We start from the raw sequence: 121,896 nt of genomic DNA, 5'->3' as shown, positions 1-121,896 counted from the left end.
TCTGGCAAAAACCGTTAATTCACAATGACATTCCCCGTACAACAAAAATATATATTGAATAGGTTTTATAAATCGAAAATTGATTGTAAAATCGTTTCGTGTGACCTCCTCAGCAATCGACTTCAGTCGACTTACCTGAGCAAGTCGATGGAAAATAGTATCGTGTGACCGCACCTTAACATGGACAACTATATTGCCTCTGCTGGGGTTTGAACCCATGTTAGTCCTCTGACATATTAATATAGCTGCAGCAGCATGCGTGGATAAACACCATTACCCCCAACAGACACGCGCAAAGAGCTATCTGCATTCTATCGATCGAGCAAAAGGGTTTACCCACTGGCTACACAGATATTAGGATATCCATATAAAAGACTTCCACAACATGCGAATTAGCTTTTTTCAATCGGGTTCAAGGTACAGAATTCTTGCACATTGAAAGTGAAAGTAAGGAACAGCTGACTTTCACTTTTGATTTATGTAGGTGACAAACTTTGTTACTGCTGGATTTAAAACAATGGAAAGACACTGAAACGAAATGTTTCGCTTCTTTGCAAACGAAAATGTTTACTCATTATCTATTTCATAGAGGAATAATGAGTTGTGCAATTTTAGTACCTTTGTAAACATATTTGGAGTATTTTACCACAGACTCGATTATTGAATATCCATGGGGGGATCAATTTCAAGAGCCAGCTTCTCTAAAGGAACAGTTAAATTTTGCAGCACTAAATCCCTCACTGGTAAAACAGTAATCATTACAGGTGCAAACACAGGTGTAGGCTTTCAAACAGCACTTGACCTAGCTCGAAGAAATGGAAGAATAATCTTGGCATGTAGAAATGACGAAAAGGGAGAGGTGGCTAAAAGTAAAATTATTCAGCTGACAGGGAATACAAATGTCATTTACAGACAACTTGATTTAAGTTTGATGTCATCAGTTCGAGCTTTTGTCAGTGTAATTAACAGCGAAGAGAAAGCAGTAGACATTCTCATTAACAATGCAGGTGTTGTCAGTAAGTAAATTTCTAAACTTCATAATAACATATGGTGAAATTTGATTGTCTAAGAAAATTACCGTTGATAGCTGTATTATAGCTTTCTACTCGAATTTAAGTTGTACATATATTTTTTAAAGTAGTAGTTAGTTGTACCATGGCCCATGGATGCTACACTTATATAAACTGTGTGTACTTTTAAATCTCAGATTGGGAAGAAAATATAACAGCAGAGGGTGTGGAGAACACATTTGCAACAAATTACTATGGACCATTCCTCTTGACGACCCTACTTCTTGGTAAACAAATTCTTTTAATCAAGTATTAAACAGATCAAATTATTTTTGTTTTCCTATCATAAGCACTTATTTCATACAGTATCCCTAATCAATACAATTCAATAAAATGTTACTATATATTACTGAACATGTAGTTAATTAGCTATTTCAATGTATGAAAAAATTCAGCGTACTTGTGGGGTTTTTTTTATGTATCATCATTTATCATAGTATAATTGTAGAGCTGCTGAAGAAATCTTCCGATGGTCACATTGTGAATGTCGGCTCCATTGCCAGTTTGGCCGGCTCTGTAGATAATGACACAGTGATGGCAAGGAGAAAATTCACCAGGACAGAGTATAATGACTCTAAGCTGGCACTGCTTTTGTTTACAAAGGAACTGGCCAGGAAAATTACAGATACTGGTATTCATTGATATTATATCTGTTTATGACAGTGAAAATTTCTGTAATACACAATGTATATAAATTTCTAATAAATATTTAAACAGATGTGAACAAACACACAGCTTAAAATAAAGATACTGTAACAGAATTAATTTAGAGATCATCATGTCATTGTTGAATTAACCTGAGACCCATAGGTGTAAAAACCAATGCTCTTGAACCAAAATAAAAGGCATTAACCAGCAATCGTTGCTCACATTACAACATCTATACATGTTTTACTCATATTCAGTCAATATTAGAGAGGTTTAGCAAACCAACGTGTACGCATACGTGTCATTTCAATTAGCTATATATGTATTTTGTTGAGCACAAACCACATTAACATGTGTTGGAATAATCACTAAAAGAGTTATTATTTTCCCCCATCAACAGGTATAAAGGTCATCTATGTCCATCCTGGCACAATCAGAAGTGACCTGTTCAGAAATTTGCCTTGGATTCTCCAATTTATCATAACGTGTATAATGAGGCCGTTAACTAAGGTACAGTTAAACAGAAGTACATTTACCAGCACCTATCAATAATTTTGCACACATGCATTTGACCATCAAAAAATTTCCAAAATCATTCTAGGTTAGTGCCTGCAGTCTCCATTTGTCATTTCTTCCAAATTAGATTGAATATTATAATTGATATTCTTATAAATAAAATCTAGACTATAATTATCAAAATTAAATTTGTAACAAGCTGGTTTTCAACTTACACCTTAATTCTCGGAGGTCATTGTGAGGTCTTAAATGTATGTGCATGTAGATTTATATATAATCATTACTTTAAATAGTTTGAAAATTTTCAAGTTCAATATAAAGTACAGTTGAAATTTGATATCTCAAACACTGAAATCTTGAATATAATGGATATGTCGATGTGATTTGTAAGTCCCAACCAATTATTTTTGGAGCATATTACACTCAATAACTCAAATACTTGGGTACCTCGAAGTTTTTAAACAGTCCCATCTAGTTCAAAATAACAAAGTTTGACAGTTTTAGCTTAGGGTCAGCATAGGGTCTTAATTTTTTTTGGAAGTGGAGGTAAGATGGGAGGGGATTAATCAGTTCAACATTTTTTCCCGTGGTGAGCAATATGGCCCTTGGGCCTTTTTTTACATATAGAATATCATAAAGAGAATGACATATAGAATATCACAAAGAGAATGTGGTGTTATGATTCGGTTGAAATATAAAGAATGCTTGTATTTTACAGACACCTGTAGAGGGGGCCCAGCCGGTTCTGTTTTGTGCCCTGGATGACTCTGTCCAGACTGGGGGCTACTACATGGACTGTGCTCTGTATGATCATACCATGTGGGTCCCCAAGTGTGTGTATGATGAGGAGCTGGCCAAGAAACTGTGGGAATCAACTGAGAGAATTGTTACTGCTTGTGGGGAAAGATAACAAAGAGAGATTTGTCTAGTATTCAAATGGATTGTGTTTATCCCTGATAAGGAACTGTGGACAGTGGTTCTATCATACACTGAATGAAACATTGACTTGGTTATAATAAACAAACTTTTATAGATGACTTTATGAATAGCATGACAGGCAGATCAGGATCACATCTTCACATATCTTACTTGGTGGGGTTGTACACGTATTAATTCTAGCTGACTGCTCTTATGAAGTGTAATGGTACCATACTGGTTAGTGATTAATGTTTTTTGGATGATGTTTGAGTCAATTTTATTAAATTTACCAGTACTTATGATAGTTTAGAACCACATGCATCTTTTGTAGCTACACCAACATTCTGAAATCAAAAAATAAATCTTGAATCTGGTCTAATTTTAGTTTGATTGTTTTGAAATACAAGAGGCTCATGGGCCACATCGCCCATTTAAACAACTGTTACATTTCATGTATCATTCTATTTCACAAATTAATCAAAATAAGAAACTCTTTAAAATATTGTAAAACTTTTATATATTCAAAGAATTGACAATACACTAAACAATACCTAAAAATAAGCCCACTTTTTGGGAAATCATATCTTTCAAGATTTAAGATGTATTAACTGATCTAGCCTTAACGTATCAAAAATTACAAAATAGTAATATGAACTATAAACAATCATCATAAAATATCTAAACATAGCATTGTATTTCTGGAAAAAAAAACATTTTAAAACATTTTTCCCATATACTTCTATGATGAAATTTAAACCCATCTTGGGGCCCCAGTATTGGCCCGAGGGTGACTGTAATAACAATTCTGAATCTATGCTACCTTAGGGTTCTTGCATACTTATTTCACAAATTGTAGCATTGTAGTTATTGAAAAGAAAATTTTTAAACATTTTCCCTTTATGTTTCTATGTTGAACTTTGAACCTCTCTTGGGGTCCTAATATTGGCCAGGGGGTGGTGGTTTTAAAATCTACACTTTTAAGGATGCTTGAATAGTTTCACAAACTGAAGCAATGAAGTTTTGTTAAAGAAAATTTCAAACCTAGCTCCTTAATGTTTCTATGATCAAATTTATACCCCTCTTGTGGCCCCAGTATTGACATGGGGGTAATGGTTTTAACAATTTAGAATCTACATTATTTTAGGATGCTTGAACGATAATTTGACAAATTGAAGCAGTGTAGTTCCTGATGAGAATATTTTAAAACATATTCTTATACATGTATGTTTTTATGGTGGACTTTTAACCCTTTATGGAGCCCCAGTATTAACCAAGGGGCCACATTTTTAAAATTCAATTTAGAATCTACTGGCTCTGTACCAGTTATCGGCTATAATATTACGTTTTCTTTTCGTGTTTCCTTATTTCTTGATATATTGGAATAAAACTTCTCATACTTTAAATTGTGAACTCCTTATTTATCCATCGGTTAGATTATATCATCATTTAGAACCCAAAACATATTGTTTCTGTGCTTTTTAGCAAGCCCCGAATTTGCCTAGGTTTTATGATTTACTGTACCAGTTATCGGCTTCGTGATAATAACATAGTAAAATCCTTGTACATGTTGATTTTATATTCTGCAAAGTGTTGATTGAATTATGTCCCTGGCGGGGTCAGCCTATAGGTCGTAGGGGTTATTATACATAAATTAAACTCATAAAATTATTCTTTTATCATCTATACGGTAATACACACAATCGTACGCTAATCAGTGCATAATTATACAATCAGGCGTTCAACTGCACCATGAATCTCTCGGAATTTTGTGAGTTCCTTTTCTTTATAAATGTTATATGTATTGATATTATATGTTAAATCAAAGAAGGGATATAATTACGTATCACAAAGAGGTCATATTCTATTTTTAACTTATTACGTCACTTCCCCCACAGCTGAAAGTGCAAAGATGTAAATCAGCGTAAAATAGAATTTAATAAATCAAATTAAACAACTTGCTAAGACTTACGGTAATGAATTCGAACGTTGAAAATCTGGCAGGTTTGCAACAAATCACAAATCATTTCGATAATGAGTTTGGTAATTAACGAATCAGATCAAATATCGAGAGTGTTGGGTGGTCGCGGCTATTTTTGTCGGGTGGCCCTATATATATGACCTTGCGGACCAATAAAAATCTTTAAATAAATTTATAATCCCAATAGCTGAGAATATTGGTTTCGACCATTGAAAGTGATTGTAATATAAGACGTACAGGTAGAATGACAACATGGCGGTGAAAACGAAATAAACATGGGATATAACAAGATCATGTAAAAACATCGCAATATAAAGCTAAGAGAACCTAAACTGTAATTCAGACTAAAGGGTACATCAGGGGTAAATTAAAGTAAGCTATATTTACGGGAAAATCAAAATTGTCACACACACACACACACACACACACACACACACACAGATATATATAGATAAAAGTATTGCTAGTCCATTGGAATCCATCCAGGATATATGAAATCGTCTGTGGAATTGTGCCGAAAATGTTTGGAGAATGGACTTCCTGGAACAAATATATGTTTGTAGTATATGCTGATGCCTCCCGACATCCACCCAATCCACCAGCCGTATGTCCCCACCGACATGATCGTGTGGTTGGCCAAACTAAGGAGCGCCATATCCACAGCAGCCGAGTTTCCAGTAGAGATATAGATGTTTGGTTCTCCGTGAAAAGTCTTCCTACACCACTCAGTGTCCGTGGAACCCACGATAAACAGTACATTGTTAAACCTATTCTTGAAAAACGACATGGCGTTAAAATAAAACGTGGCGCCTGGCGAGAGTTTACCGTAGTTTACTACTTTTTTTGATAAATAGTCTTCTCGTCTGACGTGAACACTGACGACAACGCTGTCATTGTCTAGTGTAAAATCTCTCTCTTTTAAAATCTCCTGAAATTGGGAGACAGCATTTCTGTTGATTTCGTCATTAAACTGAAAAACTCTTCGAATGTCTCTCTCATGTTTAATCCAATATTTCCAAGACTGAAAATATCCGTTAAACCTATAGTTAGCCCCTTTAGACTGTGCAACCTGAAATAAATTTTCGTCATAGGAAACATCCCAACGTTCTTCGTGAATGGGAAGTTCTGAACAAGCATCCTCCGGAAATCCAATACGAGACAATGTTGTGTGGTGGATAGCAAATATTTTGGGGAGCAAGGAATCCTCCGGAAGAATCGGATATAGTCCTTTTGATCTAGCCATTGCATACAAAAACGCGTACTCCATCATCAAGTTACCCAATCTTCCCATAAACGTGATACAAACTATTCCCGATGAATTGGAAAAACTGAACATGTTTTTTCTTGGAAGATTAAGTGGCTCCGTTTCCACTTCTATTCCATATCGGTGATGATAATTTACACTAGTATTCATTCTGGAATATCGCCTTACTTTATTTAGAAACGAAATTCCAAATACTATTAAACCCACAAAAATGGCTGAAATAAATTAATGTTTCCTTTACTTTTTTTATTTCTAAAAACAGTTATGGATGACACACGTAATATTTCTAGAATTTTAATTCTGTTAGGAATATCTATCTTGATATTACACTTACCATAATAGGATAATCTTCTCCTGATATACATGTACATCTCTGTATACTCGATACTGTAAACAGCTATTCCCGCACTTTGTACAGTTCAGTCCTAAAAAGAAACATTACATATTAATAATATCAAATTTGTTCGAAAAACTGGAACACGTTATTAATAAATATGCATAAAGATGCATCTATGTTGTTAGAACTAATTTCATCTACCACTCTTTGTTAAACCGAATTGCATTTAATCGTTTACACGATATTACATCAATAAAGAAATTTCTCCGCTATTGGTGTTTAAACATCAAAATTCAATTTTGATTAGTTTTTAAACTACATTATTCATTAAGGGTGTTGTTTACTCAGGGTTTGAGTTCTCAAATTCGGATTGTTATAAAGTTCAATGTCATGAGTAAAATTTGTTCTAAACAAAAAGTATATGTGAAATGAATTATTATTGACATAACATTCGATATTTCTACTATATTATGGAATTATGCCAAACTAAAGATAGACTTTTAGCCAAACAGAGGAAATTCGGAATAAATTTTGAAGATTTTGTTTTCCGCTAAAATATTTTTGGAAGTACTCTAATATTAAAGGTTAAGATTTTATATTTTAATCTATATAATTTTGCATATTTTCTGTTAGTTTTACCTCATTTATTCATTGTTATAACCGTATGTCCCGAATTTAAAAAATATTGAAATATGCTTAAAAACGAGAAAAGACACCATATCTCAAAATTTTGATCATTGACCTCATTTAAATTATATGCCAACAGAATAATATCAATATAAGTAGTTTAATACCATAATTCTTTTTGTATTATCATCATTCAATTTTTTGTAAAATTGGATCAAAAATGGGTAGGAATTTGAAAAGTGATAGAGAAAATTCGGACTAGAATATTTATATAAATTGTGAACGAAAACTTAATGCTTTGTATGTATTTAATGTCATTGCCATTCATAAATTGTATTTCATTTTCAAAAGTGTTGAGCAATTTGTATTATTTTCATAATTAAGAAAATCTCAATCATAGTTTAAAATTTTAAGGGATTTTCCTTTAATTTTCCAAAAATATACAATGGCCATTGACTCAAAAAGTAGGTCAATGACCTACTTTTTTGAAAATGAAAATTATCACTACCATAAAAGGTCTATAACACACAATAGTTGGTTTTTCATTATCATCAGTGGAATTTTTTTTCGTTCTGAGTAAACGTCATCCTTAAAGTAGTCCGAGTATCGCACTACGTCATAATACGGATTTTACAATATTGGTTCGACTTTTACAAAGCGTTTTTAATACCCGGTATTGATTTTGCTCTACATCGCTGTTGTAAACAATGGCAATAATAAGCAATTAGAACGGTAATATATGTATTCTATGAGAGATAGAAATGATTAATGTTGAGAAACTCGATTCTGTTAAAGTAAAATGAAAAACGAAGTTTCTGATTAACCAGGATCTCAGGTATGCTTATATCTTCTTTGTTTTGACCCCCCCCCCCCCGAATTTTTCTTTTTCTTTTAATAAAACCAGTTTAAATTTAGAGACAGAAGCTATATCGAATTTAATCAATCGTCAATTAATTAATGTTTAAATGATATCTAACATTGTTGACAGATTTAGACAGAAAACCGTAGCAAAATGTGATTTTTACGGATTTTTTCGTCAGGGTCTACTTTGTTTAGAGCTTATAGCGTGAAAAGTAATCCGTCAACATATAATTTATTTTACCAAATCTTTTTTCTAAGATGTCAATCTTTAGAATAAACACCATGAATTTAAGTTTGAGTCCATAAAATAGTAAAAAACTTATCAAACGCGTACTAGCAATGCATTTTTTGTAATCTATTTTGATACATCAGGTCCATAAAGCGGACTTACTTACAAAAATTTGCGCAAAATTATTGATAAGATATGGCTTAAATAAATATTCATTCTCTATTTTGTATGTTCAGTTCTAATTTTCCCAAAATTGGTAATTATTTTTAGGAAAAACGGACGTCTGGCAAAATTCATAATTGTCAATAATTTTCGCAAGGGGGTACACCCGTCTGAGAGGTGATAACAAACAAACTAGCATGTAAACAGATACATTTTCGTTTGTATATGTATTGCTAGAATGTATATTTATCATTTAAAGCTAAGCTTTTAATGATTGAGCCCATTTAGTGCCGAGTATAGGACTACCTTAAAGGACTATATATGATAAGGGCCTAAAATGGCCCTTTAAGATGAACATTATCATTTTACTATCATTCTTTGTTTTCTTAGTACAGATATGTATGTGATGTGTTTACATAATATTCATTTTGGTTCAAGTGCCCACAATTTAGAATTATGACATTGTAAAGACAACCTTTTCCCGCCATTTTTGCATTTTTAGCGTAAAACAGCTTGTTTTCAAGCATGTTTTCCTTCCGAAAACATAGAGCGCATTCTTGAACAAATAAAATATTTTAATCAGAGATGTATCTAGCCAAGACTAATAAGTGCCAAAAAATATTTTCCTTGTTCAAGCATGCGCTCTATATTCCCCATTCGTAAATAGATAAGAAAAATGTCAATTTTTGGCTGATTTTGATTGAATTATAGAAATGGCGTCACTTCTGACGTCATATACTGCCAGTGAGTGCAAACAAATCAAATAAATAGATGAAAGATATATTTTATATCAACTCTTCTAAAAAATTAGTTAACATTTTATTGTACCTGAAACACTTAAAAAATGGCGAATTATGGGGGCCAAATTTAACTCTTATCATATATAGTTCTTTAAAATGAAATGATCGGATTTGACATTTTATCTTATATGAATTGAATAAGTGGAATTTTAAAGAACTTATGTAATTCTACTTTTCATCTTAAACATTATGATCACATACCGAAGTAAAATACTAGGTAGTCCTAGTCATAAAAACACAATTCTATTTGTTACAGATGACTTAAATGGCTATATAGTTTCAATCATGGATATACAGGCTTTACCCGAATTGTCCTTTATATGTTCATACACAACCTATATGTATATTGAAAATATTAATTGATTTTGTATATTAACATTTTGGAGTCTTAAAACAAATAACATGTATCCTTCTTATTAATAAATAGTTCAATTAATTTATTAATCAATCTGCTTTGCTCCTTCTTCTGAAATTTCTACAAAACTGCTTGGTCCAATTTTTTATCAAATTTTGCGTACGCTTTTGAACGATGATTATGTTAAGTACATTGTATGGTATATTAAAAGACATTGCAGTAGTTCATACACTTTACATAAAGAGAATAGAACAATGAAACGCACCATTTTAAATAGATCCTCACTTGTAATAACGAGATCTTTTCTCGTACTAACAACATAATTAACTCGTAATAACGAGATCTCTTTTGGTATTACGAGATAAAAATATTTTTTATGTGGTCCTATTCGTCTTTCGTACATATGGACCAGAAGATTCTGTCTTGACGATTACAAAGTCAAAATTTATCGGTATTTTGGATTTTTTACGCAGGTAGAAAAATAAGTCCCAATTGGCACAATTCAACAATTTTCAATGTTAATTTACTACCTAAAGTATTAACAGTTCTCGCCATATTTACAAGTGTTGTATAGCAGCTTTTCCCCTATAGCAGCCCCTCCTCCTCAGGAAAACAAGCTCTATAGAATTACCCCCCCCCACACCCGGGAGGGGGGGGGGGGGCACTACTTTGATAAGAAGATTTTTAGCTCACCGAGACGAAGTTGGGAAGAGCTTATTCTAAACCCCCGGCGTCGACGTCTGGACCTTGTTAAAGTTTATCTTGCAGATCCTTTATCTATAAGTTATTATTTGTCCTATCTTCACAAAACTTGCATGGATGATGCATTTGGTCCTACTTATGGACTTGAAAGACTTGCTGAATCTGGCCCATGGAATTCAGATGCTGGAGGAGGTTAAGGTTTTTGGAGCAGGTGCCCTTTGATAACAATTACCAAGTTACTACTGGTCCTAACTTAACCAAACGTACAAGTTTTATAGATAATAGCATGCATAGTTGATTTACGATTTGCGTGCATTCAGCGACCCTTTGATACATCAAAATTTTACTTTATTTCTATGGAAAACATCAAAACCACTTTAGTTTGATTTAAAATTGTATGACAAAGATTTAGATATACAATATGTATAAATAAACCCAATTAAAATGACAAAAACGCGAGTGTCCACGAACTTTTTGGACAACCCTCGTAACTATAATTTAAATAAATCTCAGAGGTAGCTTCAGATGCAGAGCATGATTTCCATTATCAAGGATGCCAAAACAATCTCCTTCCTCACTCAAACCTGCTTGATAGATGTAATTGAAAGGGGGTGGGGGGCTAGATTAATCCTCAGATATCTTGACAAGCAAAAAAAAAACCTTATCCCCAAAATCGTGAAAATCCTTATCCATGGGGGGGGGGGGGGGGGGGGGGGTTTGTGTTAGTATACCTATAGTTGCAAAATATAACTATAGTTCATAAAAAAATTCTTACCTACCAAAAAAAATTGTACCTATGACTCCAAATACTCAATATTTTAACCTGTACAAGGTATATTAGGAACTATTATCTTTCCTGCGAGAAAAAGTGTGTGTGTGTGGGGGGGGGGGGGCTCAACCCTCCATGATGCTATGTACCTAATGGTTAGGTCTAACTTTGCCCCCCCCCCCCGCGGTTCCGACGCCTATGTAGCATTTTTCTTATGATATAGTATTGTATGATATGTTACACTATTGTTTTATATGATATAGTATAATATCATATGTTATATTGTAAAAAGGTATGTGTTACGATAGGAAATTGTATCAATTTTTTGTACATTATGATATGATATTGTTATGTATAGTATTGTATTGTATGATACAATATTGTATAAATATGATATTGTATCATATACACTATTTTATCAAATGCTATTGTTTCATATGTTATTGCATTAAATTATATCATATCATATGATATGATATTGTTTAATAAATAATGTATCATATGATACGATATTATTTAAATATGATATAACATTATATTGTATTATATTATTTTGTAATATATGATATTGTATCATATGATATGATACAACTTGTTTCAAATTATATTGTATCATATGATACAAAATCATATTATTATCAAATATGACACAATATCATATAAAACAATATCATACTATAATATACAATATAATATCATATGTTACAATATTATGATGTTTTTTGTGATATGATATTGTATTATATAATACTATATTATATTATATATTTAATGATATTGTATCCATGTATATCCAAGATCATTCACCATGATTTTCATATTATATGATAAAGGTGGTCTCATAAAAGTGATGCTTCATAAAGGTGATCCCTCGTCTCGGTGAGCTTTGTTATCGGTGATTATCTATGTTTAAAGATTATTTATATTTACATGTATTTCTATGTAAAAACTTTAACAACCCCCCCCTTGGGGATCGTGATTTGAACAAACTAGAATCTACCTTACCTAAGGTTGCTTCCATACAAGTATTAGCTTTTCTGGCCGAATTTATTTGTAACCCTTTTTTTTTTTCAATACTCGGAATGTGTTGATTTTAAGTGGGTATGTCTACCGAAACCTACAAATAGTGTCAATTTTAGAACTCTAAGCAATTTCTTTTGTAGAGTAGGTCTGTGCTCCATATTTTTGTCATAGTCTAAATAAGATCTATTATCGTTATCAGTAAATCAATAAACCGTTTTGTATCCCAACAATTGGGGGTTAACAAAAATAATACAAGTACGTTAATTCCTTGTTTTTATCATTTATTATGACGGAAACGGCTTAGTGGTTCGAGTTGTAGTTGTAACTCTTAGTTGGTAACCTTATATAACTAAGATTTTAAGATTGTTGATTCGATACCATCATAAGTGAAAGCATTTTTTTTTCTTATCGATATTATTTGAGTAAGTATTAATTACTGAATATAGTTAAAAATTATGCTTTTGCAAACTTGTATTAATAGTATAATATTTACATTTAATTACAAGTAATAGATTTAATTGGGAAAAATTCAATTCATAATGTATTTTTACGATTAAACCAAATGAGCATTTATCCCGCGTCTTCTTTCATTAATTACTAATTATCTACCTTTAAAAGAGGCATGGGCATTCCTTTTAAGAAAAACTTGAATCCTCTTCACCCAATAAGGTGTTGTGCCAAGTTTGGTTGAAATTAAACATGTTGTTCTATAGAGAAGAAGTCGAAAATGTGAAAAGCTTACAAATGGACAGACAGACGGACGACAGACAAAATGTGATCATGATTGCTCACTTGAGCTTTAAAGGGGCATGGTCACGATTTTGGTCAAAAATTGTTTTTCCGATTTTAATACTTACAATGCTTCAGAAAGGCATTTTAAATAGGCAACCGAAATTTGAGTGTCATTTGTTGAGTTATAAGCGAATTACAGAGCTTGAAATTCTTCGTTATATAAACAAAGCGCTTGTTTAAATTTTGAACGTTGAAGTAAAAATTTCAGTTTTAAACCTAAAACGAATGTATTAAACGTTAAGAACTGTTTATCTATGCTTAAAATAAATAAAAAGATAGACAAATAAGCTAGAAAAGGATTTTTTTACTTGTATATTGAACCTATGTAAACAAAAACAGGGCACGAGCCTTGTTTACATGACAAAGAATTGTGTGCCCTGTATCTTTCTTATAACTCTACCAATGACTCTCAAATTTTACTTGAATATTAGAAATGCATTTCTAAAGCATTGAAAATAGTCAAAACATAAAAATAGAATTTGACCAAAATCGTGCCCATGCCCCTTTAAGCTCAACGCAAAGCTTTACGCATACGAGAGAAGAACAATGCCTTTTTTAATCACGTAGAACTGCGCAGCTGCAGACTTATTTTGAAGTTTTGTGCTGAAAATCTTTGCAATACAAAAGAATATAACTAAGATTACAAACTTTATTCATTTTTTTGTCATCGGGATTAAATACAAAACACTGCCCTGTCCGACAACTGAGTCCCTGTGTGCACACTTGTAAAAGTCTTTTGTATGCCAAGTGTGCCATTGATCGATTGACGTTTAATAAATTAAACGCAATTTTTACACCACAATGATTAAATTAATCAATAAAATTTGGTGAATCATGCGAAACATGAGGGTAGCGACATTGAGGACAAAAACGAATAACAGGGTGATCATTACTTTTTATGACAATACTTCACAACATAATTTCAACCCATTGTGAAACTTCTCATGTCAACGATATTTGTTGCCTATCTCTGCGGCGCAATGGGTATAGCTTCAATGTACCAACCTTGCCACATGAATTGAAAGTTGTGTGCTCAAAAGTTATTTTCTCAAAATACGTGTTTTTCATTTTTTATTTATCATTATATAAAAACCAATGTGTAAGTGTCGATATGTCTTCTAATACTCAGTTTTAACTTTTGGTTGCGATCGCTATAGTTTAGTTTGTATAGACAGGTAAATGTTCAATAATGTCTTTGATTGCTGACACTTGAATACTTCTATGTATTACTTGCATAGATGAGCTTTTCTGTTTCCTTAGTGCCATTCTATGTTTAATCACAAGACTCAAACATATAATTATTCTCATTATTCAAGACCCAATCCTTATTTCTCTTATTTGTTCATGTTTGCTTCTCTTTTTCCCTAATCCCCTTCCATGTTTAATTACAAGGCTCCAACATTTAATTTTTCTTATTATTCAAGATCCACTTCTCATTTTTCTTATTTGTTCATGTTTGTTGGCACTTATCAAATGTTTGTCAGAATATCTTAGCTTTGTCTTCATAAATAAGTGTACCTCGATCATCATGGTCATGCAAGTGAGCCCCCCCCCCCCCTTAGCTCACCGAGACGAAGTCAGGAGGAGCTTATGCCAAACTCCCGGCGTGGGCGTCGGCGTCCGGACCTGGTTAAAGTTTATGTTGCAGGTCCTTTATCTATAAGTTATTATTTGTCCTACTTCACAAAACTTACATGGATGATGCATTTGGCCCTACTTATGGACTTGAAAGACTTGCTGAATCCGGGCCATGAAATTCAGATGCTGGAGGGGGTTAAGGTTTTTGGAGCAGGTGCCCTTTGATAGCAGTTTCTAAGTTACTACTGGTCCTAACTTAACCAAACGTACATGGACGGTGTGTCTTATGATACTGATTCACCTGACAGGCATTAATATGCTGAATCTGAGCAATTGGTTTCGAATGCTGGAGAAGGTTGAGGTTTTTAGAGCTGGTTAAAGTTTTTTGGAGCAGGTGCCCTTTGATGATTATATCTTAATTACTACTAGTCCGAACTGCACCAGACCTGCATGGATGGTGTGTCTTATGATACTGATGCACCTGACAGGCAAGGATGCTGAATCTGAGCCATGGGTTTTGGATGCTGGAGGAGGTTAAGGTTTTAAGAGCAGGTTAAAGTTTTTGGAGCAGGTGCCTTCTGATGATTAAATCTTAGTTATTACTGGTCCATACTTCATATAACTTGCATTGATGATGTGTCTAATGATACTGATGCAATGCTGAATCTAAGCCATAGGTTTCTGATGTTGGATGAGGTTTGGTTTTTTGGAACAAGTCACATGTTTAATAGATAATAGTACTATTTCAAACTTGTATACTTGATTTAACTGTAATATGAATGAATCTCAGCTTCAGATGCAGAGCCTGATCTCCATTATCAAGGATGCTAAACATATAATTTATCTTAGTACTAACTGGTCCTAGCTTCACAAAACTTGCATGGATGGTGCGTCTTATCAAACTGATGCACCTGACAGGCTTGAATGCTGAATCTTGGCAATAGGTTACGGATGCTGGAGGAGGTTAAGGTTTTAAGTGCTGGTTAAAGTTTCTGGAGAGGTGCTCTCTGATGATTATATCTTAAACTCGCATGGATTGTGCGTATTATGATACTGATGCAATTGACAGACTTGAATGCCGAATCTGAGCAATACGTTTTGGATGCTGTATGAGGTTTAGTTTTTTTGGAACAGTCAAAAGTTTTATAGATAATAGCATGCATAGTTGATTTAACTATAATATAAATAAATCTCAGAGGTAGCTTCAGATGCAGAGCATGATCTCCATTATCAAGGATGCTTAAAAAAATCTCCTTCCTCACTCAAACCTGCGTGATAAATGTATTTGTTGTTAAATAATATAGTACAGTGGCGTCGGAAACAAATTGAAAAGGGAGGAGGGGGGCTAGACTTATCCTCAGATATCTCATCTTCGCAAGCCAAGGGTTTTTGGTCCACTTTGCTCACCGTAAACCCTTGGCGAATTTCATTACAAAAACTCGTTGATGTGGTGGCGCTATCTAGCGAGCAACTTGAGTTGCGCCCCTTGCATATTTCGAATTAAACAACGGGGTATATACACACTACGGAATTAATACAACTTAAAAACATGTTGACTACCGAATGTCGGAACATAATTAACGATGCTATTAAATCCCAATTAAGTTATAACCCAGGGAAAGCAAGGAATGTTTTATTCATCATGTTCATAGGGTTTTGTAAGGACCGGGAGTGAGAAAGTCGCCGATTTATTTGAAAGCTTTCATACCATAAAACCAGGTATCACTGTCGTGAATGGACCAAAGAAATTAAATAAAACAAAGATCATTAAACCTTTAAAAGCAATAACCATAAGCAGGAACGCATATACTAACGGGATAGGCAACTTCTACATTCGCCATGTTTACTACTCATGCTGATCACGAGAGCCTTGACAAGTTGGTAGAACTACATGTTCAATCCCAGTAAAATATATAGGTTTTTAAAGCAATCTGGTAAGACCATCGTCGGGGAGGCACTGTACTCGAGAACTTGTGTCTCAACTTGTTAAAATCACCGAATGTTTTACTAAAGATCACACGTGTTTTCTTTTAAAGTTTATATTTACAAGCACTGCGATTGGATCAGCTACTCGCAGCTACAGCCAATCGCAAAGCGGAGCTTGTTCCGAGTTTTCGTAATGAAATCCGCCAAGGGTTTATCGGATCGAGACCACCATATTTTGTGAAGTCGGCATAAATTTGCATACTAAATTAGCCATCTGTTTACTTTTATCGACAAACCAATCAGGTGAATGAGTTGCAAGGGATTGTGGGCTACTACAAGTTTCAGTGTATACAAAGCGTATTGAAAATATATACTATTTTGAATTGTCCTTTGGAAACTCATTTTGAATGATTTTTCAGAATTTATGAAATTAATATGGACAATTATGTCTGAACTTCAATTTCTATGCTCACATTTAAAAAATATTGCATATGAGGACTTATATCAACCTATTTAAATCCCCCCCATCCTGTCAATGTTCAAAAGAGAGGTACGTCCTATTGAATTAGAAGCAGTGGGTACCGCTTTTTCACGTGATACCCGATATTTAGGACAACATTTGTAGAATGCGCGTTAATATTTTCTTCAGGGACATTCATCAGAATGCTTAACGACAAAATACTATATGCTGCATAGCTTGCGCTTCTGCGTTTGTATATTTGTACATTTCTACTACCGTGGCTATTCACGTATGTTAAAAATGTACAGTAATCTGTATTTATTTCTAGTGCACAATGATAAAGTCACCAATACACAATTGTGCAGTTTTTTCGTATCAAAATCTGTTTGTACTTGTATTCGAATGTTTGTCAGTCGTTTGATACTGATCATTTTTGAAGCAACAATTGATAAACTAAAACAACAGTATTTTTCAATGTGAGCATGGAACAAAGTTAATGGTACGTAATCTTTCCTTTTTTACCTTCTAAAGTAAAAATCAAGATGTACAAACATTCCGACAAGCAATTAATATTGTGAATAAAACAGACAAAACCCACGTGCGTTTGTTGAATCGTAAACACGTTGTAGACCGTCATGCATTGCAACTCATTCACTGGATTGGAGAATCTGTTTGACGTAAATACTGTCACGTTTTAAATAATGCTATCCATATAAGGTAATGTACCCGACCTGTTTATGGGGAGCAAAGTGGACCGAAAACCCTTGGCTAGCGAAGATGCAGATATTTTGACAAGCAAAAATTTAAAAAAAACCTAATTCCCAAAATCGTGAAAATCCTAATCTGGGGGGGGGGGGGGGGGGGGGGGTTGGTATCTTGACAAGCAAAAAAAAAAAAGGGGGGGCGGAGGTTGTTGTTAGTATACCTATAGTTGCAAAATATAACTATAGCTCGAAAAAAAACTTTCTTACCTACCCCAAAAAAATTGTACCTATGACTCCAACTACTCAAAATTTTAACCTTTTCAAGGTAAATTTAGGAACTATTATCTTTCCTGCGAAAAAAAGTGGACGGGGGGGGGGGGGGTCTCAAACCTCCATGATGCTATGTACCTAATGGTTAGGTCTAACTTTGCCCCCCATGCCCCCCCCCCCCCATTCCGACGCCTATGTAGCATTATTTTTATGATATAGTATTGTATGATATGTTACACTATTGTTTTATATGATACAATATAATATCATATGTTATATTGTAAAAAGTTATATAGTACGATAGGATCATTTTTTGTTCATTATGATATGATATTGTTATGTATAGCATTGTATATTATGATACAATATTGTATGAATATGTTATTATATTATATATAGTATTTTATCAAATGCTTTTGTTTCATATGTAATTGCATTAAATAATATCATATCATATAATACGATATTGTTTAATAAAAGATGTATCATATGATACGATATAATATAAATATTATATAACATTAAATTATATTATATGATTTTGTAATATATGATATTGTATCATATGATATGTACAACTTGTTTCAAATTTTATTGTATCATATGATACAAAATCATATTATTATCAAATATGACACAATATCATACAAAACAATATCATACTTTATTATACAATATTATATCATATGTTACAATATTGTTATGTTTTTTTGTGATATGATATTGTATCATATATATTATATTATATCTTATATTTAATGATATTGTATAATGTGATCAAATTCAATAATGTACAACACGATACAATGTTACATATTGCATAATTATTTATTACAGTATTTTATTGTATTATATGATAGTAATTTTTTCAACATATGATATGGTATTACAATATTGTGTCAAAACAGTATCCATGTATATCCAAGATCATTAACCATGATTTTCATATAATATGATAAAGGTGGTCTCATAAAGAAGGTGATGCCTCGTCTCGGTGAGCTTTGTTACCCCCCCCCCCCCACTAGTTACCCTTCCCTTGGGAATCGTGACTTGAACAAACTAGAATCTACCTTACCTAAGGGTGCTTCCATACATGTTTTAGCTTTTCTGGCCCAATTTATTTGTAACCCTTTTTTTCTTTTGTTCAATACTTGGAATGTGTTGATTTTAACTTGGTATGTCTACCGAAACCTACAAATAGTGTCAATTTTAGAACTCTATGCAATTTCTTTTGTAGAGTAGGTCTGTGCTCCATATTTTTGAAATAGTCTAAATAAGATCTATTATCGTTATCAGTAAATCAATAAACCATTTTGTATCCCAACAATTGAGAGTTTACAAAAATGATACAAGTCCGTTAATTCCTTGCCAAAGTTGCCTTTATCATTTTAATAAACGCACTTTTTGTGACGGAAACGGCTTAGTGGTTTGAGCACCAAACAGTTGGTAACCTTATATTACTAAGATTTTTAGGTTGTGGATTCGATACCATCAAAAGTGAAGGCATGTGTTTTTCTTATCGATATTTTTTGAGTAAGTATTAATTACTGAATATAGTTTAAAATTATGCTTTTGCAAACTTGTATTACTAGTAAAACATTTACATTTAATTAATAGATTTAATTGGGAAAAAATTCAATTCATATTGTATTTTTACGAGTAAACCAAATGAGCATTTATCCCGCGTCTTCTTTCGTTAATTACTAATTATTTTCCTTTAAAAGAAGCATGGGCATTCCTTTTAACAAACTTGAATCATCTTCACCCAATAAGGTTTTGTGCCAAGTTTGGCTGAAATTGGACATGTTGTTCTATAGAGAAGAAGTCGAAAATGTGAAAAGTTTACAGACGGACAGACAAAATATGACCATAATTGCTCACATGAGCTTTAAGCTCAACGCAAAGCTTTACGCACACAAGAGCAGAACAATGCTTTTTTTAATCACGTTGAACTGCGCAGCTACAGACTTATTTTGAAGATTTGTGCTGAAAATCTTTGCAATAGAAAGGAATATAACTAAGATTACAAACTTTATTCAATTTTTGTCATCGGGAATAAATACAAAACACTGCCCTAGCTGTCCGACAACCGAGTCCCTGTGTGCATACTTGTAATAATGTTCTCTTTCGCTTCGCTCAGCCGAACATAAATTATTTCCTATTCTAATAAAATAAAACAAACACATAATATAGGATAGACGTAGTTAGCCATTTTCGATAGACGTAGTTAGCCATTTATTAAACTACAAATTGCACATAAGTCATCAAGAGGACAGGTCTACTTCCATAGAATAAACATCGATTGGATCTAGGATGCCGCAAAAAGCATGGCAACTGTTGAAGACTGATATTTATTCCCAGTGCTTATTTATCTGAAAATAAAACTCAATTTATAATAATAAAATGATAAACTTAGCAACTTGTCAGTCTTGTGGCTAACTAACGTCGAATGATTACTATGACCGATTCCTGGATTTAAATACCCTAGAGCCCAAGTACCCATAAATCGCTACGATACATGATATAGTACTTATAATATAACACACACGACTGAAACGTTTAAATACCCAGAATTATACAGCGTGAGTGGCCGTATGGAACATACGATGGCTCAACAACCAAAACATCGCAGGCTCGAACCCAACAGACAACACTTATGTTTTTACATTTAACCTAAAAGAAATTTATAAGTCTTTTGTATGCCAAGTGTGCCATTGATCGATTATAGTTTAATAAAATGCAATATCTTCAGCACGTCTTTTACACCACAATGAACTATAAATCATCTGGATTTTTTGGATTATACAATCTTGTGCATGCGCATTACATTCACGCAAAATCATTGGAGGCTCTTTAGTTTATGATTCCACAATATCACAGTTGCATGGATTAACTCAGAAACGATATTACAAATACATGTAAATTTTCATTGAAAAATTGTCATATATTCTGTTAATCAATGGAAATACGGGAGATAACTGTAACTCAGTGCATTTAATATGAAAAATCCCGAGAGTTTCGAATGACAATATAGTATGTTAATTTGAAGCAAGTAAAAAACGTTGGTGAAAAAGTGTAGAATTCTTCATTTATATGAATGAAATTTTTAGATGAAAGATATTTACAGCAACAAAATGGTTTGTTATGAATAATTTAACTGTTATTTTCAATTAAGCTTCATTAATTTTCTCCAAATCGTTTTGGAGCGATTCTGCAAAATTTATGCAACATTACCAGGGACGTATAATTATACTTCCCTGAACATCACGGGTATATGGGAGGCATTATAACTGTGGCGATGGTCAGCTGTTCGAGACACAGTTTGATTATTCTAACTAAGCAGAGTGTAGTGAAATTAATAGCATTATTGTAGGCTTAAAGCTTGGTTATGTAAATGTTGACAATACGTACGGGTTGTTGATGTATCTATTTCGTAAACATCCGATGCATCCGATGCAATGTCAACCCATGCACGCATGCACGGGTCAAGGTCTAGTAAATCAATGAAATTCTTTTTCCTTGGTGAATCATGCGAGATATGAAGGTAGCGGCATTGAGGACAAAAACGAATACCATGGTGATTATTACTTTTTAGGACAATACTTCACAACATAATTTCAACCCATTGTGAAACTTCTCATGTCAAAAATATTTGATTTGGTCGGTCATTCTACGTAACAACTATAACAAATTCGTTGTTTACTTTATTCTGTTTCTTTATTGTAAATCCCTGCTTTTCTTATACTTTTGTATATAATTCTTCTGCACCTTATGTAACATTATATGTTATGAGTGAAAAAAATGAACTTGAAATGAACTTGAACTTGAACGATATTTGTTGCCTATCTCTGCAGCGCAATGGGTATAGCTTCAGTGTACCAACCCTGCCACATGAATTGAAAGTTGTGTGCTAAAAAGTTATTTTCTCAAAATGCGCGTTTTTCTTTTATTTATTTATTATATATAAAAACCAATGTGTAAGTGTCGATATGTCTTCTAATACTCAGTTTTAACATTTTGTTGCGAGGGTTATAGTTTAGTTTGTATAGTCAGGTAAATGTGCAATACTCTCTTTGATTGCTGACACTTGAATACTTCTATGCATTACTTGCATAGATGAGCTTTTCTGTTTCCTTAGTGCCATTTTATGTTTGATCACAAGACTCAAACATATAATTATTCTCATTATTCAAGACCCAATCCTTATTTCTCTTATTTGTTCATGTTTGCTTTTCTATTTCCCTAATCCCCTTCCATGTTTAATTTCAAGGCTCCAACATATAAGTATTCTCATTATTCAAGATCCACTTCTCATTTTTCTTATTTGTTTATGTTTGTTGGCACTTATCAAATGTTTGTCAAAATATCTTAGCTTTGTCTTCATAAATAAGTGTACCTCGAGCATCATGGTCATGCAAGTGAGCCCCCCCCCCCCTTAGCTCACCGAGACGAAGTCAGCAGGAACGTATGCTAAACCTCCGGCGTGGGCGTGGGCGTCCGGACCTGGTTAAAGTTTATGTTGCAGGTTCTTTATCTATAAGTTATTATTTGTCCTATCTTCACAAAACGTGCATGGATAATGCATTGGCCCTACTTATGGACTTGAAAGACTTGCTGAATCCGGGCCATGAAATTCAGATGCTGGAGGGGTTTTTGGAGCAGGTGCCCTTTGATAGCAATTTCTAAGTAACTACTTGTCTTAACTTAACCAAACGTACATGGACGGCGTGTCTTATGATACTGATTCACCTGACAGGCATGAATATGCTGAATCTGAGCCATTGGTTTCGAATGCTGGAGAAGGTTAAGGTTTTTAGAGCTGGTTAAAGTTTTTTGGAGCAGGTGCCCTTTGAAGATTATATCTTAATTACTACTAGTCCGAACTGCACCAGACCTGCATGGATGGTGCGTCTTATGATACTAATGCACCTGACAGGCATGGATGCTGAATCTGAGCCATGGGTTTCGGATGCTGGAGGAGGTTAAGGTTTTAAGAGCTGGATAACGTTTTTGGAGCAGGTGCCTTCTGATGATTAAATCTTAGTTATTACTGGTCCTTACTTCATATAACTTGCATGGATGATGTGTCTTATGATACTGATGCAATGCTGAATCTGAGCCATAGGTTTCTGATGTTGGATGAGGTTTGGTTTTTTGGAACAAGTCACATGTTTAATAGATAATAGTACTATTTCAAACTTGTATACTTGATTTAACTGTAATATGAATGAATCTCATCTTTAGATGCAAAGCCTGATCTCCATTATCAAGGATGCTAAAACATATTTCTTAGTACTAACTTGTCCTAACTTCACCAAACTTGCATGGATGGTGCGTCTTATGATACTGATTCACCTGACAGGCTTGAATGCTGAATCTGGGCCATAGGTTACGGATGCTGGAGGAGTTTAAGGTTTTAAGTGCTGGTAAAAGTTTTTGAAGAGGTGCTCTCTGATGATTATATCTTAGTTATTACTGGTCCTAACTTCACCAAACTTGCATGGATTGTGCGTCTTATGATGCTGATGCACTTGACAGGCTTGAGTACTGAATCTGAGCAATATGTTTTGGATGCTGTATGAGGTTTAGTTTTTTTGGAACAGTCACAAGTTTTATAGATAATAGCATGCATAGTTGACTTAACTATAATATAAATAAATCTCATAGGTAGCTTCAGATGCAGAGCATGATCTCCATTATCAAGGATGCTAAAAAAATCTCCTTCCTCACTCAAACCTGCTTGTTAGATGTACGTATTTGTTGTAAAATAATATAGCATTATTCTTATGATATAGTATTGTATGTTATGTTACACTATTGTTTTATATGATACAATAAAATATCATATGTTATATTGTAAAAAGTTATATGATGCGATAGGATATTGTATCAATTTTTTATACATTATGATACGATACTGTTATGTATAGTATTGTATAGTATGATACAATATTGCATAATATGATATTATATAAATAGTGCCTGTTTGGGAGGGTAACAGTTGAAATTGACACCCCGAGAAAACCATTGTCAACCGACGCGAAGCGGAGGTTGACAATGGTTTTCGAGGGGTGTCAATTTCAACTGTTATCCTCCCAAACAGGCACTATTTATTTTGTTATACTGAATGTCTTTTTTGAAATTTTTAAGAAAATTTTACTGCTTTTATATAGGAATAACGTGAATTCTACAGCGAACCGTACGCGCATAATTTTCGCGCATGTAACATTTTTTAATGTTACCCGTTGCCAAGTGCGTTGCTAACGCTGAGGGTAATAGTAAATATTATTAACCTCGTCTTAACCAATCAGATTTCAGTATTTAACATGAAAGTATAACAATATATTATATATACTATTTTATCAAATGTTATTGTTTCATATGTTATTGCATTAAATAATATCATATCATATGATACGATATTGTTTAATAAATAATGTAGCATATGATACGATATTATATAATATGATATAACATTAAATTGTATTATATGATTTTGTAATATATGATATGTTACAACTTGTTTCAAATTATATTGTATCATATGATACAAAATCATATTATTATCAAATATGACACAATATCACACATTACAATAGCATACTATATTATACAATATAATATCATATGTTACAATATTATGATGTTTTTATGATATGGTATTGTATTATATAATCCTATATCATATCATATATTTAATGATATTGTATAAAGTGATCAAATACAATAATGTATAACACGATACAATGTTACATATTGTATAATCATTTATTACAGTAATTTATTGTATTATATGATAGTCATTTTTCAACATAAGATATAGTATTACAATATTGTGTCAAAACAGTATCCATGTATATCCAAGATCATTAACCATGATTTTCATATAATATGATAAAGGTGGTCTCAAAAAGGTGATGCTTCATAAAAGTGATGCCTCGTCTCGGTGAGCTTTGTAATCAGTGATTACCTATGTTTAAAGATTATTTATATATATTTCTATAACCCCCCCCCTCCCCTTGTAGCAAAGAAGATGGATTGATAAGGCCTTTAAAATGCATATATGAATACAGAATAGGTATTGTCGAATTAAAATATCAACAAATCTGATAATTGTTTTTAAAATTAATTCAAAACAATTAATGTATATATTCAATAAATTATTGTTCTCTTTCATATATATATATATATATATATATATATATATATATATATATATATATATATATATATATATATATATATATATATATTTGCAACCCTTATATATGTCAAATACTTGGAATGTGTTGATTTTCACAAGGTATGTCTTCCAAAACCTACAAATAGTGTCAATTTTATAACTTCTATGCAATTTCTTTTGTAGAGAAGGTCTGTGCTTCATATTTTTGTCATAGTCTTAATAAGATCTATTATCATTATCAGTAAATCAGTTAACCATTTTGTATCCCAAAAATTGAGGGTTTTACAAAAATAATACAAGTCCGTTAATTCCTCGCCAAAGTTGCCTTTATCATTTTAATAAACGAACTTTTTATGACGGAAATGACTTAGTGATTTGAACACCAAACAGTCGGTAACCTTATATACATGTAACTAAGATTTTTACGTTGGGGTTTCGATACATTTAAAAGTGAAGGCATTTTTTTTTCTTATTGATATTATATGTGCATGTTTTCAAAATTGAATATCGTTAAAAAATTATGCTTTTGCAAACTTGTATTACTAGTATTACATTTACATTTAAATAATAGATTTAATTGGGAAAATTTCAATTTAAATTGTATTTTACGATTAAACCAATGAGCATTTATCCCCCCCCCCCCGTCTTCTTTCTTTCATTAATTTTTAATTATCTTCCCTTAAAAGCGACATGGGCATTCCTTTTAAAAAACTTGAATCCTCTTCACCCAATAAGGTTTTGTACCAAGTTTGGTTGAAATTAGACATGTTCTCCTATAGAGAAGAAGTCAAAATGTGAAAAGTTTACAGATGGACAGACAGACGAACGACAGACAAAATGTGATCATGATTGCTCACTTGAGCTTAAGCTCAACGCAAAGCCAAACGCACACACGAGCAGAACAATGCCTTTTTAATCACGTAGAACTGCGCAGCTGCAGACTTATTTTGAAGATTTGTGCTGAAAATCTTTGCAATACAAAGGAATATAACTAAGATTACAAACTTTATTCATTTTTGTCATCGGGAATAAATACAAAATGCTGCCCGAGCTGTCCGACAACCGAGTCTTTGTGTGCACACTTGTAAAAGTCTTTTGTATGCCAAGTGTGCCATTGATCGATTGACGTTTAATAAATTAAACGCAATTTTTACACCACAATGATTAAATTAATCAATAAAATTCTTTCTTTGGTGATTCATGCGAGATATGAGGGTAGCGACATTGAGGACAAAAACGAATACCATGGTGATCATTACTTTTTAGGACAATACTTCACAACATGATTTCAATCCATTGTGAAACTTCTCATGTCAACGATATTTGTTGCCTATCTCTGCAGCGCAATGGGTATAGCTTCAATGTACCAACCTTGCCACATGAATTGAAAGTTGTGTGCTCAAAAGTTATTTTCTCAAAAATATGTGTTTTTCATTTAAACTATTATTATCATATACAGACCAAGTGTCAATAGGTCTTCTATTACTCAGTTTTAGCATTTTTGTTGCGATGGTTATAGTTTAGTTTGTATAGTCAGGTAAATGTGCAATGATTGCTGACACTTGAATACTTCTATGTATTATTTGCATAGATGAGCTATTCTGTTTCCTTAGTGCCATTCTATGTTTAATCAAAAGGCTCAAACATATAATTATTCTCATTATTCAAGACCCAATCCTTATTTCTCTTATTTGTTCATGTTTGCTTTTTCTATTTCCTTAGTCCCATTCCATGTTTAATTACAAGGCTCCAACATATAATTATTCTCATTATTCAAGATCCACTTCTTATTTCTCTTATTTGATCATGTTTGTTGGCACTTATTCAATGTTTGTCAAAATATCTTTGCTGTGTCTTCAAAAATAAGTGTACCTCGATCATCATGGTCATGCAAGCGAGCCCCCCCCCCCCCCACACACACACACACACGTTTGAACAACTTGTTGTCGTGTTGTAAATTTTATATTTACTGCCACCCGGTAAATTCAAAATTGACAACATGACAGTGTAGTGTATTTGTACATTTATTTGACTAATGATATTATAATGTGCACATGTGAATCAATAGATCTAATTAATGAGATCAATAAACATGTATATCTTAACTTTAAGATTCTGTTGTATACTGTTTTCAGTGCAAATACTCATTGTTTTAAAGTAGTCCGAGTATCGCACTACGTCATAATACGGATTTTACAATATTGGTTCGACTTTTACAAATCGTTTTTGATACCCGGTATTGATTTTGCTCTACATCGCTGTTGTAAACAATGGCAATAATAAGCAATTAGAACAGTAATATATGTATTCTATGAGAGATAGAAATGATTAATGTTGAGAAACTCGATTCTGTTAAAGTAAAATGAAAAACGAAGTTTCTGATTAACCAGGATCTCAGGTATGCTTATATCTTCTTTGTTTTGACCCCCCTCCCCCGAATTTTTCTTTTTCTTTTACTAAAACCGGTTTAAATTTATAGACAGAAGCTATTTCGAATTTAATCAATCGTCAATTAATTAATGTTTAAATGATATCTAACATTGTTGACAGATTTAGGCAGAAAACTGTAGCAAAATGTGCTTTTTACGGATTTTTTCGTCAGGGTCTACTTTGTTTAGAGCTTATAGCGTGAAAAGTAATCCGTCAACATATAATTTATTTTACCAAATCTTTTTTTTAAGATGTCAATCTTTAGAATAAACACCATGAATTTAAGTTTGAGTCCATAAAATAGTAAAAAACTTACCAAACACGTACTAGCATTGCATTTTTTGTATTCTATTTTGATACATCAGGTCCATAAAGCGTACTTACTTACAAAAATTTGCGCAAAATTATTGATGAGATATGGCTTAAATAAATATTTATACTCTATTTTGTATGTTCAATATTTCTTGATTTATACTTGTATTAAAGCTATGTAAAGTGTGAAGGCATTAATATTTAACAATTTATAGATAGTAATTTGAGTTGTAATCGCTGAATTCAATGAAAATCTGATAAAACCGTACGTAACAAACTTGACAGAGACTACAATTCATAATTTTTTACCGGGAAGGTTAACATTTCCTTGCAGAGTTCGATAGGATATACAATGAATTACAAATGCACTAATTTTCAGTGACTTTGAACCATTATTTCTAAATGTTATAGACGTTGTATGTTGCTAAACTGTACTTATTCATTGTTAAAAAATTGTATCAAAATGCACTGTAAATGTGATAGCTTTCATACTGGCAAATTTAAACGGCCTAAACATGTTAAATTACATAAAATAAAAGGATTGCGATTGATTTCCTAAAAAAAATGCTTTATTATATAGAAATCGGTTTAAAAATGTGATGTTTGATTGGAAAGCAGTCGTCGCTATAATTGCCCTGATAATGTACCTGTGTTAGCTCCTACATCATGGACAAAGTATTTGCAACATACCAATAAGTTCAATTTGAATGTTTACATATTAATCTTCAAATTTAAACAAAAAGTACATGGATCAAATCATAAAAACATCAAGGGTAGAGAAACCTTAGGTCGTAAATTAATTCAATAAAAAATGTGTTGGTTTTTTGTTTTGTTTTTTTTTGGGGGGGGGGGGGGGGGGTAATAATACATGTAATCATAAAAAGAGAAATCGTGCATGTTCAGAACACTTTAGTCAGCGGCATCACATTGTTACTCATTCCTCAACAAAGAAACATCATATTTTTGTTTTTTGTCCTCATGTACGTCTTTTTTTTTATCATGCATTTATTTATTTAAATATTTTTTAATCTAATTAACTATTTTCTTTTGGAAATTAAAATATTAGACGGTGCTGTACCTAAAATTAAACCTTCACCTATTCTAATAGACCACGTTTATGAACAATGCATAGAATTTTATAGAAAAACTCTGTTGTGGAAACAGATATAGAAGATCGAGTTACCTAAAATACTCACTTCTTTTTTTATTTTATTTGCGCGCTAAACATTGTCTCTCCCCGATAGAACCTAGCACATGATTCAATATACATGTATATGTACATACAAATGTTTTTAATTAAGACGGATTGTTCTAGAGTCGAAATAAAGCTTGATTTGAAAAATGTAAGCAATGCAATTTAAAGTCAATTTTCTTTTCTTTTTAAATTTTTTTTTAAAAGTGTTGAATTCTGGAAAAAATTAAACCTTTTTAAAATAGAAATGAGGATGTGATTAAGGTCGTTGGATAAAATCATACATACGTTTTAGTGTGTGACGTTTCCGCAAAAATGTGGTGCTATTCCATAAATATTTTCACTATTCCGCAAATATCAAAGCATGACAGTTCCGCAAATATCATTCCTTAACTTCATAAGTAAAATACTTTAAAAATGCCCAATTCAAAAAGTGAATATTGATAAATTATCATCCTGCATATATTATTTTTTGTAAAAGTATATCATGATCTTCCATACGACTGCACCAGCTCGTTTGATTTATGAATGTTAAAGATTTTGAGTAAAAAAAACTTCTCTGAAAATAATATTCCACCAACCTTTTTATACATGCGGGAAATCCGTATCTTTAGAAATGTAACTTAAATTTTAATATTTGCTGCATGATATCTTTATAGAGTTGTCTAGGTAATGACGTAGCTAATGGGGCCCGTATATAGGTGTAGCAGGGGCTCTATAGAGATGCTGACTATAGGGATTCATAAAGAGGACATTTATCATCGATATTTATAGCATTGGGGTCCGTATAAAGGTGTAACAGGGGTCCTAGAGAGGTTGCTGAATGTGAATAGCGAGCATGCGTAGAAAAAAAGTTACATCTGTAAAAGTTCTCATATCATCGTTAATTATAGAAATGAAAGTTGACTATACGAAATAGTGAGCGTGCGCTGGAAAAAAAGACTATATGTTTAATCATTTACATCATTGATTGTCAAACAGTGCTGTACAAATGGAAAATTATAGCATAGAGTGTATGTAAGGTAATCGTGTTCAAAAGTCCAGACAATCCGAATACTCAGTATGCAGCATTGGTGATGTTCCGAGCTGAGTATGAATGTGATAGTGTAACTTATAGTCGGGTGTAAACAAGGTTTTAATTAGGATTTTGCCCGGTTCCGACGTATGATGCATGCATAACTTTGTAGCTTGATTGTTCTTGTAAGTTATTTTAACCTTCAATTTTGCACATTTTCAATTCGTAGTTTCTGCATTTGTATCGCCGTGTTCGGAAATAGCACCTCTAACGTGCTAAAAATCGTCAAATGTAAAGTCTACAAGTTTGTCGAATTTTGACATGACCTTATAAGGCAAAGACATGCCACAAGCGCTGACAAATTTGCATACTAGTATGTAGGAAGAATTCTATATTGTTGAATTACACTCATTCATACTCAGACGCACACAACAACAGGATTGCATATTCGGCATTGCAAGTTTACATGTCTGAATGTTTTTAACATGATTACCCTCCATACAGATCTAAGCGTGGACATTGTCTGAATGAGAGCCGTTGGTTGGGGTCTGACAATTAGAAAGCCTGTAAAAAAAGATTTCAAAGAAGTAAAAGTAACCCTTAACGGCTACGATTTTGCCAACAGCTGGGGAACTAAAGAATTTTTATCAAAACGTAGAGTTATGCCCTAGTGAGCGCTTGATATGAAACAAGATGAATGCAAAACAAAGTTATCAATGAAAAAATTAAGTCCAATTTGACAAATAATGTTCAGACGCTGTTACAATGAAGCGTATTGAAGTGGTGAAAGTTGTTCGTCTGAATGTAATATTCTCAACTTTGTACCGAACGTCAATTGTTCCATAAGACACGCCCGTTTCTTTTAAAACGATCAAGACAGTTTTCGTAACAATGCCTTCGGAACCGCTCCTCTTTAAAACAACACTAGCTGGGAACGGCACTGCGACTGGGTGGTCCCTGTGAAGGTCCAAAGATGTGTGGAGATCTTGACAAATACGAAAACAAGAAAATATGGAATCCGGATAGGGCTATGTAGTTCACTATCGCATCATCGCACCATCGACGTTTGAGTCGATAGTGAGATGGTGCGATAGTGCGATGACGATTAAGCGATGGTGCATCGTTGGTTCTTTATCGCGTCATCATCATCGTGTCATCGCACCATCGCGCCATCGACTTTTTGCGCATGCGCCATTGAAGGGAGAAAACGCGGCAGGCACTGAATATATGAATGGATTTTATATGAGAGGTTGATAAACTTGACTCTCTAATAATAATTAGGTATTACAAATTAGCTTTACCCTTTTGCTAACGATATAAATATTTAAATCATAGGTAAATAAACAAAGAAAACAATGCAATTAATGAAAACCACAAGATAACGGCATGGATTCAAACGGGGGGTGATTATTCTCATTCAAATTAATTAACAAAAACATATGCTTTATATATTGAGCGAAATAAGATTTAATTTCAGTACACTAGTGAGCTGTTAGATTTGATAAATTGATAAAGAGTGTGTCTTTAATATTTTTAACCAGTACTTTTTGGTATGACTATCAAGGGAAAAGTGCGTACTCTATATTCATTGTAATTGTAAGAGTTACCTCCCTTTAAATATTTAATGACTTGTGAACATAATATGAATTATAATATTGCAAAAGTATTATACTTTTATTTAGATTTAGATGGGAATTATGTACAAGTTAATTACTTATTAATTATTTTTCTGATGATATATTTGCAGGATTTATATTTATACATCAACAAATACAAACATCTGCATGTTACTTGAATTCGTCCGTAATAAATTTATTTCATCTTAAGTCCTACCCATTGATAATATTTTCTAGCATCTCTTCGTCATCAAACGCCATGTTGTGCAATGGCTGCTGGGAATGCAATCCTTTTTATGGAAAGTCGATAGAGCGATGCTACGATAATACGATGACGATGACGCGATAATGAACTAATAATAACGCGATAGAACATCGCATCATCGCTATCGCACCATCGTGTCATCGCTATCGCACCATCGCGTTATCGCTATCGTATCATCGCCTCATTGCGCTATCGCTTTATCGTGCCATTGCACCATCGTCATCGCATTGTCGTGCCATTGCATCATCGTCATCGCGCTATCGCATCATCGTCATCGTACTATCGCACCATCTACTCAAACGGCGAAGGTGCGATGATGCGATAGCGAACTACATGGCCCTATCCGGATTCCATAAGGAAAAGCATTTACCGAGGCTACATAAATTGCGAAAGCAATTAACCGAGAATCAGAAAAACTCAAAGTTTATCACCCCCTCCCCATTTTTTAAAAGAAAGCTGTTCTTCATTTTTCAGGTATTAAAATCGACCTAAAAATGGTACGGTGCGTGCGGAGAAAAAAGGTGCCGTATTTCAACATTTTATTTCTGTATTTATATGCCAGAAAATCTTAATGTGCCCTTGGACCCTGTAAAACGTGGACACAAGCTGCATCCCGATTTTTCCGATAGAGGTGCTATTTCCGAACATGGAGATACAAAGTTTAGAACACTCTATTCAAGCGAAAACTTTTGACGCTTCAATGTGCTTCATTATAGTTCAATACAAAGATAGGAGAGGTTAAAGGATGAGTTACGCTATTTCAACAAACAGAGTCGGTATTGTGGTCGATATTAATGAAAAAAGAAAGTTATTTAGGGCAATTAAAGGACCGTGTCTTGATGATGACGTAGCTATTTGTAGAGAGGGATTCATACAGAGAGGACCATTATCATCGATATTTATAGTATTGGGGTCCTTATAAAGGTGTAACAGTGGCCCTATAGAGCTGCTGGATACAAAAGGCGAGCATACGTAGAAAAATTACATGTAGTTGTGTAGATTTTGATAACCAAAATAAAATTTCATATCTTAAATATATCACCCGTTTTCTAGATTTGAGACTATTCGCATAAATTTACATTAACATTTAACATTTCATTTGACAAAGAGAATGTGGAAATTCGGAACCTACTTAAAAATTTGGTACGACCCTTTCATCTAAATTTTAGATATAAAAAGAATACTATGCTCTGCATTCTCTGATTTAGAATAAGAGGGCAAAAATGGGCTTTTTAATTTAATATTCTTAAAAGCAACTAAACAAATCTTTTTAATTTTTTAAAAAGAAAGTCTTTATAATACAAAAGCAAAATTAAGAATTGTTTTTACAGGCCAATGCTAACCGGGGGTACACGGGAGGCCTCAAACTTCCTAAAATTGTTTTTCCAGAAATGTAAACTTCTTGTTGAAACTTAAGAAGTCTAAATTTGATTTTTAAGTGATTTTATCACTAAATAAGCGGAACGGGTTAAAAATAAATAACGTCGTACTCACGAAGTCAAGTACGAAAATACGGCAAATTTCGGTAAAATTATCAAAAATAAAGATAAAATAGCAAAAAATCTAGCGAGAACACATATCATTTTTTTTACATAAATTTATTTTAAATCACTTTTTCTTTACGCACAGAAACAGCTGATGAATTTGGAAAGTTACTTGCAATTTTTCAAAATAACTCCATCTCCAAAAATGCTCATTTTCTTATGTATTTATTAGAAAAGCGTCAAAACAGCACCATCAACAACCATGTTCAAGGCGGTACTGCATAAAAACAGCGTATACACATTTGATAAATATTTTACATAATGAACTGTAAATCCTACAGAACGATTTGACAAATTTTCAGGGTATGTTTTCTCGTGAGATTTTTTATGGGGTAAACCCGCGACCCACCTTAAGAGGTCTCCTTTCATCGATACAGGGAAGTACTATCGTTTTACTAACAGCGTGCCAGTTTGCTTGTCGGGCCGTGCTAAAATTTTGTACGCTGATTATCATATTACTCATCGATTGGTTGTTTGATTTCGTTGAAGTAAATACTAATTTGCATATCAAGCAAAGAACCCAGAAACGCACTGACCAATGACATTACATGATTTTTTGGGTAGTGAATATCAACACGTGGACAGTCCAAAGCTTGTTGTTTGTTAAATGTATTAAATATATATATATGCCTAGAAATAAGTGATTTATAGTAGTATGCCTACACCATTTTACTCGGACCTCCTTGACGGGGTCTTCTGCATATGGTACTAACAGTTACATACTGTTTCATCAATTTTCATATCGGTAACAAAACGCTAGAAAGGGGAAGATGGACAATGTATTCAACTGAAATAAACGTCCTCCACCGTTTCTGCTTGTTTAATGTACGTCGCATTAATCGAATACTCCCCAGTAAACCTATTTATACTGGGAGCGGAAGCGTTCTTGCATGAAAGATATTCACCACCAAAACATCATGCAATGTCATTCGTCAGTGCGTTTCTGGGTTCTGTTTTTAATATGCAAATTAGCATTCACATCAATAAAATCGAACAACCAATCGGTGAGGAATATAATAATCGGCATACAAGATTTTAGCACGGCCCGACAAGCAAACTGGCACGCTATTAGTAAAACGATAATACATACAATTGACGTTCGATTCAAAGTTTAGAATATTCCATTCAAACGAACATTTTTACCACTTCAATGCGCTTCATTGTAGAAGCGTTTTCCTCCAGAAAAGTTGTTACGTAATGTTTTGACTGACCTTTGTCCAATCAGATCGTAGAAGGCAGAGTTGAGACACTTAATTTGAGAGAGAGAGAGAGAGAGAGAGAGAGAGAGAGAGAGAGAGAGAGAGAGTTAACTGGTTAATGGAGTAAGTTATAGATGACGCAGATGAGCGAACTATCTATCAACAATAGTTATAAAGTGACAAATCAAGGTCTAGTATATCTTATAAATTTATGAAACTTTGAAGTGTTTTTAAATTCTTTAACCATGGAACAACGATGTCTATATCTCAAACATCGAAGACTGTACGAATATTTAAGAAACTGTTTTTATTACAAGTGTTACCGTTAGTATTCTAATCAAAGCTTGCCGAATCTTCCTGGAATTAAACATAGGTTGTAAATTTACTTTGTACTCAGTGTGAAACATTCTTTACCTTAGGACGAATTTGTCCGCCATTGTTTTATTTTTCCACTAAGCATCCGCCTGCGTTGCCTTTCCTTTTCACTACATCTAAATTCATAAGTGATCATTCGTTCGCATTTCAAAATATATAATGCCCGTATTCTCGGACTCCATGCTAGGAAATTTTGTAATACATGTACATGTTGTCGACGGCGCGCGGCCAAAGAAATTTTCATAATCGTTCTTTAAAACGCTTTAAAGTTATACCAATATAGGATATACATGTAATTTTTATATACAGACCTTAATTAATTTGTTTGCAAGTTTATAACTAATGATTATTTCTTCATTGGCACCACTTTTAATTTACTCAATTCTCTCTCTCTCTCTCTCTCTCTCTCTCTCTCTCTCTCTCTCTCATTCAAGTCACGAGCGGCAATGTCTTAACTCCGCCCAGCTACGATCTGATTGGACAAAGGTCAGTCAAAAGATTACGTAGAAACTTTTCTGGAGTTAACCCCTATTAAACGCTTCTATGTACTTCGTTATATTCATAAGAAACGGGAACTGACTATACTAAACAGTGAACATGCGCAGGAAAAAAGGCTATTGATTTAATCATTTTATAAAAAAAAAATAAAAAACAATCCATCATTGATTGTCAAAGAGTGCAGTACAAATTGAAAATCTATATTATGGAGTGCATTAAAAAGCGTGGACATTGAATGAGAGTCGATGGTTTAACAATTAGAAAGCCAGTAAAAAAGATTTCAAAGAAATAACCCGAAACGGCTACTACTTCCCCCGACAGTTGTCCAGGTAAGTGATATGGCCCATGGGCCTCTGTTTACAACTTGAAGATAATGCAGTGTTATTCTTTGGTTGAAACTTAAACTTAAGAATGCTCATATTTTACAAATACCCGTAGAGGGGACCAAGAAGGGACGTAGCTTCCATTGTGGCAATGAGGCAACTGTCTCACTAGAATTTAACAAATCCCAATTTGCATGTCATATTCCGCATTTTACTCACCATGCCAGTTGGTTCAGTCCCTTGCGAGAGATCTTTCTCCGCAATGAGACGCTTGAAACATTGGGGAAGGTCAACAATGACCGAGGACCATCTGGTTGGCCTTGCCTTACTTTTTGTTCACAGGCAGCAAATGATCTCAGTTGACAATCTCACAAAATTTGCAAGCTCCAAAAAACGCTGAATCGGCCCATTAAAATTTTGAAGTAAAACAACGATTAATTTTTTTTTTTAATAAAAATGTTCATTCATCTAAAATATGTTAGAAAGTACGTACTGTCGTATACACATTTTTGAATTATAAAGAATTAAAAAATTGAGTATACGACAATCGTGTTCTCAATTTTTGAATTTCTTATAATTCAAAAATTTGTATACGACAATACTGTGAATAGATGCTGGTCTGAAATGTAAAATAACAAAACTTCGTTGCGGACAATGGTTTTTTCACATTTTACAACTCCTAAATTCATTTTTCGTAGGGGGCTTTGCCCCCTGAACCTCCCACCAGAGGAGAGCCCTGGGGGGGGGGGGACCTGGGGGGCCTCAGGCGGCCCCCAGACCCCCTCCCGCAATAAATTTGCCTCACTCGAATATTATCTCAAGCTACGCCCCTGCCAAGCCTGTCTTTTTTGTGCTGTGGATGACTCTGTCCAGACGGGGGGGGGGCTACTACATGGACTGTGCTCTGTATGATCATACCATGTGGGTCCCAAAATGTGTGTATGACACAGGGCTAGCCAAAAAACTGCGGGAAGCAGAAAAAAATGTTCCTGCTTTTTGGGGAAGAATAACAAAGAGAGACTTGTCCACAATTTGTCAAAGGAATTGTGTCTGTTTGATGAAATTAAGTTTCCCTAGAAAGGAACTGTAGACATTGGCTTCAACAGACACTGAAGGAAAAAATTGACATACTAGTTGTGTTAAACAATTTTTGGGAGTTGATTTAATCAACTCTCCTATGCAGTTACTCGGACAAACCGAAAGTGATTCAGTGTTTGGACCTAAGCACAAATCAATCCACCGCTGACAACATATAGTTCTAATTGATCAATTCGATGTAATGAGTTATTAAGCATTGTTTTTCAAGGAAACTTATTTATAGATTCTTGTAAAAAGTCAGATTTTAAATGGTACGGATAATTTAGATATTTTTCAAAGCGTACATTTTATTTATTCCTACGCTAGAGTTCAATATAGTCTCGTTCAGCCAGACGCTCGGCTGTCTCCGTAAATCTCCGACAAGCAGAGAGTCTCTGTTGCTTGTCGGAGATTAACGGAGACAGCTGAGAGTCTGGTTGAACGAGACTAGAGTTCAATTTTGCTTGGGTCCATACAATTTCTCATAACTATTTCGATTACCGATACGTATAGTTTGATGGAATAATTCTTTGAATATTACACAACATGATTCATTTTGGGTTTTCACGCAATTCCTGTGCGAGAATTCATATTTTAAAAAATGTGCGCAATTCAAATACATATATTGAACAACTTGCCATGCAAAATAACATATCGTTGATTTTATTATAAATAATAATCGATAAAATCAACTCCCCTCAGTACTTTGATTATAGATGACTTTATGTAAAGCATGGCAGACAGATCAGGATCACACCTTCTCCACAAATCCTTCTAGAGAACTGAAAATTGCCCAGCGAGGTTGTGCATATACTAGTTCTCGCCGACTCGCTCCTATGAAGAACATTGTGCCATACTGGTTAATGATGAATGTTTTCTTGACGATATTGGAATCAATTCTATTAAAACCACAAGTATTTTTGTAGCTACACAAATATTATGAAATTCCCCCCAAAAAATTTTGAATCTGATCTAATGACACTGATTTGCTCACCTGATTTGATTGTATTGAAATAAAACCTCAAATATATAACAAGTCTTTGTTTTCATTGCTTTAAACAAATTTAATAAAATTGAAGTGCTGAAACAACACTGTTGATGTTTAATACTGAAAAACATTAAAATTAACTGATAAAATGAATCAACATCTAACAGTGCCTACAGTGCTGGCATATGTACCGAGTAATATCATAATTAAAAGCTCCATTTCTTAATATTAACAATTTTTTAACGTGCTGAAAATGCCAAAAAATCTAAGGATTGGAAAAGAAAGTCTGTTAAAAATATGCCCTTTTCTCACAAAAATGATAAACATGTTTTGACATAATCTTTGAACCAAGTAAAGTAAAACAGTTAAAAATGCCTATGTCATATGACCAACTTTAAATTACCTGCATTCAAATTATTTTATAAGCATTTTTTACGTTGATTTATTGGACTAAAGAGAACATTTTATGCCTCTGTGGGGTAAAAACAATATTAAGTACATTATGCTCAATAAAACTACATAAATAGATTTCATAAAACATAAACAATGAAGGCTGCTCTTAGTGGTTCCATTTAGAATAGCTGCAGGTCTGTAGCTCCTGGTCTGAAAAAATTAAGATGGATGACATGGGAGCTACAGAGCCACCCTTTGATATCAGTAGTAAATTGCATAAAGAATATATTAGTTCTATTTGTTTTCACAGATTTTGCGTAAAAGGTTAATCAGTCCAAAACTAGCGCACGCTTTTGTGCGTAATAAATACACCATTTTTAATGGATTTTTTTCCCAATTCAATGTATCTCCCAGGTCGTCCATCCAAATTTTTTTCAGACCGGGAACTACAGACCTGCAGCTACATTCAGAAGACATAGCAATTTGTGTTCGAGGTTTCATTAATCGGGATTTAAAATTTCTCTTCCTCCAGTGTTTTGATCACTTGTGTTTATCATTCTCTCTGACTAGACACGATCAGGTCATCCTTAATTTCCATCGTTTTGTGAAGGTCCGATTTTGATCCATCTTCTATTTGATGGAATCTGATCAGAAAGATTTTTCCTTGCAGTTATCAATATTAAAGAAAGACGCGACTTTCTGTTTCCTAGATTAAGAATTCTGTAATTCTATGAATTTTCCCTATTTGTTTCACCTACTGGTATATCATGCCCACCGCTACTTCTCCTTTGCGAATGGTTTTCTGAATGTCTATGATAAGGCCTATTATTCCTTGACTGATACGGCCCACTTCTTTGACTTCTATATGACCCATCACCTTGGTATTGTCCTCGATTTCTACCATTTCGCTCATAATATTCACGACTTTCATCATTGTAACCATTCCTATAACCTTGTCTGAAAGTACTCCGAGAATTTGTCCATGGCTGCTGATTTTTGGGATTAAGACATCGTTCACTGTCATGCCCACGATTATCATCATGAATTTCAATATGACTCTGTCTCCAATCATCGTCATAATTGGCTCTATTGTTGAATCTCCTACTGTCACTGAAATTCTGGAATCTTCCTGCACTTCTCGTCCTGTTTTGTTGATCGCAAGACTGAGAGTTCCAATGTTGATTCCCTCTCGGAGGATGGTAATCTCTTTGATCCTGAGACCAGGACCGATTACTATGCCTATTGTAGGACTTAGCGGGATATTGCGGGTGGTGCATATCTCGGTGTAAATCGAAGCCTGCACTGTAGTCTCTGTCCCTATTGTTATGTCTGTGGTTCCAATATTCCTGTCCATGATGCTCTCTTCTGTGCTCTATGTCATGTGACCTGGATCTCTCATGGCACTCCTCTTCGTGCTCACGATTTTGGTATGGTCTTCGGTTTTGTTGATGCTTCTGCATGGGAAGTTTTTCTCTGCCCTCATACTTGTAGTCAAGGTTTCTGAAACATAACAGTTGATTTTAATAAAATTAACAACACTGTACAGAAGGTCTATTGATTGTTCAAACATGGTACATTATGATGTTGTTACTTACAAATGTCTGAGTCGCAAATCCTCTATATAGTTTTCTCTCTCTATAGGATAGCCTCTTGCTTCATGGTAAACTATAACAGAAATGTATGAAAAATATATGATAAATATTAAATATCATACATAATACATGCTAGAGCTATCTATCATTTTGGAATTTTTTTTTTAACGTATTAGATTACATATGAGGTACAGAAAACAAAGACCACATACCTGCCATAGCTTTATCTGCGTTAAAGCCCAGCCTCTCTATCATGTATCGGCAGACAACGTAGCCGGTCCTGTTGACCCCATGTGTACAGTGTACCCCAACTACCTGGTCTGTAAAAATTCAGGTACGGTACATATATACAGTAGCATAGGGACGGAACAGAAAATTCAGGTACGGTACATATATACAGTAGCATCGGGACGGAACAGAAAATTCAGGTACGGTACATATATACAGTAGCATAGGGACGGAACAGAAAATTCAGCTTCTTCACTGAATGTATTTACATGCATGTACATTGATTTTTATGGATTGTCTGTATCGTCCAAGATTTCACAGCCAGAGAACTCTATTTATTTTTGCTTTCTTTAGCAAAACAAATACAAACACTCACTTTCATCTTGGCATTCCTTAAAGAAGCTTTCCAGAGTATCAAAAAACCTGAAATTCACACCAAAATATCCAAACATAAGGGACAATGTCAACAAAGATTGAATCTACTTGCAACTCAACTCAACTTTGAAGAAAGAATATAAAATACAATTTACTAAATAATATCCTTGATTGTTCCTAATCACTGAGAAAACTAATTCTGGTATATTCACTGTATATTGGTCATTCAAATTTAAACAGATGTAAAGGAAGTCTATTTGGGTTGAAACACATCAAATGATACATTAACATTATACTGAGAAGCCTTAAGGACAAATGATACATTCCTCAGTTTTAGATAATTTCCCTTGATGTACGGTATTATTTCTTCAGTATTTGCATTTAGACCTGTTCAAAAATTCAGAGTGCATTATCAGGCTATTTTTGGTGTTATAATATTTTAGAGTTTTCTTTTTATAGCAATCAAAATGTAATTAAATGCTTAATTATAAAGTGCATGCTTTCATATAAAACTACATACACAAAAAGAAATGTATAATATAACATGAAAATATAATTTGGTATTACATATTGGAAATTTTCACATTGCAGAGATAGAAAAAATAGAAAACAAAGTAAGATGGGTCGCGTCTGACCTTATTAATTTTTTTTCAGAATGCTAACTTGTTACCTGTACACAACATCATCATTCGGGACATTGTGACCCTCCGTGAAAATCTTCTCATGTCTTACCCCCTGACCTTTGAATTCCTAAAACAAAAATTGCATGACATTTCTCTTAGTTATCCTTGATTGATTTCATTACACAAAGAAACACTGAACAATTACACAGTAGTTTGATTTCAAACTGTACAATGGCATACACTTACAAATGCAGCGTAGTATTTTTTGGTAAACGTAAGGTCTACAACCATTCCTAGCCGATGGCCTAGTTCTGACACCATGGCAACCAACTTTTTGGGAGTAAATCTAAAAAAAACAAACACAAAATAATCAGATGCAAGTTAAGAGACAATTTTGGAAAATATCAAAGATTCAAAGTGAACAATTTAACTTAAAAAGAATTAAAGTAACCATCTTGAATATACTAATTTTGTTAGATAAAGGACAATCCATTCATGAAATAAATTAAAATGGTTCCATTGAATTCCCTTACTGTTCATCTTCAGGAAGTTTTCCGCATAATTCCTAAATAAACAAATTTAAACAAATTGAATAAACATTATATGGCAACCAGTTCAATGCAGATTTGGGAGCATAAAAATACAGAAATATTGAAATAAAGCATAAGTATATAAAATATAGATCAGCATCTATAATGAAACAATACTGATAGCATTATCCAATGACCACAGAACAATCATAATCCTAACAAACATAATATTGTTCTACATACACATTTACATAAATTTTAGTCATATTAAATAGATACAAAATTTGAAGTTATACATTTAATCTCATGAAAAGTTACATATAAATCAAAACTATTAAAAAAATCAGAGGCTATACTGGCGTGCGACCAGAGGCGAGTTCAACAGAGCAAGCGCTCGTGAGCGCTCGCCAAAATTTCCTATACTCGCAACACAAATTTTGGCGAGCGATCGCGAGGGCTCGCTCTGTTGAACACGCCTCTGTTCTCACCAAGTACCATTTCTCGCCAGTGCATTGTGATGTCATTTTATTAACACATAAAATTATATACAAAAATGATGTCACAATATACTGGCGAGAAATGATACTCGGCGAGAACTGATCGCACGACAGTATAAGTACTGGTAGTTCTTTACATTTCATCCTTTGAAAATTTTTATATTTATACATACATTAATATATATCATTAATTAAATGTGATTATCAATAAAAGCAGAATGTAACTTTATTTCATTGCAATTGACATTCATATTATTTTCATATAAAAATCCACTGACTGTTTTTAGCGGCACTTTAAATGTTATCAATCTAGTCCCAGGAATCACTTTTCCGAGAGCTTGATATTTCTCCCATCTGAAAATAGACACATACAACATGTACTACAAATCAAAATTAATGGCAACACATAATTTCAAACTGATGTTCATGATGATAATTACTGGTATGTCATCGAGGCATGGGACCATACATACTCATCTCACTTTCAATTGCCTCAAATCTATGTGTCTAAAATTTTCCAAAAGTTAATGCAGCCATTTATACAAAATATAGAAGTTTATATTAATCATTTGAGCACATACAGAGGTAAATTTGGGGCACAGAAATTTTTTTCTCTCCAAAAAATAGTAGTATAAAATTATCTTGTGTGGACAATGAATATTCTCCTGTGCTTGACATATTATCTTTTGCGCACAAATATGCATGTAATTATCATAACATGCAAATGACAAGATGTTATGTCATGCGCAGATGATAATGTCAGAAGAGCGTGCACAAGATAATAAGTTGTGCACCCAAGATACTATGTTATGCAAAGAAGAATTTGCCCATATTCTTTGCAAAAAAATATTTAATGTGACCTAAATGTACCACAATGTGCAAGCTATAATTTAGAAATGTCATTGGACATCTTCATGAAACCATTTTCTGTAAAAATGGCCAGGGTTTAACATCGTTTACTGTGTGACAGGACAATAAAATCTACCAACACAGCAAATGTCCTGGGCTTACTTGCTTTGAATCATGAGAATGATTTCCATACTGAGCTTTTTTTATGTTTAACTTATATGATGAGCACTTATTATAAATATTCATTTTGATCCAGTGTGAACTTTTAAGCGCATAACCTTAAGATGGACTCCGCTTCGAAAAAGAAATACAGGGTGGCCAAACGAGACATGGCAGAGGTCAGTGGAGAAAGAGAGGAAAGACCAGTCGTAAAACTAATTAACTATGGGCATGGTGCAGCAGATGTCAGCAGACAGACAGAAATGGAAGTCATCTGTGAAGGCCTAATGTACCCAAAGCACTCGATAGAACTCTGATAAATGCTAATCTCAGCGAAATTTGACAAGACTAAAAAAATTTTGACTGCAGACGTCTCTTTGAATCTTTCACAGATTAGATAAACACTATACATGTACGTGTTTTTACATTACGGGATCTGTATATTTTTTTTATCTCATTATTAATGATAATCATTATCTGATTTATCCTGATAACACAATATCAGAACCTTGATAAAACTTTAAGGAAACTCAAAGTAACTCATTGAATGTGGTTGTTTTATCTTAAAAACAGGGAAACGTATGTATTAGATTGTTTTTTAGGCCATATTCACTTTAAATGTGTAATTTGCAGTATTCCCTTATAGAAAATAGGTGTATTAACACCTGGGTATTTTTCCACAGAAAATTAAGATCAGATTCAGATTGTTTTGAAAAAAAATTAATTCTGGTTGTAACATGCTTTCTGATTGGCTAAAAAAATTATTTTATCGATTGTTGCCTAAGTCATAGTTAGACTATAACGTCAAAAATGCATCAATACGCCTGACGTTACATTTGAAATTTGTACAATTTTATGTCATTTTAAAAGTCAAATGACCGTTTTTATCTACAATGAAGAGTAAAAAAATTAAACTATACGCAATGAATTCAATATTTATTAGTTTTATACGATATAAAATGGTTTGAAACAGTTTACGCTTTATTATAAACCGCTGCACGATTTATAAAAGCAAAAACTGCCCCAAAATGATTTTATAGCATATAAAACAAATAAATATTGAATCATTCCTTAAATAAATCGATTCATGTAGGTATTTTTGTCAAAACGGGGGGGGGGGGGGGTGTTAAAGAAACATTTATCAATAAATGTAGCCTTAGCTAAACATCGTTACTCAATACCTCAATAGAGAAGTAGACAGTTATATACGTTATACATGAGAGATATGTCTGTCAGGTTCTCTACATCCCAGCACGTGGCAAACCTTATATTACATGGAATAGCTCACACTCATAATCGTTTACGAAATACTTTCATTTTCAAGTCATATTCATCTACAAAATGTTATATTTTTCGACAAAAACAAAAGCTGAATCTAACAAAAATTAGAAATATCATTATTATGCTTAACCTGTCTGGCGGTGGCATTTTGACTATTTTTAGAACAGGAAACGTATGTCAGACTTTGTTAACCTGTTCGTTGTTTATTCGATTAGGACGTAAAGTAAAGATGATGTTTAAGAATACAATATATTTTAAAGGAAAATGTTTATCTTGTATTTAAGTAATATAAATTAATGTTATATGTGCATGATATCACACGAGCAGCCTTTGAGAAATGTCACTATTCCGGGAATGCTATATTTGTCGGTATCCTTTTCATTTTATCAAATGGTGGTAAATTTCCGCCATTTTTAATAATTTTTCTTGAGAAGATGCTTTCATAGTTTACATGGTTTAGCTATTTATTCATTGACAAAGGTAATATTTGTATGTACAATGATAAGCATATAGAAAGGGAAAAGTTACTCTACCCAATTAAAATCACTATGTTTATCAAAGTATGTTAATACATATCAGTCATTGCCACATGTAAACAGACTTTTACGAGCATGGCGTAAAATAATTCCCCACGAAATTAAAACCGTTCCAACCTATGCTCACATTACTATTCTAACTGCTCTGCCGTGTTAGGCACAACCTTTTGATTTATAGCGACAAAGATAAAGCTGTGTAATTTATGCAGTTTTTAAAATAGATGAGAAGTTGCAAGTTTATTCTGCTCCAGGTTCTGATTTTTATCCCATTTTGATGATTTTTCTATTTAATGGATAAGCAAAGAACACTTACAGGGTTGCATTAATTTAAAGATACAGATCATATGCACAGGCGCTTGTTTAATACAGATCTAACTATATCTAACTATATACATAATGTAATGTTAATAGACCTCTTGCATGAAAGAAGTAGATATGATCTTATTTAGCAGCTAGCCTTGCTCCTTAGGTTAGAGATTGTAGATTTGCAAATAATCACATGTTTTGATTTTACTATGTTTGCGGTTTATAATTTTCCTGTGAAATTTTACCCATCAGAGATAATACCATTAGTTTTCTAAACTGTATTATGTTTATATTAAAAAACAAAGAGAAATTACTATAATTGCAGTATAAAATTAAAGCCATCACAATTAATACCTTTTGAGAAATCATAGATTTTAACATGGTGGAATTAAAACTACTAACAGTTTTACGTTACATTGGGTTTGCTTACAATTTTTCCATTGGTCGATACCAGTGAAACAATTGACCATTGGCAAAATATTGGTACAAAAGTGTGCCACCAGTTATTTCTAAATGTAACCAAGGTTTGCTGGCTGAGCAACCACATTTGCAGTAGAAATCTAAACTTCTATATGCAATCTATTATTGTGGCCTCAAGTAAAAGCAAATTTTTGAAAGTTAAAAAATGGATGACTTTGATTAATGTACAGTTGCATACTGATCAAAATGGATAACAGGATTTTTATAAGTTCTATTGTCATATATGTCATATGAATATGTCAGTTGGCCTGTAGAATAAGAAAGTCTTTGAATATGGAGATGTCTATATAAATTTTTATGAAATTATTTTTAGTTCCACATTCTGTTATTATCATGGATATTGTTGGAATGGATCATGGCTATTCGAAGCCATGGAGTGCCCATCCAGATGCCAGTCATGCCAGACCAGTGAAGCTCATGTACATGCAAAGAGTACCTCGTAACCAAACAGCTGAAAACTCAAAGTATGTAAAACTGTAAAAGTCCCATGTTAGTAAAATATTTTACCTATAAAGCCAGAATATTTCTCCTGTAAAAAAAATTGTTCTTAAAGCAAGATTAACCAATCACATTATCAGTGATGACATGAATATAAATATTAGGATGAATGCTTAATTATGATATAATAAAAAGGCACATATCATTTTCTTGACAAACCCAAATCTTCACAGAAATTTAACTGGCAAAATCTAAGTCATGAAATCTTATTTAGTAAACCAAAAGATCCCATTTTTATTTTCCAGTGATCATGAAATAATTGACGTAGTGGATGCACCTGCTAAGCCACACCCTTCTTATGACATGGCCAAGGCAAGGAGCCTGATGCACGAGTGTGATCGCCATGTGAACTTTGCTCGGATGGAGGAGTGTCCAGACGACTGGGAGGAGCAAATATCGAGGTTCAAACAAACGTCGGTCATCTTACAGGCGGGTCCCCACCCCCTCATTATTCTCATCTCATTGTTCTGGTGACGGATAACCGTAGTCTTCAGTATAAATCAATCAGTTCATCGACTTCTCGAATTGATATGACTGTGAACTGTTTTATTTATATACAACCGTAGAATGTAGTTCAAAAGTACAGCATACGAGACCCTAAAAGATTTGATATCCATCAATATAAAGATAACTGAGAGAAATTAAATTGAATGACTTCTTGTCTCTGACATAATTGTGACTTATCTAAGTCATTAATATCCCAATGTAGATTTCAATTTGACAAAGGAAGCAGTAGCATTTCTCTTATGAAAGACTTTAATAGGTATCAAATCTTTGTTTAGTTCAGTTACATTTGCATGCTTTTCATTTAACCACCCTTGTTTTGCCCTGGGCTTTGTTTGATTTTTATTTTATATTTACCAATTAGTCAGAGTCTGTCAGATGTTTACCGTACCGTATGTTGAAAAATGCAGCCGTTTCCTTCTAGTTCAAGCATGAAAAATTACCACGGCACAACCAACAAACAAAATATTGCAGACTCTGACTAAATAGTTGTGAAACTTTTATCATTGACATAGTAATTGTAAACAGTCAATTCAGTTCCATTTGTTTGGTCATTGCATTTTGACTGAAAATGAAAGATAATTTCAAAACATTTTATTCTTCTGAGTAATGTTAACATAAAAATAATTAAATATTATGCTGATGAAATGTTATGCATTTATTCATGTAGGCTACATATAACTATGAATATTTTTATAATTAGTCAACTTAAATTGTTTGAATGGTGTTATTAGTACCTTTGCTTGATGTTTGTAGAACTGGTTGGACCTTGCAGCAGAATAGGCTGTTCAACAAGATTATCAAAGCACTGCAAACTGACAGACTGGCCAGATTGACCTACCACAATGTAAGCAGATTTTCTTAAATTCCAATGTGTGGAATAGAATTTATCATAAAACTTAATTTTGTTTCTTTACATTGATTTGTCTATGATGCAGTAGGGATCCTTGAGGGTTTTGTTTTCAATCTTATTCAGACCTCTAATGAACCAGTGATGAGAAGAATCCATATAGACAAGACTGCTCGCAGGGTCAGGCAAGCTTTTGCTAGTGTGGCTTGGGTAAAGACTTCTTTTTTTTTACATTGCCATAGTGAAATAAGTTTTCATGATTTATTGAGACCTTTTCAGTGTTATTGTATCTGGTCCGTTTACACTTACAGGACACCAGACTGACTCAGTGGGTACACGGTGTCTTAGTGGACAACCTGAGTCTACCTGTCCTTGGAGCCTACCTGGATGTCCTTCAGACCCTGAGGGCAAAGGTCATTGATATTTTTTGATAGGAAACTACTTAAATTCAATTTAATTTTCAATTTATTTATTTCACCAATTAAGGGCCCTCAAGAGGCAACAAAATGGTTCAATTTTACATTCACTCACTCAATGTCGTGCTGCAAAGTTTCGCTGAATGTTAAAATGAAGTGGATGTCTTTGATCAGGTCCCCTCTCTGGTGGACAAAATGATCGCCAACACCAGCGTAGGAGGGAAGTCTGCCACAGCATCTCTGGAGGCCCTCAATCTGCTGCTGAAGAGACCCTGGGACCCAGTGCTCAGTGTATACTCCCAACAGAAACCAGTATGTCAAGCATTACCTAGTACATTAGCACATGTGTTGTTTTCTCTCTAATTAAACACTTACTTCATTATACCCCCCGCAAACAAAGTTTGGGGGGGTATATAGGAATCACCTTGTCCGTCCGTCCGTCTGTCTGTGCAATCGTGTCCGTGAAACATTGGAAGTTCTTACTTCACACAAAGATTGCTTATGACCTAAGGGTGTGTCATGACCTTGACCCAAGGTCATTCGGGCAAGGTCAAGGTCACTGGCAGAAAAAATGCAAAATTTGTGTCCGGTCCATATCTTTCTTATGGAGAAACATTGGAGGTTCTTACTTCACACAAAGATTGCTTATGACGTAAGGGTGTGTAATGACCTTGACCCAAGGTCATTCGTGCAAGGGCAAGGTCACTGGCAGAAAAAATGCAAAATCTTACTTCACACAAATATTGCTTATGACGTAAGGGTGTGTCATTACCTTTACCCAAGGTCAATTGAGGAAGTTCAAGGTCATTGTTTCGAAAATGCTAAATTCTGTCTGTGTCATTTCTTGTATTAATGGAAATATTAGAAGCTAAAATTTGACACAATGCTTGCTCTTCTATGCCACATAAAATTATTTTTAGATTTCATCCCCATTTCTCTGAAAATGGCCTGCCCCGATAAAATTTTTATTTGGAAAAAAAATGGTCAGTAAAATAGATTCATCCAATATTTTCTATAATAGCAAAAATACACGCTTTATGATTTTTTTCTTAGCTGGGGGTATCAATTGTGAGCTTGCTCACAGTACCTCTAGTTCATATTTGGCATAGTTGTACCTGTATTTCAATACATGTATCTAATTTGTTTTCATTTATTGCAAAATTTGCAAAAATAAATTAGATCCGTTGTTTTTTAAGTTTGCATTTATTTATTGCAATGTATAAAGTTTGATATATCACACAAAAATACAAACATTACCACCATGTTTTGATTTTTGCTAAATTTACATGTAATTGATTGTCAACATTTATTATTCTAAGTTAAGATATTTATTTTGCAGAACAAGTTACCAGGGAACCCCCTGATTCTGATTGCACCCAACGGTCCGACCTACACAGGACACAGTTACTCCAAGCGCACCCGATTTTGGAATAGTCAGCTCTCCAACCTGGGGAAGGTGATCCCCGTCACCATGCACACAGTCAACGGGGGAAGCGGGGTGGGGATAGCCCAGTGTCTGGAGCACATGATAGGGGCGGTCAGAACTAAAGTCCTTGAGGTAAGGCACTAGTTATATTGGAGATGAAGATGTATATGTGTATTTGTATATGCTAGATTTTAATTTTGCAAAATTCTACAATTGTTTGATGTTGAAATTTTGATTTTTTTAAAGAGGTAATATTTACCAATGATAATGCCCAGTCCATGAATGATTAATAATTGACTGTGTTGACATACGTCAAACCAAATAGACGACTTATTGTAATTTTTCAAATTTTAGTTGAAAGGCCATTTTCATCACAAGCCTATTGTCTTGCTTGGATGGAACATTGGTGCACTGGTGGCCTGTCATGTAAGTTAGATCCGAGTACATTCAGATTCCCTGCAATCCATTGTAATTCTTTATTTAGCTAGATTCTGATTTTGGTCGTTCTGTAGGTGTCATTAGTAGAGGCTGTGTCTGCAGTGGTGTGTCTGGGGTTACCCATCACTGGCATCAATGGACAACGAGGGGTAAGGGCAAGTTCTTTAATTCCTAGTAGAATCTATGATTAATTATGAATTAAGATTAAATCATGTTTATTCAGAAGTTGAATTTTAAGAAGCTATAATTATTTAAGTCTATTTTATTGGATGGACTAGGTCATTAGTTACTCATTACCCCTCTTAAAATTCATTCTTTAAACCAAATTCAAACCATGAATAATTGAATCTAATACTCTAGTATTTTGATTTACAATGTATTGAATGTGACCCTGAGCTGCTCCCAAAATAATTTTTATTTTATTTGTGGTATATGCTTAGATTGTTACTCTCACTGTACTCCAAATTACTGCACATAGAGGTACATGGCTGTATGTAACACTATCCTAACTATTGATTTATAGGACCTAGAGGACACCCTTTTGGACAGTAAAACCCCGACCATGTTTGTGATCGGCCAGCACTCGTACACGGCCACCATTGACAACATGGAGGACCTAAGGGAGAGGATGAAGGCGGAGAACGAGTTACTGGTGGTAGGGGGCGCTGACAGTAACCTGAGGGTGTGTCGGGGCAAGAAAAAACAGGAGGGCATCACTCAAGTCATGGCCGACAAGCAAATACTGGTATGCTAGTGTGCTATGCAGTCTACTGATCAGAACAATTTTCAAGTGTGAACAAATTACATTAATAAATCTAAAAGAGAGACTTGCAATATATTCATGTCCATGTACTTGCATGATTTTTAAAGTGTAGATTATGCATTTTTAAAATATATTGAGCTGTTATAGACTAGCTGATTATGAAATTTACTTGAAAAGCTCCGTTTTGAAAAATATTCATTTTTCTCCATATAAACAGGACCATGTGGCCGATTTTCTTGGAGGAGTTCTTTCTCAGTCGGACCTTCTAAACTCTGATAATGCAGAGATTTCAGAGGAAGTAGAGCTTAAGAAGAAAAAACAAAGGAAGGTTTGTAGATCTCTATATTATGTAATATGTGTAGTACTTGTTTGTCTTGTTCGTACAAGTTGTAACAAAAGATCAAATTACCAACAACAACAAAATAGGCCATGATTTTCAAAACATTCATCCTTATAGGAAAAGTCCCTACCTTCAACACCTAAGCAGTTGAGTGTGGCCAAGGCTCTGAAGGCTGCGAGAGAGGCTGGATTTAACCAGCTGTCTGTCGGGCAACAGACCAGTGAGCTGGCTAGTCACCTCCTGGCAGGGCCCAATCAACTAGCTAATCGTACGTGTCAGTAGGACTTTGTACATGTATTTAAATTATCTGTCTGAATTCTATTAATTAACAGTTTTCATTTTACTTTGGCTAAAACATGAATGATCTGTATATTCTTCATAGTTCCACCCTTCAAAGTTTCATTTATTTTGGCTTGACTAGTTTGGTATGTTTGTTTTGTACAGAATTATCATAAAAAAGTAAAAAGTAAAATTACAATAAGTTGTATATGAATTCTTGTCTTTTGCAGCTCCCAGGCAGAAAAGGAAGTATGTAAAGAGTCCAGCGTCGGTGGCCAAAAAGAGGCTAAAAACAGCAGCTGCAGCAGCTGGATCTGGGAAAAGTCAGCCAACTCTAAACCTGTCTTTAGCCAGTAAAATAGCCGGTCTCCAGGCCCTGAACAGTGCCCCTGAACTCTCTGGCCTTCTACAGAGTTCTGTTCCACAGACTGTGAAGGACATGGAGCCCAAAGCCGATGGTGGCCTGAATCCAGAATCTGGTCAGCAGAGTCCAAGCAAAGCCTCCAAGGTCACCCTGGAAAGTTTGGCCAATCTGATGGCTCAGAAAGAGGCAGCACAAAGAATTGCTAGCAGTATCGCCAGTACTCATGCCTATGCCCTTCCTACCAATGTATTAAGCAGGGAGTCGGCTCCAAGTAGTGCTCCTGTTCTGTCGACACCACAGATCAGTCTGCCGAGCCTGATAAACTTATCCAATGTTTTAAGAGGTGGTATTAAACCATCTGTTCACATCACCACAGCTGGACCAGTCTCCAGTCAAATTCAGCAGTTACTGGCTGGAATAAGTAAAGCTGGAGTGACATCCACAGCATCCATAAAATCTCTGTCTTCAACATCTGTAAACCCACAATCATCTGCCTCTTCACTGACAGCTGCTTCCAAGTCTCCTATTTCGCAAGCCCTCGGTTCACCTTTAATCAGTTTTGACATTTCATCAGCATCAAGTACTTCAGGCACCCAGCACGTTACATACGTTCTCCCCAGTCAAACACAGAAACTTGTAGAGAGCCCAGCTAAGGCCCAGGAGATGGTCACTCAGTCCCAGCAGACTGTCTCTCCGGATTCAACCCTTGAGGACTTGGACCAGACTTCTGGGGATCGGTCAATGGAAGAGACTGATGAGACAGTACAGGCTGTGCAGAAATCTCAGTACCACGACTTTCCTCTAACCACTGGGTCCATTCCTCAGAGTTTGGTGTCAACTATAACCCAAGCCAAGCTACTCGGCAGTTCACTGCCCCACACATCAGTGACTGTTCCCAAGACTTTCACCAGTGCCAGCACTGTAAACAAAATAGCCTCTGGACTCTCCCTGCAGAAATCTTCTCCCTCCAGTACAACCATCCACATTTCCAGTGAGAGACAAGGCCAGCATACCGTGGTGACACCGACCATCTACAAAACATCATCCAAGTCTCCCACCATCATCCCGACCACTACAGAGACCCTGGGTAAGGTGTCCTCTCTGTTGGAATCTAGTCCTGTGATACAGAGGACCAGCACCACAGTGGGGGTGTCATCCGTCTCCCCTCAGTCTATGCTCGCTTACCACTTTAAGACCATTGAGAGTGAACACAAGGGTTCTACCACTTTAGTGACTGTGTCCCCCACCTCCCCATCCACCCGCCCCTCCCCCAAGTCCACCACCCCCTCGGTCACTTCATACACCCCCACCCCCAAACCTGTGCTGCCACCTAATTCCGCCACTAGGACCAGGAAAATCAAAACTCCACGACAGTATGATTTGTGATTCTGTGACGGGATTGAGAATGTAAAAAAAATTTATTAGCTATGTGCAGTGTTGTATAGTTTGTATATAATACTCGCCATTTCATCTTGTTCATTTCTTACTGTTGTTATATTTGAATACATATTCATTTACATTTACTTCATCATCTTAATGTGTAGGTTGATTTTTTTTAAAGAAATGTTATGGTAAAATTTAATGGATTTTTTGTTAAAATTGTCAATAAACATATTTAGAAATTTGTGTCTGGTTTGTTGTTTCATGTAGCTCTTAAGATAACATTCATATCATATATTTGCAAGATACGAAAAAAAAAACCCAGATCAAAGCATTATGAATACATGTAACAATTATTGACTTGTTTTCCAAAATGTATTTCAAAAGTCTGAGGGCACCCTTTAGTAATCAGTTTATCTGTCGGGCACTGTCTGGAACATGTTTCCTCTCCCAACCTGGCAAATGCTTCACCCACAAAAATTTTAGGTTAAATTGTGCAGTGCTGGTACATTGAACTAAGTTCTTGTCAAAGTTTAAGGTACAGCAGCAGAAGTATGTATAAAATCCTTAAACAACAATGTTTTCTATTCTTGGTAAAAAAAAATTTCATATAGGATGTTCAGTGACCTTGAACAAATTTTTTAGGTCAGGGTCATATTAGAACTTTCGAAAAGTCCTTGTCTGGACCATTTATTCTTTTCCATTGATCCTATTTGGCTCATATTTTACGTAGTGCTTATGGATTAAGTATCTACTTTGACCTTGAACCAGGTTTGTTGGTGAAAGTTCAAACCAGATCTCTTCAAAATCCAGTTCTAGACTAACTTCTCTCCATTTGACCCAATCTTGTGCATACTTTTTCATAAGACTGCCTGTAGTTAAGGGGTGCACAGTGACCTTAAATCAAGTTTCTACATGATCAAGGTCAAAGCAAACCTCTGTGTAAAGTACTTAGAGGTTAAGGTCAAGCAAAGGTTAAGGTCAAGCAAAGTCCTTTCTATTCTTTTATCTGTATGACTTTTATTAAGCATGGTGCTTGGAGATAGTTACCCTCCCAATAATGTTTAGCTCAAAACAACAACTTCACTAAATATACATAAGAAAATTTATTCAATAAATTAACAAGAACACAGAATCATTATGCGATCATTATCACAATTCAATTATTGTATTGTACAGATTGATATAACTTGATTACATTAATGTTTTAATTATATATTATGATGGGATGAAGACTTGGTGTACAGTTGAACAAGGTTTGATTAAGAAATTTCCCACTGATAAATGTTTATTAATATAAAGTACGGTACCAGTGGATGTACTCTAACAGATCAATATTCCCCAAAAACTTTCTACAAGGGATTATTCTTCTGTTAAACCTGCTAATAATAATGAGTATGCCTTGATAAAGTACAATGCACTGGAAATTACACAAAATATGCAAGTAGAAAGTTCTGATATCAGCGTAATATAATACCCAACCATAAACTGACGAAATAAAGCACTTATTAAGGTACTTCACTACACCGAGACTTATACTTTTTAAGACACTACGTCACAAGATGGCGATTTAAATGTTTTGTTAAACTGTTTGTATCAATCGATTCAGATGTATATCGTCATAGCTCAGTGGTTCAAGTAACAGGCTTGTGACACGCAGATCATGAGTTCGAATCCGCCTGGGGCTTTTATTCATATTTACTGAATGAAATTTTTGAAAATATCATTTTTTATCTAAAATTGCACCTTTTTTCGCCTATTTGACATATATACTTCTCATCCATCCTGCTTTTTATCATAATCAAGTAATTCTCTGCTGATTTAAGAAACTATTTCAAGGTGTAGTGAGGCACCTTAAGTTCCATATGGATGTGGGGAATCAATACTGCTCTAAAAATTTAAATTTTTCTGTCACCATCTCAACTTACATTTCATCAGCTCTGCATGAAAACACACTACCATACAGCTGTGCTACCTGTTACCGTTTGGGGGAGGGGGTGTTGGTTGTGTGTCAACAACTACATTTACACTTCTACACTGGTCCCAGATTCATTTTTTTCACAAAAAAATCACACATCCATTGAATAGTAAAATTATCAGACATAATGATAAAACATGTACACTAATATTTAAAGTGCTCAAAGTACAGAAACTTATGATATATTTGGTTGTAATTCTGAAGGAAAGCAAAAGAAGGCAATTAATGCTTATGCTTTAAGGCTTCAGTATTGTGTGCTTTTTGTAAACGAAATGAACAAAATTTGCTCATAATACTTTGCGAGATTTAGGATGGCAATAAAAGGTAATGGTACCAGAACTACATACAGGAGAATGACCCTCTGTTTCACTTTCTTCATAAGATTTTCCACAGGTTTTTCCTATTGATTAAATATCAAACAAATATATATATATATACCGGTACCTTTAATGGAAAAGATTAGTAATAATTAGGATTAATTTTTTTATTATAAATATTTCATCAGAATATTATATTTAAAAATGTTTTAAAGCTTTCCTGTTTTGCAACATGTACCGATATGTTTGTATAGGGATTAAGTTGTGCCGGTAATAACCATTCAGTACATCCAAGCAAACTGGATTCATATCCTGAATTTGAGTTTCTTGATTTTAAATTCAATTTTACAATAACAAAATGTTTCTTTTGTTACAAATTGCTTCATGAAATACCTGTAACAACTGAAGGAAGAATAAAAATAGGAAAAGAGTTGTCTCCTTCATCAGGTGGTCATTCTCCTTAAAGACAATTTTACAGCTACATCAAATTCAGTCAAATTTTAGTAATCCCCCCCACCCCCACCTCTTTTGACAAATATCTTTCTTGCAAATATTATATGTTTATGACTAGAAATGTGGCAAATTCAAAACCTTTTTTGAAGCTTACATTAAAAAATAACATCCAACATTTTAAAGCAGGAATCAAATAAAGCTTATCTCAAATAAATGACATTTTAAAACTAAATAATAACAAAGTACTAGGGTAATCACAAACTAGCAATCAAAGTTATAAAAATGAATACATCAAATAAAACTATGAACAAAGCCAATTGAATACTTTGAAGAAAAATAATTCTAAACATGTATTACATATATGTACACAAGTTAGCCATCATCACAAAGATTCACTTTTTTATTTACAAGATCTGTCTGTTCTTAAAGCCTTGATAAACTTAATATGGAAAACTCTGACTTCCATCTCATTTTGTTTAGCTATATTACTTAGACAAAAGGTTAAGTAATGTTAAGTAATAAGTACAAAAAAAATGAAATTCTTAATCCTGGTTTTTAAACTTTCATAATGCCACTTTCATTTTACAATATGCTGCTGGTGTGCATGCGCTGTATGGCAGATTAAAAAGAGGTCAAACCACGGTTTTCTACATCAACAGAAATTCAAACTAATACAAACATGTACCGATTAGTTTTAACTAATACATGTAAAAGTACATACACAAGTTCTGAAAGACTCACTAAGAGAGAGAAAATTGATATGAAAATGAACATGAACCAACAACTAACATTTGGCATGAGAAACTTACTGCATGAATGATTGAGAAAGCAATGCTTATCACAGAAAAAAAATGAATGTGTGTGTGTGTTTATTCATGACAAAGGCACATACATATTTTACAAAGATATACCTAGAAAACAAGGATTTCACATCTAATAGCACAGTAAGACAAAGTATGGATGGCTCATTAGAAAGATAAAACATTTGTGTTTTTTTATTTTATAATACCACTGCCCCTCCAAAACTGTTAAAAAAAAGAGAACTTAAATTTTAGTTAATTATAAAGAAATTATGTTAACATGAGCACACCATCACAATGTTCAGAGATCTCGAAAATTAAGCAAATACACATTTAACATTGTAGAATTATAACATAATCTGCAATAAATGATCCATAATGCATATTTTTTTAAGAGTTAATCATTCAAACTACGAAGAGTACCACAGCTATTTAGCCTTACTTACTTTCTTGAGCCATTTGCAATGTTTAAATTGTATAAACCTCTCAAACTACTTAATAAACAAAGTGATCTTATAAAAAACAAAATTTTCCTCTCTGTGTTTGGTCCAATCTGTAAAAATTATTACTGTTTATGAATTTAAATTAAAAATGTCTAGGAAATGCATGTTTCATATTTCTAATGGTCTGATAATGAATATTAGAATATTAATGTTTATATAGGCAATAGCAAACAAAAAAAAATTCATATCTGCGATCTTAAATATACACAGAGTAGGATTAAACTTTTCATTGGGAGATGAACAAAAAAGTGTGAATGGTATTTAAACAATACAGATTCATGAATCTTATAGCTGAAGTTTGATTGGAAACTGAACTAGTATTGATACAAGTTTGGCCCGTAATTACGGAACTTGCTGTGTTTGTGGGTTACCGACTAGTTTCCTAATGCTGCTGTTAAGCTGATGAAGTTTTGGCAATACTTTTTCAACTATGTGAAAAGAGAAATTAAATTACCTCCTTTGTAAAAGAATTCAATTGTTTTTTAAATTTCTATTTTAACTCCCCCCCCCCCCCAAAAAAAAAAATTTTCATATGTTCTGAATGTATGTATTAAATGCTATTATATACTGATAAATTTTAAGCTGCTGTTGATAAGTCTGATTTAATAACTCCTTGAAATGACTTGAATTAAACAGGTAAACAACACCATCCATTTTTTTTTCCACTTAACAATCGATATTGAAAAATCAAGATTAAAAATTTGAAAAAAAAAAAAAAAAATACAATACATGTATAACAAAATTGATATGCTATTTATACCGTGTACATCTAACTGCAGAACACATTTATCTAAAACAAAAAAAAAAATCAAAATTCACTCGTTTATTGCATAAAAATTGCTCTGGCACACCCGGGCTACGAAAAAGAAAAACTGTGCCAAACAAAATCATTCATTCTTCTCCTGCATATAAATGTTATAACATCATCCTACCATACATGACTGCAACAAAGATGAGATGACCAAAACACTATGCCCTTTATTACATCATCACAGTCAAAAATTGGTGAAATCACATTGAACAACTATATAAAAACAAGGGCCCCAAGAACTGAGTGAATTTGTATAGAGCTATAGAGCTAAACCCTCTCTGTGTCTGCACATGCATCTATTTCTGTGTAATGTTTTATAAATGCACATTCATAGCTCTTGCATTTGTTCCCTGAATATTTTAAAACATAATGCTTTCCCTCCATTTTTAGTTAAGCTCCGTCCACAAAACTGAGACACAGATTCCTGTCCCTAATGTCTCCCCAGCCGCCGTTAGGTTTGGGATCCCGTAACTTGAAGCGTGATTGTCCGTTTACACTGACTACGTTGGGAAACAGGTGCTTCAGGTTCTGGTTGATCTGGTTTTCCACCTGGGCTTTCTTGACCTGGGGATTGCAGTTCTTTCCCTTGTGGTGTACTCCACTACAACAGAAAGCAGGACAGTAAGAACCACAACTCATCTTCATAATGTATGATGAACATTTTTGTTGACAATCTGGATGGGTTTTTTTTACAGGTTGTAAATGACAAACTTTTTTATAGTGCTGTCAGAGCAATAGAAAAACTACTAGACAGTACTAGTCTGATTGAATTTTAAACTAGCTCATTTTTATTTCATGCAACAATCAAATAAAAAGGAGCTAATGAAGAATTGATTTTTATCTGACTGGGGAACCACCTTTTCATTACATTATAGTCATGCAACAATTTATAAATTTAATCAGATATTACAAATTAAGTGATCTGGGTAAGTTTATGTAGAATAAAGACAGCTCGTCCTGGCATATTATAATAGGCATGTTTTAATGGACTGGGGCAAGATGGACAAGAAGTGATGAAATTCCTACCAATCTCCCATATGGAACACACGAGTGGCTTTCATCTTGAGCAACTTGATCTGGCCTGGTATACACTTCATACTTAGATGCTGCAACGTCCAGTCCCAGTTATAGTCATCAAAGTTACAGAATTCCTGCAAATGTCACCAATATATAATACGTACACATTTTATATACTGCTTTTTCTCCTGTAGGAGATTTCACTAATATTTGTGGGCATAAATTTGCATGGATCTATAGAAATTACGGTTTCAAGGATTTGTAAATTTGTGGCTAATGATTTGATATATACAATATGTTATTAGATATTGCATTTCAATAAAACATTCAATTTAATCAACTCAACAACAAACAAGTTACAACATATCTGTTGAGCCAATGCTCACTATATGATATCCCCTCTTTTATGTGATATACAAAATAAGCAAAGTCAATATTTAACAGGGAGTTGACAACATTTGTTCAAAAATAAATCCCACCATATGGCATGCCTAAAAAAAGATTGTGTTAAAATTTCAAGCATCTGCAATTAATAGTTGCTGAGAAATCTGTGACAAAAATTAGTTAAAAAATTTAGGCTGAAAATAAACAAGGTTGTCATTTACCAGGATATTTATGTCTGATTGGTCCAAAAATGAAGCCCACCACATGGCATACATAAACAGAGAGTGAGATGAAATTTCAAGCATCTGCGATCAATAGCTGTTGAGAAATCTTTTAATAAATTTGTTTAATATGGACAGACAGACAGAAACACAAGGGTAAAACAGTACACCCTCCTCTCCTTCAGAGAGAGGGGTATAAATATTGTACTCATAGAATAATGATAAAACCCCCATAGTTTTTTGTACTTGTCATATCAGAAAGGTTGAGTCAGTTGTACATACTTTGGCACACTTCTTGATTTCGTTCCATAGATCTCGAGCAAATGTCATCCCCATGTTGTGTCTTGAAGAAATCCAAGATGCTAACTCCATCTAAAATGTGTAAAGTATAAGGTTTATCTTATGTTATTTCATTTTCAACCCCCATTTGACATACATGCTAAAATTAAAACATTGTTAAAACAATTTACAATGTTAATTGTATGGGAATAAGTGTTTCAATTCTAAAATGACAGTTTATTTGTATACCCATGTATCATCATGACTCATTATTCTCTAGAAAAAAATTTCTCAATTCTTTGGTCAATTTCTCTGCTACTGTACATGTAAAGGGTATGTTGTTCTCTATAGATTACACTATTCTTGTACACTATACTGATACAAATTAAATATTGGTCACATTTTTAAAACATACCAGTATATATCAAGTATCCCTCCCTTATATAATAAAAGAAAAAGAATGCTATGTGTGAAGAATAGTAGTGGGGGGTTTTTTTTGCAAAGGATTTTTCTTTGAGCTTTCAAAAAGCTCCTTGAGCTAACATTAACATTTCATAGAACCAAAATTGAAACTATTACCTCAAAAATTAAATATTTAAATTCCTGATATCTTTTTGTTTCTTAGTTCTTTTAATTTCTTTACATGAATACTGTGAATTCATTTAAATTCATGGTGGAATTTTTTTTGGAGATTGTCAATACATGAATTTTTAAGATTCATTGGAATGTGACTAAAGGGATTTACTTGTAGGTATATACATTTAAATGTGTTTCATAATTCGTTGGGGATGTCAAGTCTTGGGTGAGGGGTATCCAAAAAAAAATCACAAAAATTGTGCAAACACAAATAATGGTAACTCCACAGTTATGTAAGAAAACTTCAAAAGACAGATGTAAATATAAAACAATAAATGCTTTTATCGCAGCAAATATGTTATACGATAGTACTTTTTTTATGCAAAGTTTGCTACCTCTTTTAGTCTGTATGAACCACCAAAGACAGCATTTATTGCTTAAATAATTACTGGTACCTGTACCAGTACTCCATTTGTATCATATGAATTGAAGAGTAAACAAGTGTATAGTACATTTTACATGTATATACATGTACATTAAAGAAAATTAACAAGAATACAATAATTTACATGAAGAGTGTGTAAAGAAAAATGAGCTAATAACCATATTATGTTACCTCCAAAACCTGGAAAAATAAATGGCTGTTTTTAAGCATAATTCAAGGGTTCTCCATTTTGTAATTTCAGATTTTACTTGATTGCTCTTTTATACACAGCATTTTCTAGGGACAAAATTTTAATGAAATTCTAACATCATGCAGTTATATAATTCTTAATTTCTCTTATTCAAACTACAAGAGTGAATACACACATGGACCTTATTTCTATGTGGTCATGTTAAAGCGAGGCATTGCTTTATGGGGTTGTGTCCTTTACCTTCTGTTTTTTTTGTTAATGCATGCAGCTTTGAAATGCATTTAATATTTTACTGTCTCTGAACCTTATGACCTTTGAGCAAGGGACATAACACACCCTCCTCCAAAACTATGGTTTTAAGGGATATATTAATGAGGTTCAATTTCAGCCCATAAATTACCATCATGGTACATGTATCAGACATAAAGCCATGTACCTCCAATCAATAAGACTGACCAGTCTCTTTTATATCAGTCAGGTAGAGGATCTATTTCAACAGGTAAAAGTAGCCTACCTTGCCTGCATTGGACGAAAAGATTTGAGCCTTGTCGTAATTTCCCGCTGTTATCATACGGCAGTCCTTGCACTCTCTAGAACGAAACAAAATCTTTCTTTAACATTACGTTTTATAAATCCCATCTTTTCTGTACTTGCGGGTTTTTTTTCTCTCATTTCAGCAGAATAATTCTATGATTCAAAACAACTAGCTGTGATTAAATGAAAAGCTATTTTCTAAAAAGACGGAATCTTGCAGCAATTGCTACAGAGCTGTTATAAAATTGTTACTAAGGCCAGGCCTGTTGATGGGGGGGTACTGACTTTTTCTTTAGGTTGAGTGTCATTTGTAGCGTGGTGATGATGTCCGGGGCGAGGTAGTAGTCCTCCTCCAGGAGCAGCACTTGTCCTGTGTAGTTCTTCATCACGTCAAGCTCGTCAAACACGTGGTGAAGCTGCAAGATTTATCAAACATTCATAAGCTCAGTTCATGACAAACTAGGCTAGGTATTCCCTTATTAATGAAACTGGAGATTTTGTTTGGCACAGTGCTATAGACTATATATTGAAAATAAAACAACACTCCTCTTTGGGGAAGGTTAATCGACATTAAAATGTTTTCTTGTTTTATTTTTTCTATTTGAAATTAATGGCTTTGTATTGCCAAAACAACCCCTCTTTTTTTTTGTTATTTGGTTTCAAAACGTTTTCTTGGCTTTCATTAATTTCAAGGTTTTGAATTCTTTATGAACCAATGTCAGCAATACATTACAAAGGATAAACCCAACACAAGAACACAAACTAAAACAAGATATCTGTGAGCCAATGCTCACTAGTGATACCCCCGCTCTGATGTGAATATGCAAAATAAGCAAAGTCGACATTTAACAGAAAGCTGGCATCCGATTGGTACAGAAATATATCCCACAATATGGCATGTCAAAACAAATATTGTGTTAAAATTTCAAGCATCTGCGATAAATAGCTGCTGAGAAATCTTTGACAAAAATTTGTTTGAAAATTTTGGCAAAAAATAAACAAAGTTGTCATTTAACAGGAAGTTGACGTCTGATTGGTACAAAAATACATCCCACGATATGGCATGCCTATACAAATACTGTGTAAAAATTTCAAGCATCTGCGATAAATAGTTGCTGAGAAATCTTTGACGAAAATTTGTTTGAAAATGTTGGTTAAAAAATAAGCAAAGTCGTCATTTAACAGGAAGTTGACGTCCGATTAGTACAAAAATATATCCCACGATATGGCATGCCTTAACAAACACTGTGTTAAAATTTCAAGCATCTGCGATAAATAGTTGCTGAGATAAATGCGACAGAAATTTTTGTTACGGACAGACAGACAGACAGACAGACGGACGGACAGACAGACAGACAGACACACAAGGGTAAAACAGTTTACCCCCTCTCCTTCGGAGCAGGGGTATAATTAAATGTCATATATAAATCCACTACAGGATATACCCTAAATAAAGAGCAAAAGTTTTCAAGTGAAACGAGAAATAATGCTATTATTGAGATTTCTCAATAGCTCTTGGAATTAATTTGATCTGGTTGTAAACAAATTTTGTCTTGGTGTAGCTTTGAGCTAATAAACAAATCCCCAATATGTGGACACTATCTCTAATTTAAACGGCTAGATTACTACAGCAATCCAACTAATAAACTCAAGAGGATTTCTTACATCTTACTCAGATCATTTGTACAAATTTCATAATAAACTGAGTCACTTTTGTACAGGATGAACATACACATTTTCTCTATATACTCCTACAACAACAAACTAACAGCAGTTCTATAAAGGCTTTGGCTCTCATGATGTTTCCATCTTGTTGTTTCAAATGCAATCATCAACCACTAAGCTATTGCTCTAGACTTGCCTTCTCAAATAAAGGCAGGCTCAATTGCAAATAACAATCATTGCAAATGAGCGGTTTTTTTGGTTTCAGATAGAGAATAGATCTTGATGACAAATTTGTACACCAGCATAATTGCAAATCCATGAAAAATCAATTATGGTCACATTCAATAATGTCTCAGATGTCAATGCCACTGGAACTGAAATCCTAACTGTCTGTACATGTTCAGCATAATCATATTCCTGCAATTCTCTGCAATTAAACCGATTCACTGGTTACATGATCCAAAATCCTATAATCCTATATGAACTAGACACAAAATTTTGAATAATGTAGGTACAATCATCTTGGTATGAGATATTGGGGAAAATTAGTCGATGAGTGTAAATTATTAGTTTCTTTATCTTGCTATATTACAAAATATGCATATTAATTTTTTTTAAAAGGCTCACTTTTTCTTGCAGTTTTTTGTAGTCTTTTCTTTAGAATAGCTATTTACCTAATTAATTTGAATAAGTTGAAACATAAACACTAGCAGAAAATTATAAGTACTGTACAAATAGATGTGAAAATTTTTGAAGTCTGTGCTTTACATATCAAGATAATGACAGCATTGGGTACCGGTGCTTTGATAGAACTAACATATTGGCAATTCTGTACACATTTTGTGATTATCAACATTACCGGTAATCGTTATCTGTCTACTGACATTTTCTGACACAGAGAGGAGAGGAACTAGCAGCTGTAACTACATGCATGTATAAAAACTTCACATATTACCGGTAATTGATCAGATGAGGCGAACTATAATATGTTCATGTACCGTATGTCAATCTATAAGTTAAACAGAATGTGTAATTCGACATCAATTTTGTATTTAATATTTAAAAACAAATTCCTCTTTCCACTGCAAGCACAGACCTTATTAATAATGAAATAGAAGATGCCCTTTTTTTTATGATTAATGAGCCTGCCTGGGTACATTAAACCATAGTTAGCAATGCATCTGTCTTTCTTTTTTGAGCCAAGGTTGAGTACATCAAATGATGTTAATGTATTTCTTTCACTTGTAACATGGAATTATCCAATAAGTATTGACTGTAGTTAGTTTTCTGAAAGTAAACAAATACCTACTCTTCTACCGGTAATTGATCTACATGTTCTGGGGTACCTGGCATACAGATTCTCACTTAAGATCAATAGACTGCTATCATAGGCAGGTGAAAATCAAATCCAACAGAAAGCCTCTATGTTTTTGGGGTGTTGGAAACTACTTGTTATTCTCATGTTAGTCACACTAACCTGCCATAAATAAATCTCAATGAAATCAATACATGTGAATTTCGGATTCCATTCTCTGCATGACTCTCTCTATATTGAATGTTGAAATGTTCAAGTGATTATGATGAAGATTCCAGGGTTTAAATGTTAACAAAAGATGAATCAAATTTTTCAGAGTGTACCGTTTAAATAGATATGCAGTTGTTAATCAATTTTTGGGAACTAGACAAAATTTAATTTTTATTTTTTAAATAAAAGAGAAGGAAAGTTGGTGGGGGTGGGGGGGGGGGGGGGTGGGGGTGCATGGATGTTGGGGGGTAGTATTCACCATCCCTTTGATTGTCTCCTACAGAATTGATTGGTGCAAAAACCTTTGTATATACCCGTACTTGTGTGACTTTGATACCCAGAACATAATGTGCATATCAATTTAGAGGTCTCCTTTACCCTTCTCCCCCCCCCCCTTTCCCTGTCATAAAAAAATATTCAAATAGATGAATCATACACATCCAGACTAAAGAAAAAATCATATGCCTGTAGTGCATGGCACTTAGTACTAGGTATACACTGTCCTCCTCATCTGTAGTCCAGTAAACTTCACAGCACATTGTCTGGAACATTTGTCCTGATAGATCAGATAACAGTCACCAGATACTGAGCCTTTAGGTTGAATTCTACTACTATCATCAAAACGTGACACTTCATCTCTTGAACTGTCTCTCATATTCTGACGAGTTACTTATAGCAGTCTGGATCATTCGCTAGCTTTTTTTCAAAGTATTGTTTACAGAGCAGGAATCTGATACAGCTGATCCGAGTACTTTAAAAAAACCTCAATAAAAGTTGACACAGTAATACAACTTTTTGTCATATTAAATGACGAGACAAATGAAATATTCATGAGGCTATCTTCCCCTGCCAGTCATTCGAAACCAATTTCTATCTTTTGCAATCAACATGTATTTATTTCACAATGCTGACCTATCGAATGTCTGTGTTCTCATACAGTGTATCATTAATATAGGACCAGAAAAACACTGCTCTCAACGCAACAACAAGACGAAAAAGCCAGGGGTTATAAAGAGGCTATCATAATGATAGAGTTCCAAACTAATTGAATTCATTCTGTCTCCTTTGTTGTCACTTTATGATCTTTCTGAGAGTTTTAAATATTGTATAGTCCACACTAATTAAGACCTTAGGCTGCATTCATGGCTGGAATAAATGAAACCTAATGCTTGAAATAGCATGCTGATATTGACCTCTTCTTGTTTCTAATTGAGTAGGAATATTTCTGGGCACCATTACATGAGTTCCAATAGATATTCACATTGTATATGCTAATTACTTTTCATTGTCTTACATTTAGACTTTAATTTTAAATGCAGCTTATTTTCTAAAATATGCTAAGCCTTATATCTAATTTAAATAATGCGTAGTATGAGAACGGGATACGCTACAAGCTACAATGACAACTACATGTATTTAGTATCACCATCTCACCATCGACACATACTGATGGATGTTTTGATTTGCATCAACATATAAAAGAGTAAACATATGAAAAATATTTATAGTGATTTCAACCTGTTTTTCATATCAGTCTAATGTATAAGATGAAATGCATCTTATCTTAATAGCATCAACAAATATCAGGTATAGGCTTAATTTTAGTCAAAATGGGGTCTTGAAACTAAAAATATGCTGTACAATAAATCAATTATCATCTACTATAATTGTAAATCGTATTTATCTTCATTAAGAACCCTCTGAACAATGAATAAATAAAAAAAATAGATCGCTTAATTTAAATTTCCCGCCATTATGGGAGGTGCCGTTGAACTTTAATCTATGATGTCACACCATTTATTCCGGTTTGTTTTATCAACATAGCATCATTTTATTAGCAAATCATGATATTCGCTCTAAAGACAACGTAGACAAGTTCTGGAAAATTTGAAACAATATTGACTTGAGACCGTCCTTTTACTTTCCACTAAATTACAAATAAACCTCAAACGGAGCATGTTCGTTGAAATCTTAAAGCAAAGATTAGTGTAGGAGACGGAGGAATCTCCACATAGATGCCAAGCATCGTAGAAAATGTCTGCTGTTGTTATTTCAACATGGTAATTCCAACTTTAGAGAAAGCATTTAAACATCCAGATTACAATTATAACATACTTATTTTGTTAGCGAAGAACTTGACCTGGAATAAAAATTTACTTGATGCTATTTTCAACTTTGAATAATAGATTAAGGTGGCTCTATACACCACTTTTTGATGACGCAGTACGCAAAAAAGTAAATCTGGAAGCATGCAATTCCGGTACTGGCTGATTTAAACTGAGGCGAATTGTATGGGAACCGCTCTTTTGAAAAATTTGTTAAATGAATAGAGTTAATTTGATAATAGGAAAATTCATTACTTACAAGTAATGTGGTATGTGACACCTTCACGTTGTGTGGTATTATTTAGCGAAATAAGCAATAAAATCAAGTACTGTATAATTTTTTGAAGAGTTTCTTTACCATTATCGATATGTTGCACCGTAGCGCAGTGGGTTAGTGGGTTCACTACAAACCAGTAGGTCATGAGTTCGATTCCCGCTGAGAACTATACGTTTTTTAACTTTCCAAAAATTTCTAAAACGTATTTTTGGTTGAATACCGTGAAAGAAAATTCTAAACCGGTGAAAATATTTCAATTATAATATACTTTAATGCACATTAATATCGACACCTAACGGGGATGAGAGGGTTGCTTTGAATTTCTCTCAGGTTGGGATACATAAATCCTATTAGCCTAGTCAATTTTCCCCTTTATTTATTTGACTTACTTTTGCATTAAATCGAATATATCCACTTATACAGGGCAAAGTCTATAATGAAATATGTATGTATTTATCATTCCAACATTATATTTAGGAAATTTTCTTCAACTCAGAAATAAAAAGTTCCCAATGTGTTTGGGCCTTGGGACTTAGGAACGATAACCCTACCTAAGGAACTTTCATTCCAAATAAGATTTAAAATATTTTTTGTGTTAATTTGCAATGGTTTTCATTCAATTTTTTATGTCATATTTATTAAAATACATTTTCTTATAATATCAAGCAACTTTTTCAGATGATTTGTCAACAGAGTAAGAAAATATGAAAAATTATGTTATGGGGAAATACTTAAAAAAAATTGCAATTATAACATTTTTGAATGTTAAGAAGCGTTATATTTTTTTTATTTGTCCAAAGGAAATATCCATCATATGACAATCAAATTTCTCTCAATTTGTTAATAGCTGTCTTTTAAAAAAATATTTTATGAAAACACGAAAAAACATTAAAAAATTCTTTAAAAATACCTATAGTATCCCTATCATCATTTTAATATTTGATAAGTATATGTTTTGTGGTCTTCTATTGAAAATTGGAATAAACTGTGGGTGTATAGAGCCACCTTAACAGCTGTCATTTTTTCATAAAAATGCATAAATTTATGTTAACATGTATTTAATCTTTAGATTGAGGTGTGAACCTAAACAGTATCAATTTTCTTCGGTCGATTACTTGAGTAACAGAAAGGCACCAGTTAGCATTTTATTCAGAGCACTGTGTACATTGTATATTTATGTAAACCAAACCGGAATAGATGGTGTGACGTCAAAATAATTAATTTTTTTTGGTTTTAAATACAAAAGAGTTCAACATCATGTCAGCCTCCAGTAAATACAATTTCTCTAACTTCAAACCTGCATAAAAGCTTAAGTATGCAGTTTATTTTCAAACAGCATGACTAAATGTGATAATTTAAACTACTTAATTAATATAAATAAAATAATTATGTGTTTGACTTTCCTTCCCCTCTGACTTTCCTTCCCCTTTAAAAGGGCTGATTATTCTCCAGAATTTAAGATTAGCTCACTTGCTATTCTAAAACAAGAAGTGTTCAATAAATAACCCTAATATACTACTAACTGTGGTGCCGCCACAGTATTTGGCCCATTTTCTATACCCAAAGGTGCACTTTCCCCAGAACAGCTATTGGTGAGTTATACTCATCTGAATATACAACATTGCTTTGGTACTTGCTTCACCATTTTGTACTTTTTTAACAGTACTTTCACCTACTACTACTACAGCATATACCGTAATTTATTTGACAATATTTCACCTACCACTACAGCATATACTTTACTTGACAGTATTTTTCTGCCTACCATTACTGCATGTACCGTAATTTATTTGACAGTATGTTTCTGACTACCACTACTGCTTGTAACTTGTTTGACAGTATATTTCTGCCTACCACTACTGCTTGTAAATTATGTAACAGTTTTTTTCTGCCTACCACTACTGCATGTAACTTATTTGACAGTATTCTTCTGCCTACCACTACTGCATGTAACTTATTTGGCAGTATTCTTCTGCCTACCACTACTGCATGTAACTTATTTGGCAGTATTCTTATGCCTACCACTACTGCATGTAACTTATTTGACAGTATTCTTATGCCTACCACTACTGCATGTAACTTATTTGACAGTATTCTTCTGCCTACCACTACTGCGTGTAATTCATTTGACAGTTTTTAACATACCACTACAGCACATAATTTACTGCATGTAATTCATTTGACAGTATTTTTCTGCCTACTGCAGTCAATGTCTTTTTATATTTTTCAGTATTTTACCATTCCGTTGAGCTAACTCTGCCAGCTGTGCTTTAATTAATTCTAACCTTTAATCTGTAATCACATGTGATGAAGTACATGCACTGCTTCAATATTTTGCAACATTTGACCTACATTAACTTCAACTGTAGGTACTGCTCTACACTTCTGCTGTTAGGAGTTATTTCATTGGCTCTCCCTTAGGATGCATATGAAATACAGAGAGCTACCAGTGGAAATTCATTTGGCAACACTTAAGCATTAAATCAACAACCACAATCTTACCTTCCAGAGCCAGTGGTGCTTTGTTTGGCAATATTTGGCCTCTCTGTAATGTCCATATTTATCGGGATGCTCCCAGTTATTGCATTTTTTGGTTGCTGCCCTGTACAAATTCACAATCAAGTTTAAAAAGATATTATTTCAAAATAAACAAAAAATCCTGAAGATATTTCTATCTTTAAATCACTCATACACATAGATTTAGGGAAAATATGATATCTATCTACTAATTAAAGTAATTTTTCAAAACCATTAGCAAAAAATGCATTAAACAAACTCATTAATTAAAAGAACTTCAGTAATGCTTTGCTATCAGTTTTCATAATCATTCTCATTCTATGTCTAATGCATCAAACAGTTTTCATATTTGTTTAGATGTTCAGATGGGGTTTTAATTCTTGTCTAAAAAATTCTAGTTAAAAACATAGGTAATCATAGATTACTAAGCTCACCGAGACGGAGCATCACCATTATGAGACATCACCTTCATAAGACCACCTTTATCATTTTATATGAAAATCATACTTTATGATCTTGGATATTCATGGATTCTGTTTTGACAAAATATCGTATATCATCTGATAAATTTTTTTATGATAATCATATGTTCATATGTTAATCAATACAATGATATAAAATTAAATATTGTATCATGTTATATTTATAATATATATCATATAAAACAATAAAATACCGTAATAAACAATAATGAGATATGATATTGTAATGTATGATATGACATTGTATTGTGTTATACCTTATTGTATTTGATCACATAATACAATATCATAAAATATAATACAATATAGTATTATATTACAATATAATATTACATAATACATCATAACATTGAAACATATTATATTGTATAATATAGTATGATATTGTATTGAATGACACTGAAACATATTTGATACATTATATGATATTATATCATATAATACAATATAATTTGATTCCAACATTGTATCTTATCAAATGATACAATATTATGTGATAAAGCAAAATATTATAAAATACATTATTATATTATACATATTGTATCATATGACACAATAATATATATTACAATATCATATAATACAATTTCATGTGATAAGATAATATATCATATAAACCAAAATCATATCATACAATATCATATGATACAATATTATATAATATTACAATATCATATAATACAATTTCATGTGATATAATTCTATATTACTGAAACCAATATCATATTATACAATATTGTGTGATACAATAATATAGAATATACAATATTGTATCATAGGATACAATATAATATTTTGCAATATCTTATGTAATTGTATCATGTGATAAAATAATAAATTAAAAATACAATATAATATTATACAATATTGTATCATAATATACAATACTATACATAACAGTATCATGATATAATATCATATCATAAAATATCCAAAAAATTAATACAATATCATATCGTATTGTATAACTTTTTATAATATAACATATGATATTATATTGTATCATATCAAACAATATTGTTTCATATCATACAATACTATATCATAGGAATCATGTTATATCATTTATCAACAAACACATCTATCTATCGAGCTGGTTTGAGTGAGGTAGGAGATTTCTTTAGCATCCTTGATAATGGAGATCAGGCTCTGCATATAAAGCAACCTCTGCATTTAATCTATAATAAAGTTAAATCAACTATGCAAGCTATCATCTATAAAACATGTGACCTGTTCCAAAAAACTAAACCTCATCCAGCATCCGAAACCTATGGCTCAGATTCAGCATTCAAGCCCATCAGGTGCATTGGTATCATAACACACATCATCCATGCAAGTTTGGTGAAGTTTGGACCAGTAATAACTAATATATCATCATCAGAGGGCACTAGCAATTAAAACCTTAACTTCCTCCAGCATCCGCAACCTATGGCTCAGATTCAGCATCCATGCCTGTCAGGTGCATCTGTATCATAAGACACACCATCCATTCAAGTTTGGTGAAGTTAGGACCTGTAATAACTAAGATTTATTTTTTAGCATCCTTGATAATGGAGATCAAGCTCTGCATCTGAAGCTACCTCTGCGATTCATTCATATTACAGTTAAATCAACTATGCAAGTTTGATATAGTACTATCATCTATTAAACATGTGACCTGTTCCTAAAAACTTAACTTTATCCAGCATCCGAAACCAGACTCAGCATTCAAGCCTGTCAGGTGCATCAGTATCATAAGACACACCATCCATGGAAGTCTGGTGAAGTAAGGACAAGTAATAACTAAGATATCATCATCAGAGGGCACCTGTTTCAAAAACTTTATTTAACCAGCTCTTAAAACCTTAACCTCCTCCAGCATCCGAAACCTATAGCTCAGATTCAGCATTCAAGCTTGTCAGGTGCATCAGTATCGTAAGACGCACCATCCATACAAGTTTGGTGAAGTAAGGACCAGTAGTAACTAAGATATAATCATCAGAGGGCACCTGCAACAAAAACTTTAACCAGCTCTAAAAACCTTAACCTCTTCCAGCATCCGAAACCTATTGCTCAGATTCAGCATTCAAGCTTGTCAGGTGCATCAGTATCATAAGACGCATCATCCATACAAGTTTGGTGAAGTTAAGACCAGTAGTAACTTAGATATTGCTATCAATGGGCACCCGCAACAAAAACTTTAACCTGCTCTAAAAACCTTAACCTCCTCCAGCATCCGAAACCTATAGCTCAGATTCAGCACTCAAGCCTGTCTGGTGCATCAGTATCATAAGGCACACCATCCATGCAAGTTTGGTGATGTACGGACCAGCAGTAACTAAGATATTGCTATCAAAGGGCACCTGCAACAAAAACTTTAACCTGGTCCAACAACCTTAACCTCCTCCAGCATCTGAAATTTAGGACCCAGATTCAGCATCCAAGTCTTTCAAGTCCATAAGTAGGTCAAGATGCATCACCCATGCAAGTTTGGTGAAGATAGGACAAGTAATAGCTTAGATACAGGACCTGCAACAAAAACTTTAACCAGGTCCGGACGCCGACGCCGACGCCACCGCCGACGCCGAGGGTATAGCATAAGCTCTCCTTGACTTCGTCTCGGTGAGCTAAAAAACATTCTAAATATACATGCATATTGTATTTCAACTAATGGGTTTTATTTTATCTTTATAATCTAAAAAATAGATTGCAGCAAAAAAGTTTGAGAAAAAGTGTTCAACCATATATTAAACTTTGTATCCAAATAAAACACAGATAAGCATTTTGAATATACTTGGGGTATAGGATTATTACTGGTATATAAACAAGAGAAATAAACATACACTTTTAACTGTTCCTTTTACAAGATAATATATTTTACAATAAAAAACTAAAATTTAACAGACTCCTCCCCCACCTATTAAATCATCTGCATATAAAAGCAACAAGCCTTTTAAAGAAACATGGACCTTAAGCTTATTGAGGTCTAAAAAAGATTGCCAGGGACTATATTAACTTACTTTTTGATTTTTTTTAGAGATGTAAAAAAAGATTGTCAATGACTAAACTAAAGGTGCAGTCACGCAATGCGATTTTCAGATTTTCAATCAACCTGCTCAGGTGAGTCATTTGTTGAGGTGGTCACATGATATGATTTTACAATAGATTTCTGATTAATAAAACTTATTCAATATTTTGTTGAAGTCATTGTGATGTCACAACTTCACCAGAGAGTCGATTGAAATTTGGACGCACTTCAGATTTTAAATTGACTTCAGACTTTGCTTTCGACTTAGGTGGTCACATAGTATGATTTTAGTCAAAGCGAATACGATGAAAAAATCTGATGCAAAATCGTATCGTCTGACCGCACCTTAAATCTTTAAGCTCATAGAGGTGTAGATATACAGATTGCCGGGGAATAAACTTACTCTGCCTTTTTGATATTACGAGGACAATCGTTGGGATGTTCACCAGGGAACTCTTTAGGGTGAAGTTGAGCAGTCACAGGCATAAATATCTGCATCACCTGTAAAACAGCACCGGGAGGATAATTGTGCATGCAAGCCATTTTCACATAGTAGCTAGAAAATACATATATATTTCTTTTGTACATTGGGTATTATATTGTGTTACATGAACTTGGTTTGACAAAATGCAAAATGTTACATGCAATCTGTTTCCAACAGGTTATAAGTGATGGGGGCTGCCCTTTTGAAAATGATTAGGTTACAGCTAATGGGAGCAAATTTCATAGAAAAGGACTAAGTAAATGTATATATAAGGACACTTTTTATTGACTTGAATTATATTTCAGCAGAGATATTCTTAAATATAACTTTTATAAATCATTGGATGTACATTTTAAAAATTTAGATGTATGGTACAGCATATTTAATATCAACCTGTATTTTATCTATTCTAACTTAACAACAAAAATATAAGTTTGAATGCTTTTTTTAGATTTTTTTTTCCATAATTCATAATTTAAAAAATAATAAGACTTGAAGGAATGACCACTAGCTCTTATTCTCCTTATATATGTGTTATATTACCACTCCTCATTAAAAACAAAAGCTGTAGCAATAAGAAAAAGCTCCATTTCAATATGTATAAAATTTTGTCAGCCTTGATAAATTCACGAAAACAGCACTCAATTCATTAGGCAGAGAGATTGTACTTTTTTCTCCAAATATTTTTCTCAAATCTATCCATGGGGAAACAAAAAGGTATTTTACTATAAGATTCATATCACAATCATTCAGCGGTGGAAAAAATACAGATTCTTAAGGTACTTAACTACACCAGACTTGTATTTTTTTAAGACACTATGTCACAGGATGGTGATTTAAATGCTTTGTTAAATTGTGTATATCGGTTGTTCGGTTCTATATCGTCGTAGCTCAGTGGTTAAAGTATTGGGCTTCTGAACCGCAGATCATGAGTTCGAATTCGCCTGGAGCTTTTGTTCATGTTTACTAAGTTAAATTTTCGAAAATGCACTTTTTCATCCAAAATTGCACTTTTGCCTATTCGACTTATTAAAATACTTCTTATCCATTATGATATCTATCATAGTCAAGTAATTTTCTGCTGATTTGAGAAAATACTTCAAGGTGTAGTGAGCCATTTTAAGCTGGAAATATTATAGTTTATCATAAGCTGACTTTCAAGTTTACAATTTTTGTTACTTGGTACAGCATGCTACAGTACATCATCTGCCAAATTTGCCAAAAGGATTTAGATGCTTAATTATATGTTTTCGCAAAAATTGTTAATATCCATATGTTACAATGTATTTGCACAGTGATGTATGCTACAGTTTAATTTCACTTAATCTATTTACTACCTGTACTATGTGGTACAAGGTAAAAAAAGAATTACGAGTTTTGGGTCATAATTCATAAAAACATTCAGCTGACACTGAAGCTGTTTTTGATCTATCCGGCATGTATTAGTATTTCACATTTTTATCTTAATAAAATATGAAAAATGTTTTAATCAGATTTTCATGAATATCAAGTAACGTTTTATTTATAGATTTAAAAAAAAAAAAAAAAAACTTAAATTAATAGTTTTAACATGTTTAACAGAATAGATACTAAGTACATGTAAACTGTTCAGTATATACAAATGCCAACCATGATTTCATTTTTGATATACAGAACAGTTTATCGATGTGCATTGCACGATTTATATCACTCCACAAAGCTAATGACAATCTAATTGTCCTAACCACAAAATTAAAAAAAAAAAAAAAAGATTTGCAGTGTCATTGTATCTGAAAAAAGAAATTAGGTCAAATACTTACCGGACAAAAATCTATAGATTGCACAATTTTATTCAGAGCTTCAGAGTACACGTCATGACTAAATATCACAAGGGTCTCCTCGATTTTCTTCACTTTACGCAGCGAGTCCACGAGGATCTGTAGGTACTGGGCCCGATCGTGCACTTGAATGACCATCACAACACTGTCTGTCTTTAACTTCAGTCCAAACTTGTGCAAATTATGAATGAATTGTTCCCTATTGACTCTGTCTATTTCTAGTTTGATTTGTGTTAGGTTGTTCTCTTGAACGTCTCCTTTAAAAAAAGTCTGATTATACATGAGCGGTGGGATGAATACTTCGAGTTTGGCCTCGTTACTCTGCGGTGTGAACGAGTCTAGTTTCTCGTGGCCCACCTGCACGTGGGGGTTGATGAAGATGTCTGGATTTCGGAGTTTGTAGAGGAGGGGGTCTATGGAGGCTGGATGGTGAGAGTTGAAATTCAACAGCACGTGCATGTTGAGCATCACGAAGAGAATCAGCACAACCAGAAAGAGGCTCCGTAACAGACGAGACGGTCTCACTCTCATGTCAAGAAACTGTGTACTTCTGACTGCTGAGGTGATAACACACAATCACTGATCAGCTCCCAACCTCTTTCTTGCCATCAATAATGAACATTGCCAGCTGAAGCATGTCACACTAAAACATGGCCATAAACTGATCAAATCTGCTCCATAACTGTTGCAATTAATTAAATACTTTACATTAAAATTCCTTTTTTTTTTTTAAATCTGATTTTGAAGTTTTAAAACCCCTTTCTGGAAAAAAATGAAGTCTACAAAATGATCATGTAGCTTTGATTTGGTGAAAAATTCCTCATTAAATGGTTCAACACTGGAATTTATGCAAAGTAAAGGTGGTTCGTTTTTCGGTTGAGGTTTGGCTGTTTGTTTGTGTGGATGGCAGTCTTGGGTGTATATTCCCAGGAGCTTGTATTTTCACGTCCTCAAGTCATTTTTTCAGGTTCACAAACACATCTGGCAAAAAAAAAAAGAAACACATTTGAAATCTTCCTGAGAACATTTTACAAGTAAACCCGATTGACCACATGAATGGGAATTTGATTTTGTAGTTCATTTCCGTGCATAACCCTGCATATACAAGATATTTCCCAAGATAACTCTGCATGCTGATATTAACCTGTGACAATCTGTTAACCAATACATACCACAACAACACATTTAACATATGCACTAATGGTGAAGTTTTTCCTACACAAAGTTACATAAGAACAGAGAAAGTTTTCCCCTACCATATCCCTGCTATGTGAAAACTTTAACTGTTGCAGACAATGACTAGATCATGCAATCAAACAAAATGGATCCTTTGCTATATCCTGTTCACTCCAGGATGTGAAGATTAGGTATATTTGTTCTTACATGTACATGTATACATTCCAATACATGTCATTTAAATATATCATGGAATTGCAGTTGTATAGGCCAAATGTAACTGTTCATGACAATTTTTCTCCCAAAACCATCTGGAAATAAAACATCAGGGGCCTAACACTTCAAACTAAATGTTTCAAATCATCTCTCATCTGCTCTATTCTGTGTGCATGCCTCTCTCAACATTTACTGATTATTCACAGGGCAATATTAAAGAAGCAGATATTTCACAGATATAGTGCAAACTCCTGGAAAATATTATCAAAAGAGACAGTTTCTTGAGATTAAATTACTGTATTGTTTGAAAACATGTTTCCTTTGTAAATATTGAAAGGGTTAATCCTAGTATATACTGCATAATGTTTGTATCACTTCTTTTTAACAACCTAGGGTGTAATAACCTCGTCATGGCATTTTGCATTCCCTTAAAAAAAGATTTTTCATTCAACTACAAATTGATTGCAACTGTGCCATGCAACATAAAATGAAAAATACAGTCTTTCTATCTGCCTTTTTATCTCCATATAATCTAGTCATCAAGACCATACACCAACCATGTGTTCAGTGATTGCGCAATAGTAGATTGAGTATGTATATATGCAATAGATCATATACCATATAGCACGTAACTTTTGCTAGATCAAACCAAAATACATGTACCAAGTAACATGTAAATCTTGCCACATTTGAAATGACCGCTCACAGCATTCACATATTGCTACACTTCAAAAGTTTTCTTTGTGTTCAAGCTGCCATTAAAAAATTCCTCAAGCAATTCAGGGGTTTCCCTGAAGATAATATGCAGAATATGCAAGTTTGGTACGGATCTCATGTCACTGTCAACGGATAATATTAAAACATTGATGAAATCAATCTGAGGTTCTGCTCTGTGTGTATAGGGCCCTGGATGTGTGTCTTATCTCCGCTGATAAGCTTTAGATTAGAAACCTTATTTCAGCATTGTAATTAATCCAGACTCTTACATCACGTCCCCTATATATACGACAACAAGTGGACGGTCACCGAAGGCCTTCTAAAATTCGTACCAGTACGTGTACTTCAAATCATGTAACTGAACGATTGTATTTAAAAGTTACAAGTAACGAATTCCAGACTACTTAGCCTATTTGTACTTTAATGGATTTAAAATTGGGAACTACAATGTATTTCAACATAAACATGAACACAATGAATTAGAAGGTCATTGATAGCTTATGACAACTTAAAACAGAGCACGTGATGGCTGAAAAATACCAAACATTTATCATTATCTTACTGTAAACAGAAAAAAACAACGTTCTCAATATATAACTTATGTGACATTTGTCAAAATTTCCCTGAGGGCAAATTAAAGGTCATACTATATTGTTTCCAAGTTGTCCTTTGTTTCCATCTTGAATGACTAGCTAAAAGTTAGTACCGTACATTAATTAAAACATACATCATGTATATGGCTATTCTTTTCTATTATGTATAAGCTTCAAATGAACTTCAATATATTGTACAATGATCAAAAGCATGTGTACGGTAAATCAAATCACCAGCGACCAAAGTTGATTCAAATGAAATTAGCAAGTGTTACCTGTAGTGATATATGTCTGTATATATACAAGCCTAATTCTCATCCCTGATGCTTTCCTTCAAGACCATCGCTGACTTGAAGCTCTATTTGGAAGTCATCTTTGACACCTGAAAACACAAAATAAATTCCTCTTTCAAAAACACTCTCTCATTCTCATTGAGATTTTACTTTCATATAAAAACATTTCACTATATCTGGTTAGACTTTCTATTGAGATCCTTTTAAGTGTATACTTTTAATAAGATTCTCTATTGTTACTGCAATTTATGTGGGGAAAAAAATCAATCATCATCATTATCAATTCATTACAGCTATGATAATATAAAAGTTATTGATACTTGCAGCTTACAAGCAGCTTCATAAACTAGAGCAAAGCTCGTTGCAAAGCAACGAGTGGGTCTTCCGTTAATGTCGGAAGTAAAGCTGGAAGTTCCTGTAAGAAGCAGAGCTCTTAAACCAATAACAAGAGTACCTTAAATAAAAAGATGAAAAAATCGAATTATTCCTGGTACGACTTAACAAAAACCGAATAATTTTACGTACGACTTAACAAAAACCTTTCCGATTTCAAGAACGACTTAACAAAAAAAATCCGAATGTGTTACAGTACGACTTAACAATTAATTTTTAGGTACAAGTTAATTTAACCAAGAACTTGATACTAATTTTTTAACCAAAAACGCGGAATCAAAATTTCCGGAAAAATCATTTTTTGAACTCGTATATCTCTGTAATGCATCTTCTGATTTTAAAACAGCTTTCAGTGTTAGATTCAGCTTAATAAGCTCTATAAAACACATATTCATTTTTGATTTGATCAGAAAATTCATTTTTTCGAAAAATTTGATACCCTTCCGGTTTCGACCGGAAGTGACAGATTTTCATTTCCAGCCTTATTACAGAGGTAAATCGATTAAATCATAACCATTGAAAATTTCAAGCCTCTATCTAGAAGCGTTTTTGAGAAACGCCGCGGACAAAATGACTTTTTGAAAATTTTAAAAATGACGTAACGTAAAAACGGAAGTGACGTTTTCAAAGAAACTTCACAAACCATGAGGTATTATAGTTGCACACAACCTCTGAAAATTTCATTAAAATCGGTTGTAAACTTTTTGAGTTATAAAGCCAAAAAGGAGTCAGAAAAAAAAATAAAAAGAATAATAATAATAATAGAAAGAAACCGAAGAATAACAAGAGGGTCTTCCGTTGAAAACGGAAGACCCTAATAAACAAAAATGATTAAAAATTCAAATAGTCATTAAAAGTGCCGGATGTAAACTTGGAAACGTATTGTTTGCTCCTTTGAGGGTTTAAAACCAATAGCAAATACACGTACATGTAGTTAAGATCTTTGACAGTTGGAATTTTTTGCTGTCTTTTTTTTTCTTCCATAATCTATGGAGAGATTCTCTTTTAACCATCTCTCTCTCTCTTCTCTCTCTCTCTCTCTCTCTCTCTCTCTCTCTCTCTCTCTCTCTGGAGAGACCAAGTATCAAGAGTGCTATCGCCTCACATTTTTAGTCTTTTTCACCTATCATTTTTACCATCTCTTTCTATTTATTTCACTTTCTCACAACACCCACACACAAGTATACAGAAATTTATGCAAAATAATTTTTTCACATACAGACACATATCATAAATTCATGAGTCTATCATATCCCTTGACAGTACCTGGGCTCTAGGCTTCACCCACTGATAAGAGTCACGGTCTGTACCCAGAGTTACTGAGACTCTGACTCACCATCTATGCTACAGGGCCAACCCATCCAGTCTGCTGTCTGCAAATAACCAATTTCCCCCCTCATTTTTCCCCCCTCTGTCTGGTCCCAAAAATCAAGAGTTTGAAACAAACAACATTAGCTGACAACTATTTATTCAAAGGGTTCATCCCCTCTCCATTTCCATGTTAAAAGTCAGGCAGAGTAAACAAACTTGCTCTCTATCCGTTTAGCTTTTTTCATGCACAGCCACATTAAACTTCTTCATCTACCTGTAGTTTCACATCATTAAAAGTGAACTCACTTTCATGATCTTATCTCTGGTATATATAAATATTCATTTTAAATTTTTTACTTGCATTGCTAAGTACATGTACTTGTACAGGTGTAACATCAGTATCAGTAGTTATAATGTTATATCAATACACGATATGATGTCTAAATAGTCACATAACAGATACCTGTTTTATTTACAAGTACATGTATATCTAAATCATTCACTTTTATCTACACAGCTCTGATACACTTGAGACAAAAAAGCATGATAATTATGAATGAAATCATTGAATCAAATCAGTATATACAATATAGACTGTAACAAAATGAAATTAAATTGAATTAAAACTGCTGACCACGCTTATTTTTTTTGTACACACTTGAGAACATTTACTTAACCCTGAAGGTATTCTCACATCTACCATCATTTGGAAACAACTTATTCTTTTTTTTTCTGTTCCATTGTGTGTCATTGCTACTTATCCTATCTTAAATGCAATTCAAGACAAAATGTTATGACGAAGCTATAAATATAAACATTTCTATTTTAAAATTTCATTCATTAGAATAATTGCTTCATTTGACAACTTTCATGTCCTTCTCATGACCCCGTTTATTTTTATTTTTTTTTAATTGTACCTCAACATGAAATGAACCTGGCATGAACAAAAACAGTATGACAGACGGACCAGCAGGGAAATAACATCTAAACTATTCGCCAGGAAGATCAAACCAATCTAAAATAACACAATATATAGGAGCACTTGCTACACTATCTACTTGTAAAAGGATGACTGATAATACCACACATAAACTACTTTAAAACTCCTCCCATTAAAACACAGTTTGCTGGTAGAGCAAAGTTTCAAATGACATACATACAAGCAACTGTTAAAATACTTTTTTTTTTCGTAGGAACATGCGACTCAGTTTCAAGAGTGTATCTACCTGGTAATAAGCTGAGATTGGACCTGGCCATTCTTACTAGGTTAAAACAACAGTTCCTCAGTTTTTTAGCTACTGGTGGAGAACATACCTGATAAAGACAATCAAGGAAGCTGTGCACGTCCTCTCCCAATATCTACATGTAGGTGATAGATATCTGTGCATATATACCTTTACCACTATCTAGGTAACAGGAGCCCTGTACATATAATCGGCCACTTCAACTTAGCTGACCTCAGTCAGTGTTCACTTTAACAGCTTAGGAAATCAATAAATATCACCTGCTGCAAAAAACTTCTGAAATTTCAGTGACCCAAACACCAAACTCAGAGAATCAGAATATTCATACTACTGGGCCTTAACATAATCAATAGGGTTATGCCCCCCCCCCCCCCCCCGAACTTCTGCAAACATTATCTGTATGTCTATGGTTTAGCCTGAGTTAAATACCATTCTTTTGTCTTATTATATTTGCATTGCAAGGTCAATCTATACAAAGGACAGATATTTATGCAAATTTGGTTTTAACCTGACAAATGTCTTAACTTACTTTTTAACATACGTACTGGTATATCATATGTAGATCTACCAGTCAATATGTGGTAAATGGCATTTAAACCACAGCGAGAGGTCAGAATGAACGTGAAGCTATTTAAACTGGGGAGAACAATGACAGAGTAATCCTCAAATTAAACACACTGGCTATAGTGGATCAGGTAAAAAGTCAGCTTTTGAATTTATTCCTGTCCATCAAATTACACACAACAATAGACTGGGCCCACATACATCTGTCAACCTGTTGTAAATTTGAGCTTGGTTACTGCACAGAGAGAAGTAACCAGTGTCATCTTACCAAAGTCATTTGTAACATGATTTTTTTTTTCTTCAAAGCTTCTTACAACAAAGTATTAAATGGAACTTTCTGTTACTTTAATGATATTTTTGGAACCAAAATATTATAAAAAGAGATACTATGAAGAATAAGAAATATTCTAAAAACACATATCCCCCTACACCCCAACCCTCCCCCAAGAAGCAATGTTGGAAAGAGTCAACTTCTTCACATGGCACTAAGCAGAAAAGCAAATGATCTCATAGATATTCTGCACAAACTATTTTTCTTGTCATAGGTAGATTTTGCGACCTTAAAATCAAAAGTACCTGAATCTCTACTCCTTCAAATGTGGCAATGTACAAAGTTTGATAGAAATTCTATGTATTTTAAGCGTAGAAAATGTTCACACTTGCTTGACCCTTGACCTTATACCTTGAGATATGATAGGGGGTTCTTGAGATACTGAGAAAGTTCCAGAGCATTTTGACCTTTGACCTCAAAATCAATAGAGGTCATCTACTCCATCAGTTACACAATCATTTTGTAATAACAATGTAGTAGCTAATGATTTTTACATACACTTCAGGAAGAATTGTTTTAGGTTTTTCTGTTCGGTCGATCTAATTAAAATAAGACTTGTAAATTGGCTTCTGTATATTAATACATTATAATTACAAGACCTAACTACCCGGTACATCTATGAGCAACCTTTCATGTAAGAATACCAGTAAACATATCAATAATGTTAGCCATTGTTAGCAAAATAAGTCCATCAGATTCAAGTTTCTATCTTTATCTCTTAAAATACTCCATATTAATGCTCCATAACCTTTTTAAGACAACTGAATTTTTTCCTGCTAAAAATTGTTAACCCAACCAGCTATGCTTTCATGAATCATGCAAACAACAGAATCGTTATGAACAAAACATTAAAATATAACTTGTCTACAATGAAAAACTACATGTACCAAACAAAAATTCATCAGAAAAAGTAATAAAAGGTATTTTTACTTTAGTTTTATTTCATTTATGCACAACCACATCATGTTGTCACAAAATGACTTTGTTTGCTACACATTACACATCAGGCAGTTAGGAAACAAATGTCAGATTTACTGACCAACGGCCAAGTTTTCAGCAGTCTGAGTGGTGATTTACTGGCTTGTTGAAAATTTGTTCTGGAGTTACCCTAATATGGAATGTTCTTAAATCCTGTATAGGCTATATATATGTACTAGATGTTTTTTGGTGTTTTTTTAAAGCAGATTTTCAGTGCATACCAAACAGAGTTATGGTTTTTTTTCTTAGAAATGTTTCCAAAATAAAATTCACTTATCAAAATCAAAAAATCTAATCCATCCCAAAATCATGCCAACAAAATTAATTGTCAACTGTAATCATAATTTTTAATTAATGCCAAATTTGCTTAATGATAGAATACCCCCCCCCCCCAAAAAAAAAAATATTTTTTCACAAATATTCAAAACATAACACAATGTGATAATTGCATTTTAGCAAGAGTTTAATTATTTACAAATTACACAATTTCCAAGTTATTAATGTACCAATGTTTGTAATGCCATAGTTAATTATCCTTACCTTAAGCTTTTTTTCAATCTTGTGTTATACTTGCTTCATTTTTTAAATAATTAAGTAGGCACCTAATAACTGAACTTATCTTTGCTAACAAAGGGTTCCAGGTGATCTACTCTGCTCCTGTAGCCGAGTAGATTGAAAACCTTTGGCTATATAGCGAAGATGAAGAAAACTCAAATTAGCATTTTATCATTTGTTGAAAAATATGAACCCCAAACATTAAGGAGTCGTGTAACATGCAAATTTTTTATATCTATTAAAATTTACAAAACAAGCCTTTAATTTAAAAAAAAATCATTTTGGCAGAGAATTATATATAGAAGCACATACTTTGAGATACCTTAAAATGTAGTGAAAATCTTATAAAGATATTCGACTGTTGGACGTTGTGTTTCCATAGTACATTTACCATGAATACTCACTTGACCATGTTAACACTGAACTTTCAATTTCGTTATCAGCTTCAAATGTTATGAACTACTTTGTGATATCTTATTCAACAAAATGGTTATAAAATAGACATGTGAGTGTATATTAATCAGGTCTAATTATTGATTACCTCTCATATAAAAACAAACTTACCGACGAGACATAAATATCTTGGAGAATTGTTTTCGCCTTTCACCTAACCGGAAGTAATATTCCCTACCGGAAGTTACAGGGAGTAGGCTAATGTGGGAAATATAAAATGGAATGATTCCTGGACCTGATCTCCATTGGGAAGGACAAATACACGCAATATTGATGATCGATATTTTTGGTAGCATTAATCATCTTGTGTTTTTTAATAAAAGACTGAGGATAAAATTCGGATATAATTTTTTCTATTTGACACTTTGTTAAAATTGGTCATGACAGGAGAAGAGGCAAAAGGAAACTTTATTCAAATTTGTTTTATATAATGGAAATATTCAATTGAAAGCAAATTATTTCAAAACATAAGTTGTTTTTTTTTTTTAAAGGGAAGTCAGTTCCTTTGTCATTATACAAGACGGTACCTATGTTTCATACATGTAACTTTGGTACATGAAATCAATGTCTTAAATCATTCAGACAAATTTTCTCTTAACTATAATGAAGAGTAATAAACAAACAACAATGACAACTTTTAAAAAATTTAATGTGGAGAACATACTGCACATATTGCACACTAATTTTTTTAAACTCAAACAAAATAATTATAGCAATCAAAATCAAATCAATTCTGACATTAATGATTAATTCAAAGAATAAATTAAAATCACTAGACTGGCAATAATAATTAACAATGAAACTGGATTAATGGAAACATCTTAAAGAACAAAATTATACATATAAATTTTATCATATAAGATGACATTTATAGCACAAAAACATGTACGTTTGTGCTACTTTGCTATAAAGATAGTGTGCATGGACAGCACGGTACTGTGGGTTTGAGGTACAATCTTGATTGCACATTCATGTACTGATTTTGAACCATTTGTGACTTTAGATTTTATTGTTCACAGTAAAAACTCTTAAAGATAAATTTTAAGGAAAAAATACATTCTTGTGCTATAACATTGCATAAATTGAACATAATAGTAATTTTAATATACCACAAAACTTTCCAAAAAAAAAATTAAAATAAACAACTTTAATGCATGCCATTGGGTGGTTTCAGGTAAACACACAATGTAATTGCTTGTCAATAACAATAAGGGTGAACAAACAAATCTAATAATGTTTAAAGAAAAATCAATATATCAATCAAATGTTAAGCACTTTCTGCAATACATCTAAAGCAATAACTATTGTCCAATTAAGATCATCACTGACATTTTGTAGCCCGGTTATGCAATATGCTCAAGCAAGTACATTTACCAGTGATTTCAAAATAATAAAATTTGATATAGGCCTATACATGTACTAGCTAGTTCAAAACAATATAGAATCAACCACTGTAGTTTAAAGCAAAGTATATTAAATCCATAAATAACATAACTAAATATAACCTGCATTGTACGTAACCCTAGACTGTAGCAGGACAAAATGTACATGTATATGTATAACCAAAACAATAATACATCGTTTATACAAGCATTGATGTTTATCAAAGACGCAAAAGTCTAAACATTCAAACTTCATCTAAATTAGCATGAACAGCTTTGTATACATACTCTCATCTCAATAAACATTTATATTCACCAATCATTTTAAAAAGTGCCTGTAAACTAATTTAAATATCTCCTATCTATTTGACCTTTTCTTACTATGTCAATTTTTCTAATCACCCCAGACAAGATAAATCAATGATAAAACATACAACTCTTCCATTTAAAAGGGGATATGGGAAAAGGGGCTTTGAATGCTATAAAGAACTGCTTAAAACATTATTACAATAATATACATATATATTACATATGTATATTTTAACTTTTTAAAATAAATTTTATCTATGAAATTGATTAAATATAAGTACAAAATATCAATGTAAACAGCAATTTCATACCCCTGTATCAGATTTTTAATTTTAATGACAATTCTTATCTAAAAGCAGAAAATGAAGAATTGTTTTCATAAGGGAGGTATATTCTCTAGCTTTGATCTCGTGTGGAACAGAAACTAATGTGAACAAACATCAAGTACCAAGTAGTATGTGCATACAATAATTATAAAGATAGCGGAAATCAATGGAGAAATTATGAATCATTTAACAAATCAAAACTACATGCATATTAAAATGGAATGGCTTGTTTAACTGTAAGCATTTACATTTAATAGGTAATAACAATCATATTTAACTGCAGAATATACCTTTGAAATACCCAAACAAACAAAGTCACTATAAATAATTGTTCACTGTCAAAACAAATTTGACACACAGTACTATCTTATTCATCTTATATATACCAGTAAATCAATTATTCATATTTCTAGAACATAAATGTCACAGAAATACAGAGTACACGTGCAAATACCTCATTGATGGTGACTCAAACAAAAAGGCAAGACTACCTATTAAGAAATTTATGGGTATATATGTGATGGTGATTTTACAGTAATGGATCACACTATAGATAGATAGACAGATATCATTAAAAGAAGCTTTGTAAAACTTTCCACAGCACAGTTTGAAGATTCACGATATATATGCATTGGTGTATGAAGGTATAGTCATCATTATTTGCCTATACGTGGTATGTAAATATGTGGCATGTAAAGAAATTATGTAGGAGCACTACGTCCTTGTTTCACTTCAAACACTCGACATAATACTGATCAGAATCCAAAACCTCTCAGCATAACATTAAATAAAGTATTGCAGACACTATTTCAATGATACAAACAATTAATAATTCATACAAAGTCAGTACCTCTGCTTACTCAAAAAAAAAGTTTGAAATAGAAAATAAACAGTCACATTGTAATCATATAACATTTGGCATTTATCCTTTTAAGCATTCTTGTTGGAACAAAAATTTCTACTATGTTTGCAAGTACATTGCTAATAGCATCCATCTTAAAATTAAATATACATGTATAAATTTAAACATGCGAAAACCAAATTAAGCAAATTTTTTGGGGAAATCAATATCTGTCAAACATCATATGTGCTAAATATAATACATTTACAGAATTAAATGTAATAATGAAAAACTTTGTGCATGTTAAAGAAGATATCCCTAAAATTTTGTTTAAAAAAATGGAAGAAAATAATACACCAAACTAAAAGAATTTGGTAAAGTGGCATTGATATAAAAAAGGTAATTCAGCAATTCAAGCAGGCAAATACATGTAGATACTTAAATTTGAATAATATACCATAAATGCACAACCAGACTCAGAGCAAAGAGAACTTATTTGACTAAACCCTGAAAACTCTGAGTGAGTTTATTAAACTCTCCATATTTAACATTCATAATTACAACTCTAAAACAGTCATTCCTGATCACTCTCTCCATCACTGGAGAATGTTTGGGCTGCCAGGGTTGTCTGTTTGTTAGTTGCCATGGTGACCTGCGGAAGTTGTCGGTAATGTTCCAGCCATTCATCGACCATTTGTTTGATCATTAATGGCCGCTTTCCGGTTTTCTGCAGCGCCACCAGACACCCTCCCTTGGTAACCACACAATCTAGCCATTCATGGAGAATGCTTTCTTCACGACCAACCTTCAAATTTATAAAATAAATGTTGTTGATAAGATTCATCAAAGAGAAAAATCAATGTTCCTTGAAGCATGCATATTTATCAGCATTTTACAAACTGTAACTGACCATTGGAACATATATTTGTTGTTTCATAATTTATAACTTGATAAATACATATTAATTCCTCTTTGATCATATTTATTGATTTTATTCGACTGGCATGCTTGTGATCAACCCACACTAGATAACTGATACACTTAATGTTGCTTATCTGACACAGTCAAACCAGGTAATCTCAGTTTCAAATGAAGTATTCAATGGTTTCATTTCAAAGGCTTTGGTGGTTTCACTCAAGGGACACTCGAAGGATGTAAGCTTGATAGATTTCAAATATTGAAATTCTTGTCTTGCTGTGAAATGCATGTATATTTAAACAATAAAACGCTTTCTTTGGTTATCCATGCGGGATATGAAGGTGGCGACATTGCAGAAAAAATACATGACCCATATGAATCATCAAAGAAAGCTTTTTATTGTTTATATTTACATCTTCCTTTTAACAAATTAATAATTTGATTGTAAAAAGTAAGTAAAATTAACTAAATTACTGTTAATGTACATCAGTGCCTAAGCTAAAACACACAGCCAAATAGTCTCCTATGGGAATTTGAGTCTGACATCATCATGATTATTTCGTGCAATATGTGCGTGATTTTTCTTAGGTCGCTGTAGATTTCGACCAATCGATAAACAGAGCATGAAGATTTTAGTCTGGCTGTTTCTATAGAGCTATGAATTAACTATAAGTTTTAGTAAGAAATAGAGGGAATCATACTTGGTAGACGTAAATATTTGCTAATAAACAACATAATTTTAAATACCATCTGTGTAATATGTAAAGTACAACTCTATATGTAAAAGAATCAAGCATTCCTTGTGATGACCTTATACCATTTTCTTTTACATGCATTTAAAAAAAAAAATTTTAACCTCTGAGCCCATTAGGAAAGGCACTGGCAGGAGTTTCCCTTCGTAATCAACTAATGGCAAGTATGCTACTTCATCATCGTCATTGGGTTCAATATGAGCCCCGGCCCCTAGAATGCCATCTGTGTCCATTTCCATGGTTACAAGGGCAGAGAAATGGCCCCTTGTATAGCCTAATGCTATTGGTGTCTTCCAGCAAAATCCTTTCTCCCATAGTAAAGGCAAATAAACACCTGGGAAGTGAATTAAAAGGATATCAATTTCTGGGAAAACACCAAGGGAAGTGCATTATTAATAAGTCAAGTACATGTATTACATAATAATAATAATACCAAATCCAAAAGCATTCTTTTCCACTTCAATGTATTAAGTATCCTTATATAATGTACCGGTATTAATATTAACATTTGTGCAGCCTTTGCTGGCATGATGAAAAATATATCCGATAAAGTTCTAAAAGTTTACAATAACATGTGAGAGTATAAAAATAAGAGTTGGTTTTTGGCATCTCAAAAGCACTGTAAAATGCATTTTATACAGGTACCACCATTTGACAGCTTACCTCGACAAGATTTTGCATTTCTTAACTGACGGTATAAATTGGAAAAATAATGTGATTTTATTACAAAATTCCAAATTACACGTCCTCTATAAATCGTAAATTGAAAATGTTGTAGCTCTTTAAAACATCAGAAGATTTTTCAAGTAGACAGACTGATGAGCCACTTTAGCGTTGTCAGTCATGTGTATCTGACTATGTTACCTTGAAATCTGGCTAATCCTAACGATTCTCCACGAAAACTTTTGACATACTTCACTCCATACACAATGATAGGTCTACGGAGAATGTGAGCTAATGCAAATATGTGAGTCTGCTCTAAAGAAGCACCTGTGAATAAAATCAACAATTAGGCCACAGAACTAAACAATCCGTACTTTCAGATGTCAAAGAGACTTATCACTCAGTCTTGTGTACACTTACCAGGTTGACTTGCTAAGTTAAGGAGTTCTGCCCAGTCGTTCTGCCACTGAGCTTCATCTAAGGAAAATTGCAAACTCTCTGCGTGCATGGATTCATACTCCTTCCATCTTGGGTAGAACCTATTCCAATAGAAAAATAATTTATGCTACATAGTAACAATTTTCTTGCAATTCGTTGCTTAATTTCCTTTATTCCAAAAGGAAAAAGAATTCAGCACAGGAAAAACATGCATATTCCCTTCTTTCAAAAAGAGGGATAAAAATGCATATTATGCTACACAAAATAATAGATATTAGAATCATACATCATAGCACCATCACTAATGCTCTCAGAGAGGGCTTGTCTAAGTGTGTTGTCCGAGTCGAACACGCCCCATGTTGCCTGTAGTACAGAGTCTAGGAGACAGTCCCCAGCTGTCCTGTTCCACAGAGCATACAGCCGACTCCCTAGTCTCACTGTCAGCTCCAGACTCCAATTAATGACCAAGTCTTCCTCTAGTTCTACAACACACAAATCAGGTGGTAAATTAACAAGACAATGACTTTGGGTGGTTCAAATTCAAACAAGCTTCACAAAATTAATTGTCCTTGTTGATTAGCACATGTATAATTGATTATAAGGTAACAGACACCAAAAGATTAGTTTACACTCGGGCATCTCAAAGCCCTTTCTCTCTCCCTGTATCTTTCATCAAAATGTTTGTAATCTGCAAAATCAGTTTATTTTACAGTAGACTGATAAGTTCATTGCCTGAAAACAACTTATTTTATTTCAAAAACTAAATTAAATTTACCCATCCAAGTAAGTTGAACTGTATATGGATAAGAAACAAAATCCATTCTAGCAGCACTGGTATTTAAAGTTTAAGTTTCTTACAAAATTGTTCTGAGAATCACACATAAAAAGTTAGAAATTATGTTTACTTTCCTTTTATCTAAAAGATGATTTTCTGTTCAAACACACAAATCATGAATCATGTCAGGACAACTCTTGCAAGTAAATTGTTTTATAAATCTACTAAATTTAACAGAAAGCATTTTCTTTGTATGCTAATATTATTCATGAAGATCTCATGCATATAAATGGTAAAGCTACATTTCAGATTGCATATACACGCTGGTACCTTTCTGTACATCTTCATCTAGGATTTCACTGAACACCTGTGACTGTATGGACTGAGGCAGATCCATTACACCTGTGAGAACATCAAGACAAAGCTATCAATCATTCTATCAAAACAATTAAATCTATCACTGGGTAATATCACTGCAACAGTATACTTTGTATTGATTACCAGGTAATTGTATACTGGTTATTAGATCACCTTTAAAAAAAGCAACTTTTGACCTGTTATAATTCCAAATGAATAAACAATAATAAATAAGATACCTGAGGGCAAGGCAAAGGTAACACAATCTGAAAAGAACTGACAGGGAAACTCCCCTTTTCCTCCTTTCCGTTGCCTGAGAATAGAAGAAATTTCTCTGCGGATTTCTGCAGCAACATCGGGGGAAACATGAGAGGGTAGGCGCTTAAGTCCATTGGCATTGGATTCTGTACTTGTCAAGAGCACAGCAAGCATGTCATCTCTCTTGAATCTAATGGCAAGATGAACAATCGTGTACCCGACTTCAAAAGCACTAGGTCGGTTTAATAATGCAACCTCATCCTGTGTTAGCTGCCGGGAAGGATCACCACCTGATGCGAGAAATGACTCAATGGCACCAAGATCTCCAACCACCACACCCACACAAGCATTGAGCCACAACCAGTCCTTTTCCCTCATACATTTACGAATTTGTTTAAGTCTTTTTTCCGTGGCTTTGTTATCCTCGGACGTGATAGCACCAGAGGTTGATGGGTCTTGTACTTCTACAGACTGATTGTCACTTTGAGGGGACCCACCTCCACAAGCTAAGACTGGAGAGGTGGACCCCATCTGTTTTGCGGTGATTTCAGTGGGAGATAAAGAAGGCGGTGAAGTAATTATCTCCGGAGAAAAACGCCCTCTACTTGTCCCACACATAACACATTTCTGGGTCTTCGGCCAGTTTTCATACGTGCACGCTTTACAGGTCCATTTGATTTTTGCATATTTTGCATGAGTTTTATTAATATCATTGTTGGAGGTACATTTTGCTGCCTTTGGGGAACCAGGTATTACTTCCCGGGCTGGAGTAGTCCTTCCACCAGACCTGCAACCCTCCCCTGATTGAGCTTCTGATGGTTCCTTTCTGGTCCTGCTCCTTTCTACTGGTGACTGACAGCCAGGCGATACACTTTTCCTTACCCTATGACACTGAGTGCATTTGCTAGCTTTTGGCCAATTAAGATATGTACAAGCTGAACATGCCCATTTTGTACCAATCACAGGATCGGTGCTGGTAGAACAAATTTGGGAAGAGGTTTGGGAGACCAAGCTACTTTCTTTATTATGTCCCATGGATGCTGCCATCTTATAGATGTCTTGCTCTTCATTTTCAAAGTCTGAGATCCTGGTGTCCTGCCGACGTTTATTGCATAATGTGCATTTCGCTGACACTTGGTAGTTCTGATAGGTACAGTGCTGGCACTCCCACTTGTCTGTGTCAGTCATCATGAATCTCTGGGATCTCGCCCACTCCCGATTCTGTTTATAAATAAGATCATATTAGATTATATTAATAAAAGCATTAAAAAATAAAAGTGTATATATACATGTATTAATTACCAGTAATTTTAAAACTTTTTAAAGAAGAAGACCAATGATAATTTCTACAATAATTACCGTGGAATCATAAGAATTTAAATTGTGGTGGTTCAATTTTCTTATGATTCATTGGTACCCCTTACCAAGGAATTTACATTCCCAATCAAATTTAAAACACTGTCTTTCATAACTATGAATAAATAATTATTGAAATAAACATAACATCCCCAAAATCTTGGCAATCTACGAAAATTTGCCAGCACAAATTTTAAGTCATAGGATCTCATGGTAAATTAGGGCAATGTATAAAATTTTCCATTTTTTAGTCGATCGATCACATACAGGGTTGCAATTAACTCTTTGCCCACTCTGAAATGCAAATATCTTTATCTGTTGGTGACATCACCCTTTAGTATGAATGTATGTTCTTTTGTGTTTAAAACTCTGAAAAGGGAAGTTGCATATTTTTAAACTAAATTCAATTTTAATTCACTTTTGAACATCTTAATTTTCACAAAAATCGAGGGTATCTTTGACTCCAACACTCACAGGTTTTGTGTCCATGCATTCTACTTTCACCACTTTGTGAAAGAAGAATGGACACCAAACCTTTAATGGCTCGCTACGAAGATTTAACTTAGCTAGACCAACTGGAATGATCGAGGGCATATTACAAGACATAATTAGATTGCCTAATCTAATAGTAACCTTGCATTGAACAGTGTAAGGAGACTAGCCGTAGACTGGAAAAAATTCTTTCTTTATGGGTGATGATGAGATATTATAAAGCCACAAAATTGATTATGAGATTAAAACTGCAGGAAGTTAAAAAGGAAATTGAACTGAATTGAACAATTTGTTTTTTTTAAATTGTTGATAGTGTTTTCAATCGCCCATTTCTTAAACGTGGGATGCAAATACTCAATGAAGGCTAGTGAAACGTTAAATAATGGAATCACAAAATAATGGGGCCCACATGGCCTCAATCAGCTGTTTTGTTGTAAATCGTATAATTGGCAAAGTTGAAATACATGTGTTTACTACATTTTTTCTATACATACATTGTTTGTCACATATAAAGTCAGAGTACAATTTATCATTTACATGATATAAAGGTTTTTTTCTTATGTCAATAAATAATCTACAACTTGTCAAGAGTAATAAATAAATAACGGATTTTCATACAATGCTTCGCTTACAAACTGAAATTCTAGACACATTATTTACAGTCATATTGATGAAACGGTACCACATGTTTAATTTGCACATATTGTAAAATGGTTTACCAAATGGGACTTTATGGGGAGATATATTTCCCTGTCACATCGTTAAACTGCAACCAAAACAAAGATTTTCCCATCTGTAATGATGACGTCATTTAAATTTACGATCGACTCTCGAAAAACGAAAATATTTGCACAAAACGAAAATAAACAACACTGATTCAGGTGGAATGCTACACCGAAATTATAATATCTAATAAATCATATCCAGTAATGTCATTGAGACTTTTTTTTTATAAAAAAAATTATGAAATTAAAAAAAACCCGATTTTTTTTTCATATTTTTCAAACAAAGAGAAGATACGTAAGACAATCGTATTAATAATCAAAAGTTGAATCAATATAGCGAAGTTTTAGAAATATTGCTAATTTTCTAAATCAGGGACGTATAAACGTCCCTGCCAAAATCAAACCATGACTTATTAAATATTAATATCATCCATTTTTTCCCACCAAATTTTCCTCTTACTCATAAAAAAAATCGTATAAAATAAATCAGAGCCATTCTAGTACATCCTTCTTTGAACAACGAAATCATGTTTCAGAAATGATACCTGTAAGTATCGATCCATGATTTTTTTGTGTAGCTTTCCACCTTAAAGAATTCTTTAATCTTAAATAATTCATAATTAATTGATATTCTGAGATCGATGACAATTCATTATATTGAGTAATTTTAGCAGAATTATATAAGATGTGATATGATTCTTTAAAAAACATGAAATGAATTAGAAGACACTCCCTAAAATAAAAAGCTATTTTGTGTTACCATAAGTCGTGTTTTGAAGTGATTTGAAGTGAAACTGGCTGCAGAGCTATTATAACTGTCTTTTTTTTTTCAATTACCAATCTGAAGGTTTTCATTTCAATCAATGTATACAGTGCTATTTTTGCCACGTGTTATTTTCGCCTTTCTACACTTGTCAACGGTTTCATATCCCGTCATGACTTCGTTCAGACACAGTATTGAAATGAATAGATACTTTTTCGAATAAGCACACTTATCTAAAAACTAGCTGCATTTATTTAAGAATTGTTTTGATTTCGACCAGTCTTAAATTCGTCGGTCCGCTGGCAACGAGGGCGAAATGGACGATAATAAAACGAGGGCAAATAATTCCCTGTAGATATTGAGTAAAACAGCAAATAGATATCGTGATACACCCGAGTGTTTTAATTCCTTCAGCATCTCCTTCCACATCTTCGTTAGCCAATGGTTTCTGATCTGCCACTCTTCACGCCTGATCAGAAACCCTTGGCGAGCGAAGATGATCCTTTTAATAAATTAACATAATCATTTGTGCATTTTAATTGTAAGTCGGAAGGATGTAAATATATGTTGTAATATATATCATTATAATATGATTATAATATTATTATTTATATATGCATGTACATTTCTCTCATACGTAAGCGTATTATAGTGCCACTTTAACACTTTATAAAAAATTTTATCTCTCGATCAAATTATAGTTATTAATTCGTTTTATACATCCTGAGAGGATGTCCGATCCACTGTTTACGATACGTCGCGACGTATCGAAAACCGGGGAGGGGATGGAATTTCTAATTTGGAGTAGATTGTAATTTGTTTAGCCAGGTGGAAGGGATCGATGCTTAATCTTAGTAATTTTATCATTTGTACATTTTGATAGGCTTTAATTTTAAAAGGGGGGGGGGGGGGGGTCCGGACCCCCAACACAACCTTTCCATCCAGATCCGCTCATGCTTGTAAATTTATTATTTGTGCCTATATCGCCCCTTTTGAGACCGGAATCCGTCATGCAGCGGACACCCGTACCCCGAGGATCCGGTCTCAGCTAGATGGCACACCTCCTAGTTTGGGCGCTAGGCACCCTCTTTAGAGACCCCACCTTAATGTATATATATGTGTCCACATTAGATATATGTATCGCTATACTTCCATATATAGGTCATATTTTGAACGATTTACCTTTTCTCTAAGGATATCTTGCAGTTTTAATATACCATGAATGTTTGTCCTTCTTCAAAAACAAGGGCATGCATTTTTAATTAGAACTTTGCAGTGTGTATCCTGTTGATTTACGATTTTGATATAAAAAGATATAATTTTCAAGAGTCTTAATTTTCAATTTTCATTTTGTTTCGATCCATGGGCACGACCGATTACTAGTACATGTATATAGAACCTACGCATTTAACTATTATACCGCATCAATTTTTTGTTTAGTTATGTTTGTTTTTGTATGGGTTTTTTTTCGTTGTGTGTGTGGGGGTTTTTTTTTTCGGGGGGGGGGGGGTAGAAAAAATCTTATATATTTATCGGTACATCAATAATAAATTAAGATACAATGGACAATATACCCCGTATGTTTTACCTTTAAAAATGTAACATCAATATATTTTTAAAATTTTTTTTTTTGGGGGGGGGTGGGGGTGGGAGGGGGGGTATTCATATTGAAACGGTGGTTGCATGCTTTTGCCGAGGTCACTTGTTCCCCTAACGTATGTTTTTTAAGCAAACCTAATGAGATGAATGCAATGTAGTCTGTGGGACAAGACAATATTTTGTGGGTGCGACCCATAATTGAACTAGTAAATATGTCCGTGTCAGTGTTGTCCTTGGACAAACATTCGTTAGTACATAAAATATGGACAAATTCTTTCAAAGTTCTTGGACGGAGTAGTAAATTGTCGTTTTCTTTGTATCAAATTGCAAAAGAGTTTCCTACTTTTGTGGTTATCTCATAAATTGCCTTTTGCAGTGTGTGGGCTTTGTAGCCTCGAAAACCCAGATGGGATTTCAGTATCTTCATTTGGGCAGTTAATCTTTAAGGAGCACCTCTAAAGGTATTGGTAGGTACTAGCTGCGAGCTTGGCGGTTAATTAGATATGAGAGTTGGTGGGTTTGATAATATGGACCAAGACTGAACATTATGATGCCATCTTCAAGACTTTATATATATTTTCTGCAATTTAATTTTGTTCATAACTTTAAATTTGGTCCTCTTAACTCTGAAAGGAAAAGAAACTTTGTTAAAAATACTGAGTACTAAGATGTTAGGGAAGGTCTAGTCTCTTCCCCCCCCCCCCCCCCCCCCCATCTTCGCTAGCCAAGTGTCCGATTCTTTTTTCTCATCTCCGGGATTTTTTAATAGTCTGTCATAGGTTTAACCTTCATTGTCTTGCAGCATTTATGCACAATTTTTGGTATAAAGATACATTCCCATGTTCATTACGACCATTCTACATTCGAAATGGAATTATTCGTATCAGCAGTGAAATCGAGCAGATTTTTACAGTACAATGTATTTTGATACTTCCCTCTCAAAAAGGAAGAAATTTTGCTTAAAGGCACTACTTTGTTGTCCTACCGATTCTAAAAATAGTTGAAGGGATGTATACCCAAATATGTCCGTGTCAGGGCTGGCCTTATACACTAACTTTCGTTAGTACATAAACAATGGACAAATTTTTTCAAAGTTCTTGGACGGGGTAGTAAATCGTCATTTTTTTGTATTAAATTGCAAAAGAGTTTCCTATCTTTTGTGGTTATCTCATAAATTGCTTTTTGCACTGTGTGGGCTTTGTAGCCTTGAAAACCCATATGGGATCTCAGTAACTTGCTCTGTTCTTCAATAAACAGATTCGTTTAAGGAGCACCTCTAAAGGCATTGGTAGGTACTACCAGCTTGACTGTTACGATAGATATGAGAGTTGGTGGGTTTAATAATATGGATCAAGACTGAACATTATGATGCCACCTTCGCTTGCCAAGTGTCCGATTCGTTTTTCTCATCTCCGGGATGAGAAAATGCTGTCATTGTGTGTTGTAGTTAAATGATACGATGTATAATTTTTAATAGTCTGTCAAAGGTTTAAACTTCATTGTCCTGCAGCATTTATGCACAATTTTTGGTAAAAAGAGACATTCCCATGTTCATTACGACCATTCCACATACGAAATGGAATTATTCGCATCAGCAGTGAAATCGAGCAGACTTTTACAGTACAATGTATTTTGATACTTCCCTCTAAAAAAGGAAGAAATTTTTATTAATTAACCATTTTTTTCCAAAAATAAAAAAGAAACTAGCCAATACTTATATAGTATAATATTTTTTTTTTCAAATATAGAGTGTCTGGTTTCAGCGTTATGAAATAGCAATAACGTGTAGCAATATGATGCAAAAGCATTAAATGTTCAATAAATATCTAGCATATATTTGGATGTTATATGGTATTGGGATTTTCCCCAAGAAGAGAGCCTGATCCATTTTTAGCAAACTTGAGAGCCAATAACTTAGGGTTGCTTTTGTCTTCTGACGTTGAGATAATAGACAAAATTACCTTAATTTAGCTTAGGTGAAGCAAAATATTTTTTTTCAGTCTCAGAGGACAAGAAAATGTGAAAAGATACCTTATCCCCCTACACAAGTGATAACAAGTTGACAAAAGGCAATTCCTTTAAACCATTTTTGCATTTACTTTCAAAAGACACATGTTACAGACGATTTAATATCTTTATTCATGCACTGCAATTCATTACATCTGTGACAATCAGACAGGATCGAAAACAAGTGCCAAATAGCTCAATTGGTACAGCACCTGACTAGAGATTCAGGCGGCCTTGGTTTGAATCCTGGTTTGGTCTGTCATCCAGATACATTTGATCCTGGTCATGGCACCAATTGTATCAGAATGGGAGAAATAATGATGGATCAGACTGGTATTTGAACCTTTGCACCCTGAATCTCTAGTCATGTATTCTAACAACTGCGCTATCTGGCGCTGGTATTCAAAAACGTCTGACTGTCACACATCTATACATGCATAAACATGCAAACCATTTTCAATGAACATCCATTCATTGACAATATATTATGATTGCAATTATAACATTTATAATATTAAAACAAAACATGAAAAGACCATCAATGGTATATCTGTTTTACATTGTGCAGCATAAAATGAAAATTATATGAATCAAATGAGATTTGCTAATTTTACAAATTTATAAAAAATCCTACTTGTAAAGTTTTATCTAGTAATCGTTGTCCAATCAACAGACATTTAATCATTCATCTATACCTGACAGAACACAGTAATCAAATGAGGATGGCTGATATTTCATTATAGAACACTTGTTTAACTCCATCTAGTTATCATAACACAATCAACAGACATTCATCTATACCTGAATGAACACAATAAACCTGAACTTTGGACTAGTCTAATATTTTTCTGCCATGATGAGTACAACCAGAGCCGACCACCCAGTAAAGGGATGGCTGCCTTTCCCTTCACCAGTTTTATCATTGTACTGTTCATAAATATAACCTGTTCTATAATATTCCTTAATTATATTATTTACTATATTTGCACGTAAATCCTTGTATATGCCTTGAGCTAGATGCTGATATGGGCCGGCTGTGTTGGAGTAGTGATGTAGGGCACCAAGGGTAAGATAGTTCATGTTGATCCAGATGGCCCCTCTCCAGTATGGAGGGTCATGCTCAGTGTTCCGTTTCTGATACTGTGGCGCATTTCTTGCCAAAGACCGAAGTCCATAGTTGGTCCATAGTAAATCTGTATTGGTGAGATCATTTAAGATTTTATACAGTTTTAGAGAGTTGGGTTCTACAATCTTCAGCATGAATGGAAACAAAGAAACATATCCAAAAGACTCCACAAACTGCATCTTGGGTTCTGTTTTCACATCTCTTATCTTGTCTTGGTCATATGGTTGTCCTGGTTGTATATTTTTGGGAGGCATGGGTTTCTTTAAAATGATTCTGTTAGAATGAAGTCCATAATCACAATAGCATTCCTTCTTTGGAGACCAATGCAACTTGTCTAATAAAGTATTGTCTGTCAGAACTTGATGCGTGGCCTCATACTCTTTTGAATCCTGTTCAAGTGTCTTAGCAATGTCTGCTAGAATCCCTGATGCCAGCGCCATCCAACATCTCAAATCCAGATGTCTCTCTTTTGAGTTTGGATGAGAAGCCCGAGGATAATCGTCAAGACCTGAAGTCAGAGTCTTAGGATTTAACTCTTTAATTGTTTTCTCATCCCTCCCTCTCCAGTAGTAGGTCAGGGGCTCATTTCCCACTTGTGTTGTGTTGAACCAACTGAACCATTTCTGCAGTCTTGGGAACACTGCTGTTAAGAACTGCTTGTCTTTTGGATCAAGGCTTGTTATCATGTCTTTAATCAAACGCTGAAGGGGCAAGAACAAAGTAGGGGGATTAGCATTCTCATTTCTTTGTACGACAAATTCATCAGGAACTCGGGCCCTGGCCTCTGCTCCCAGAATTTGTTCTCGAGGGATCCAGCCCTCGGCATTGAGCAAGTCTAACCAGTGTGCAATAATGTCCTTTGATATTTCAGGATCCCACTGGCTGATCAGAAGATTGTGAAAACCTTCATCCCAAAGAAATCCTCTTGGAAAGAAGGATCTGGAAGGGACTGCTGAGTATAAAGGGGCAGGCCAATAATAAATTGGTTCTTTGTTGTACTTTGACTTCACAAGTGAAGAGCCATAGAAATATCCTATGCTGCCAATCATGTTACTCAGGGCAGCTTTTGCAAAATCAATTTCCGCTGCATTATAACCTTTTTTATCAATATCAAATACTTCAGAAAATTTATTATCGAAATCTTTAGCAAATTTTGCTAGTTTGTGGGAGTATAAATCGCCCTGGAGAGATTCATGTCGAGCACTATGGCTACCTGATTCAAACACAACTTCCATTTCTAATGGTAGCTGTGCTGTGACTTGATGAACCATGAAATTTGGATCTGGACTATCTCTCGGAACAAGACGTCCTGCTAAAGCAAAGAATGGAATTGTCCTTTCTTTATTAAAGCTGTCAGTCTGCAGAGAATTCTGTAACAGGTCTTTGAGCCTGTCAAGTCTAGAAGCATATGAAATTAGATGGTGGTATTTTGTTCCTTTACCATCCTTAGCTTTGGGAAATGACAACTTGAAGTTGCCCAGTTCTAGTGATTGTCCATTTATAGAGTCCATTCTATTTTTCATAATGTTTGGTGTTAAAGAGCCTTGACCATCTAATGCCATGTAAAACATGAGAGACAGTATAACAGGCCTGTTGACATCCTGAAAAATAAAAATTATGAAAATTTAGCAAATCAATTCCAGTAGCAACTTAGACAATGTTAAACCAAAACTTATTGTACTTTGACATTTATTAACAAATGAGAGCTTTATAAACACATGGCTAATAAACATCTAAAATATTTTTACTCATTCAGATGATTCTTTGTTCAATGTTTTTGTATTCTTGCGATTTGGTGCTCAACAGAAAAGTTTGCTAGATATTAAAAATCTGTGAGGTATGCAATTTATGTGCATACATATTCATCCAACTCATGTTTAAAATGAATCTAAAGAACCTGGCTGATGCGTTATTTATTTTTTCTAACAAATTACACATAATGTTTCATACTTTGGGTATTGCTGTAATTCGAGCTGTCCAATCACCGCCATGCTCCCCTCCTTGTCTCTTTACATACGATGTTGTAATATTGAAATTTTGCTCTACAATATCTTGGATGCCAAAGTTAACTCCATCATGTTTGAGCCAACCATATTGATTTAATCTATCGTCTTGACTACACCAGTGTCGGATTGGGGGAGGCATAGTTCTAGCTTGTTCTAACCACATTAATCCAACTACTGGAGAAGTTGGAGACCGTGTTTTCAAGCCAAAATACAGATTTGATCGATAGGTTCCCCAGAATTTTTCTGGCGTCACTTTTGCAGATGACGCGTTTTCAGCTATCATTTTAGGAACATTAAGTGGAGTAATCACCAACTCCTGAAGATGAATTTGATAGCGTATGTAGACAGTTGCACCTAAAATTACTGCCAATACAAACAGTATAATCCATGCCATTTTTCTCTGCTGTGACTGGTCGAGTGGCTTTTTGTGCCGGGGTTTTGGTTTGATCGCCGGCTCATTTGACTTAGCCTCTACGTCGGGATCGTTTTCCGATTTATTTCTTTTTCTTTGGACTGCCTTTGTTTCACGATGATTGTGGTGGTGATCATTTTTATGTTTTCGTGCCATTTTCCAAGATTTAGGAGCTGACACTTCTTAAAAGAACATCAGTTCTACATTTGTTTTCCCTCTCCCATCTAACGTGTACAAAATAATCAATGTTTATTTGGCGCTTCAGTAGACTGTTTAATTTCGAAACACTAAAACGTTTAATAGATCTAGTATATAGGAGAATTCTAACACAAGACTTTTCTCGGATTTAATAAGAGCATTCCGAATTTTCATTTTCTTGTTGATAGCATAATACTTACGGTATATCACCAAAGCCATGATTGGCATGAGGATGTTTAAAGCACAGTATTCTTAAACATGCCAATATATATGTAATGTAGAGTTTGTGGCTGGTTTTGCATCAACCTAAAATCTCGGCTTTTTCAGTGAAAATGACCGTAACAAAAATTAATATGCTTCTGACGACTAACGAAATGTTCTCATAGAATAGCCCTTTGTTTCTGGTGTTAACATGTAGGAACATTCACACTAACAACAGCTGAACAAGGGTGGTCGGACCACGGGAACCTGAATTTTTATCAATCAGTCGCTTAAATATATCGAAAAATTCTACCCTACTATATACAGATATATATAAATAAATACACAAGATATAGTATAGTGGTATAATTTGACTTATTAGGCGACTGATACGTCTCGGGGGGGGGGGGGGGTATTCTATTTTAATATGTAACTAAGAAGTAAAATACAGACCGTCAACAACACAAATATTGAGTTTTTACACTCAATATTCAAAAAAAAGGGGGGGGGGTGTCAAACTAAATCTATACGCGATATATGTATATGGTAAAAAGTTATGAATCATAGTTTTAAAATAGTCATTCCTTTACCTTGTCCGATATCAACTCGTCAGATTTTTATGTAGTGTCTTTTCCGATATATTTCATTAATTTTATCCAAAAAAATATTCATGTTGAATATTTTATTTGATAAAATGAAATATATCGGAAGGGACAGTATAGACTTAAAATTGTCTGATAACAAATGTGAAGATCCTGTTATTTAACAGTGTAAATACAACAAAGAGAGTGGCCATTTGATCCTGAATCAGAAATTAATTTGAAAAAAAGTATTCTTCGTTACATCGTCGCCGGATCCGTCTTCCGTTTTCGATTTGCGAGTTAACGTGACGTCACAATCATAGTCACATGGTATAACGTCACAATCAAAACGACGCAATCACTATCACTACAGCATACAACAGAGGAGTTGGCAGGTCAGTAATGAAAAATCGCATGGTTGTCGGTAGTTTTGACAATTAAATATTGTATGTATGCACATGAACATTATATCTCAGATGTGGTTATGGAAGACATCTCTCGTTTCAGATCACAGTAAAATGGAATCACAGTCAGATTCTAGAAATGGTCCAGTTTTCAATATGGTAAGTAAAATTAATTATGTATGCGTTATCGATAAATCATAAAGTTGCAACAGAATTTTAGCAATCTCTTTTGTCTTTTTTAAATATAGAAAAACTTTCCAATCACAGAGGGCCAGGAGTATCAACGTTCAGATGACAAGAGAGCAACTGGAATTGGAAATGGGGAAATGCAACGTCGAATTAAGAATATTCCTGTATTAGAGGAAAGAAGACTCCTTGCGCTAGAAAGGCACATCAAGCGGAAACGAAGGAGACGGCCGAACGTTAAAACGATGAAGAGTTTGGAGAAAACAGAGCATCTTGACAAAACCATGGGGGCTCCAAATGGAAGAATGTCAGACGACCCTGGGGCGTTTGATTTAAAGGATAAGGTGGTACAGGCATTAGAAGGGAACGGGAAAGAAGATTGGAGTCAGAATGAAATTGAGGGTACTGGGACGGCAGTTTCAGAGAAAGATGAGGAGAAGCCAAATGGTCAGATTGAGAATTCTGTGGTTCAATCACCAAAGATAAATGTCGAAGAAGACGAGACACAGGGTGTGCAGTTTGATAAGTTGGTTGAATACTTACTTGACGGAGTAAAATCAGAAATAATAAAGAAAGTTGAAGAAGGATTAAAGAGTCAGCGAGAAGTATACCAGTCGATGGTTGAAGAGGAACGTCATATCAAAAAGGATGAAGGGGCTGGTATGGAGATGAAGCAAGAAAACGAAGAAAATTTCACTCCCGTGAAAGAAGTAAATACTTCGCCGTCTGAAGATGCTAGGCACGTAGACGATGAAGGCTTGAAGAAAGAGAGAGAAAACCTTCGAGATGAAGGGCATAAAGATTTGGAAAGAGCGAAGGACAGTGAAAACTAAATTGATGATCTCGGGTAAAATATCTTCCTTTCCTTTTTACTACATGCATACATTGTTTTTGTAATTCATTAGTAATTGTATTTCATAGTTCTATTTTCTTTTTTAAAAATTAAATAGACTATACGTACTTGACGTAAGATGTATTAAATGATAAGTATAAATCTCAATTAATCAATTTAATACAAATGTATATTATTTTATATGTACAGACAAAACTTATAGCTATCATATCTAATAACTAATAAATTTCTTCACAGAGATGAAAAAGCCGAACAAAGTTTCAACAAATCAAGGACTAGATCAAAGGAGCCGAAACCCAAAGATCCTGAATTGGAAGCCGTAGAAACCAATCAGCTGTTAAAAGAAGAAAGAGGAATGAAGAAGACCGGTTTCAGTGTAAGTAACATGGTAATTACATTTCATTATTACTTTACAACTTACCAAGAAATTAGAGATATTGTAATACGGCCCTGGAGAAATGCATAAAACACTCATAAAACTGTATCCAAATTTGTTTATTTTGAGAGAAGAGAAGGCAGCGATGTCAAATTTTTCTCTCTAAATTCCTCGTTATAAATGGCATTAGTTGCCCTGAAGTTAATTAAATTTTATAATGATCCCTTTCACTGAAATACAAACTGTAACTTATTATTAATAGAATTGATTTTGGTAAAAAAAAGTTTCTCTTTTCTATTGTTTTTAGATTGTCCTCGATGACGATGATGAAGATGATGACGATGAAAGCTTCATGCCGAGAAAATTGTTCTTCTTCAGCTTTTCCGAATTCAAGGTAATTCTTTACTTCTAGATATTGTACTTGTAAATTTTATTTCATGGCAAATGTATACAATAACAAGATTCATGAATTTTGATTGATTTTACAACACTTTTGTTGTTCACACTGATAAATTGCCTTTAACAACTGTATCTTCCAGTCTTTTATAAACTTCAATGCATGTCTGCGTACATGCACGTGCCTTGAACACGTATATATGAATACTATATAAATATTTTTGATTTTGCTTTGTTTAGAAAGAAGAGGCCTCTGCATGATGGAAGAATACGTATTCTCAGCAAAAACAACATTCCACTTTTCGATCAGGGTTAATTTGTTAAATAATGATACGAGTTCAAGAAATAAAATATAAATTTTCTTCATAGATGTTTGCTATTTTTATTTAAAAGCTATAAACACCTCTTTAGACTGCAATATTAAAATCAAAGTACTGAAGAACTGACGGGAGTTGATTTTGTCGATGTTTATTTATTTTAAAATCAATGATATGTTATTTTTGCATAAAAGGTACATGTAGTTTCTAATTTTAATTACGCACATTTTTATCATATGCATTTTTGGACTTTTTCGACAAGAATGTCAAGAAACCCCTATATGAATCATGTTAAATAATATTTAAAGATAAAATTAATTCAATCAAACTATGTATCAGTAATAGAAATATTTCTCGAAAATTGTATGGATCCAAGCAATATTGAACTCTAGTCTCGTTCAACCAAACGTTCAGCTGACACCGTAAATCTCCGACAAGGATTTACGGAGACAGCCGAGCGTCGAGTTGAACGAGACTATATTGAACTCTGGCGTAGGAATACATACGACTACAAAAATTATTTGAGTTGTTTGTACCATTCAAAATCTGACTATTTTCAATGTATTTATAAATAAGTTTCCTTGAAAAACAATGCTTTAGCATTCATTACATCGAGTTTATCAATTATTTTCAGGAACTAAGTTTTGTCAGCAGCTATGATTTGTGCTGAGGTCCAAACTGTTTCACTTTCGGTTTGTCTGAGTAACTGCATAGGAGAGTTGATTAAAATCAACTCCCAACAATAACATGCTTTCTTAGGTGGTTCATATGGCTATAACGATCAACGAGCATTACACATACTTAGTATATAAAAATAAAAATAACCCGCTCGCTATCTCCATACCCACACGAAGCACCATCAAATAATTGTTTTATTGTTTATATCTCATTTCGAATCCCCTCAGTTCATTCACTGTCTTAAAGCAATACAAGCTGTAACTGACGGTATATCATCGGTCTCGAGGTAACGCTCATACTCTTTATAATTCAAAACAACATTTCTCGACATAGGAGCTTATTCTGCAACATTCACGAAAACTCGTACTTAATTTCTTGAGCATTCGATGACATAAAAATAACAAATTGACGGACGAGCATGTTTTGTGTGCAAAATTGCGCACACATGTAGTCAAGTATACAGAACAACTTTCCTTTTAATCACATAGAACTGTGCATCTTCAGACTTTAACGGAAGATTTGAACATCTTTTTAAAAAAAGATGAAATCAATGGTGTCTATTTGTCGAGAAAATTGTCGAACCTTACAGCTTTCGTGGATATGAGTAGGAGGTATTCAATATTCCTAAAGCACCGACCGATTTTCTGCATATGCATAATCTTGAAAATTTACAAGGGATTGTATTAGTGTATTAGTAACTTAGAGTGTACTATTTTTCATTAACTCCATTTTTTTAACTCTGAAAATCCAATCAAAGGTAGTCACACCCCCCCCCCCCCTTTCACAACACAAACACATCAACGCAAGATCCGCTACTTGGCAAAAGTTCTGATTATATTTAAATGCTCCAAGACTTGCGCATTTATTTATTACTCACTTAATTCTTTTCGTCCCTTCTGGAGCATAGGGCTATTAAACAGTCGCCCTCCATCTCACTCTGTTTTGGACTGTTATTTTTGCCCAATTCCAGGACTTTCCAATATTTTCAAGTTCTTTCAACCTTGTTCCTTTCTAACTGTGCAGTGGCATCCCTTGTTTTCTCTGGCCATGTCGGTTCCAGTCTAATGCATCTCTGGAGTTGCTGTTTTGCGACTTTCTCCATGTGTGGCCAGTCCATGCTCTTTTCTGGATCTGGAGAGATGCTGGTTTCTGGCTGGTACGCTCCATGCCAGTAGTTGTTCGTTAGATATGTTTAGTGGCTAGGTCACTTTACATATGTGTCGTAGCTATTTGTTCTTAGGATATTTTGTTGTAGTCCTGTTGTTAATCTCCAGGTTTTACATCCGTATGAAAGCACATATATTTGACATTGGTGTTAACTATACCAATCTTTGCGAAGGTTTGTTGAACTTTGCTTATTCTGGCATAAATATACTCGTCTGAGCCACATGTCTTGCTAAAAATGGATCCTAGGTAAGTGAATTGCTTTACCTCTTCCAGTTATTCCCCCTCGATTGTGATTGATTCGTCTTTTCTATAAAAAAATCAGTTAACGGTTATTTTATTTGGAAATTTTGCTTCGAAATTTATTCATTTCACTAAAAAAAATTCTGCAACATTTATTAAAAATTTGTCAAAATATCCCGGAATCGAGAACCTGGGACAGACTATAGTCTTCACTTTCACAATCTTTGTTTTTTTGCTGTTAATATTGAGCCATATTTTCTTTCCAATTTCACTTAGTTTGTTGGTCTTTTCTCTAATGTCTTTTATCTGGTGAGATAATAGGACAAAGTCGTCAGCAAAGTCTAGGTCTTCTAATTCCACTGTATTTCCCTTGGCTTGTCAAATGCTTTCTTTGTAACCCAGTCTATCACTTATAAGAAAAGGGTGGGCGAGAGTAAGCAGCCTTGTTTTACTCCGGTATTTACTTGAAAGGAATCAGTGAGGGATGGTACAGTTATCACGTGCACTGAGAATTCTTAATATAGGGTCTTGATAACATGCATTCACTGTCTTTGATGGTATTCCATTGTGCCGCAATAGTTGCCACATTCCATCTTTGTTGACACTGTCGAATGTCTTTTCAAAATCAATAAAATTGATGTTCAGTGATGACTTCCATTCGACGGATTGTTTCACAATTATTCTTAGAGTTGCTATTTAAACAGTACAGTTACTGTTGGATCTAAAGCCTGCCTGTTCGTTACGTAAAACTTTATCTACTGCGTCTTTAATTCTGTTTAATATGACTCTACAGAGGATCTTGCTAGCTACTGGCAGCATGGTTATGCCCTCCAATTTTCACAGCAGCTTAGGTCTTGGGGTGAGCTTAATTCTCCCTTTTTAGGCACTTTTACAAGTAGCCCATTGTTCCATTCTGTTGGTATTCTCTCAGCTTTCCAGATAGTATTAGTCAGCTCGCGGGCTGGCTAATTAAGTTGGGATGAAACTTCAGTTGCGCCTGCGCGTAAATTGGAATTCTGGGAAGGAATCAGAGAGTCTGTGTTGGAAAAATTCGTAGAAGTTATAAAACAGATCAGTTCCTGGGTCAATCTGCGCATTGTCCTATTGGAAGACTGTCCATGAGTATAGTTCGCAGCCGTGGTCCCGAATCTGCATATTTTCTTACCAAGATTTTTGCCTGACGTCATGAAATTCAGAGAGCAATTTTTGCAGAGTTACATGTACAACTTTAAATAAATTATAATAAAGTAGGTGTGCTATCATGCTCAGTACACTGAATGTACACCGCTACACGCTTGTCTCCTCACCTACAGCCTTAAGAAATAAAGGTGCAAATTAAATGTATATTGTTATTGTTCTGGAGACTGTATATCTTAATTGTATTCAATTAGATTGTATATTTACGTTTCACCTAAAATGAATAATACGATACTTGACTGAAAAAGAAGCTTACCTTCTTTCATAGTTTATACAAGTATTCAATTATCTCTTCTCCTCCATATTTTAACTCCTCAGGTGGTATACCATCAACTCCAGTCGCTTTACCGTTCTTCGATGATTTTAGGCTTTGTTAATTTCATGTTTCTTTAACCGTTATTTTGAGGGTGATAAGGTTACCGGTATCTCTGGTTCTGGCCTATCCAATACACTGTTCATTCCACCTTTCCATTTATTCGTTTAGCTTGGTGAGGACCTTACCATCTTTGTTTAGACTTGCATGTTTTACCTCTGGCTATAAGGTTTTGCTAATGTTGTAAAGATTTTTTATATCTACCATGTTGGCAGCTCTTTCTGCTTCTGTTGCAAGTTGGTTGACATACTCTCTTTTGCAATTCATGCCTAATGTTTTGATTTCTTTATCTAGCTTTAGGAGCTTGGTATGTGTATCATTCTTTTGTGTCCTTGTTTTAGCGTTGTTAACTTTTTCTCTCATTTTACGCCTTTCTTTGACCTTCTGCCATGTGGAATCAGACATCCATTCTTTCTTCTGACTGTTTTTTCCCCTAGGACTTCTTCACGTGTATTTTTTATGATATCACTTCCAGCAGTCCAATCACTCTCAATATCTATTTCTCGATCCTCACAGAATAATAAGGATGGTGTTATATGCATTTTCATCGTAGGAAACCACAGTGGTGGATCCAGAAAGGGGTACGGGAGTTGCAACCCCCCTTTGAAAATGCTAAAAAAAAGGAAATGAAAAAGGAAAAATAAAGAGAAAGAAAGAGAGAGGCAGGGAGAAGAATTAACATAGACAAAAGATACAGTATGGGAGAATGTTTAGGCGATATTTGTACTAATGATTAAAAAAAATTGAAATGCCAATTTTCAGAAATTTTCATGAATGGTTGCATGCAATTTGATCCACGAAATTTAATGTTCATTTGAGAATAATGTCCGCGGCATCTCTTTGATCTCGGCAACAACTGTAGTAGAATGGTGCGCATTTTCTAATAACAATTGTATTGGTAGGATCACTGGCCATGAATTTTATTTTAACGTACGGTATGTAACTATAGAGCTTGCCGTGCATTCATTGCGAGGGATGTCAGTATTCAAAAAGTTGGCTTTTTTTTTGCAAGAACTTTATTGTTTTGGTAGAAAAAAAAAGTATTTCAATGTTTACATAGTATCCAATCTTTCTATTTTTAAGAACTATAGATCTATTTCTCAAAAGAGTACTAAAAGTATCCTGCATAATAAGATAATCTTTAATAAAGCCGAGAGTTGAGACAACCTCTGCGACGTTTTTTGAAAACAAGACTTTTGATAAAACCCCGTAATTAACGGCAATTTTTCTTTATAGATTTTTTTCATCAAACTAATGCTAATATATAAAACATAAATTATAGGGATAACCATTAATTGATTTCACGGTTTCATTTTATTCTGTAAAATCTGCCTACATGTACTTCCATCGTCGCAAAGTACGCCCAATATGTACAATTCTCGCAACCTACGTGGACTTCCCCTTAACCCCCCCCCCCCCCCCCGTCCTTTGAATTTTTTTTGGATCCGCGCCTGAACCATACGCATATATAGATCCTCAACGTTAAAAACAAAGTGCGCCAAAACAAATGCGACAAGTTATTTATGACGTCATATTATTTATGTTCAACGACTGGGAAAAAATCTGCATGTGACGGGATTATGTTTGGGTATTTCAAAAGTACAAGGTATGTTAATGTATAGCGTATGAATATCTCCAGTATCCAGCGTCAGACGTCGTTAGGGGTAACGTAATCACGTTAGGTATATATACCGTCACGTTTTAGTTACCGCGTTAGTTACTGAATTTGATCGGTTGCAAGCAGACGTGTTTTTACACAGAGCGCAAAAATCAAAGAAATCACTATGAAAAGAGAGCGATCATCCGAAAGAAAGAGCAAGAGCTCGTCAAAGAGGGTAATGGCTCTCAGAATTAACGTTTAATTTTCACAATAGCATGAATTTAGCCATTTATAATGTGAATTCTTTCTCTGCGCGATGCGGGATGCCATTTTGCTAAAATGTCGCCATGATGGATGTCAATATATATATATCGTTTACTAAATCAGTTTTCTCTCTTCTCGTGACTTCAAATTGATATTAAATGATGCAATTACCCTACATATGTATAAAAATAATAATTAAACAAATATATATATATATATATATATATATATATATATATATATATATATATATATATATATATATATATATATATATATATATATATATATACACACACACAATGTATCTAATATCGAAGTCAACATAATTTGGGGGGGGGGGGGGCAATATTGCAGACAAGCGAATGGTTCAGCTTTTAATATATCTTTAAAGAACATTCTTATGAATTTATTATTTATGTCAAATTTTTAAACAAAGTTGGTTTATGAAATATACAGATTGGATTGATAAAAAGCAGCAAACAATCAAAAATTTTATAAATTCATATTGAAAAAAAAATTATAAATTTCAGCACAGCATAGATGTTTCCTCGCATAGTCATTCCGATGACAGACAGTGGTATGATGTGTTGCTGGAACTCCACATCAAATCTAGTGTAAGTACTAGAGTAGTCCTGCATTCAAGAAAACATGCAACCCCCCCCCCCCCATGCTGTATGTCAAAATGTGGTAATACATGTACCCAATGAAATATGTATGCATTAATATGATTATGGATAAGTAGTACACAAGTGATTCAATATTATAATAATTTGGAATTTCCTAGGGACATGAATAAAATTGTTTTCATTGTGAGGCAGTGTCACTCCTTCTTTCTTCCAGTCCAAAACTCTCTCTCTCTCTCTCTCTCTCTCTCTCTCTCTCTCTCTCTCTCTCTCTCTCTCTCTGTACATGTTCTCCTTCCTGTGAACTAAGTCCTTGATTCTCCCTCTTCCTCCTCTTGATCTTTTTATGCACTGTTTTATTCTCTATCTGTGTACTGTTTCATTCTCTTTTATTTTGTGTATTGTTTCTTTCCCTTTGTGTACACATAGTTTCATTCTCTCTCTCTCTCTCTCTCTCTCTCTCTCTCTCTCTCTCTCTCTCTCTCTCTCTCTCTCTCTCTCTCTCTCTACTGTTTTACTCTCTCACTTTGCACTTTGTGTCCCTACAGCAACAGCCATCTTTTGTCTCCTTCCGTCATGCATGGAAAGAGCACATGAATGACTATGTAAGATTTTCTGAGATTGGTGATCATTTCTCATGATTGTAGACTCAATATCAGAAATCATGATCAATTTTCCCAGATCTCTTCTATAACTGTGCAACGTGTACTGGGCCTACTGGCTGACTTTTCACAATCCATCACTATTGCATTTTTTGGGTGGACATTTGACTTTATTAATAAAAAAAAACTAACAAACCATTTATGTTTATATAAGATAATGTTAACAAAAAACTAGGAATAAATTACAATTACAAAGACTGTATATTCTCATTTTGTTTGATTTGGTTTACAGTACCAATTGACAAGTGCAATTAACAAGTCAGAAGACAGAAGGGAGTTGCCTACAGTCCCGCAACCCACCCACACAGTATGTATAACAATTGATATACTGACAATTCTATAGCTCTACAATATATATAACAATCTGAAGTAACATACATTGGTATTTCAAGATATAAGGGACTAATCTGAATATATAGATAATTTCTCAATTTTCTGCATTGTTTCAATGAGGTCCTTTTCTCTATACTTTAATAAACAGATTGAGTGGCTAGCTCGCACTAGTTTCAGACATCGCCCTGTGCGTCTCAATGTGCCACATGTACAACAAAGGAAGCACACTGTGCCACAACAAAGGAAGCACAAGGTTGCTAGGAGACGGTGTGTGCAGCATTCGCAGCTTGACTCCTCCTTCATTGTCTACTGAAGGAGCAACTCTTGTGTAAGTACAGACATACCGAAGCTTTAATGCTTTTCTATTTGTGTATCAACCCGCAACCTGGATCAATTAAATTAAAGGTCAATCAGAAAGTTATTAAAATTATTAAAAATGTCAATAAGAATTTGATTATGTGTTGCACTGATATTATTCAAGGTAATTTTTTAAAGAGTTATTATCTTGCTCTCTTTTTAGCATAGAAGTTGTACCTTGTATGCAGACATTGGTGCAAGTGGAGAGTGGTGGTTTGATCATGTGAACCACTCTTCTTAAGTGAAAAAGACTGTCAAAAACACTTGTCTTGTGAGAAAATTCACAGTGCTCTCTTCATGTGGAACAGACTTCTGAGTGCCATTACTGACTGCAATGAGACAAATAATAGTGACTTTTTGAATAGTGTGATTGACACATTAACCACCACAAAAGCAGACTGGTCTACAGAATCTTTTTATTTTTATATATGTATATTGTATATACTTATGTAAATATATTTAAATCTGTCATGTTGACAGCTATGTTGTGTACAACTGTAATATGTATATTATATATACAGTACATTGTAAATAGATAGATATATTTATGTCATATTGACAGTTTATATTATACATAGTGTTAAAAAGTCTAGGCCAGCCTTCAGTAGAAATATAAAGTTAACATGCAGAGAGTTAAATTATGAATAAATCTGTAGAGATACATGTATAGCTGTAGCTACATGTAGGTCGTGCTAGGTCTTCTAACTTTATGAAGTTTACAGGGCTATTACATTGATATGATAACTAATACAGGTAATTTGTACAACAGCATTTTATACAACATAAAGTTTTTAAACCTTTTCACAGCTTTTAGATTAAGATAAGGTGTGTGTGTGGGGGGGGGGGGGGTGATTAGGTGAGTGGGGGGTTTAAAGTGGGAGGGGGGGGGGGCGGATTGGACTCTGTTGGGTTAGTTTTATACTGATAATCTGGTAGTGTGTTTTGTACCTGTACAGGTATATGCTATATTGTGTTATACTATAGTGTATATTTGATTGCCTTAAGCTTATGCATGGGACATCTACTGGAAATTAAAGAGCTTTTTTTGGGCCTATGTATTTCAAATTCACTGATTATTTGATATTTTATATCAAATACTTAATTGAAATAGTATATTCTATATCAAATACTGAAAATCATATTTCCAATAGTATGTGTTTGTTATAATATTATACTTTTCTAAAGGTTGCATTTATCAAAGGAAAGGGAGGGTTAGGAATAATGTAAAATGTCATATAGCTTAGAATTTTTGTTTTGAATTCTGGTATTTAATATTGGCATATGAATTTTACTCTATTGGCTGGCCAAAGGCTTATTTTGTTTTTAAAGCTGCTTGCATTGTTTAATTTTTTACTTTGAGCATGAATGATTTGCATGCATTAAAAAAAAAAAGATTGGATTTCCTTTTGGTTTTTTAGCTCACCTGAACCGAAGGTTCAAGTGAGCTTTTCTGATCACCCGTTGTCCGTCGTCCGTCCGTCCGTCCGTCCGTCTGTCTGTCCATCCGTCTGTAAACTTTTCACATTTTCAACTTCTTCTCAAAAACCACTGGGCCAAATTTAACCAAATTTGGTACAAAGCATCCTTATGGAAAGGGAATTATAAATTGTTAAAATAAAGGGCACAGCCCTTTTCAAAAGGGAGATAATTGCAAAACAGTAAGTATAGGGTGCATGTCTTTAAAAATCTTCTTCTCAAGAACCACTGCACCAGAAATGCCAATATTTTCACAAAAGCTTGTATATATAGTGAAGATTCTAAATTGTAAAAATCGTGACCCTCGGACTAAAACTGGGGCCCCAGGCGGGGTTCAAAGTTTAACATAGAAATACAATGGAAAATGTTTAAAAAATCTTCTTCTCAAGAACCACTGCACCAGAAATGCCAATATTTACACAAAAGCTTGTATATATAGTGAAGATTCTAAATTGTAAAAATCGTGACCATCGAACCAAATCTGGGGCCCCAGGCGGGGTTCAAAGTTTAACATAGAAATACAATGGAAAATGTTTAAAAAATCTTCTTCTCAAGAACCACTGCACCAGAAATGCCAATATTTACACAAAAGCTTGTATATATAGTGAAGATTTTAAATTGTAAAAATCGTGACCCTCGGACCAAAACTGGGGCCCCAGGCGGGGTTCAAAGTTTAACATAGAAATACATAGGAAAATGTTTAAAAAATCTTCTTCTCAAGAACCACTGCACCAGAAATGCCAATATTTACACAAAAGCTTGTATACATAGTGAAGATTCTAAATTGTAAAATTCGTGACCCTCGGACCAAAACTGGGGCCCCAGGCGGGGTTCAAAGTTTAACATAGAAATACATAGGAAAATGTTTAAAAAATCTTCTTCTCAAGAACCACTGCACCAGAAATGCCAATATTTACACAAAATCTTGTATATATAGTGAAGATTTTAAATTGTAAAAATTGTGACCCTCGGACCAAAACTGGGGCCCCAGGCGGGGTTCAAAGTTTAACATAGAAATACATAGGAAAAGGTCTAAAAAGTCTTCTTCTCAAGAACCACTGCACCAGAAATGCCAATATTTACACAAAAGCTTGTATGTATAATAAAGATTCTAAATTGTAGAAATCGTGACCCTCGAACCAAAACTGCAGCCCCAGGCGGGGTTCAAAGTTTTACATAGAACTACATATGAAAAATGTTTAAAAAATGTTCTTCTCAAGAACCACTTCACCAAAAATGCCAATACATACACAAAAGGTTGTATATATAGTGAAGATTGTAAAACTCGTGACCCCCGAACAAAAAGTGGGGCCCCAGTAGGGGTTTAGATTTTAACATATATAGGAAAATGTTTTTAAATCATCGTCTCAAGAACTATAGTGCAACTGTTTGGGATATTACTATGCATACATGTACATCCTTAAATAATGTAGATTCAAAAAAATTGTAACTCCCGGACAATTGATGGGCACCAAGAGGGGTTCAAAATTTAAACATTTTAAAAAACATTAAACAGGAAAAGTTAAAAAAATTTCTTCTCAAGAACTACAATGTTTTAGTTTGTGGAATATCTATGCATGCATCCTTCGCTTATGTAGATTCCTAATTGGTAAAATCGTGACCCCGGGACCAATACTGGGGCCCCAAGATGGGGTCAAAGTTTATTATAGAAATATAAAGGTAACATGTTAAAAAATCTTCTTCTCGAGAACTACAATGCTTCAATTTGTGAGATTACTATCATGCATACAACCTTGGATAATGAAGGTTCTACAGTTTTAAAATAGTGACCCCTGGACAAATACTAGGGACCCAAGATGGGTTTAAAGTTAAATGTAGAAGTACCGGTATATATGGAAAATGTTTAAAAATCTTCTTTTCGAGAACTACAATGCATCAATTTGTCAGATAACTACATAAGCACCCTCAAATAGTGTAGATTCGAAATTATAAAAGCCGTGACCTCAATCTAATACTGGGGCCCCAAGAGGTGTTCAAAGTTTAGCATAGAAATATAGAGGGAAAATGTTGAAAAATCTTTTTCTAGGGAACTATAATGCTTCAGCTTGTGAGATAACTATGCAAGCATCCTTAAATAATGTAGATTCCAAATAATTAAAACTTTAGCACTGGACTAATACTGTGGCCCCAAGAGGGGTTCAAAGTTTAACATAGAAAGATATATTGAAAATGTTTATAAAAAGTTTTTCTCGAGAACTATAATGCTACAGTTTGTGAGATTACTATGCAAGGATCCTCATATTGTGTAAACTCTAATGTAGTGGAACCAAGAGTTATCTTTCTTGATGTTCTGTACAGTCTGAGAGTTATTCCTCTTGAAGTGGAACTCTTCTACGTTCAGTTTTTCAGGTTGTGTACGTGCGGTTTTCATTCCTATGCTACTATTTATGTTGTTCAAGCCAACCATAAACCTCGGACCACAACTGGGTCCCAAGAAAGGGGTTCAATGTTTATAAAATAGAAAAAGCATATGCTACGAAATGTAATGTTACAAGGAACTGCTGTTCAGGTGAGCGATGTGGCCCATGGGCCTCTTGTTTTCATCTTGTAATGAATCGAATGGTACTTGGTAGAATCTCTGAATTCATACACTGGAAATTGAAATTCTTTGTTGTTATATATCACAAAATGTAGCCTTCATCTTTTTGTAGACTTTCTTCAATTACAACTGTCCATCAACTATTGATCATCTCTAATACCTTTAGAATATGGTGTTACTAAAAGTGAAAATTTTGTATAGTAATTGCTAAATATATAAAATTTACAAGTTATATCCAAGAGTTGGCTCATTTCTATGTAATACCCCCCCCCCCCCCCCCCGACTTTTCAGATTGCGGTGACCAATAGTGGTAAAATGTCTGAAACATCCTAAATCTAGCCTCCTGTCACATTATACAGTTGCTGAATGTCTGAAGCTCCTTGTCTGAAAAAGTTTAGATGGATAACCAAGACGTTTTTCTTTATCTCCCTCAGCCCCTTGCCCCATCCCCAATATCGAGGTGTCAAATACCACCTTAAAATATTTCTACACATTGAGCAGGTTTTAAGGTTTTTAAAGACGCCCCTGCCTTTGACAACCTTAAAACCTTCTCAATAATGGAGATAATAGCATATCCTGGACTTCTGGCATTCTGGTTTGGTTAAGCTACTTAACTTGGCAGAACTTTAGAAAGAACTTCAGGAGTAAACATTGAGTAAAAATCCGGAAATGGATTCCCGAGGACAACTCGGCACTGCTGGAAGCATTTCTATGGCAATTCCTGCGATGGGACTGGTGCCAACCTAGTAACCTGCTGCATCTTTTGATCCATTAGTGATGTGAAGAGCTGGATCTGCTGCATGGGAAACACCCTGTCCTCCATTATTCTTAACCCTGGCTTGTATCCGATCACCTGGAGAGGACACTCCGGCCTCCCTACTAGTGTGGAATCACCAAGATGAGCAAGTTACCGTTTATAAGTGGCGATTCGGTTAACGTAAAGCATGGCGCAAAGGATTGCTCTTTACGGAGACCATCTCATTTGACTGTAATTACCCACCTCAAGCTGGGCAGCCCCCAGATAGTAAGGTATTGTCCAATCACAGTCTGCCATTTTCATTGAGTGAATGAGGATTAGGAACGTTCTGAATAGTAGACTGTAACATTTGCTCCAAGCAGTAAAAATCTCAGAGAAAGAGAGCTGCCTTTATACCGAGATGCTGAAAGAGCTTATTGATATGTAGCTGCAGGTCTGTAGCCCCCGGTCGAAAAAAAATCCGTATGGACGACCCAGCGATTTTTTTCAGACCGGGATCTACAGACCTGCAGCTAAATGATATGCAGGATATAGACGAATCCTGTAAGACAGCAGGCCTCGGGATCATGAAGCCTTTTTAGACTTAAGTCAAAATATCAATAATTCATTAAATTAAATTATATCATAGAATTATGCTTAAAATTTGTAAATATCACCGTAATATTGAGATATATTTTAATAGCATTCTATTTTTTTCGAAATTTTCAATCAAATCACAATAAGACTTCATGTAAGTACAAATTTTGACTTAAGCTTAAAGCTGAACACCGCTCGTAAATAGGCACCGTCACACAGATACCTGGTATATAAACCCTTCGATTTCGTTACACCCGATTGCACACCTGAACCTCGTGGCCGACATGTAGTATTCCTTTCGTGGTCTTTAGATTTTATACATTTTTTCTTATCTTATGTTCATTTTCTGTTCGTAAATAATGCATTGACCAATTTATTTGATGTTAGTATTCTCCTGGCTTCAAAAAGGTGCGTAAAATTTGATAATTTCATCGCGACCGAGTAACACGGCGAGGCAAAATGTACGTCCACACAGGTGAGACCTCTACAGCGAAGTACTTTGAACTGTTTAGAGGTCTGTCCCTTATATAAGGGTTGTAGAGACAGCAGTGATTAAAGAGAAATATGGCGGACAGTGCCTATTTACGAGCGGTGTTCAGCTTTAAGACTGCTTCATGATCCTGAAGCAAGTCATAAACAACGAATCCCTGCGACAAAATGGAGATTTTGCTGCCCTTCAGGACTGGCAGACTCTGTTTGTCTGTTTGACTTCATATACACTGTGATTGAACTAACTATACAATTTTTGAAGAAAAATGTAGCCTATATACTACCCAACTAATACTGATAAAGGTTATTCTAAAATATTAAGATTTACTTGAATATAAAGATTATTATATATTTTCAGCATTTAAAATTAAAATGTATTCATCGGAGGTCCTACCTGAAATAGTGGCAAGAACATGTTGCTATGTTTTGTTTGCTGCCTAAATAAGGAAGACGTCATATTGGTATAGCTCTGATGTTGCAAAGTATTTGTTTTCAGATGTTACGACAATATGAATGAGGACATACAAAAGGAGTAACCTAATGAACTAGATTATGAAAATATCACAATGCTAAACTTCTACCAAGAAGACCCCCCCCCAAGGGTGGGTTTTTACGGGTTTTTTGCCCGTTCGAACGAATAAACTTTTTTCTTTAATATTTATTAAGACATTGACTGAACTGGTGCTTCGTGTGGGTATGAAGATAGCGGCGAGCGTAGCTGATGCGAGTTATTTGCTTTTTATATACATGTATGTAATGCTCGTTGATCGTTATATCCATGTATTTACATCTACCAAATATTATTTTCTCTATTTCTTACGGAGACTTTAATTCATAGCTCTATAGAAACAGCCACACTGAAATCTACACGCCCCTATTATCGATTGGTCAAAACCTACAGCGACCTAAGAAAAATCACATCACGGACTGCACAAAATAATCATGATGATGTCAGACTCAAAGTCTCACAGGAGACGATTTGGCTGGTTCTTTTAACTAACGTACTAATATACATTAACAGTAATTTAGTGAATTTATCAACTTTTCACAATCAATTTATAAATCAGTTAAAAGGAAGATGTTAATATAAACAATAAAATGCTTTCTTTGATGATTCATGCGGGTTATGCAGGAAAAATTTAATTTACATGTAAAAATTTTATGTATTTTTTCTGCAATGTCGCTTCCTTCATATCCCGAATGAATAAACAAGGAAAGCATTTTATTGTTTTAATGAATCACCAAAGAAAGCATGGTATTTTTAGCCGGGATCTGCTGTGAGCAGAGTCATGGCACTAGGCATACAAATCGCTAATGTTACTATAAATAGCACAACTTCAAAAGTAAACAAAAAACCAAACAGCGTCAAAGTAAAAGCTTGCACTATACCAAATAGGTACACAAAGAGCCACGTTTTGTCAAAAGTGCTGGCATTTTGTTTTTGTTTCCGAGAGTATTGTCTATCTTTTTAAGTTTTCTTATTAATAACGTGCTTTAAAAACAAGACTATGCATTTTGGACACATACATGTATAATGCGCATGAATTGTTATGAACTACTTTGCTGCGGGTTAAAGAAATGGGGATTGAATATATAACGCTTGTTGCAAAATTCAAGGCAGCAACTGTTGAACTTTTTTCTACTAGACAGACATACTTTTGTTTACAGTCGCTTACAAAATTTGGTCGCTCTCTGACGCTTTGTCGACATTAAAAGCATAAGAGAAAGAGAGAGATATTTTCAACTTTACTACAAAATATGCATAAAGACACACCAAAGGAGCCCGTATTTCATTACTTCAGTACTTTTATTTTAATATTGCAGTCTGAAGAGGTGTTCATAGCTTTTAAATAAAAGTAGCCAACATCTATGAAGAATAATTTTAAATTTTATTTCTTAAACTCGTATCATTATTCAACAAATTAACCCTGAAAAGTGGAATGTTGTTTTTGCTGAAAATTCGTATTCTTCCATCATGCGGAGGCCTCTTCTTTCTAAATAAAGCGAAATTAAAAATATCTTATATAGTATTCATATATACGTGTTCAAGGTACGTGCATGTACGCTGACATTGAAGTTTATAAAAGACTGGAAGATACAGCTGTTAAAGGCAATTTATCAGTGTGAACAATAAAAGTGTTATAAAATCAATCAACATTCATAAATCTTGTAATTGTATATTTGCCGTGAAATAAATTTTACAAGTACACTATCTAGAAGTAAAGAATTACCTTGAATTCGGAAAAGCTGAAGAAAAACAATTTTCTCGGCATGAAGCCATCATCGTCATCATCTTCATCATCGTCATCGAGGACAATCTAAAAAAATAGAAAAGAGAAACTGATTTTTTACCAAAATCAATTTTTAATAATAAGTTACAGTTTTGTATTTCAGTGAAAGGGGTCATTAAATCTTTTATTAATTTCAGGACAACTAATGCCATTTATAACGAGGAATTTATAGAGAGAAAAATTTGACATCGCCGCCTTCTCTTCTCTCAAAATAAACAAATTTGGATAAATATATAGCTCATTACAGTTTTATGAGTGTTTTATACATTTCTCCAGCGCCGTATTATAATATCTCTAATTTCTTGGTAAGTTGTAAAATAATAATGAAATGTAATAACCATGTTACTTACATTGAAACCGGTCTTTTCCATTCCTCCTTCTTCTTTTAACAGCTGATTAGTTTCTACGGCTTCCAATTCAGGACCAGTACCTGATATGATGAAACTTTGTTCGGCTTTTTCATATCTGTGAAGAAATTTAATAGTTATGAAATATGATAGTTATAAGTGTTTTCTGTACATATAATATACATTTTGTATTAAATTGCTTAATTGAGATTTATACTTAACATTTAATACATCTCACGTCGAGTACGTATTTAATTTTTATTTAAAAAAGAAAATAGAACAATGAAATACAATTACTAGTGAATTACAAATACAATGTATGCATGTAGTAAAAAAAAGAAAGGACGATATTTTACCCGAAATCAAAAATTTTGTTTTCACTGTCATTCGCTCTTTCCAAATCTTTATGCCCTTCATCTCGAAAGTTTTCTCTCTCTTTCTTCAAGCCTTCATCGTCCACGTGCGTAGCATCTTCAGACGGTGAAGTATTTACTTCTTTTACGGGAGTGAAATTTTCTTCCTTTTCTTGCTTCACCTCCATACCAGCCCCTTCATCCTTTTT

The 121,896-nt window shown here is 34.0% G+C and overlaps 8 protein-coding genes, 1 long non-coding RNA gene and 1 other non-coding gene across 16 annotated transcripts; 4 read left to right on the top strand and 6 right to left on the bottom strand.

The window, feature by feature from the left end:
- The first annotated feature begins 458 nt into the window (after nucleotides 1-458).
- On the top strand, nucleotides 459-3,526 carry LOC105325454 (retinol dehydrogenase 11). The gene is made up of 5 exons (XM_011425026.4): nucleotides 459-1,016; nucleotides 1,208-1,297; nucleotides 1,519-1,701; nucleotides 2,119-2,228; nucleotides 2,953-3,526. The coding sequence occupies exons 1-5, from the start codon at nucleotides 671-673 to the stop codon at nucleotides 3,142-3,144; spliced, it is 921 nt and encodes a 306-aa protein (XP_011423328.3). The 5' UTR covers nucleotides 459-670; the 3' UTR covers nucleotides 3,145-3,526.
- A 2,731-nt stretch (nucleotides 3,527-6,257) lies between these two features.
- Nucleotides 6,258-21,650, bottom strand: LOC105325455 (uncharacterized). The gene is made up of 3 exons (XR_010708253.1): nucleotides 21,401-21,650; nucleotides 6,729-6,819; nucleotides 6,258-6,609 (listed from the first exon to the last, which is right to left on the bottom strand). It is a non-coding gene; the product is annotated as an uncharacterized protein (transcript).
- Nucleotides 21,651-38,975: 17,325 nt separating this feature from the next.
- On the bottom strand, nucleotides 38,976-44,720 carry LOC105331291 (RNA/RNP complex-1-interacting phosphatase). The gene is made up of 9 exons (XM_011433413.4): nucleotides 44,664-44,720; nucleotides 42,523-42,598; nucleotides 41,751-41,782; nucleotides 41,464-41,563; nucleotides 41,265-41,344; nucleotides 40,596-40,642; nucleotides 40,204-40,311; nucleotides 39,995-40,064; nucleotides 38,976-39,899 (listed from the first exon to the last, which is right to left on the bottom strand). The coding sequence occupies exons 1-9, from the start codon at nucleotides 44,678-44,680 to the stop codon at nucleotides 39,128-39,130; spliced, it is 1,302 nt and encodes a 433-aa protein (XP_011431715.3). The 5' UTR covers nucleotides 44,681-44,720; the 3' UTR covers nucleotides 38,976-39,127.
- Nucleotides 44,721-44,913: 193 nt separating this feature from the next.
- LOC105331292 (KAT8 regulatory NSL complex subunit 3) lies at nucleotides 44,914-53,357 on the top strand. 3 transcript variants are annotated; one of them, XM_066068173.1, is made up of 15 exons: nucleotides 44,914-45,013; nucleotides 46,169-46,319; nucleotides 46,599-46,754; nucleotides 47,063-47,116; nucleotides 47,614-47,704; nucleotides 47,834-47,917; nucleotides 48,019-48,120; nucleotides 48,298-48,435; nucleotides 49,463-49,681; nucleotides 49,904-49,975; nucleotides 50,062-50,136; nucleotides 50,511-50,732; nucleotides 50,968-51,078; nucleotides 51,208-51,358; nucleotides 51,600-53,357. In XM_066068173.1, the coding sequence occupies exons 2-15, from the start codon at nucleotides 46,189-46,191 to the stop codon at nucleotides 53,117-53,119; spliced, it is 3,126 nt and encodes a 1,041-aa protein (XP_065924245.1). In that variant the 5' UTR covers nucleotides 44,914-45,013; nucleotides 46,169-46,188; the 3' UTR covers nucleotides 53,120-53,357. The 3 variants fall into 3 exon arrangements, with proteins under 3 accessions (XP_065924245.1, XP_011431718.3, XP_065924246.1); XM_011433416.4 differs by lacking the exon at nucleotides 47,063-47,116; XM_066068174.1 differs by lacking the exon at nucleotides 47,063-47,116 and having other exon boundaries at nucleotides 46,599-46,766.
- An 845-nt stretch (nucleotides 53,358-54,202) lies between these two features.
- LOC105331306 (alpha-1,6-mannosyl-glycoprotein 2-beta-N-acetylglucosaminyltransferase) lies at nucleotides 54,203-84,542 on the bottom strand. Of its 2 annotated transcripts, none has more exons than XM_034473982.2 (10): nucleotides 84,436-84,542; nucleotides 78,478-78,584; nucleotides 75,483-76,481; nucleotides 73,603-73,700; nucleotides 69,696-69,795; nucleotides 61,907-62,037; nucleotides 61,602-61,677; nucleotides 59,880-59,969; nucleotides 59,002-59,126; nucleotides 54,203-58,576 (listed from the first exon to the last, which is right to left on the bottom strand). In XM_034473982.2, the coding sequence occupies exons 3-10, from the start codon at nucleotides 76,029-76,031 to the stop codon at nucleotides 58,366-58,368; spliced, it is 1,380 nt and encodes a 459-aa protein (XP_034329873.1). In that variant the 5' UTR covers nucleotides 76,032-76,481; nucleotides 78,478-78,584; nucleotides 84,436-84,542; the 3' UTR covers nucleotides 54,203-58,365. The 2 variants fall into 2 exon arrangements, with proteins under 2 accessions (XP_034329873.1, XP_034329874.1); XM_034473983.2 differs by lacking the exon at nucleotides 84,436-84,542 and adding an exon at nucleotides 81,514-81,745.
- A 412-nt stretch (nucleotides 84,543-84,954) lies between these two features.
- Nucleotides 84,955-94,017, bottom strand: LOC105331293 (ubiquitin thioesterase zranb1-B). The gene is made up of 8 exons (XM_011433418.4): nucleotides 93,911-94,017; nucleotides 91,325-92,564; nucleotides 91,059-91,130; nucleotides 90,240-90,435; nucleotides 89,936-90,054; nucleotides 89,717-89,842; nucleotides 88,957-89,186; nucleotides 84,955-87,987 (listed from the first exon to the last, which is right to left on the bottom strand). The coding sequence occupies exons 2-8, from the start codon at nucleotides 92,532-92,534 to the stop codon at nucleotides 87,757-87,759; spliced, it is 2,184 nt and encodes a 727-aa protein (XP_011431720.3). The 5' UTR covers nucleotides 92,535-92,564; nucleotides 93,911-94,017; the 3' UTR covers nucleotides 84,955-87,756.
- Nucleotides 94,018-98,351: 4,334 nt separating this feature from the next.
- Nucleotides 98,352-102,082, bottom strand: LOC105331294 (mannosyl-oligosaccharide glucosidase). The gene is made up of 2 exons (XM_011433419.4): nucleotides 101,362-102,082; nucleotides 98,352-101,012 (listed from the first exon to the last, which is right to left on the bottom strand). The coding sequence occupies exons 1-2, from the start codon at nucleotides 101,983-101,985 to the stop codon at nucleotides 99,123-99,125; spliced, it is 2,514 nt and encodes an 837-aa protein (XP_011431721.3). The 5' UTR covers nucleotides 101,986-102,082; the 3' UTR covers nucleotides 98,352-99,122.
- Nucleotides 102,083-103,216: 1,134 nt separating this feature from the next.
- On the top strand, nucleotides 103,217-105,295 carry LOC109619121 (uncharacterized). The gene is made up of 5 exons (XM_066069470.1): nucleotides 103,217-103,372; nucleotides 103,462-104,246; nucleotides 104,490-104,628; nucleotides 104,936-105,022; nucleotides 105,265-105,295. The coding sequence occupies exons 1-2, from the start codon at nucleotides 103,262-103,264 to the stop codon at nucleotides 104,230-104,232; spliced, it is 882 nt and encodes a 293-aa protein (XP_065925542.1). The 5' UTR covers nucleotides 103,217-103,261; the 3' UTR covers nucleotides 104,233-104,246; nucleotides 104,490-104,628; nucleotides 104,936-105,022; nucleotides 105,265-105,295.
- Nucleotides 105,296-110,546: 5,251 nt separating this feature from the next.
- Nucleotides 110,547-113,633, top strand: LOC117690293 (uncharacterized). Of its 4 annotated transcripts, XM_066069286.1 has the most exons (6): nucleotides 110,666-110,831; nucleotides 111,394-111,477; nucleotides 112,035-112,091; nucleotides 112,381-112,455; nucleotides 112,630-112,809; nucleotides 113,002-113,633. In XM_066069286.1, the coding sequence occupies exons 1-5, from the start codon at nucleotides 110,781-110,783 to the stop codon at nucleotides 112,792-112,794; spliced, it is 432 nt and encodes a 143-aa protein (XP_065925358.1). In that variant the 5' UTR covers nucleotides 110,666-110,780; the 3' UTR covers nucleotides 112,795-112,809; nucleotides 113,002-113,633. The 4 variants fall into 4 exon arrangements, 2 of the variants coding, with proteins under 2 accessions (XP_065925358.1, XP_065925359.1); XR_010708583.1 differs by lacking the exons at nucleotides 110,666-110,831; nucleotides 112,035-112,091 and adding an exon at nucleotides 110,547-110,602 and having other exon boundaries at nucleotides 113,002-113,630; XM_066069287.1 differs by lacking the exon at nucleotides 112,035-112,091 and having other exon boundaries at nucleotides 110,676-110,831; nucleotides 113,002-113,631.
- Nucleotides 113,634-120,655: 7,022 nt separating this feature from the next.
- LOC117690294 (uncharacterized) lies at nucleotides 120,656-121,412 on the bottom strand. The gene is made up of 3 exons (XR_010708544.1): nucleotides 121,338-121,412; nucleotides 120,928-121,014; nucleotides 120,656-120,690 (listed from the first exon to the last, which is right to left on the bottom strand). It is a non-coding gene; the product is annotated as an uncharacterized lncRNA (long non-coding RNA).
- Between the last annotated feature and the right edge of the window lie 484 nt (nucleotides 121,413-121,896).

The sequence above is a fragment of the Magallana gigas genome, chromosome 8, assembly GCF_963853765.1.
Source record: "Magallana gigas chromosome 8, xbMagGiga1.1, whole genome shotgun sequence".
Lineage (NCBI taxonomy): Eukaryota > Metazoa > Mollusca > Bivalvia > Ostreida > Ostreidae > Magallana > Magallana gigas.
Note: the sequence above shows the minus strand (reverse complement) of the source record. Positions and strands in the feature narration are given on the sequence as shown.

Bases quoted from the DNA above. Each gene is read 5' to 3' on its own strand.
- LOC105325454 (XM_011425026.4), top strand. From the start codon at position 671: ATGGGGGGATCAATTTCAAGAGCCAGCTTCTCTAAAGGAACAGTTAAA. The intron at 1,702-2,118 runs GTATTCATTGAT...CCCCATCAACAG, and splicing joins CAGGAAAATTACAGATACTG to GTATAAAGGTCATCTATGTC. The intron at 2,229-2,952 runs GTACAGTTAAAC...TGTATTTTACAG, and splicing joins TAATGAGGCCGTTAACTAAG to ACACCTGTAGAGGGGGCCCA.
- LOC105331291 (XM_011433413.4), bottom strand. The intron at 41,564-41,750 runs GTAAGGGAATTC...TGTTTTTTTTAG, and splicing joins AAACTTCCTGAAGATGAACA to ATTTACTCCCAAAAAGTTGG. The intron at 40,312-40,595 runs GTGAGTGTTTGT...GAATTTTTACAG, and splicing joins TAAGGAATGCCAAGATGAAA to ACCAGGTAGTTGGGGTACAC.
- LOC105331292 (XM_066068173.1), top strand. From the start codon at position 46,189: ATGGATATTGTTGGAATGGATCATGGCTATTCGAAGCCATGGAGTGCC. The intron at 46,320-46,598 runs GTATGTAAAACT...TTTATTTTCCAG, and splicing joins CAAACAGCTGAAAACTCAAA to TGATCATGAAATAATTGACG. The intron at 46,755-47,062 runs GTTCAAACAAAC...ATCCCAATGTAG, and splicing joins TGGGAGGAGCAAATATCGAG to ATTTCAATTTGACAAAGGAA.
- LOC105331306 (XM_034473982.2), bottom strand. From the start codon at position 76,031: ATGAGAGTGAGACCGTCTCGTCTGTTACGGAGCCTCTTTCTGGTTGTG. The intron at 73,701-75,482 runs GTAAGTATTTGA...GCTGTTTTACAG, and splicing joins AATCTATAGATTTTTGTCCG to GTGATGCAGATATTTATGCC. The intron at 59,127-59,879 runs GTATGTACAACT...TGACATTTGCAG, and splicing joins AAATCAAGAAGTGTGCCAAA to GAATTCTGTAACTTTGATGA.
- LOC105331293 (XM_011433418.4), bottom strand. From the start codon at position 92,534: ATGATGACTGACACAGACAAGTGGGAGTGCCAGCACTGTACCTATCAG. The intron at 90,436-91,058 runs GTACCAGCGTGT...TGTGTGTTGTAG, and splicing joins AGATGAAGATGTACAGAAAG to AACTAGAGGAAGACTTGGTC. The intron at 89,187-89,716 runs GTAACATAGTCA...TTCACTTCCCAG, and splicing joins AGGATTAGCCAGATTTCAAG to GTGTTTATTTGCCTTTACTA.
- LOC105331294 (XM_011433419.4), bottom strand. From the start codon at position 101,985: ATGGCACGAAAACATAAAAATGATCACCACCACAATCATCGTGAAACA. The intron at 101,013-101,361 runs GTATGAAACATT...TTTATTTTTCAG, and splicing joins GAATTACAGCAATACCCAAA to GATGTCAACAGGCCTGTTAT.
- LOC109619121 (XM_066069470.1), top strand. From the start codon at position 103,262: ATGCACATGAACATTATATCTCAGATGTGGTTATGGAAGACATCTCTC. The intron at 103,373-103,461 runs GTAAGTAAAATT...TTTTAAATATAG, and splicing joins ATGGTCCAGTTTTCAATATG to AAAAACTTTCCAATCACAGA.
- LOC117690293 (XM_066069286.1), top strand. From the start codon at position 110,781: ATGAAAAGAGAGCGATCATCCGAAAGAAAGAGCAAGAGCTCGTCAAAG. The intron at 110,832-111,393 runs GTAATGGCTCTC...TATAAATTTCAG, and splicing joins GCAAGAGCTCGTCAAAGAGG to CACAGCATAGATGTTTCCTC. The intron at 111,478-112,034 runs GTAAGTACTAGA...GTGTCCCTACAG, and splicing joins AACTCCACATCAAATCTAGT to CAACAGCCATCTTTTGTCTC.